The 144,179-nt window shown below is 35.2% G+C and overlaps 6 protein-coding genes, 1 long non-coding RNA gene and 2 pseudogenes across 18 annotated transcripts in view; 3 read left to right on the top strand and 6 right to left on the bottom strand.

Annotated features, from left to right (window-relative positions):
• Nucleotides 1–6,420: 6,420 nt before the first annotated feature.
• Nucleotides 6,421–18,894, bottom strand: LOC140805434 (3-isopropylmalate dehydrogenase 2, chloroplastic-like). Its single transcript, XM_073161705.1, has 11 exons — nucleotides 18,595–18,894; nucleotides 17,479–17,608; nucleotides 17,273–17,384; nucleotides 16,683–16,758; nucleotides 16,474–16,562; nucleotides 16,150–16,236; nucleotides 8,266–8,382; nucleotides 8,075–8,182; nucleotides 7,916–7,969; nucleotides 7,675–7,827; nucleotides 6,421–6,653 (listed from the first exon to the last, which is right to left on the bottom strand). The coding sequence occupies exons 1-11, from the start codon at nucleotides 18,815–18,817 to the stop codon at nucleotides 6,579–6,581; spliced, it is 1,224 nt and encodes a 407-aa protein (XP_073017806.1). The 5' UTR covers nucleotides 18,818–18,894; the 3' UTR covers nucleotides 6,421–6,578.
• A 1,381-nt stretch (nucleotides 18,895–20,275) lies between these two features.
• LOC140805586 (protein NUCLEAR FUSION DEFECTIVE 4-like) lies at nucleotides 20,276–45,603 on the top strand (annotated as a pseudogene).
• Nucleotides 45,604–47,497: 1,894 nt separating this feature from the next.
• LOC140805587 (uncharacterized) lies at nucleotides 47,498–48,091 on the bottom strand. Its single transcript, XM_073161848.1, has one exon. The coding sequence runs from the start codon at nucleotides 48,089–48,091 to the stop codon at nucleotides 47,498–47,500; it is 594 nt and encodes a 197-aa protein (XP_073017949.1).
• A 649-nt stretch (nucleotides 48,092–48,740) lies between these two features.
• LOC140805523 (uncharacterized) lies at nucleotides 48,741–56,479 on the bottom strand. Of its 4 annotated transcripts, none has more exons than XM_073161790.1 (17): nucleotides 56,317–56,477; nucleotides 55,268–55,309; nucleotides 54,795–55,031; nucleotides 54,580–54,708; nucleotides 54,281–54,488; nucleotides 53,430–53,576; nucleotides 52,802–52,876; nucleotides 52,458–52,529; nucleotides 52,025–52,096; nucleotides 51,873–51,944; nucleotides 51,598–51,669; nucleotides 51,358–51,429; nucleotides 50,601–50,672; nucleotides 50,358–50,501; nucleotides 49,827–49,898; nucleotides 49,348–49,494; nucleotides 48,741–49,262 (listed from the first exon to the last, which is right to left on the bottom strand). In XM_073161790.1, exons 3-17 carry the CDS (start codon nucleotides 54,993–54,995, stop codon nucleotides 49,078–49,080), a joined length of 1,740 nt encoding a protein of 579 aa, XP_073017891.1. In that variant the 5' UTR covers nucleotides 54,996–55,031; nucleotides 55,268–55,309; nucleotides 56,317–56,477; the 3' UTR covers nucleotides 48,741–49,077. The 4 variants fall into 4 exon arrangements, with proteins under 4 accessions (XP_073017891.1, XP_073017890.1, XP_073017889.1 ...); XM_073161789.1 differs by having other exon boundaries at nucleotides 55,268–55,315; XM_073161788.1 differs by lacking the exon at nucleotides 55,268–55,309 and having other exon boundaries at nucleotides 56,317–56,479.
• Nucleotides 56,480–58,258: 1,779 nt separating this feature from the next.
• On the bottom strand, nucleotides 58,259–60,159 carry LOC140805524 (probable WRKY transcription factor 40; annotated as a pseudogene).
• A 40,543-nt stretch (nucleotides 60,160–100,702) lies between these two features.
• On the bottom strand, nucleotides 100,703–110,738 carry LOC140805669 (sister chromatid cohesion protein PDS5 homolog D). Of its 8 annotated transcripts, none has more exons than XM_073161927.1 (14): nucleotides 110,509–110,737; nucleotides 110,281–110,413; nucleotides 109,205–109,408; nucleotides 108,896–109,077; nucleotides 108,580–108,700; nucleotides 108,312–108,479; nucleotides 107,113–107,787; nucleotides 106,955–107,026; nucleotides 106,782–106,861; nucleotides 102,352–102,403; nucleotides 102,010–102,093; nucleotides 101,839–101,897; nucleotides 101,430–101,501; nucleotides 100,703–101,270 (listed from the first exon to the last, which is right to left on the bottom strand). In XM_073161927.1, the coding sequence occupies exons 2-14, from the start codon at nucleotides 110,398–110,400 to the stop codon at nucleotides 101,066–101,068; spliced, it is 2,094 nt and encodes a 697-aa protein (XP_073018028.1). In that variant the 5' UTR covers nucleotides 110,401–110,413; nucleotides 110,509–110,737; the 3' UTR covers nucleotides 100,703–101,065. The 8 variants fall into 8 exon arrangements, with proteins under 8 accessions (XP_073018028.1, XP_073018027.1, XP_073018026.1 ...); XM_073161926.1 differs by having other exon boundaries at nucleotides 108,580–108,706; nucleotides 110,281–110,410; nucleotides 110,533–110,736; XM_073161925.1 differs by having other exon boundaries at nucleotides 108,580–108,706; nucleotides 110,533–110,736.
• Nucleotides 110,739–115,745: 5,007 nt separating this feature from the next.
• LOC140804934 (uncharacterized) lies at nucleotides 115,746–117,055 on the top strand. Its single transcript, XR_012112237.1, has 2 exons — nucleotides 115,746–115,951; nucleotides 116,737–117,055. It is a non-coding gene; the product is annotated as an uncharacterized lncRNA (long non-coding RNA).
• Nucleotides 117,056–122,952: 5,897 nt separating this feature from the next.
• LOC140805674 (uncharacterized) lies at nucleotides 122,953–127,296 on the bottom strand. 2 transcript variants are annotated; one of them, XM_073161932.1, is made up of 4 exons: nucleotides 127,163–127,296; nucleotides 125,818–126,803; nucleotides 124,153–124,436; nucleotides 122,953–123,992 (listed from the first exon to the last, which is right to left on the bottom strand). In XM_073161932.1, the coding sequence occupies exons 2-4, from the start codon at nucleotides 126,795–126,797 to the stop codon at nucleotides 123,235–123,237; spliced, it is 2,022 nt and encodes a 673-aa protein (XP_073018033.1). In that variant the 5' UTR covers nucleotides 126,798–126,803; nucleotides 127,163–127,296; the 3' UTR covers nucleotides 122,953–123,234. The 2 variants fall into 2 exon arrangements, with proteins under 2 accessions (XP_073018033.1, XP_073018032.1); XM_073161931.1 differs by having other exon boundaries at nucleotides 126,981–127,295.
• Nucleotides 127,297–143,558: 16,262 nt separating this feature from the next.
• The window catches only part of LOC140805676 (stromal cell-derived factor 2-like protein), a 2,919-nt gene continuing 2,298 nt past the window's right edge, over nucleotides 143,559–144,179 (top strand). The window contains exon 1 of the mRNA XM_073161933.1: nucleotides 143,559–143,890. Coding sequence (XP_073018034.1) covers nucleotides 143,792–143,890 — 99 coding nt within the window. The 5' untranslated portion in view covers nucleotides 143,559–143,791. The remainder of the gene's footprint in view (nucleotides 143,891–144,179) is intronic.

The following is a 144,179-nucleotide window of genomic DNA, read 5'->3' on the forward strand; positions in this document are numbered from 1 at the left end:
AAAGTCCATCGAGGAAAGAGCTTGACAACGAGTGTTAGATGGTTGGTCACCACATAGAATTGTTGATGCTGACGGTGACAACCGAGTCAAACCTGAGAGTGTATGGACTAATGATGAGGTTCAGATCTCAAATTTCAATTCTAAAGCACTCAATGCCATCTTTACCTCTGTTGATATCAACATGTTCAGCCTTATCACAAATAGCATATCCGCAAAGGAAGCATGAGACATTCTCCAAAAGCACTGCGAAGGATTTGAAAGTGTCTGAAGAACCAAATTGAGGATGCTAACCTCCAAATTTGAGAGCCTAAGGATCGAGGAAAATGAGGAAGATTGCGTGATATTGCAAATGAAGCTTTTAGTCTCGGTGATCCTATGTCTAATGAAAGGCTCGTCAGTAAGGTATTAAGATCTCTTCCTGAACGATTTAACATCAAGATTTGTGCCATTGATGAATCAAAGGGCACATCTACTCTGAATCTGGAAGATTAGATAAGCTCTCTTAGGACTTTTAAGATGAATATGAACATAAAAAAAGAGATAAAGGGAAGGCCATTGCATTTCAAGCCATTGATGACTCTGTCAATAATCTCATTCAAGAAGCCAATGAATCCGATCTCGGTGAGGAGTTAATCTCCTTGATTAAGTTCGGTGATTACTTGAAAAGAATGAGAGACAAAAAGAAAATCACGTCAACACCGAAACCTTCTTTTGCTCCTTTTGAGAAAATAAAATGTCTATACCTACTCAAGGGAACTTTAGATCAAGGAATGAAGTGATAGCTCAACTAGAAACCAAAAGACTGGACTCCGTACAATGCACAGAGTGTTCTGGATATGGTCATTATGTAAATGAGTGTGCCAATCGACTTCGCAGAAATAAAAGCATGGCAGTTTCCTTGAGTGATGAACATTCTGATGAAGAATTTGAATCCAGTAACGGGGATGAGTTATCTCTTTGTCTGCCATTTTGAAGAGTACACCCCAAATGCTATTCAATCCACTTGGTGTTACCAGGACGCAACATCATATCAAAGACACTATGTCTCAATGCCAAATCACTTGGGAACTCAGACTTTGATGAAATCCATGAATCTAATCAAGAAGAGCTTACTATAGAGACTTTCAAGATGATGTATGAAGAGTTGTACGATGATTGGCTTAAAAGAAATGAGACAAATTGTGTACTCTCAAAGAAAAGTACTGAGTTAAAGAGCAGTTTGTCTCGAATTGAAGTCTTGTTGAGTAGAAATGATCTTGAACTGTGTAAAGTCAAGGATGACCTTGAGAAACCCTCAAACACTCTTTCTAAATTCAACTCAAGATCATCAAAACTTGACTCAATGCTGACAATGAGGAAGGACATCAGAACTGGTCTTGGACATGTTGAAAGCGTATACGAACATGGTGAATCTTCCAACTCTAGATCAAAATCAAATATATTTGTAAAGGGAAGTGAAGACAGTTCTGTCCACTTAATAGTGAACCCTCCTATGAATCTCTGCCAATCTCAAAGCAAGCCTCGGAACAAAAGCTGAAACACAACAGAGCTTCTTCATCACTTTTAAAATTTGACGCGCCAGTGAAGATGTTCGGAATCAAGATGCCAGCGTAAACTTCTAAACCAAAGCAAAGAAAAAAACTTTTTATCTACCACTACTGCCATAAGCCTGACCCTTTTGCTATAAACTAAGAAACGACTACTTGAATTGGCATTCAAATCGAGTGTTGCACAACACCGCAGTCAAGAAATTTTCCACTAGGAAAATATGGGTACCCAAAACTGTTACTCGATGCAATGTCATTTATACTTCTTTAAAAACTGACATTGCAGGTGCACAGTACTTTGACAGTGGGTGCTCACGCCACATGACCGGATCTAAAGAATACCTCACAGATTATGTCGAAGTAAAAATTGGGCGTGTAACCTATGGTGGTGGTGCCAAAGGAAGAATTGTAGGTAAATGAACCTTGAATGTCGACGAGCTTCCTGAACTTCATAATGTTCTACACGTTGAATGACTTAACTCGACTTAATAAGCATAAGTCAAATTTGTGACGATGATTTACATGTTAAGTTCAATAAAAATAATTGTGAATTTTTAATAATGCTAATGTGTGCGTAATGTCAGGTGATCGATCTGCTGACAATTGCTATCAGCTGGGAGAAAGTGATGATTGTCGTAGTGTCAAAGTGAGTGATTGAGACCTCTGACATCAAAAATTTGGACATGTAAGTTTCAAGACCTTGAAGAATATGTGTAAGTTTGATGCTGTAAGAGGTACGCCAAACTTGAGTTCAGGTAATATTTATGTTTGTGGACCATGTCAGAAAGGTAAGAAAACCCATGTTGTACACCCGGTGTTGCAACACTTTGGGACAACATGGTGCCTTGAACTCTTGCACATAGATCTAATGGGTCCAATGGATGTTGAGAGCTTGGGTGGTAAGAAATACTCATTTGTGTGTGTTGATGATTTTTCACGTTTTACTTGGGTGAGTTTTCTTAGAGAAAAATCTGATACTTTTGATGTCTTTAAGAAGTTGCATGCTAGAATAAAAAATTTTCACGGAGCAAGGGTGATTAAAATAAGAACTGATCATGGTAAGAAGTTCGGAAACTCTCATTTTACAGCTTTGTGTGAAAAAAAAGGAATCACTCATGAGTTTTCAGCCTAAAAGACCCCTCAACAAAATGGAATAGTCGAAAGGAAGAATCGAGCTCTTCAAGAAATGGCTCGGGTCATGCTAACTCCAAGAATATGTCGAAATGTTTTTGGGTCGAAGCCTTGAATATAGCATGTCACATTTCCAACTGTGTATTTTTAAGGAGTGAACCTACCATGACTTCCTATGAAATCGTCATGGGGAATTTCATATCTTCGGTTGTGTTTTCTATGTTTTAAATGATCGAGACCATTTTGCAAAATTTGATTCAAAAAGTGATAAGTACCTATTTCTCGGATATTCAATGAATAGTCGGGCCTATTGTGTATTTAATTTGAGAAATAGGAAAAATATTGAATCAATTAATGTTGTGTTTGATGATTTTGCAGATCTAACAGGAAAAACGAAGGGGCATAATACGGTAGGACTGCTGGATGTAAGTGAGTCACTGACCAGAAACAGTGTTGAGTCTTGTGTTGAGACCAGTGAGGCAACCCCCAGCACAACACCAACAGAAAAACCAGAGAATGACAACAATGATGATGGAGTTAATAATGAAAGGAAGGACATTCTGAGTAAGATTCAGAAAAATCATCCATCATCTCAGATCATTGGTGAAGTACATGATGAAATTCAAACAAGGAAGAAAGAAAAAGTGGAATACCACAAAATGATTGGGTTAGTCTGCATGAGCTCCACATTCAGTGACATAATCTGAAAGACAACCTGGTGGTCTTTTGTCTTGAGTTGACTGCCTCACATTAAACTTCAGACTCAACATGTTCTTGTTCTTCGTGCTCTGGTACTGCTTCACAAGAAACTTGACCCATGTCCGTCTTATTTTCCACCTGAAAAATAGTAGTTTCTGAATTCTGTGTGCCTTTGTCTCCCTTTACGTTATCTTCCTCGAAGATAACATTCCTGCTGATGATAAGCTTATGAATAATAGAATCCTACAAGCGAAACTCCTTTACTCCATCATCATAACCCAAGAAGATACATTTTCTGGATTTCGAATCCAACTTCGATCTTTTTTGCTCATTGTACAGAACGTACACAGGATTTCCAAATGTATGCAAAAGAGAATAATATGTCGGCTTCCCAATCCACATCTCCATCGGAGTCTTCAGATCAATCGCCACTGAAAGAGAACGATTGATAATAGAACAAGCGGTTTTGACTGCTTCTGTCCAAAATGACTTTTCTAGACATTCAGTCCTCAACATAACTCTTGTTCTGTCCAACAAGGTTCTGTTCATCCCCTCCGCCACTCCATTCTGTTGAGGTGTGTAAGCCGTCATGAATTGTCTTTTGAGGCCCTCACGTTGACAATATGCATCAAATTCGTCACTGATATATTCTTCTCTATTGTCAGTCCTCAAACAATTGATTTTCTTTTCCGAATCAAGTTCAATCCGTGCTTTGAAATCTTTGAAGATCTGAAAAACATATGATTTCTTCTTGATTGGATACATCCAACATCTCCTAGAGAAATCATCAATGAACGAGACAAAGTATCTCGCTCCTCCTAGGGATACAACCGATGCTTGCCAAACATCCGAATGAATCAGCTCCAATATACTTTTTCTCCTGGCAGTAGAAATGCCAAACTTTAATCTGTGTTGTTTACTGGTAACACAATGCTCACAAAAGGGTAGTGACACTTTTGTAAGTCCTGGCAGCAGCTTCCGTTCTGAGAGAATTTTCAACCTCCGTTCTGACATATGCATGAGCTTTCTATGCCATAACACTATTAATTCTTCTCCTGAACCAATTGATGCAACGACTAGTTCCGCCTCTTTGAGTGTTTCTCCCAAAAGTACATACATATTTGCAGCAACTTTTTCCGCCTTCATAACCACAAGCGCACCCTTCACAAACAATTTTCATGACCATGTTCTCGATACGTGTTTTGCACCTGATATCATCCAATTGCCCCAAGGGCAAAAGATTTTTGTCAGTCCATTCACATGTCGTACCTCTTGTATGGTGCGAATAGTGCCATCAAACATTTTAATTTTGATAGTACTGACCCCAGCGATTTCCAAGGCATGATCATTTCTCATGAATACATATCCTTCTGAGACTGGTTCATACATCTTTGTCAGAGTATCCCATATAATTTTTGCTGTTTTTATCTCAGATATACTTGACAATACTTCGTCTGCTACAACCAAGTGTAAATTGGCAACAACATTATCATTCATCTCATTCCACTTTCCATCATCCGTAATTTCCACCGGTCTATCTCTAATAGCCGCCAATCAATTCTCCTTTCTTAAAATTGCTTATATCTTTATTTTCCACAGCATGAAATTACTTCCGTTAAACTTTGTTATCTCGTACTTGTCCACCATTACGTTTACAACAATTTAGTAGACTGGACAATAATCCCGCCTTAAGAAAAAAAATCCCAAAAATCTTTTCTGATGTGAAAGATCAGTCTATGCCATAACCACAGAGCATACTCAAAATTTTACGAAATTTTAAACCAAAGCTCTGATATCACTTGTTGGTCCCATGTGCTGCAATTTGAGATAATAAATATGAAAATAAAGAATAAAATGGACACTGAGATTTACGTGGAAAACTCCTAAAAATTATTAGGATAAAAACTACGGGCAAGATGAAAAGAATTTTACTATAATATTTTACGGTGTACAACTCACTTACTATGTTTCCAAAGAGAACACACACTCTCTTAATACAGAAGAACAAAACACCTCACAAATATTATAAAACTAAGCACTCAAATTCTTGTAATATTAGAGAAAACTCGAAGAAAAGATTTGCTAATAGGATGATTTCAGAACGAGGAGATGTAGCTCTATTTATATAGCCTCTCGTCCGTGTCTTCCGTCTTCTATAAAACTTCCGTCAAATTTGACAAATAACACATTAATACGTATCATGAAAACATGTCTTCTTGGCCGCCTCATTAAATGTACAACTGCCGACATAGATGTGTACTTCCTGATTTAGCAGTAACTTGGCCATTCTATGACTTGATTTACCTGGACCTATTATGACCTTTTGATACTTGTCCTACTCCTGCTAGCATCATTTGATATGGATTTAATTTCATGTTATTACTTTCATATTTCTCTAACAATGTGCTTGTACAAGTGTTCGGTTTGGATAGAGAAGGTAGAATTCTACTAGGAAGAAAATCGTCGTCGCTGGGGTGAAGACCATGACGAAGTTGAGTAGTTGGAATGTTGGATGGGTAAGAAGATCCTATACCTCCTTTCATATCAGGGTTGGGTCTGTATCGTGTAGTTCGAATGTTTGCTTGGTAATTGATGTACATGATCCGACACTGCCAGACTTGGTGTTGATTCAAACCATCACGGAAATCCATGGCATAGTCTCTCAACAGCTCTTCCAAAATTTGAATAATCGTTTTCGATAGACCATCAATTTGGCAAAGAAATGCAGTGTCATTATAGTTGAGTTCACAAAGCCATCCCAAACACGTAAGGTAACTCTCAGATCTTGACTATACCAGCTGAAACACCGTTCAGGTGTAGGATTTTATAATCGGAAGAAATTGTGCATTAATTTACCTTCTGAAACGATTTTCCAAAGAATGGAAATATGTTTTGAAAATGAATTTTAACTCTTTTTTAGGGAAAAAACAGTGAAAATCCAAACAAATAAAGAATCCGCGGTTTAATGTTTAACAACAGAAATCAAAGTTCCATTTCAAAAGGGTAAGAACGTGTCTCAACATTCACTGTAAAAAAAGAACAGTGAAAATCCAAACAAATAAAGAATCCGCAGTCTAATGTTACAACAACAGAAATCAAATTTCCATTTCAAAAGGGTAAGAACGTGTCTCAACATTCACTGCAATGACAATAAAAGGCAATTTACTTCATTTTAGGATTCTAAAGCTTGATAATTATTTTTCAGACGGAAGCAGGGACTTTATGGTCTATAGACTTCAACACTTCCTCGCCCATCTCCTTGCAACCTACCAATTTCTGAAGGAGGAAATCTTAGCATTTCAAGTTAAATGCCAGCAGCAGTTAATGCACGGTTAAATTCATTTTTACAGACCTTAATTTGATTTGGGGTGGGGGAACATTGCTGAATTCATTTAAGAGAGTAGAAAAAAATAAAGAAAAAAATTTTGACGATATGCAATCCAGGTTGCATTGTCTTCTCTATGATAAAGAGCAGAGTCCTTAAGCGAAACACACATCCTATGGTTATTTAAACTGGCCGATGTGCATGTGAGAAATAAATTCATGAACGCAGTGATGCGCAATCCTGGCGCAGTGCATTTTCTTCTCTATAATTAAGAGCAGCCCTTCAGTGAAACAAGAATCTTGATGAAGCTATGGTTATTTAAAGTAGCCGATGTAATAAATTCATGGATATAGTGAGATGCAACCGGGGTACATCGTCTTCTCTACAATAAAGTACAGTCCATCGAAACACGCATCCTGACACTTCCTATGGCTATTTAAACTAGCTGATGTGCATGTGAAATAGTGATCCTGGCACGATTTTCAGGAAAAACTCAACATCTAAATACTTTTTAAATTCAAATTGAATTATATCAAAAACATGTAACTGAGAAAAGATATACCTGTAAAGAAACTAAAAAAGAAGAATGAATGAGTTTACGTGGAGGGTGTGTAATTTAGTCAATGCTTTCGGTGAAACACCAATGAGCCCAAAACATTAGTCCTATGGGATTGATGCATTATAAATAGTAACAGAAATAACCGCGCACTAACAAAAATTTGTTTTATAGTCGGTTTATAGGTTCTATAGTAGATTATGAAAATTATATAAAATTACTTTCTTCAAACATATAGATTCTAGAGTATTTTTCCTTAGGACGCATCTCTTTGATTAGGTGTGTGCCTAACCCTGCTCCTAGGATTTACCACACCCATGCACTTCACCGCACTTGATAAATATGAAGTTATCTGCCCTTGAGGGATTAGGAAAAATTGAAACTCAACCAAAGAGAATTTATTAGGAACATCTTACCAATCCAACTGAGTATATATCACCAGTACGAAACCCTCGATTTAGAGTATCCAAGACCGCAGAGTCAAGTCTCTTGGCAGCCTTTTCTTGTCCCAAGCCATATTTCAAAAGCATGGATGCACTGAGAACTGTTGCCAATGGATTTGCTTTGTCCTGAAAATTTTCAATTAATAACTAAATTTGGACAAAGTAAAGATACCATTAATAAGTATTTAAAGATGAGCATTGACTTGGAACTGACCTGACCAGCGATATCAGGAGCAGAACCGTGTATAGGTTCAAACAACCCAGGTCCCTACACAGCGGATTAAAACCATCAAATTAGGCTTTAAAAAGGGAAAAATATATTTTCTTCTCAGCATTGAGTTTTGAAACAATCAAACAGACTAATTGTTCGTACCGATTCACCTAGAGACGCAGATGGAAGCATCCCAATACTTCCAGTAATCATTGAAGCTTCATCAGACAGAATATCACCAAATATGTTGTTTGTCACGATGGTATCAAACTGCATTACAAGAGAGTATAATGGTTTTTCTTTAAAAGAGTAATAGTTTTGAGAAGGTCTACACTATGAACCAGAGAGTCCACCTGTTTTGGATTGCGAACAAGTTGCATGGCGGCATTATCAACATACATGTGTGAGAGTTCAACATCTGGGTATTCCAACGCTATCTTCTCAACTCTTCTTCTCCACAGCATGGAGGCCTGATTATTATTCAGAAATTAGTGAAGATGGACAATGTATTAGAACTTGCTGCCTCGACAAAGAACTAAATCATCATATTGTGGAAACTATATAAAAAAAATGATACATTAATATGTTATCAAAATTATGGAGCCGAGACCTTCTCAGGAAAGCTCGCCAGAAATGGTGAATCTATAAGAATTTTCATGGACAAATGGCTACCAATTCTGAAGGATCCCATACCTGAGGTTGGAACCCAAGGATTTGAAAGGAATGTATACAGTAAGAAATGGATATAAAGAAGATTTAGTGTCGAAATATGTGGGAAGAAAAACTATCTGCTGTATTGAAGATTCAAACTTATTGAACAAGAGTACATTTATACTAAGGAAGTCAACAATAAAGAAAAGCTTGGGAAAGGGAAAAGCGTATTTCCAAAAGCTAGTACTCAACACTCCCCCTCAAGCCTTGGTGCAGATTTCGAACACCAAGCTTGGAAATGAGATATGCATGCTAGTTCTTGTTCAAGCCTTTGGTAAAAACATCTGCCAACTGCTGGTTCGTTGGAACATAGCTAGTTGAAATAACTCTGTTCTTGATCTTCTCACGAACCAAGTGACAATCGATCTCTATGCGTTTGGTTCGTTCATGATACATGGCATTTGCAGCTATATGCATTGCTGCCTTATTGTCACAATGCAATACTACTGGGGTTGGTATGTTTGCTCCCATGTCTTTGTAAATACCAAGGATCCAAACAATCTCACAGGTAGTATTTGCCATGGCTCTATACTCAGCTTCTGCTGATGACCTTGAGATCGTGCTCTGTTTCTTTGTCCGCCATGATATCGAGGAGTTTCCAACTTTGATGCAGTAGCCGGTGAGAGATCGCCTAGTCATCAGACAACTAGCCCAATCCGAATCACAATACGCTGAGATCTTTAAATCGTTTGCTGCTGGAAACATAATACCAAGGCCTGGAGACCCCTTAAGATACCTCATTACTCGAATGGCATCATCCATATGAGATTTCTTCGGAGCATGCATAAATTGACTCAGATTTTGCACCGCATAACATATATCTGGTCGCGTAATGGTTAGATATATCAATCTTCCAACCAAACGCTTATATCCAATAAAGCATCTTTACATGTGGCAGATTTGCTTCTACATCCTATTGCATCAAATTCATGGCTGGTAAGTTTAAGGTTCTACTCTATCGGATATCACAAGGCTTGGCTCCTGCTATTCCAAAATCTGCTATAAGTTCCAATGCATACTTCCTTTGGCATAAGTAAATTCCCTCTGCTGACCTAGCCACTTCAATCTCAAGGAAGCACTTCAATAAACCAAGATCCTTCAACTGAATATTCGAATGCAAAAATGCCTTTAAAGAATTAATATCTTCATCGTTATTTCCCGTGATTACAATATCATCTACATACACAATTAACAAGGTAACATAATCTCCATGGCGCCTAACAAACAACGAAAGGTCATGCTCAGATTGAGTGTAACCAACAACAACCATTATACTAGCAAACTTGTTGTTCCATTGTCTAGAGGCTTGTTTAAGCCCATATAGAGACTTGTGGAGTTTACACACCTTATTCTCCCCCTCGACGCGATATCCCTGCGGAAGAGACATATATATTTCCTCATCCAAATCCCTTGAAGAAAGGCATTGGTAACATCCATTTGGTACAATGGCCAACCATGAGCAGCAGCCAAGCTTAACAAGCAACGAATGGTAACAATTTTGGTTGTGGGTGAGAAAGTATCATGGAAATCAATACCGGGTTGTTGCGTATATCCTTTATCAACTAACCGGGCTTTAAATCTATCTACCGAGCCATCAGAATGATGCTTCACCTTAAAAACCCATCGACAACCAATCAAGACAGCCCCCTTAGGAAGATTAACCACATCCCAAGTATGGTTAGATTCAAGGGCTACAATTTCCAAAGCCATTGCATCTTTCCATCTAGAGTCAGCTAGTGCCTCATGATAGTGTTGTGGTTCCTTAACAGAAGAAATGGATGCAAGGAAACTTTGATAGGAAGGAGAAAAATAGGAGGAATTGAGAAAATCAGAAATTGGATACAAACAGTGGTTAGAAAAGCTGGGACAAGCATAATGCTTTGTCCAAATAGGTGGGATGGTGCAGCGAGAAGAACGCCGAGGAATATGATCAATGGCATTAGGACCTAGTTGAGAATGAATGGATGAGGTATCAAAAACTTCGTCAACTAAAGACGAATGAATAGGAAAAGTTGGCGGGCTAGAACAAGTATTAGCGAAAAAGAAAGGTGTCTTCATGAAAAACCACGTCTCTAGAGACAAACAAATTTTTGGTATGGAGATCTAAAACCTTGTATCCTTTTTGTGTAGTGGAATATCCAAGGAATACACAAGGAGAGGCTCGGGGAGAGAATTTATGACCCAGTGGCAACGAAGCAACGTAGCACAAACAACCAAAAGCAGGGTGGAGTACCCATGAGTAATTCATAAGGAGTTTTATTGTGCAAAATGGAACTAGGAGATCTATTAATAAGGTATGTGGCAGTCAACACACATTCTACCCAATAATGAAGAGGAACCGAAGACTGAAAACGTAATGCACGAGCAATATCAAGAATATGTCTATGTTTGCGTTCCACAATCCCATTTTGTTGTGGGGTATAAGGACAAGAACTTTGATGAATAATGCCTAGGGAGGAAAACAAATCTTGAATTGAAGAAATCCAAGGCATTATCTGTCCTAATAATCTTGACCTTGCTAGAAAATTGAGTTTGAACAAGAGCAAAGAAAGCCTTTAGAATGCGAAGCACATCTAATTTAGAATGCATAAGATACACCTATGTGCCACGAGTAAAATCATCTACTATGGACATAAAATATCTCTCCCCATTCAAAGTTGGGGTATGGAATGGTCCCCAAATATCCATATGAAGTAAATGAAAAGAGAGTAAAGTTTTAATGTCACTGTGCAAAGGAAACTTCAATCTCGCCTGCTTACAGTGCGGACAAACAGGGCAATGTAAGAGAGACAAATTATTTGGCAAAAAATATAGTAAACACATTCTTGATTCAGATATATGGCCTACGCGCTTGTGCCATAAAGGCGCATTTACAGTAGCACAAATGGGATGCTCCTTGTGTAACAGTAAAGTATTACATTGAGGAAAAGAAGAACATAAGCTATTTATTGGCTGACACAGGGTCTCCATGGAATGAGGTGCTTCAAGATAATAGAGTCCATTTTTTTCTTTACCAATCCCCACAATCTTCACACTTTTGAGGTACTGAAAGAGACAAAAATGAGGGTAGAATGTGACAGCAATTATGGGATTTGGTGAATTTAGATATGGACAATAGATTGAATTGAAAATCTGGAATGTGGAGAACATTGTGAAGAGTGATTGAGGAAGATAATGCCATTGAACCTAGCTGACTATTGAGGGTAGTACCACCATTATGCAACTTCACTGAACTATTGAAATTCAACACGGACTTAGGATTTTCCAGCAAGCTTAAATTTCCAACCACGTGTTCATTAGCACCAGTATCAACAATCCAATTAGAAGGTGGCTTGGAAACATGAAATGTATGCAAATTACCTGCCATATTCACCACAAGTTCAGCACTTGTTTGAAGGCTGCTATTGCCCAAAAGCTTCAGGATTTCTGCATATTGGCTAGAAGTAAACACAAGAACAGTACTAGGACTTGTGTTGGGAACAGGACCAGAAGTGTGCAAAGGTAGAGGTTCAACATTTTCAACCAAATGCACATCAGCAACATTCTCATGTCCTCTTCCATAACCTCGCCCGAAGCGTTTATTACCACCACCTCTACTCTGTCCTCGAAAGAGACGATGCCATGGAGGATAACCGACCACCTTATAACAATTCTCTTTTGAATGTCCAGTCAATTTACGATACTCACACTTCGTAATATCCTTTCGTTGATCATCTGGCCTATTCTGATTTGAATAAAACACCGTTGGTGGATGCTCAATAGCAGACAATGAACAATGAGATTCCTCTTGAGAAACAATTGAAAACGCTTGCCCCACTGTAGGTAAAGGTGACATCATCAGAATCCGACTCCGTATAAATTGGAGCAATCGATGTTGTTGATCATGCTCGACATATTTTTTAGCTGCAGTGCACTCACAGGAGGGCAAAATCACTAAGGAGGCAAACTCATCCCAAAGTTGTTTAAGCTTGCAATAATATGCAGAATAGTGCTTTGTCCTTGGGTCAATCTTCCGATATCCCGATGCAAGGCAAAAATACGAGGACCATTGACCTTATCAAATTGTTCTTTCAGATTTGACCAGACAACTAAAGATACGGTTGCATAAACAATTCCACCGAAAATTTCTCTAGAAACAGTATTCAATATCCACGACAAGACAAGAGCATTGCATCTCTCCCATTGCAATGTTGTTGCACTACCAGCTTCAGGTCTCTTACAAGTACCATCGATAAATCCAATTTTATTCTTAGCTTGTAACGCGATCAACATAGCTCTGCTCCAAATGCCATAATTTTCTGTTCCTACTAACTGATTACTAACAAGATTCATACCTGGAGTATCTGAAGGATGGATGAACATAAGATCATTGAAATTAGGTCCATTCACCATGATTGAGCTTCAATTTTGTTGAGAATCTGGAATCGAAGCGGCGAGCTAAGAAATTCTCGAAGATAAAACTGATCGGGAAGAAATCTTCGAAGATAAAATTGATCGGTGTAGTGTGAAAAAAATCACAATTCAGCAGATCTCGAGCTCGGATCGTAATCTTCGTGCTCTGATACCATGTCAAAATATGTGGGAAGAAAAACTATCAGCTGCATTGAAGATTCAAACTTATTGAACAAGAGTACAAACACAAAGCCGATTTATACTAAGGAAGTCAACAATAAAGAAAAGCGTGGGAAGGGAAAAACGTATTTCCAAAAGCTAGTACCCAACAAATAGGAATGTATGAACCTCTTATGCACAACGTCGACCATAGCTTACACGAATGGTTGAAGTTTATATGATCTCTTAATTTACCACCAAAATTCCGCATTTTCTAGTGGCGTCTTTCAAATTATTTGACACCAATAACTGCTAATCTGATGCAACATCATGTACCAACATCGCCGAGTTGCTCACAATGTGGGTTCCATTACGAGAGTACTATTCATGCTTTAATTCGATGGCCGAAGTCCAAAGCTATATGGAAAAAAACCGGTTTCTGGGTGACTATTAAACAAATAGGAGATACTAGAACTACAAATTATCGGATGGTTGAAAATGCAAATTGGAAATCATTCGAGGACTTAGAAATTATCACATGGCAATTTGGAAATCCCGAATGGAACGAGCGCACGAGGCTAGTAATGACACGAGGCATTGGGATGCAACATGGAAAACCGAGTGCTCTTGGATTTCCACCGAGCGAATGAAGAATCAAAAGTCAGTACCAATAGCGATCCAAACATAAACGAGTCAACCACTTGGCAGCCCCGCCGCACCATGCATTAAGATTGGATGTTGATGCCTGTGCCAATTATGATAATCACAAGTTTGGCATTGGAGGAGTGGTACGTGGCTGGAACGGACATGTTTGCTGGGATTTCGGAAAACAAATCCTAAGGCCGACATCAGTGAAAAACAGAGAATTAAGAGCAATCATGGAGGGACTAGAGAAAGCAATTCAACAACGTCAGATGATTAACCAAATAGCTTCAGACTCTTTGTTGGGGGTTCAAGCAGTCACCAACCCGACTGAAGAGCTAGGATACTCAAAGATGAGCATACGAGAGATTCAAAAATTACTGGACACGACTAGGCGGAGTGGAGATTATACATGTACGATGAACAACAAATCAAGTAGCTCACGCTCTTGCTGTTTTGGTTCTTATTCCCCGACCCCTTCTTTTGGGAGCTTATGGATTTTCCTTCTTGAATAAGCTTATAATAAACGATTTGTTATAAATAAATTTACAAGTTTGTTAAAAAATTATCATATATCGCATAATTTTCATATTCAGTATTTCCCATCATAATAATCACCAATACAATTTCTCAACTATATAAAGTGGTAGTCGATGTACTGAAAACTAAGAGCTTTATCCCTTGGGAATCTTTCTCGAGGACATATAGTTATTAAAAACCCACAAGGCTTGCGTCTAGCTAGGGCATGATGAGGCTAGACCTTAGTGCCTAGAGATATGCCGAGGCACAACCATTTAATTAGGCACGTGTGTAACTTATGCATAAAGCCTGATTTTTGGTACGCCTTAAAGACCCATGGTGCAGTACAGTGTGCCTTAAAGGAAAGAATTGTCTATTTCAAGTGACATCAATTAATACATTTATTTAGATTTGCTTGTACTCAAAAAGATTTATTTTATTGTTGTTCAAAGACTGTAAAAATACATATTATTCGATTTCCATGTGATATAATTTTCTTCACAAATCTAAATTTATAACACTATTATTAATCATGCTTCACTTCGATAAAACACGTGCTTTGACCTGTATCATGAGCCTAGACACCGGAGCACTTGTGAATTTTAGTACTCTTGGCTTCTTTAATAATTATAGGTCCATTTAAGGCCTGTATTGCATTCTCTCTCTCCACACTTATTTGTACAGTTTAAAAATTCCACACAAACAAAATTCTAATCACCAAGTGGTGAAACCATTTTTAGATTACTATGCATACATATCCATAATAAGCCTCGTGAGATCAAACTTGGGATCCCAATTCTCTTTTACAAATCTTGCGTTTGAATCGATTCCCTTGGGCCACATTAGGTAGTATACAGTTGGTTTCACAGTGGAACTTTCCATTCATCTTTCTTTGTTAGATAATTCATTGACTCATTGGACAGTGAACCCATCAGTGCCCACTGATAAATCTGCCAAGCTAGATAGTCTCAAGTAAAAGCATTCAAAGCCTATGTATAAAATTTTGCCAGTGTTCTAAATGGCAGTAGGCGGCCGCCCTGCCTTTCTCGAAGGAGGTCAATTATTTTAAAATCCTAGTCAACTGTCAAAGTCAAATAATTTTAAAAACTAATCAAAATCAATCAACTTAAAAAACCCTATATATAATAAAAACACATCTCACTCTCTTTTACATTTAATTTTGTTTCAGGTGTCCTGCACCATTAGTCACCACCTACCTCAAACCGCCTTCAACAACCGCCACAATCAGCCACCACCTTAATTATCTTGTTAGTTTGCATTTATATATTTATTTGCACTTTGTCTAGATTGTATTATATTGTATGGAGTTTTTTTATGGGTAAACATTATTTAATTATATATATTAAGTCAAAAATAATGATTATTTGTAATTATATACAATTACCTATAAAAAAAATTGCTAAACAAAATTCAACCGCATTGGCGTAGGCAGTCACTTACAGCCCGGCACCACTTCCCGCCATCTACAACATTGAATTTTGCCAAGTTTGAGTGTATAAACACGAGCGGCAACAGGTGCCTTATTCGAGTGATGCCTAAAACACTACCGGTAATAATCCTCGCATGGTCTTCCTCGAGAATCATCAAATATTATGGCTTATCATGTCTATAGGACATAAATTCATTGTTTCCTATTAATTCACTACTTTAATAGTATCTTCACTCTCCAGATTCCATATGTGTAAGTTACATAAACTGTTTTGTACATTGAAAGTTGGAGGCAACTAATGGCATGCATCTCACAAATATTTTCTACCTAAATGCGAGAAATGATTGGGAGGAAACTAAAATACCTCCAACACATTTGCCTTGTCAACAGAACAGAGCTTCCCACGTCGTTTAAGAGCAGTTTCAAAAGCAACCCGAGCGATACGATCAATCTGAGAAGGGAAATGGCACGTCAAGAATAATAGATATCAATCTGGTTGCTAAAAGCGAATAACTTTAATGAAGTGGACATTGACAGGGATATTCTTTTTTCAGGCACAATAACATCAAGTCATAGAAAAAGTTACAAAAGTACATATTTCCGGGCCAATTAAGAATGACTCAAGCAGCCAACACAAGGGAGTCGGTAGAGAAATGAATGAACAAACAAATATTACTTAGAAGGCTACCTCATGAGCTGCATACACCTCAGTGTTGAAACCACATTCCTCCCCATTCTCATTCGTGATTAAACCCCTTGGTTTGCCAAAATAAATGCCTAAATTGCAGAGATAAGAACAATTCTAGGATAGCAAAACATTATGGAAGAAATCACATACAAGAAAGGAAAAATAATAAGTTGAGAATAAAAATGATTTCTCGGATGGTGCATTCTAACCTCCTGTAAGTTCCCTTACAACCATCAGATCCACACCCTCAGCAACTTCTTTCTTTAATGTTGATGCATCCACTAACTATTACAAGTAAAAAGAAAAAATTCAAATGTAGATTATTATATCACTAACTGAACAAGAAAAACAGAATACTGGAGACTATTTGTTTTGCCCGTTTTCACTAAATTAGATGCCTCGGTATAAATTTGTCACCAAACTTAAATTGCCAACTACCAAGTAGAAGTTGAAAATAAGACCTTAATTTACAAGAGTAACGAATGTTAAAGAATTCTCACAAATACATTGGTGATTAGTAGTTGCATTCATCACCAAAGATCAGATAACAAGCAGCTCTAGCTAAACCAATTATATTTCATCGCCACCTGATCTAACAAATCTAACAGTATCATTGGATTTATTGAATTGAGCATCGTGGAAAATTTATTCAAACTTGTATTTTTATGCTATTGCTTAAGCTTCAAGTTACCACTGCATTTATGCTCTAATAATTCGAATAACATTTTACACTTTGAATCAGTAGAAAATTTTAAAACGGAAAAGAGAATCAGATCATCCTGAGCACACATTTTTTCACCTGGGGTAAAACAGTAGCTGGTCTCAAGTTTGCAAACACTTTAAGACCCTCCCGAAGCTGAAGTAGCCCTGTCTCAGGCTTTAGGTGTTTCTCATTATTATCCCACTTATACCTTCATATCAAATTCAAAAGGTAACAAAACAGCCAACTCAAAAAAATGCAAAACATATGTACAATCCAATTGACCTTTATATAGCCATACTAACCCTCCAATGGCTCCAAGAAGAACAGCGTCAGATTCCTTTGCAGCAGATAAGGTCTCCTCCGGTAAGGGAACTCCAGTCAAATCCAAGGCTGCTCCACCTATTGGCATTTCCTTGAACTCCAACTCAAACCCTGTAATAGTCATCTCATTTTTACCTGGTTCTGTTTCAACTTACGATTCAAATACCCAGAAAGCCATTCCATCTTTTAGATAAATGTTATGTTGATGTCATATTGATGAAACTGAATTTTATTGCCAATCATATGAGATAATGTATCAAACTGGTACTAGCCAAAGAAATCACACCTTGCAAACATGATACAAGTTTTATTGGGAAAAAATTATTCATTATTTAAAACGTTATTATCTATCAAAAACATATTTTCTAAGAAAATTATACATTGAACACATAATCATAAAAAAAAATTATCTAATAAAATCTTTGATAACTAATCGTGTGCCAGGCTAAGCAGTTCGTGCCACATCAACAGATTATCATCGTTCTGAAATACAGTTAACAAGCTTAAAGACGATTATAATAGTACATTTAAAATGTGAACGACGAGTTCCCATGAGCTGACCATATTAAAGCATTTCAATCAACAAGCTCCAATGAGCGACTAGTCATATACAGAACTCAGCCAGAGAGACCTTTCGAAAAGCAAAAACTTTTTCTAAAAATATTTAAGTCTTTCTTCTACCACGGGATTCAAACGCTTGAGCTCCAGTAGAGATAAGTCAGGATATCGGGAAAAGAAATACTGCACATATTCTTCAATCTTCAAGAGGCAACCAACTAGCTCTCAAGAGCCGACTCTGGCCAAATTTATATTCAAACGGGAGGAATGGCCAATGGAAGAATCAATTCTTCAGCCAGGGATTCATGCCATCAAGGCCCAATTGGAAGATCAAGCCAAGCCAATGGAAAAGAATAATAGAATTTCTATTACAACCGAACATACATTAACCAGAAATGAAAAAATAAAAACAAATAAACCAAGAGTTTGAATTAACTATTTTATTTTATTTCTGTATGCTTCCTGAATACAAACTGTATTTGATTTCCTTATTGACCAAAAAAAGTTCAAACTTTATTCTCATACTTCACTTTCTGTACCTTCGAGGGACGAGACGCGCAGGAGGGCGTTCTTAGCAATAGAGACGACTTCGGGACCAATACCATCGCCGGGGAGGAGAGTTATCGTGTAACTTTTGAATGATGAGGCGGAGGCCAAACAGCGGATTTCAGTACATTTACGGCCGCGGGTGGAGGAGGATATGGATTTGGATAATTGAAATTTGTATGGTTTGCAATGGAGATGATGTAGCGTGGCCGCCATTGTCAGTTCTACAAAACCAGTGACATTAGGTGGTAATCCCCCTGAGCTTCAGTAATGCTGGCCTGGGTTGGGAAAATGGAATTTTCATTTAAATAAATTATATTAGGCCCTAATTTATTTTTTTTTTTTGAGAAATTTGGGGAATAATCCCTAAACAGAAACTTGATTTGTTGTTCAGTCTCCATTACCCTAAAATTTTCTCTGCACCACACGAGAGCATGAGAGGACGAGGAATTTGTTTTAGGCAAAACTTGTGTGAGACGGTCTCACGGGTCGTATTTGTGAGACGGATCTCTTATTTGAGTAATTCATGAAAAAATATTACTTTTTATGCTAAGAGTATTACTTTTTATTGTGAATATCCGTAGGGTTGACCCATCTCACAGATTAAAATCCGTGAGACGGTCTCCCATGAAACATACCCTTTGTTTTAAACTCCCTCCCCAATATTTTATTAATTTTTCTCTTATTTTATTATTTTCTCTCTCCCCAATTCTCACTCTCTCCAATTATCTCTCCCCCAATTCTCTCACCTGTCGCCCCGGCCGATCCCTAATCTTCCTTCAACCTCCACCTTCGAAACTACATCCACCTCCACGGAGCACCGATTTTTTTGGAGATTCAAGAAAAGAAAAAAAGCGATTTGCTTCTTCTTGTTTGTTCGCTCGTTTTTTCCATTTATTTGATATTTGGTACACCATTTGTTCTTGATTTATGATACTTTGACGATTTCGCAAAACAAGTGATTTCTTCATTTTTTTTTCGGTAGATTTTTCCAGTTATTATGATATTTGTTAGCACAATTGTAATTTATATATGTTATTGTCACGATTTCTATTTTAATTCCCTACCCACGAAAACCCACTATGAAGGCTATTGTTCTTGATTCTTCCTGTACGTATGTGATGTAAAGAAAACAATCGGAACCAGATGAATTAGTTTTTCTAAATTTTCAGAGTATTTTTGACGAAAAAAATTTGTCCTCTTTTGTTTGAAGAAGTACATTATTTGTAAAATAATTTGCGTTTATTCGTCCACTAATTCCACAAACTTATAAATTGGAGGTCAAAAAAGGATAAATTGAGAAAGCATACTATGGAGATGCCTAGTGCAGAGTTATTGGTTATATTAATAAGGAGAAGCAAAAGGATAAGACAAAATCATCAGTGTGTATTGCATTTTGCTAAGAGAAAATTGAGTGGGTTTTAAATCTGTTTCCAACAAAGAGAACCAAAGAATGTGATAAAAAAATCAATTTGGATAGCATTTGATTCGACATTATAGAATAAGGGCAAAAATCATTCGGAATTTCCAGGATGCTAAAATGAGGGAAAAAGACATTAAGAAAATCCGAAACAACCCTTAACTATGCACTGCTTGGCCAGGTAAATCTGGTACATCATGGTTCTATAATTATCAGAGCAAGCAAGTATTTGTTATCAATTTTAATAAGTTTTGCTTTGTTTTGTTTGTCTTGATTTTGTCATGTTATTAATTTTGATAGTACGTGTTGTTTGGAATTATATTAGAAGTTTACTTTTTTTTTTAATTTGTTATATTAATATATTTAAATTTTTGTTTATTTTGTGCAGAAATGGTTAAAAAAATGTCAATGATAATGACGCTCATATGCAAAGAGGAAAAGATGCAATGTCACGATGTTCTTCTACTTATTTTCGAAAAATAACGAACAAGCTCGAGCCAAAACTTAATGAGAGACAACGAGCAAGGATCATTAGTACTCCTTTTGGTAAATGGTTGAAGATGCCTAAACTCTCCATCCACAGTACGAGAGTTGATGTGATATTAAAGAGCTTCAACAGTGACTCCTCATCTTTTGTCTTTGGGAAGGGCATTGTCATCCCTTTCAAATCATTCGAGTTTTCTATCGTCCTTGGTCTACCTCATGGGGGCCAACCTGTAAACCAAGATCTCGGAACAAAGTCAAACTTTTTATCACGTTATTTTGCATGGAAGCTTAGCAAAGCCATGAGGAAGACGATTTCTGAAAAAATCTCTTATTATTAGCTGAATCAGATGATGAATCGCAATTGGATGATTTTGTTAGAATATTTATTTTGTTTGCGTTGAATTGCATAGTACTTCCGCTAAGTACCTATTTGACACCCCGGTTTGTATTTTCATACATTGATGATTTGCCGAATTTTTTTGGATATTCATGGGGAGACGCTGCCCATAGATTTCTATGCGATAAAATTTCTGCACATATTGGGAATTTGGAAGGAGCAATAGGAAGGAAAACATACTTGGATGGTTGTGTTGTCGGGATGATAGTGAGTTTTTATTATTTTTTGTATATAATATTATATTATAACATTTGTATCTTTATTTATGTAGGCTTGGGTGTACGAAAAAATTCCCTCCTTAGGAGTTGTATTCGGATCTCCACGTACATATCCACGTTTGTTTAAGTGGGGTGAAAGCAAGATCCCGATAAAAGTTGAAGACGCAGAGACTTTGCTTAAAAGAATTACTCATACGAAGATATTTTGTTTTAAGAATATTTTATAGTATAGCAAAGGTGACAATTTTTTTTATTTCTACAAGGTGTTTGAAATCATTCCATTTGGTGAGGAATTGGAGTTATTTGGTCATAGACTGAGAAATGTGCAGGTAAACAAATAAATTCACCAAATTTATTTTATGATTTATTGAGAATTGGTGTTGAATTTTGTAGGTATTAATTTTCAGGTATCATCTAAAATGAATGATGAGGAAACAACATGCAAAATTAGGATATTGGAAAAACTTGTGGAAGACCAATTCCATGAGATTCAAATACTAAGACAATTGTGTTGTCAAAGTAACGAAAATATGACAAAGGATGGTGGTGATGGTCTGGTAGATGTTAAAGTTGATGCGGGAAAAAATGATGATAAGAATGGTTCTTTTGAAGATTTTGACACAGAGTTGAATAAAGGTGATGATGTTGGTTTCACTAAGTTGGATATGGAATTAAATAAGGTTCGCATGGAGGATTCTTCGAGAGAGGTAGTAGATGAAAGAGATGATGGTAATGGTGTCACTAGTTCGCAAGAGGAGAAGGTCAACAATGTTATATCTTCAATTGTGAAGAATGTAACGACAAGAACTGATCGTGTGAAAAAAGAGAAAGCCAAATATGTTCGTCACTCCTCCAAGTTCCACCCCAAGACGCAAAACAAAGTCCGGTGTAGAATGCAAAGAGTATCGTATAATTAGTGATGAGGTATCGTGCATTTTAATTGTTTTGATTTTTGTTATTTTTTTATAATGATGTAATTTATTTAATTTTTTGATAAAAATTTTTGTTCCATAGGGAGGCACAAGCGTAGAAGACGAGAAGATATCCGTAGATAAAGATGAGTCGAAACTTAAAAAATTCAGAGCTAGACAAGATTTTTGTGGTTGCGAAGAAGTCTCAGACAAAGAGTGCAACATTATAATAAAATATCTTACAGGGGAAAAACTAAGGTACACCTCTTGCAATTTTTAAATTTATTTAATGTTTATATATTATTGGATTTAACCATATTCTGTTCTCGTAGTGGTACTGTGTGGGAAGGTGAAAGAATTAAAATTTGTGGCATTGAATTCTGTGATTTGTTGTTTGGGGATACGTTGAAAGACAATATCATCAATTGTTATATGCAAATTGTGAGTGGATATAGTCGAAAAAATGGTTCAGAAATATTTTGCATGGATACGACAGTCCAGGTTTGTATGTTTCAAAAAAATTTGAATGATTGGTTTGTGTATATAAAATATAAATATGATAATATGTTATTTTCCATGCTTAGTGATGCAGTACAAAATTCAGGTGATCAGTCTATCCGGGTGGACACGTTGTTATGAGAGAATAACTCGTATTCCAGTGTCCACAGCAGTAAATATCAGGGTCGCCACCTGTGTCACGAAACGAGATTAGAGGTATCGCGAGATTCCCAGTAAAAGATCCTCCAGTACTCGAGTTAGCAAACACCCCAAGATATGTACTCTCAAAAGCTAGAGGCTTGTGGAGCATATCATGAGATAATGTAAAAAATTCCCTTTTAAATGGTGAGATAACTACTATTTATAGGCTTCCTTGATGATACATGGGCTCTCTATTGGGCCTACTCCTTAATTAATGACCCAATCTAATTTTTATAACCTTAACCAATTCTTAATTATACTCAACTAATAAAAATAAACCACTTTCTAGACTAATACCCATCACTTAGGATGAGGTATTGGGTGCATTACAGAGGTTGAACAAAAAGATGAAGTTGAAAGATGATGGTTATCATGATTTTTTTCAAAACTTAAAAAATATTCTTCACAAACTTATTCAAAATATGTTCATCAAATCTAATAAAACTATTTATATATTCACCGATAGTATAGAAATAAGAGTACATAATTAAAATACATTACGAAAAAGTAAAATCAACGATAACATACGATTTAATAACAACACTAAATTATAACAAAGCTCGAATTGAACAAACATGATATGATGAAAGCAACATAAATCAAATAGAAACTAGAAACAATTAAAAAAAAAAAAGCACAAATCGATTACATCAAGTAAAACAACACTACAACAAAAGATTAATAATCTATACAACAAAAAAGTGACATACTGACAATACATTAAAACATCAAACCACACACATAAACTTGCACAAACGTACAATAACTAATACAATTTCCAAAAAAACATATTTGAAGTATAACCTTCGAAAAAACAATAACATGCTGATGAATAGAATTAAAATAAGTTCTAACCTTAAACCAACAAAAACTAAAGAAAATCTAAATTTGTCGATTGTCTTGCTTCTCTAGTGTCGTCTGCATTGAGCTTTCAATCATTGTATTTAAAGAAAACAAAAATCTTGTGTGAACCAAAAAGCTTGTTTGTATGTCATATATATGTAAAAAATTTATGTATAGACTTCGATCTTTCAAAAAAAATTACACAGCTACTCGTGAAATTCAAATTGTATTCCTAAGATGCTCTGTTATTCATTTTCCACAAATATAAAGTTTTTTTTTTGCATAAACATTGAGAACCTGATTCACTGTTCAAATTAAGCAAATTTATTTTCATTCACAAAAAGCCTCCAGTAACTCTGCACTGGGCATCTTCGTAGTATGCTTTCCCAATTTCTTCTTTTTTGGCCTCCAATTTATAAGTTTCTGGCATTAGTGAACGAATGGACACAAATTATTTTAAAAATACTGTACTTCTTCAAACAAAAGAGGACAAATTTTTTGGTCAAAATAATCTGAAAATTTAGAAAAATTAATTCATCTGGTTCCGATTGTTTTCTTTACGTCACATGCGTACAAGAAGAATCAAGAACAATAGCCTTCACCGTGGGTTTTGGTGGCTTGGGAATTAAACTAGAAATCGTGACAATAACATAGATAAATTACAATTGTGCTAACAAATATCATAATAACTGGAAAAATCCACCGAACAAAAAAGATGAAGAAATCACTTGTTTTGCGAAATCGTCAAAGTATCATAAATCAAGAACAAATGGCGTACCAAATATAAAATAAATGGAAAAAAACGAGCTAACAAACAAGAAGAAGCAACTCACTTGTTTTCTTTTCTTGAATCTCCAAAAAAATCGGTGCTCCGTGAAGGTGGATGTAGTTTCGAAGGTGGAGGTTGAAGGAAGATTAGGGATCGACCGTGGCGATGGGTGAGAGAATTGGGGGAAAGATAATTGGAGAGAGAGAATTGGGGAGAGAGAAAATAATAAAATAAAATAAAAATTAATAAAATATTGGGGAGGGAGTTTAAAACAAATTCCTCATCCTCACAGGTGGTGCAGAGAAAATTTTAGGGTTTTGGGGACTGAACAGCAAAATCAAGTTTCTGTTTAAGGATTTTTCCCCAAATTTCCCATTTTTTTCCTATTTAATTAATTTGATTTTATTGCTTTTATTTATAATCTTCCCATATACATAAATTGCACTATATTCGAAATAAGATGATGTCATATAATGTAAACATAAAGTATAGATGTAAATAGAGGACGACAATTTTCTCAAGAGTTTGAGACTTAGCGAGGAACACCTAAATTATGGTGGGTTTGAGATGAAAATCTTTGAAACAAATACAAGGATGGATATGAAAATATTATCCTCATCCTCATACACGTCCTAAGGCTCTCAATAATAATATCATTACCACTACTAATAATAATAATTTTTTCTAATAATTAACAAAAGAAATCAAAATTATTTCATTCAAATCTATTTCATGATCCAACTCGTCACATTATGATAATTATGTGGTTTAATTTTTTTATTTATTAAAATTATGAATTACAAATATTTTTATTGTTCAAGTATTATTAGTATTTATATATGTAATTGGATTAATGTATCAATATTTTTTAAAGTGAATTTGACGACTTTTTTGGTTAATTCAACTAATATTTGAAGGGGTGATGAGCATATTGATTTAACTCACGTCAGGTCGATGATGATGACAAATTTGGTTCACCTCGTCACCATTTCTATTAGGGGTGGGCATAGTTTGGTTAAAACCGAAATAACCGACCGAACCGAAATATTCGGTTTAAATGGTCGATTTTATCGGTTTTTCGGCCAGTTACAGTTTCAAAATTAAAGAAACCGGTTTTTCGGTTCGGTTTACGATTTTGATCCCCAGAAAACCGAATTAACCGAACCGACCATATTATATTAACTATAGGGCTTTTTGTATAATGAACTAATAAATGGGCGGGCCTTAGTCATGTGACAAGTCCAATATTGACAATTGGAATTTCAAATTGTTATTGAAGCTCATATTGTTAAAGGCAAAAACTTGTGTGAGACGGTCTCACGGGTTATATTTATGAGACGGATATCTTATTTGGGTCATCCATGAAAAAGTATTACTTTTTATGCTAAGAGTATTACTTTTTATTGTAAATATGGGTAGGGTTGACCCGTCTCACGGATTAAGATCCGTGAGACGGTCTCACATGAGACCTACTCATTGTTAAATGTCTTGATATTTGAGATGCAAAATCTATCTGCATTTTGGAGTTGAAAATTGGAATTTAATGACTGTGTATCTTTTTATTGAAGAGCTACTGTTTGAAATTGTATTTCAAATTGTTATTGAAGCTTAGATTGTTAAGTCATGAGTGTATTGTAATCGTATATGTTCTATTCATCTACTATCATTTTTTCTTTTATATGTGTTGCATCCATCAAACATCAAGTGATGTATAATTTTATTTTTTAACAAAATATTATAAAACCGTATATGACCGACCATATAACCGAACCGTATTACAAAAAAATCGGACCGAACCGTAATAAAATGGTTTGGTTTTGGACCAGATATATTCAAAACCGAAAATCGAAAAACCGAACTATTATAGAGAAAAACCGGACTGAACTGTAACGCCCACCCCTTATTTGTATATTATTCGAAGCGAATATATGAAAACTAGGATGACTCAATGTCCACAAAGTCGGGATGAGAATTTTCATGATAATTGGATATAACTGTGTATGAGGACTTGATCCTCGTGAGGATTAATTGGGGAATCCCCAATTAGAAAAACAAGGATTGAGGGGATGAGGAAGATATTGTCGTCTCATTTTCATCCCCAGATACAAATATAAGGACGAATATGAGAATAGTATCCTCATCCTCAAACTCGTTCTAAGGCAGTGCCGCAGCGCAGCGCTGTCCAACGCCTAGGTGCTTGTCCATGACTTTTACACCACTATTTTTAGGTTCATGCTTCCATGTTTGGGGAAAAGTTCACACTTCAAATAGAGATTGTTTTGGGGTTCGATGTCATGGTTTAGTACGACGATTAAATGAGGTCAAGTCCCGAGTAATTTAGAACGTCATAAGTAAATTGTCGTTTTGGGTGGTGAGCATGACTTTTACGTCCAAGTTATGAAAATTAAGTCATGTAATCGTACTAGTATGTGCAACAGTTGGCCCCAAGCGAAATCCAACGATCCCTCAACGCCAAGTAAGTATGTTCGACGTGCAAAAAAAAATATTTTATGTTTTTGATGTATGTTAAATGTCTTGTGACCAATTATGAACGAGTTTGGAAGCCGGTGAACGTGGCCGGTGACCTCTCCACCCCGGTAAAGCATGACCTGGTTTAGATCAGAATTGGAAAGCGGTAAAGCATGACCAGAGACCAATCCACCCGATAAAGCATGACTGGGAATCTCATGTACGTGGTAGTGGATTTTCTCTGTCAGCTCAGTACTGTGGTTTAATTTGATCAGGCGCATTTATGTATGGGTCACTTGCTTTGAAACATATTTCTACGCAAAATGATGAAGTTTATGCATGTTCAAGTATGTATGATGCAAGCATGTTTATGAAAAGTTTTACGATGATGGCACGTCTATGTTTATGTTATTACGTTCAAGTTTCAGTATGTACGCTCTACTTTAAAATGTATGTGGTTTTATCACGTATTACTCGTTATTCCCAGTTTATATATGTTGAGTCTTTAGATTCACTAGACTTGATCGATGCAGGTGAGGACGACTATGAGGAGACGAGGGGCGGGGACCAATGAGCCGGCTTGGACTGCGCAAGAGGCTAAACCCGAGGACCACCCATGATTTAAGAATTTATGAATTTTGATTCAAATACTCTGATTTTTACGAGATTTTTTATGTTGTTTAAACGTTTACCTTTTTGCAACTTTGGTTGTAATTGTTTCTACTTCGAATATTTTTAGACGAACGGTTTATTTTTTATCTCAAATTGAAAGTTTATTATTGGTTTAAGAAATTTTTATTTTTCCGCAAATTTTAAAATAATTTAAAAGTACGGTACGTTACAGTTGGTATCAAAGCGGTGTTCTTGTAAAGGGTTCCGCCTACTGCCAGTTGCGAGAAGCTCACGAAGTCACACATCAAGTCTGTAAGTTTTAAAGTTTTAAATTATTTCATCTACTAAGCATCAAGTCATGATTTCTGCATGTACATGTTTTAACTCCAAAATACGTGCATCTTATGATATGGATATTATGTTCATGCATATTAGGTTTACGTGTTGGGTAAATTTTGGAACAGTATGCCTCCTAGACGAATGGTTGTACGTGGAGCAAGGGATGGGGATAGAGAGACTCAAGATGGGGAGAGGACTACTCCTCCTCGTCCACCCCCATATATGCAGGCTCAGATGCTTGCAGGAATGACTCAGTTCTTCGCACAGTTTGCGGGGAATAATGCTGCAGTGGATACAGGGGGGAGGCCCATACTAGAGTGGTTGCTGTCGTTGAGCCACCAAACTTAAATTCGTACTCTCTAGGTAAAATTAGTGTAATGGTGAGCAGGGTCGAATCCACAGGGAACGAGGGATGATTTCTTTCGATAATAAAAACAAATAGAAGGGGGAATTTTTAGATATGAATTTAATAAAATACTAAACTAAATTTATCCAAGGAAAGAAAACAATAAATTTAAATGATAATTAATCAACAAGAATAAAATGAAGAATTTAATACGAGAAAAATCTGATTCAAGGAAGGTCCCACTATTTAATAATATCACTATTCATCGGCTAACAAATAATTTATTCAAGTTGTTCCAAACAATTAACCTTTGAATTATAGGTATAGCCGCTAAAATTCTTGTGTTTTCCTAAATTAATTGACTGAACCCATCATCCCGTCAAAACTTATCAATAACCAACTGGCCACGATAGCATTTCATATTAATTAACAACAGCTTTTAGATTTGTGAAAATAGTTAATCCTGAAATCTAACAACCGAGATAACTGCAATTGATAAATACAGTTTTATTGATTTATTTAGATAAAATATATTATGATAGCACAACGCATCTAATCTAAGATACTCGTGTACCAATCATTCATGACAATTACGGATCACTGAATTCATGGTTAGCAGTAGAAAATCATATATCGAATTAAATTTTCAGATTAATCGATATACAATATTCATATAATTAAATCATAAATCGACAAATACTTGGAATAAAAAGAATATTGAATTTAAGAACGAATACCTCACAATGATAAATTAAACAGTAAAAAAACCCTTAAATCAGAATAGAAAATTATTCAAGCATGGATGGTTTACAATCTCCATAAACAAATAAAGAAAGGAAAAGTACTAGAGTCGTGAAGAAAATTGGAGAAAATCTTGTGCCTCCTTGTTCTTCTTTCACGTGTTTATTTTGCGGAAGGATTCTTTTTTCTTTCTTGCCACCTCCACTGTTCTCATGAATAGTGGTTAAGAAACAAAAGAACAAAAATTATGTCATGAACGTGAGGTAGGTTGGCAACAAGGAAAATTTGGGTCCAAAAATATCAAAGCTCAATAATCTAAAATTATAACCTAATCGCTAAAATTAAAAGATCCTTAGAAAATATCTTCCAAGAATATATAGTTTTTTTATTGAAAAAACTTATCTAGTATTCTTCCTTGATATAAAAAATTCTTTGATTCTCCCTAGGCAGCTGAAGAGTAGTCATAAGGCGTGATCACGCCTTATCTCAAAAGCCACTACTGAATTTTTCTGTTCAAGTCTTCCACTAAGATCATACCGGCAACTTTACTTATGATATAAAATCATCTTTTTTAGCCCAGATTTATCACAAGAGTAGAAAAATTCATTTTACAATAAAATCACACAAAACTATGTCAAATAAGCACGTTGAAAGTGGTAACAATGAGAGATATGACAACAAAATACAAACTATTATGAGCCTATCAAATCTCCCACACTTAAACCATGCTTGTCCTCAAGCATAAAAGAGCTCAATTCATTATCTCAACTCATTATATATCCTCTTTCTGCTTCATTTACTTGTCTGTAACATATTTTTGTATGCACCAAATAAATTTAATTGTTGAGCATCTGACATACCGACATTGTGAACACTTGCTTCCATCCGAATATGTAGAAATAAAAATACATGGGTCCAAACAACTCCTCACAGGATTCGCTCATTTCACTCGTAAGTGTCTAAGTATGTATCAAGGAGCTCTCATGTCAAAACAATGAAAATTTTTACCATAAGCTTGCAAATATATCACATCTTCCACCAAATGAATGAATTAAAATGTACAAACAAGGCTGTAAATGGGTTGTACCGTGGCTAGAGGTCAAATATGAAAGAAGGAACAATGGGTTTATGGAATTGAAGAAATCATACACACTTTTCACAAAGACAGTTGCATCCAACTAACAATAACATCTTCAATTTCATTATAACATTCAAGAACATTTTTTTCTTCTTCGTTGCTTTTATTTTCCTTCCCACTCCCAATTTTTTCATTTTCCTTTTTCATATGTGTTATATATATATATATATATATATATATATATATATATATATATATATATATATATATATATATATATATACTTTATTGGCTCAAGTGATGCTAAATGCGAAAATTTTGTATGATTCTCCAATTCAAGATTCAAAAAGAGGGATAACTAACGAAAATGATTTATTATGGCTTATAATGTGGTTCTTTTCCAACGAATAGGTTCACTCTCGAACTTGGCTCACTAGGGGTAAATGAATCAGGTAAGCTCAAAAGAACGACACTGATGATGCGAATGAAAACGGTTTGAACATAATTCCCTTTACTTTGTTTATGCACCTAATCCATCACAAGGTGTCAACAAAAACATGTATAACAATGCAATTTCTAGAAAAATCAACAATGCATGACCAACACACAATAAAAAAAACGGAGTATGATATGATGATTGCTCATAGGCCCACCAAAGCTCACAAAAAAACGGTATGTGTGCTAGACACAACACATCATCAAGAGCAACTTCCGATAAATGTAGCAGTAAGAATGCAAAAACAATTGCACACAAAGAAAACATCAATTTTTTTAGACTCGCATAAGAGGCATTAAAATGAGAGAGACAACGAATAAACACTAAATGCTTTATGGATCAAACAACTTCACTCTGTCGTACTCTCTCCTTTTTTTGTATTCATTTTCCATAATTTTAATTTTTTTTGAATAAACATGCAAAAAAATGGAAAAAAAAATAAAAATTGAAATTGAAACTAGAAAAAAATAGAAATTGAAGCTGAAATAAAGTTATATACCCCCTCCTACAACTATATGTGGCAATGTCCTCAATGACACAAAAAGTAGATGCACAACGCAGAAAGAAAAAACACAAGGGAAGTAAGAGAACTTCCCTGAAAATTTTTTGATATCGTAGAGTAAAGCTTTCTATTGTTGTGCCCAGGGAAATGGTGGATCGATGATGGAAGCTGTTGAGAGAAGATGTGAAAGGGGTGAGAACAAATAGTGTTAGATAAAAGAAACGTAAATTTTTTTTTCAAAAGATGTTTTCGGACAAGGCGTGATCACGCCTTGTCAAAAGACATCTACTGTGTTGGGACTATAGAGGAAGTGTACGAACAAGGCGTGATCACGCCTTGTTAAAAGACTTCATCTGCATTTAAGACCTCACTTCTATTTTTTTCACAGAAGTGGTTTCCTTATAAGGCGTGATCATGCCCTGTAAAAAGACCTCTTCTGCACAAAAGTAACAAAACTTATAAATATTAAGAACAAAAATTTGGGTTGCCTCCCAAAAGCGCAATTTTTTTTAAGTCGTTATGCTCGACATTCAGTCTTTCTTGTTGCTCATGGTAGTTTATAGATGGTCACTTTGTCCACTTTATTCCGCTTGAATATTTTCATAGCAAATTTCAGCAAATGTTTGTTTTCTTTGAATTTCTTGGAAATCCCTATATTGAATATTTCTTCCCTTTTTTATGAGTACACGCTTGGGTCGATCTGGAGGAAGTTTTCGCGCAATTTTAGATATCTGCGAATAAGAGAGAGAAAATATAGTATTAGAATTCTCAACATGTCTTTTAATAATCTCCTCTAAATCATTTTTATCAACAATTTTTGAATTTTCTTGTGACAAGTGATTAGCGATATCAAGAGTATTAATAGTTCTTTCACTAACAAGATATTTCATGGTATCATAAATATTAAACTTAGCAATCTCCCCATAAAATTCCATAACAAGGGTACCACTATTAACATTTATGACGGACTTTAAAGTTTTCAAAAATGGTGTTCTTAGCAAAATTTGACTGTTTAAATCATCGTTTTCCATGTCTAGCACATAAAAGTCAGCAGGAAAAACAAATTTTCAACTTTCACAAGAACATCTTCAATTACACCTCTAGGATAAACAGTGGACCTATCAGCCAATTGAATCACAATGTCGGTTTCTGTCAAAGGTCCAAGTTCCAAATAATTATAAACAGAATCAGGCATGACATTGATAGAAGCACCCAAATCCAACATAGCCTTTTCAAGTCTAGTATAGCCAATAGTACAAGGGACAGAAAATTACCTAGATCACTGCATTTGATAGGAATAGTTTTTTGAATAACAACAGAAACATGTTCTCCTACCTTTTCTCTTTTACAGCCCTTCAACTTATTTCTCTTTTGTGTAGTACACAATTCTTTTAAAAATTAAGCAAAACGAGGTACTGGTTGAATATCATCTAATGAAAGAATATTTACCTCGCCTCTACGTAATGTGTTTTTCAATTCCTTAATACTTTCACTGTTCAATGCAAGAGGAAATGAGAGAATAAGTTTATACTCAAATAGAGGAGAAAACTTACCTTTCAGAGCATCATCTTGATTGATTATTTTATCCCCAACTTTTATCTCATTTTCTTCCTTTAGCTTGGCTAATCTAGTACCTCAATCTCTTGAACCTCCAATTCTTTACAATTTCTCAAAGTAATTGCACTCACATTCTTCCTTGGATTCACCACTGTATGAAAAGGTAGCCTACCTAAATTTTGTGCTTCCAACTCCGGAAGCGTTACTTTGAATTATCTTAGACCGTGAAGTAGAATTTGAAAGTAGTTTGATAGCTCGTGTTTCACTAATATTTAAGGAACCCCAGCGAATAACTTCAGTTGAACTCAAGGAGCTAAAAGATCGATTCCAAGATTTTTAGACAAAAACAAATAAGACCAAGTGCCTCTCCTTGGGGAGCTTCAATCTTATTAGTACAGAAGAATGGTAAAGGTACAAAATAGTGTGTCGATCTACAAAGAACTCAATAAGATCAAGAACATATGTCATATTTCAATAATCTTTTAAGAATAGATGAACTTTTCAATTAGTTAAAAGGAGCTAAGATCTTTTCAAAGCTCAATCTAAGGTCAGGCTACCACAACTAAAGGTGAAGACAGATGATATTCCTGAAATAGCCTTCAAAACACGGTATGGACACTATGAGTTCACAATAATACATTTTGGTCTTACTAATGTTCCAGCAACATTCATAGACCTCATGAATAAAGTATTCAAGAAATTCCTCGACAATTTTGTGGTAATGACATTCTTGCATATTCAACAAGTGAGGAACTCTGCAGATGCTCAGAGAAAAATAACTATATACTAAGTTTAAGAAATGTGAATTTTGACTAAGAAGCGTCACATTCCTGGGTCATATAATCTTTGAAATGGGCATATCAGTGGGTCACAAGAAGGTGGAGACAATCATGGACTGGCCTATAACGAAAACTGGAATAGAATTTGAAGCTTTCTGGGATGATTTGGCTATTAAGAAAATGTGTTGAAGGGTTTTCTTCCGCTCACTCCGAAAAACTCTAAATTCAATTAGAGTGAAAAATGTGAGAAGAGTTTTAGATCCTAAAAAAATAAACTTGCTTCTACGCCATTATTAGTACTTCTTGAATGAGACATGATTTAATTTACAATGATGCATCAAAAGAGGATTGTGATGTGTTTTCATTCAAGAGGGACAAGTAATTGCATATGCATCGATGAAATTAAAACCATGTGAGCAAAATTATGCCACACATGATATTGAATTAGCCACAATTATATTTGTGCCAAATATCCAGAACTTCTTTGGTATCAAATGAGATATTACCGATCACAAAAGCCTCAAATATTGTTCACACAAAAAGAATTAAACATGAGACGGTGGATCGAACTATTGGAAGATTATGACATAAGGATAACAAAATATCTAATGCGCTAAGCCAAAAGGACTACAAAGTGTTACGACAAGAATTTTGTCCAACAGAGACCCAACGTTTTTTTTCCGATTTTGGAAAATTTTTCAAGAAACCATGAGTACCAAGATCACTCTCAACACGGCTTGTCAATCCCAAACTGATGGAAAAATTGAGAATAAAAATACACTCTTGAAAATATTCTTAGAACATGTGCCATAAACGTCAGAGGAAATTGAAGTAAACACCCCCATTTAATTGAATTTTTCGATAACAATAATTATCATGTAAGTATTAAAATATGAGAGAAAACTATCATGGTACCTGAACTGTTCAAGTAACTGTTGATAAAATATCTATTATCAAGGAAAAACTCAAGAAATCTCAAGATCGACAAAAGAGCTGAGCTGATTTAAAGTGAAAACCGTTATAGTTTGAAATCAGTGAGAAAGCTTATGTTAAAGTTTCCCCTATGAAAGGAGTGATTCGATTCAGCAAATATAGAAAGCTAAATCCAAGGTATGTCGAACCCTTCAAAATACTCGAAAAAGTGGGAAACTGGCTCCTATCGTTGGCTTTACCACCAGCAAATATAGTTAAGGAAGTATGTCTCAGATCCAAGTCACATTCTTGAAGTTGCACCGCTACTAATCGAAGGAAATCTGAACGAGGAGCTGAAGTATTAAGAAGTCCATATTCGGATAATGGACACCAAAGACCAAATACTTCGGCGACGAACCATTCCATATGTCAAAGTATAATGGTCTAATCATAACGAAAGAGATGCTACTTGGGAACTTGAAGAAATAATGCGCAGACATCACCTCTACCTTTTCAAAACAAGGAAGGAAGGATGTGAAGACCCAAAATTTTATTATACAAAGAGACAAAGTACCAAGTTGATTTTAGTTTTGCACTGAAGATGAATTATGTCATGGAGGAGAATAAATTACATGCAACATTTGGCATGGAAGAGGAAGACCTAAAATCACATTGGTTATTACATGTCATAAACCATGCAATGAAATGGAGGGGGAATGCCTAAAGTCACATTGGTTATTACATGTCATAAACCATGCAATCTTTGACATGGAGCAGGAAAGTCTAAAGTCACATTGGTGCCTATAAATAGCGGCAAAAGAATGAGTGAAATCACACCAAAACAACATCAAAATTTCTCCCCAAAAGTTGCAATTTTCGAGTACCAAAAATTCTGTCTAATTTCAGAAATTTTTGCTCATTGGTTTACATGACCAAATCCAATCTCCATCGTTCAGAATACACCTACACATGTTTTGAGCAACATATCCAAAATTCAGATCGATCCAACGGTTCAATTAGGCGTAAACATTTTTTCAAGGTGACTGGTTTTTCAGTGTAAAACTTCAACTTGTTCATTCCAAGATTTTTAAAACAATCTTTCAAGTAAGTGGATTTTTGATATACTCTTATGTACACTTGCATTTCATAAGTGTACTACTTGATATATATATATATATAGAGGGTTGTTACCCTGCACCCCAGGGGTGCAGGGTAACATGGGCGCCTGAGCCAGCTGGGCGCCACGTTTAGCGACGGTTTTTCAAATCCGTCACTACTAGCAACGGTTTGTAATAAACCGTCGCTAATTGTCCAATTTTTTTTAAAAAAAACTGACACAGGGCGTTCAAAGAATTGAACTCCCCACACCAACGCCCACTCACAATAGAGAGGGGTGTTAACACCCCATTGTGGGTGCTCTTATGAAAGTGATTTTGTATCTATATTGTAGATAAATTGAGATCAAACAACAGAATGCAAAATTTCCAAGATGTGCAAGGTGTTTCATTGTTCGGTAAAATTTGTAAATCTACTTTTTCTATCGGCTGTTAAAGATTTATAGGACACCAACCGAAACCGGATTTTATATCCAACAGCTTCAATGTTTGATTTTTCAAACACATGATTTACCTTCAAATACCCTGTACATCTTGGAAATTTTGCATTCTGTTGATTGATCTCAATTTATCTACAGTATGGATACAAAATCACGTCCATAAGAGCACCCAGAATGGGGTGTAACACCTATTTAACACCCTTTCCATTGTGAGTGGCCGCCTCTGTGTCAGTTTTTTTTAAATATATATATATATATATATATATATATATATATATATATATATATATATATATATATATCGACATACTTGTTATTTGTAAGTATGTCCACATTTGCTTAAAAATACGTTATGTATGTTTCTTGAAATTCGATCGGCATGATATATTTGTTCCTATTTGTTATGAACATTCTTGAACAATTTGCTGTTGGATATTAGTTATAATATTTGAAAGCATATTTGAAATGCACTGTAATGATTTGAATTAGAACTGACAAGGAAACTCCGATATTTGATATGTTTTGTTTAAGGCCCTGATGCAGTGAGATGTAATAACCATTCATTTGGCATCATCTCTTAGAGGAATAATATATAAGGGACTGATCAGTAAATTCGAAACTTAATAACCATTCATTTGGCCTCATCCCTGATTTAGACTCAAATTAATTTGAAACTTAATATTTTTTTCCCAAATTTTAAACATAAGTTTTTCATTCCGAAACTACCGCTGTGAACCATGAACCAACCCCCTTGAGCCAAGGTTCGAGCCCGAACTCTTCCCTTAGCCATTTTCGAACCCTTCCTCTATTCCTAAGCCGTGCGCCCTATTCCATCGAGCCACCCTCGAGCCCTCTTGGACCCAGGCCTTGACCAGACCCTAGCCTACCCTCTTGGACCCCTAGCCTACCTTCCTGGACCAGCCACAGCCAGCCCTGCGCATCCCGCCTCCTAGCCGTGCACAAGCATGCTCTAATGGCAGTGTACCCATAGGAATCTATAACATGGCTCATATATGCGTATAAACGTCAAAATTTTTAAAAATATACTTCTAATCATTAAATAATTTGATCAATATAATTTTCATGCTTTAAAACATAAATCGTGCATAATATAATTTGAATGGTGAAAAAGAAAGTTTAGAAGCGTGCCTTAGCATTTAGAGCGCTCAAATATTCAATCGTCGGCGTGAGTTGCGAAGGAGAACAAATGGGCGATGAATAAATATTGAATTTTTTCTCTCAAACTTTCAAAAAATTTGTGTGTGTGGTGTGTATATAATTTTCGGCCAACTAGAGTCTTAGAAACCTAGGGTTTGATTTTATAATTTAGTGTTTTAATTGATAAAGGAGTCTAGAGTTTAAAGTTTTTAGGAATCTTACTTTGAAAATAATTTAGCCCGTTAATCCTTGTTAAATTAGGCCTATTAAGGCCCAATTAAATATAAAATAAAAGTTTACAAATATTGTTTTAAAAAATAATAACTTCCGGGGGATACAAAAATCATTCGTTTGAATAAAACTGGCTTTCCGGATAAAATAAGGTTCGACTAGTCAAATAATTTAGACTCCAGCATTTTTAGAAATTTTCATCCTAATAAATCATTTTATCGAGCCTTAAAAAAAATTAAACTTTTTTTTTTCATTTTGATCGTCCTGATGTCCTTTCCCTAACATAATATCAAATATCTGGACAAAATATTTAATTTCATGAAATCATACAATTTAAAATTTTAATCATATAACATATATCATTTAAGCATTTAAAATCAACTAAATAAAATAAATAAGCAATTTGCATACATGCGGTTTACTTGGACTGATTTTTGGACGTTACACAATCTTAATGATTTAAAAGAAGTTATTTGCAAGTTGTTTAGTTTTCATCTGAAAATTTTGATCTTTATGGAGTTTGGGTTTTAAGGTTACTGGGAGTTATGATTTTGTTGTTGGAGTTTTAATAAAATAAATCTATATATAAATCATATGATTAAATCAATATATCACAATACGCGTGGAGTTCATGTCGAATTATTGAAAATATAAATAACAATAAACACGTACCAGAATCCATTGATTGATCTAACGTCTGAGCTATTAATCTTCCAAGTCAACAGAGAATCGATCACCTTATTCTTGCCTTAGATGGGAGAAGGAGAGAGTTCTAAAATATGTGTGCCGCATATATTCTATGTTATTCTCTGTGCCTCGGGAACCATAAATTTATATAACTTTAGTAGTATTCGACTCATCATATAAGACTTAATTGAGATGAGTTTCTACCCATAAAGTGGAGCATACCAATTCATTTAATATTTTGGAAACCCATATTTAATTAGATCATTTTATTGAGTCTTTTATTATATAGTGTGTTCATATACAATTAATTAAATTATATGAACCCAAAAAATAATTCTAACATTGGTTCGAGGTTCTCATGGTTGGGAAATGTTGAAAAATAGATTTTTATTTGTGGCGTCATTTTAAAGGTGTCCTAATGTATAAATAGTTTTTTAAAGAATTTCGAAACTATCCAACTCCCCGGCATTTATTAAGTTACACGTGCGATTTCAAGATTTTGTGCTTCGAGTGGTTGTATGTCTCCCCCTCAGTTAGCCCTACTCAGACAAGTATGTCTAAGCTAGAGAATTTCATGTTTGCAAATTTGGCCTCGTGTTTTTGTGAAGGCTAAAAATATATCTAATAGTCGGAAAATGGCTTGCTTAATCCAACCATAATAGTAGTTGGAGAAACTCTTGGAAGTAAAATTAATAAATGATATGTTGTTAGAATAAATGCTAACAACAGTAGCATAGAATCAAATTTGTAGAGATAAAACAATAACCGAAACAAGTGTAATGTTTACAATATGAACATTGTGTGAAAGCAAAACAAAATCGAGGCATGTAGTGTGTACAGTTTCCTTAAAACAGATTCGCCCGCCCTCTCCGGTATGTGCTTCGAGGTTTCAGCGGACGTCTGTTTTCCAGAATACAACGAAACAATCAGCAGTGACTTAGCACGAGACACTACTACGACAAACTCAAAACGTACCTTTACTTTATCACTGAGATTTAACGAAGACCAAATGGAAAGATAACAATATGTAATGCAAGAGAATGCTCGAAAGAGATAAAATTTTCGTATGTTAGAAATGAAGAAATGAATTCACTATTTATAAGCCTTAAAATACACATCAAGAGTCAGATTAATTAACTCAATTAATCTTCTCGTTAACTCAAGAACCTATACTAATATAAATATATGAATTGAATTGTGAATTTACATAAATATCCTTACTTTCATTTAATATTAATCATTAATACACATTTTCATATTAATCATTAATACATATTTTCTTTTCATTTTCTATTTCATAAAATTAAAATTAATTAATTAAAATCTATACTAATCTATACTAATATAATCTATACTAATATAAATATATGAATTGAATTGTGAATTTACATAAATATCCTACTTTCCTTTAATATTAATCATTAATACATATTTTCATATTAATCATTAATACATATTTTCTTTTTCATTTTCTATTTCATAAAATTAAAATTAATTAATTAAAATCTATCTATATCTATATCTATACTATATATAAATATATGAATTGAATTGTGAATTTACATAAATATCCTTACTTTCCTTTAATATTAATCATTAATACATATTTTCATATTAATCATTAATACATATTTTCTTTTTCATTTTCTATTTCATAAAATTAAAATTAATTAATTAAAATCTATCTATATCTATATCTATACTATACTAATATAAATATGTGAATTGAATACATGTTTTCTTTTTCATTTTCTATTTCATAAAATTAAAATTAATTAATTATCATTTAATATTAATCATTAATACATATTTTCATATTAATCATTAATACATATTTTCTTTTTCATTTTCTATTTCATAAAATTAAAATTAATTAATTAAAATCTATCTATATCTATATCTATACTATACTAATATAAATATGTGAATTGAATACATGTTTTCTTTTTCATTTTCTATTTCATAAAATTAAAATTAATTAATTAAAATTTAAAATTAATTAAAATTAAATTAATCTATCTATTATATGAATTGAATTGTGAATTTACATAAATATCCTTACTTTCATTTAATATTAATCATTAATACATATTTTCATATTAATCATTAATAAATATTTTCTTTTTCATTTTCTATTTCATAAAATTAAAATTAATTAATTAAAATCTATCTATATCTATATCTATACTATACTAATATAAATATGTGAATTGAATTCATGTTTTCTTTTTCATTTTCTATTTCATAAAATTAAAATTAATTAATTAAAATTTAAAATTAATTAAAATTTAATTAATCTATCTATCTATACTAATCTATACTAATATCTATATATGAATGTGAATTGTGATTACATTGACATCAAATTCACACAAAACCACTTTATTTTTTTTTCAAATTCACAGAAAATCACTTTATTTTTTTATATTACAATTTGTCATATTAATGGTGTTATTTAAGTCATTTTTTATTTTAGTTTAATAAGATCATTAATAGTGTATTTAACTCAATCAAACTAACTATTATTTTAATTTACTTTAAATTTAATTTTAAATACTTAAATTTATACATTGCCGTCAAATAATAATAGGAAGACAAAAGAGATGAGTCGGATTGAATAAAAATAAAGTATTAATAAATATTAAGGTCATACAAAATTTCTTTATCTCATTTAGAATAAAAATATTTTCAGACTCCTCATGTGTCAATAGAAATATACGATTGAGAGAAATATTTTTCTGTAATAGATTTCAAACACTGTTTTTAAGTTATTTAGTCAATTTTTTTATAAATGCTGCTAAATAAATATTATTAAATAATATGCTATATTTGATCATTTTTTGTTCTTGCAATGAGAGGAGTTTTTTTTACCCTAGCATTAACATGTTTGATTGTTATATGTCATTTGTATTGATCATGTAATTGTGTTTGGATTGTTTTTGTTATTTGTTTGTTTGCACAAAGAAAAGAGAAAACAAATTCAAATATCCAACATAAATGGTTATTTTTCAATTTTTTATTATTAAGATATTTTGTTATTTTTTAAACACATAATGCATATTTTCTGTTTGCTTAGATTACTTAGTTTAAAGTGAGTTAGAAAATATTAAAAAATTGAAATATTTCTTCGTTTTTACCTTATGTCTCAGAATATCAAGGAATAATATTTTTTATTTATTGGGACAAATATATTTCCAAACTTCTGTCTATAAATCAATATTTAAATTTTTTACGACATTATTATATTATCTAATCAATTTTTTTTACTTAGATTGATAGAAGGCATTTTAATTTGAGTTTTTATGTTCTTGTTTATATTATTTTTGTAATATTATTTATTATGAAAATAATAGGTGAACTACAAAAATTGGTAGGTCTAAGAGTCCTCAGGTAAACGACAAATATGGATAAATTATTAAAATATATAATATCCAGTAGATTTTTGGCATGCGCTTTTGTTATAATTCAATGATTATGCATGATTCTAAATTTTCATTATATCACAAGTTAACACATGTTTTGTTGTTGCTACATATATTTTGTCAATAGTCTAATATTTTTCTATGGTTTAAGAAAAATTGTGTGACTTTGTATTATATTTTTACAGCTGCTTTTCTAAATAGTTTTATTATGATTTCAAGGCACCATTTTTCATTTGTGTTTTTTAAAGAAGTTGAATAAATATCTATAAAACGATGACATTAATAAGACGTCTTCTCTTTATTTAAAAAAAATATTGGAAAATTTATACAAATTGTAAATAATATGGGTTAATATTTAATTTGAGAGTGATTTATGCTTTTTATTGTTCGTATATACTTCAATTTCTTTGTTATTGTACTAAATAAATTATTTTTAAACTTTGAGTTATCATTTTTTTTTTCTTATCGAGAATGTTTGTGTTATGATTTTTTTATTCGTTTTGGTTAGTATTGTTGGCGGTAATTGATTTTTCTGATATTATATGATGTGTCTTGTTGTTTATATAAAAATAAGTATGAGACTACACCAATCAAACCACGTATTTTGGGTCTTCTGTTCTATGAAGAGAATAATAAATGGTTTCTGTGAATTATATAATTTCTTGGTTTTTCATATATATAGTCTACGAAATGCGTCAAATTTTGAACAAAAAAGTTTCGACAAACATAGGATGAAAAAAAAAGACATGTTAAATAAAAAAAATATGTTGTGTTTTACTATGTTGGGTGCGATAATTGTCCCTGTTTGGTAGAGTGGTCGAACCGTGATGCTTGAGCTGCTGTGCAGTTTAACAGATTTGAGTTGCACAATTACTACTAGCTATAGTTTTTGGTAAAGCGACAAACGCTCAGTCTTACAATTGGTATCAGAGCCAAGATCACGGGTTCGATTCCCATTGATTGCAATGAGTGCAATTATAGGAGGAAGATTGTTGAGTGCAATAATTGTCCCTACTTGGTTGAGCGGCCGAACCGTGGTGCTTGAGCTGTTGCGCGGTTTAAAAGATTTGAGTTGTATCATTACTACTAGCTATAACTTTTGGTAAAACGGCAAGTGCTCAGTCCTACATACTATGTCCTAATTTCTGTATGATATAATTCAAGCACATTTTTTTATAGATATTTGAAATTAGATCCAACTAAGTAACATGAAACATATACATATATATTAAATCATATTTAAAGCAAAATTTTAAGATCAAGAATGATTCAAATTTAAATTTCAACGAAGCACAATGAAGAAAAAATTGAAGAATTGTATGTGTACATTAAGTGTTATATAATGATTATGTTGCTACTTCATGGTTGTGCGACATATAAATGTCAATATTTCTCAATAAAATAGTTTTTCAAAAAGAAAAAATTCTTCATTCAGAAAAAAAAAAATACATGAAAAACAAATTGTACATAATTTTCATTCTATGGTATGAGAACAATTCTAAAGCTTTGTTGACACAATATAATAGATGAATTCTGTGCATTTCATTGAGACATCGAGCCAGTTTCACTTTATTTCCTCCAATATTATCTCAATATATTTCGAGGTGATACGAGATTGTTTTTGTCTCTTTTTTTAGTCAAAGTGTCTAACCAGCTAATTCATAACATATATGATGTAGCATAGAAAACTCCTTGTCAAGTAAATTCACTTAGCCAAATATTGAAATTCAAATAAAATTCTACAATATTTCATCAAATTAATTTTGACTATCGTAAAATGCTCATGAAATCTAAATGGTTATATTATTATATGAGATATTGAATAAAACAAATACTTTGACATATATTAGAATGATATCTCATATGCATATTTTAATTACATTATTCGTATCTATTCTCAAGATTTTTAAAATACAATAAATAATTTTATATGTCGTTCTACAAGATAAAATATTATAAAACAAAATATAAACTCGCTAGAAGAAAATTTGTTTTGTTTCAATGAATAATATAATATTATGTTCTAAATGCAACAAATGAGATTGAAACTATATCATCCTCATGACATGATGCACGCAATCATTATTGCAAAGCTTCCAAAAAATGACGATCAAAGATGATTTTCTTGAATTGTGTCAAATTAAATGAGGACACAATTCTAAGATATAGTCATTTGAAGAGATTTCAAGTAATTTTTCTCACAGTGATTGAGAAATAGTTGTTGAAAATTTATTAATCTTATAGCTATAGACGATCAGATATTTGCTGAGCATACCAAAATAGTTATATGCATATTATAACAAACTACGACAAAGTCACAAAGAGTTGTTGAGTTGTCAAAATCAACCAATAAGCATATTGGAAAGTGTGTCAAGTGGATAAGATAATTTCTCTGATTCATATACCGTCTATGGTCATGATTTTTTATTTTTTATGGCTTAGTTTGTTTTATTTGATAAATGTTATTAACCATGTTTTAATTCATTTAAATATTATCAAAATTTCGTACATATATTTTCAGCAGTTTAGGTTTTTACGTGCAACGCACGTGCATTTTTCTAGTATCTCAAAGTATATTTACTTCTGGCTGTGGGTGAGGGGGCAGTGAAGAAGAAAAGAAAGCCAAGAAGAAGAGAAGATTTCAAATTTCGTGAAGCTGTGGTAAAGGCAGATTTTTAGCTTCTATGGTTTGTTTACTTTGTTGGAGTTGGTTCTGGAGTAACGGTCCTTAATAATTTGGCACAAATTGGGGTTTCACTTGGTGTCATTGACGCAACAATGTTGTTAAGTTTGTTCAGCTTTTGTAACTTTTTGGGTCGCCTAGGAGCTGGAGCTGTTTCTGAACACTTTGTGAGGTAATAGAATTGCCGTCATTTGTTTATTGTTTTTTTTTTAAATCTGTGAAATTGCTAGAAATCTCGCAAAATAGTTCCACTCTATTAATTTATTGTATCTTATTGATTCATCTTTTGATTTTCTTCCCACAAGTACATTAATAGAGAGCTTTGAACTTGTTAGGTAAATTATCATCTTGGATTTCTGAAAATTCGGAGAAGACATATAGAAAATCCCTCTTCCATTGTGGTTATTGACTCTTGAATGTTGCCTTTCCCCCTAGAGTGAGTGTTCATGTTGTTTGTTCCATATATTTAACAATAAATCACATTTCCTACTGTCAGGATCATAATGTGTGATCTGGATGATAAATAAACATTTGATATTAATATCGAAGGGGTTGTAACTGATATAAAGAAAAAAAATGAAGATAAAATAAACAAAATTGCCGTGCATGTAGGCCTTATGGACAAACCAAGTAGTTGCTTACGGTATCTTTTGAAGAAAACAAGTTAAATGGTGACTAAAGTTTGTGCTGCAATCTTCTCTTGTCGAACAAGTTCACCTTTTCAAAGATTATGATGAGAATAAAAGTTGTATCAAATTTCTAACTAGTGGTATCAAAGCCAACACTGTTGCAAATACATGGAATTCTCGTCTAGATGTGTACTTGACAACATTTTCCACTTAATTATTGTAATATGTAGCTATATATTTCTGTGGCACTCTTTACTGTTTGTAGCCATCATTCTAAGGCTTTTTCATTTTTACAACAATTTTAGATCAAAAACAATTCCTCGGACATTTTGGATGACAATAACACAATTTATCATGGTCTTAAATTTTCTCCTATACGCTTCAGCTCTGAATGGCACCCTTTATTCTGGAGTAGCATTGCTTGGGATTTGCTTTGGCGTCCAGTTCAGCATAATGATTCCAACTGCGTCCGAACTCTTTGGCTTGAGACATTTCGGCATCATTTACAACTTCATGCAGCTGGGAAATCCTGCTGGTGCATTTCTATTCTCAGGTTTTGTAGCTGGCCATATATATGATGCTGAAGCTGCAAAGCAGCAAAGTTCTTCTTGCATAGGTCCACATTGCTTTAGGCTCACGTTCCTAGTTTAGCCGGACTTTGTGGGTTGGGAACGATATTGAGCATAATACTTACCATAAGAATAAGACCAGTTTACCAAATGCTTTATGCAGGAGGTTCCTTTCATCTGCCACAAAGTTCTGGTCACTGATTAAAGACATCTTCTTTGGCACACCGGAGAATCTCACTCAGATTCTGTGTTTAACCACATCTCAAATCATGCGTGAGTTTGGAAAATGGAGGGGTTTTCTGTCATGTTAATTATCTTTGACCCCATATCAGATGAGGTTTTCTTAGTTGTGTGTAATTGACTGGAACATCTATACCCGTCAGTGCATGTATCAAAGAGACTAAATCTGTAATTAATCTCGCCGAATGTTCAGATTCAGTGTAATATATTACTTGAAGATTGCTTTGATTATCTATCAATCACCACTAATATTACACCTCGTGATACTTCAGATCTTTTTTTCAAAAAAAAAAAAAGAAGTGGCAAGAATCTTGTTCTGTTTTGTTTCTGTGCTTAGCATGATACGTCACGGTTTTCTTGATGGTGGCAGAATAAGTTACGGTTTTCTTCATGGGATCCATGAACCACATAGTTGGATCAAAGCATCTGTCTTTCTTGTTCCTCACTAGCTTGCAATACTCGACAGGATGTTTCGCCACAGAAATACCCATAGTTCGAAGAAGTTCATGACTGATATTGGGTAATGTCATCTTCTTCCAGCTCCTTGTGAGTGAAGGTACCGGCATGGTTCTTGGATTATAGAGGTGTCAAGGCCTATTTTTTATTTTATTTTAGCCAAGAAAACCAGGCAATGTCTTGGAGTATTTTCAAAATCAATGGTGCATATGCAGAAGGAGAAAGACTGAAAGATTGCATTTGATAACGTGCCTATTTTAGCACAAGAGAGCAAAGTCTCACTGTTGGCTTGAAATTTTGTAATTCAGGCGATCATTCAATAGCTAGATTTTGAAAATCAATGGTGCATATGCAGAAGGAAAAATACTGCTTTCCAAATTTCAATTAAAAAACTTGAATGGTCATTTATCTCAAAATTCAGGCGAGCATTCAATAGGTAGATTTTCCATAAAATTTTGGCAAAGCAGTGCAATGGTTTTCAAGATTGTTGGCCTAAACTGATCAGATGAGACTAGTTTTTTTATTTAAATTTGTTGTCTGTTTACCAACCCAAACCAAACGGGAGTTATGTTCAAATAAATTGTCACAAATTCTAGAATGTTTTTTGGCAAATAGACCCCTGCACTTTTAATGTTTTCTCTTTTAAAAATACTCCCATATCAAATGTAAAATTTAATTGATTGATCTATTTATTATAACCCATTTTTCCTTTAAAAAAAAAATTGGGCCTCGGTTATTTTCACAGATTTTTTTAAAAGAAAATTGACTATTTAAATTTTCTTTCAAATATTCACATGTACTAAAATAGTAAAATTGCAAAATGCATGTACATAAATAAGGTGGAGTATCTATTTCTGTAATATAAGTCGTGGCTAAAAATTGAAGATTAAAGATTAAGTTGAAGGATATCTGAAACTTCTATTATTACCATTGCTTTACAAGACAATAAATGTTCATCCTATTCAAGAATTATAGACACTTTTAGTACATCTCATATAAAATCCAAAATTCCATGAGTCCTCGAGACCGAGACCGAGAGACCGCGATCGCGATGGCGACCGAGACCGAAGCATGACAAAAAAATCCCAAAACTAAAAGAAATTCATGTCATTATACAGATGTGCAAATGAATGTAATGCCCTTATAGAACTTTACTGTACAAAAGAAGTGGTGACCAATTTAAAAGCAGGGCCAGACATATTCATCATTCCTGCCCGATAAAGCCAACAACGCCTCCCCCAACCCCCACCCCAACTTATTTTCTAACGTGGGATTTCTACATGACCCCCACTCTTTTTAAATTTTTTTTGTTACCAAAAAAAAAATAAAAATAAATTATGTATAAATATTTAAATTTTGAGAATTCTTGTTTAGCCTGAAATTGAAACTCATATGTCTGCAGTGCTGAGACAATAATATAATCTAAAATTCATCACCATTATATTATCGGAGAATGAAAAAATCATGCAACTCAAACAATGAGATGCAGAGTCAAGATGTTAACCAAACCTAAAACCACTTGAAAGTCTAGGAAGGGAGGGCCAAAAAAACACTGTCTCGCCATCGAAAACCGACACAAGAGGAAAGAAAAATGACAAAAACTTAGTAATGATCTAATCGTTAGGGGCAGGGGATCTTCTTAAATGAAAGAAATGAAATTTTGAATGAAGTTTTTTCAAAAGGATCCATAGGTCAAGTTGGTTTCAAGTTGTGAAACATTGTTTTCCACTTGATCTCTTCAACTGCAGGAGACCAATATTCTTCATAGTCTCCATCCACTAATTTATCATCATCCTTTCGAAAGTCATACAGCAAAGGGCTTGAAAAGCTGCTGATTCTTGGAGTAGCCAACACCAGGGGGCTCCCATTTGTGAGAAAAAGGGGAGCCCGACCCGTTGTACTACTAGTCGCCACCAGCCTTTTGTTCCTCTTGAGCTTGCAATCCTTCCACCTTGCGCTATCACTGCAGCGAGGCACGAGGGCGAGGGCCGGTTCCTTATGATGATGCATCCACGTGCGTAAGTACTTGGAAAACGACGTCTTCGTCCTCTTGATCGCGATCAAAATCCTCGACATGGGACGTGGGAAGTTGCCATTTTCTTTGCTAGCAATCTTGAGAATTTCAAGCCTGTGTTTCGCTATGGATATTCCCATACTTTTGAGGAACTCGTGATTGAAGTAAGGTATATCTTCTTGTTCTAGCTCGTTTCGCGCAAACGCTAGGCCATACTCGTAGGCCAAGGACGGATCTAGGCTTGTTTTCGAGAGCCAAGAAAACCAATCCATGGCCTAATAATTGTGTAAAATTAAGTGTTCCAAAATATGGTGCCCAAATGTTTTGTGGACATATATATATATATATATAGACACACACACTTACTACGTGTAAACGGATTTTTACGACTTTTTTCTTTCTGCGTATTTATGTTTGTTTAATGGGTTGGTAGTTGAAACTTGAGTGTGACTAAAAGGAAAAGAAATTGAGGGATGTGGGGACTTAAAGGTTCCATGCAAGAATCACATATAATGTGGAAGTATGAAATCTTGGAAGTGAGAATTGCCTTTAATCACGCTTGGAAATGGGTCATTTATCCTTCACTTTTGTTTTGCGTGTGGAGACGGTCTTTGCGAGCAAACTTATATTTTCACATTATATAATAAATATTCCCATTATTATTAGTATTATTATTATATAAACAAAAACAAAATTATTTAGATTCATTTCTAAACATTGAGATGTAGATGATACAAATTCATCTTCAAAATCACAATTGAGACCTTGAGATGATGACAGTTCAGTGAAATTACTTGCTTTGACCATATGTAAATTTTAGGCAAATTCCAAGTTAAGAAAAAAGACCTCATGGGAAGAATTTACATTAGAAAATTGATTTTGGTAAATCTAATTTACCGAAATTTAATCTCAGCATACTCATTGACCAATTCAAGAACAAATAATTACATAACAAATCATTGGATAATCCACAGGTACACAACCAACATTTATTTACAGATTTGTGGAGTCGACACAATTTTCCCACAGCTCCACAAGGAAAATGCGTTCAAATCCATGCCAAAGGAAGTTCTTATATACATTTCTTTCATAATCACGAAGGAGAGGTATGAAGCAGTACTTCACATGTGGCATGGAGGGATGATCATTATCTACACATACATAATTCTTGTTTTTATATGTACAACTTATTGAGATGGATTGCTTTGTTCCAGAAAGCATGTAGATACAGCGGTGGCGGCGGGTGCTTGTTCAGGCGCTATTCGGGCCTAAAGCTCACCAGATTTGGGAGATCCACAGACTGAAGCTTCTGTATATCGTTGGCAGTCACTTTGCAAGACTCCAACGTCAGTGATTTCAAGTTTTTAAGTGACTTCAGATGCTTCAGACCAGCTGATGTTACACGAGAATTCGAGACATTCAAAGAAACTAGTTGTGTGAGTCCTGCGTTTACAAGTACAAATTACAGTGTAAGTGACAGGGGACCATAAAGAGCATGAAAAATATTTATACGGGTTTAACTAACTACCGGATATTGATTCCAAGCTCTTGTCCGTCAAATGGTGGTTTTGGGATAGATTCAAAAGCACGAGGGACGTAAGATCCTTGATATTCTTCACACCGACATCAGTTAAACCACCACCGCAAATTTCAAGAGACCGCAGGTTCTTGAAATCTGAAGGACAAAACAATACAAGCGGCCAGGAGTGTGATATCACACGACAAAAAGACAAATATTGCAGACTCATGCTTGAAAAAGATGTAACCCTCATCTACTTCAAGTTTGGTTCGCCCCCCAACACACTAATCCACAAAAGGAGACATGAAGAAAACGAGGAACAATTTGCACTTGTTAAAAAAATTTAGCCAATTTTTAAGAATAGTCAACTTGTTGGAGACTTGACTTCAAATTTCCAACAGCATATTTGCAATGGGAAATTGTCAAGGACCATTAACATTGTCTATTGAGCTGGGGTGGGGTTCAAATGACTTCAAATAGTAGCATACATCGCAAATAACTAGTTCCAGAATCTGAAATCCGTGCTCCAAATAGATCCAGATGAGTCAATCCAGTCAAATCTGCAAAATAAATAGACCCCGAGTTTTTAAATTTACATAAAGGGAATTATTTGTCTACTTTTACCAAATGTATCCCTTTCAAGAAGAGATGCAAAAACATGAAGGATGGCTGCCTTTGTTGCTGATACCAAGTCTCTTAACGTGAAAGATAAGACAAATTACAAAGATAAAATTAAACTAAGGATATGAAAGAAATTTGCTTAAATAATGAGCTCAGAAAACACGATTTGGAAACAAACTTCAATGTTTTCTTCCTGTCATACCCGCTGGTGGGACACTAAGGTATACGCTGTCAACACTTTTTTTTTTTATCAGAAACTATTTATTATTTTATTAATAATAATGATTGATACAATTACAGTGGGTGAGAAACCCACAAACATCAGATCATAGTAAGGCCAGTATCAGTGATTTGACGCTGTCAACACTAGATTATGAATCCGTTTCAAAATTGCTTACTTGTAAGAGCAGCAAGGCCAGTATCAGTGATTTGACGAACATCCAAATTGAGGGATTTGAGTGATGACAGGCCAGACAACTTTCTCAAACCACCATCAGTAACACCAGTGAAGGAAAGATTCAAACTCTCAAGATTAATTAAACCTGCAACAATGATACTATACTGAATGAATTTCGAGCAATACCAATGTATGCATATAGTATCATAAAAAATATACTTGCAACACAAGGATTGCATCTCACCAGAAAGATGACGTATTCCACTGCTTCCAACTTCAGTATCAGACAACTCCAGACATTTAAGACGTGATAGGCCTACAAATCATTCACCGGAAAAAACAAAAAAGTCGGCAAGAGAAAGAAACTGGTTTTTCCTTCTTTTCTGGCTTTCTTCCCCTCATATCTAACTTTGACTGCTGTGCCCCAACCCATCACCCCTCAAAGAAAAGTAACAATAAAAAAAGGAAACTGTACAACACAGGAAGTTAAAAATAAAAATCACTCTCACATATGTTCCCCTAATTATACTGCCCCACCATTCAGGATGCAAATTAAGTATTTTCTTTCATTTTTTTCTTAACAAGAGCGGTGGAAACAAATTACCTTGTCTTTAGGTAGACTAAAACTATTTCTGAATAAAGCAAACAATGCAGTAACGAGTGTGCAAGGAGATGATAGGTCAGGAGGTGCTGGACCTCCTGGTGGCAGATGGCCATATAGGGTGGGGCAGAGGGGTCGTATTGAGACTGCTTAGAGGGTTTCTGGTTGGGTAGTTGGGATGGAGATTTCAAATGAAGTCTTAAATTCAGGAACGAATATTCCAAATGAAGTCTTAGATTCAGAGTTCCTCGCATTATCCTTCGCTGACACGAGGGTTCAAATGCCGTCTTCAATTTAGAGGATGTTATTTTTATGAACCATAATAAAAATTGGGATACGACAGAAAGAGCAAAGAATGACACGTCATATTTTGATACCCAAACATCAAAAACAGACTAACCTGCAAGATGAACCATCCCTTCATCCTTGATTCTGCAAGAATCCAGGTTTAGGCTTTCCAAATTTTTTAAACCTGTATCACGAAAATGCTGCATGAGTAACAGTTACTTATAATTCAAAATAATTCAACTCCTAGCAAGCATAACCTCAGTACTGTTGCAAAAACATGATCAAGTATAAGCTGATATTGTTGGGGGAGAAAAATTCAACACCATGTTATCACATATGAGAATAAATTTACCTTTTAGGTGTACCAAAATAGCACCAGAGATATCATTGAATCCCAAATTCAAAACTTTCAAAGATCTCAGCTCTGTATGAAGCATAGAACAGGCGAAGACGTTACTTCACATTGAAAAATGAGAATAATGATGCTTAGAAAGCAGGAGTATCATTCATGATGCTCCTGCGTCGATACATTCATTCATGATGCTCCACACAGGATAATCACGCATATGCTTAGAAAGCAGCTATTATTTTAGCTTCACGATAGAAGTATCTTAAGATGGAACTCACCTGAAAATTTATCACAACCGTCATCAGTCAAATTACATCTGCTGAGATTCAAAAATAATAAGGCACCGAGAGCTGCAGAAACACAAAAATCATTTAATATACTTGGAACAGCATACTGACAAGTATGATTAGAAAACAAACACAATACATACCTGTAAGTGACTCCAAACACCGAGCCGTGACAGGACAGCCCTCCATATTTAAAAGAGCAAGCTTCTTCAATGCTGCAATACAAATATTTGGTTTCTTATCATTGCACTATGGTATTAATTAAAAAAAAGAATAACAATATTAATAACTTCATCAACATTTCTCAAGTCACAGAAAAGTGTCGTTTGAACGCAGACAAATCAACAGCCTTCCTTTCACTTTTGAGTAAACAATCTCTCAGAAAAGGACTGCATATAATAATAAAATTTCGGCACTACAACTGGATTTCAATACAACCACAGGTCCATAAACAGGTCATTACACAGGTAACATGAATTTTATATTGAATCACACTGCAAGAGCCTCCCAAAAGAAAAGTAGAGCTCCAATGGGTCAAATTGCATCAATCATTTCGTTTTACTCAAAGCATTTTACCTCTTAGAAATGAGATACCGTTATCCGTAACCTTACTCGATGCAATTTGCAATGACTTCAAGTTTGTATGCCCTGCAAAATAGATGGATAAATTTTCTCCAAACAAGAACACATGTTTTTTCTTCATGCTCAACCAAATTCCATTCTATTTAATTCATTTCTGACTGATCTCAAGTCAGTGAGCGTAATGAGGTAATAATGATCGCATCAAAACACAAGATGAAAGCATATTCTCTTAAGCTAAAGACAAGTTAAAAAAAATAACTTGACTCTCTCAAATATTCAAGTATTTTTCTTCATCATTTCCTAAATTGAAGAGTACATAAACATTACAAGAGAGCTACCTGAGAGAGCCTTCATATCCGAGTCAGTGATGCAATTGCAACAATTGACATTCAGAGATTCAAGCTTCACAAGTTCTGCCAATACGAACATGATATATCAAATAACGAAAAGTAAATTGAATCCTAAATACTGACGAGAATTTTTAAGTATGGCATTCAGAAGGCAAACTCGTTGAGTGCAAATACACTAATAACCATGACCAAGTTTTAGTGTCAATACCTCCAAAGAATTTAGGTGACCTATTAAACAAAGAATTACTTTAAAAGAGCTAATATCAAAAGTACTTAGTTCTTTGCTTCTTTTCGTTTATTGTCTCTCATTCACCTTTCACACACCCAAACCAAGAAGAAATTTACAACACATAGTACTTGATAGTGCAACTCTAGAATTATATATTTGCGTTTTGAGTCCTCAAAAATAATCATTCGCAAAATCTTGATCAAGTTTAGAATGACAGACTTTCCTTTCTTTCCTTAGATATAAATATCGTCTTTCTAAATTAAACTTCAATGATACACAACATTGAAAAAAGTATTGCAAAGTTCCAGGTGGCACTACATTCAGATAATGAAATACACACAGGAAAATAATTCCACAACTCGGAAAGAGTTCACATAAATCACAAACCTTTCAAATGAACTAACCCTTCGTTGATTTTCGGACATCTCTCCAGGTCCAACTTTACAAGATTGACTAAGCCAGGGAGAAAACTCATCCCTCGAGCAGTGATCGAGTTGTTTCTTTTAAAACTCAAAGAATTCAGGTTTGAAAGACCTATTAAATAACAATAACATACATCAGATAATCGGATATTTACACTTGTTCTGCTGTTCTCCACCACAGAGTTATCTCCTGCCCTCACTACTAGAGGGGAAATTACCAACATTTGATAAACTAAAAATACTGACCTTTGCTCAGAGGTCACAATTTCAATATATAAAACTGCATCAGTTGCAGAAAATTAAAGAACAGCAGCTCATGAATGGGATTGCAAGATGAATTATTCTCCACATCGAATAAAAAGGCTAGAAAGACTGCTTCCATCAGCAACATGGGAAAGGAGAGAATAACAAATGGTAATAAATAATTATATACTTCTTTATCCATCGTTCGATCTTTGTCATTAAATAAAGTCTCTCTTCTCACAAACAATAGAACCTTTCCCAAGTTATCTTCAAGGTCGGGTGAAGAAAAAATTTATGAATATGTTGAACTGTTGGTTAATCTTCAAAGAGGATCTTCATAGGATATGGCAGAGGTAATGCTAAATTTATCATCAGAACAAATTATTTGGGTTAAGATTGAAATTTATACCCAACTACAACTACCAGTGGAACAGTAAATACATTAACAAGATATCATCAACCAACTAATGGCCTAACAAATAAAGAAGTTTTCTTGTAGGATAACAATATCGGAGGAGCATAGGAAGGGTCTTATAAATGAGGAACCTTCATCTAGGAGGAGAGAAAAGTTACCACTTATCTGTTCCAGGCCCAAGTCTGAAATCTGGTCGCAATAATTACAGGTCAAGGATTCAAGATTTCTGCATTCTTTGAGACAAGCTAATCCAGAATCAGTGATATCTGAACCAGATAGATCCACAGACAGTAAAGAAGAATTCTGTGAAGAAATGACATCCATCCAACTGTCATTAAGACCTGGATATACTCCTAAATTGATATCCTGCAATTAACAGAAACATGTGTCAAAAGTATCAACCTCTTAGCATCCAGGTAAATTTTAACGCCACCCGTTACGAAGTTTTAAGTTTAACCTGAAGAGCACAATCCCGAAAAGCTTCGAGTAAAGTATCAGTTAGGCATTGAGAACAGATCAACTCATCAAAAATCTGTTGACTAATGTCCCTCGGCAGCATAGAGAAGTTGTTATACTTGCTTATGTCCTTCAATGAAACATAAATCCTTAACCGCAGTTAAAATATGTCTGCTTCTACTTTGAAACCAATAACTATTAGAAAAGAAAACATACTTCTCGAATCTTATATATACACAAATTCATAAGCGAGGGACAGCTTCGTTTCCCCTGGCTGATATCCATGGTTGATGCTCTAGAAAAAGAGTACCCAAGCCATTTTGAGCTCCCACTTTTACTATATCTTCCACAAGCTCCTCTGTGTGAGCTATCCTCATTGACCTGTTGGTCTCGCTTCCTGGAACAAGCTCCCCCCATTCAATGCTATATTCTGATTTATTCACATCAGAGTCTCTGCAGACAAGAAGGAATGTCCATTAATAACCAGTGTCAGGGTTACACGTGCAACATCAATCATTATTATGCCCTTGACTTTTATATCTGAATTTATCATTGCCTTCCCCAGCCCCCAGCTATGCCTTCACTTTGTATTTTTTGCAAAAAGAACTCTTTTTCACTCATGCACCCAAACATTAAAGCTGCTCATGCTTTAAAGGGGAAAAAACTGAAAAACTTGTGTTTTTGCATACCAGCTAGCCCAAGCCTTCATGCACTTGAACTCAAGCTTTACTCTATTGCTTTATAAATCATAACAAGAATTATCAGCCACAGTTATGATGCTTCCAACAGCAGAAGGTAGGACGTGTTATTTATAAGCAAAGAAAACAAAATCGTACATAGAAGACATTGGCCTTTGCCACATATTCATAAAACTTACACTTCATAATACCAAGTTTTAAAAATAAGCAACAGAATTCATCTCGCTTCTAAATATAATCCATAACGAGCACACAAGACTACAGACGTGATAAAAACATAAGCTAGAAACTTTATCGCCAAGAATATGCTATCAATTGCAAGAATTACTATTCCGTTACTCCCTCGCCAATTCAAGAAAGAATCTCAAAATCACTGTTGTGCCTCATACATCAACGGCCTAACAATGATTACGCTTCTGACCCGTTCCATGAACAGAAATAATGAAAAAATTAGGATACAAACAAAAGACGAATACTTTGCCAAAAATCCATCGGCACAAAAGCAGGGATTACATCTTTGCTATCACCATGTCACGATTAAACTATGGACCTTGGGCTCCAGGAAACTGTACGGCCTTAATAAAAGTCATTCTCAACAATTACTGCTACTTAAGCCTTATCCCAGACAACACGAATAGGACACGTAAAACCAAAACGTACCTTAAAATCAACTTATTCTAACATTTCTTTAACTAAACCAATACTCCTTAAGACGGCACACGGGTTTACTTTCACCAAAAAACTCAACTCCAAAAGCCCAACAATTCCGATTACCAGAAAAAAAAAAAAAAAAAAAACCGAAAGTACTCATCTTTGACAGAAACCCATACGATTCAGCTTTAAGATCATATTTAAGTCAAGCTAAACAGGTAAAACAAACAACCCACTTCATCTCCCTCCTCGATGATCAAACATTTCCATCACTCAAATTCTTTAATTTAAAATCAACCAACGATAAGCACCACCGTAAAACCCAGAGTTTATTTTCTCGAAATCCACCAAGGAAAAAAAAACCCGATCAAAAGAAAGAAAAAAATAACCTTTATTCTTCCTAAAAAGAGACATCATCTGAAAAATCTGCGATCATCGGAGACAGAATCGGTCTACAAACTACGCTAGCACATATGGAAAACGCATATATTTTAGAGAGAGAGAAGAAAAAGTGTACGTGGGTTGAGTTGCAGGCTTCAGCTAAAGAAGAAGATAGGAGGCGCATACGGAGTGAAGATTTTTCGCTTCGGTGGCTGCTTCCAAGCTAGAATCCGAAGCTACTGATGATCGCCACGTGGTGGGAAAGAGAATCCGAGTGTCCGCTGAAGGACGGGGGAAATGGTTAAAATAAGAGTATTTTTTTGTGGGGGTTTGAGTTCAAAGTGGGGCCCACTTCGAGGGTTATAATTAATAATTAATAAATTATTGAGTGCGGTTCGGTTTTATCCATTATTAGTTTGGTGGGGTCCACTTTTAGTGGAAGATTTTATTCGCGCAGTTTTCAAATTTTATTTGAATGTCCAATGGTAAAAATTTGTGTGAGACGGTTTCACGGGTCAAATTTTGTGAGACGGATCTTTATATGGGTAATCCATGAAATAGTATTGATTTTTATGCTAAGAGTACTACTTTTTATGATGAATATGAGTAGGGTTGACCCGTCTCACAGATTGAGATCCGTGAGACGGTCTCACATAAGACCTACTCATTGATTATTGGTGGGTTTAGTGGGCTTAATTGAGTTTAATTTCTAATTACGATCAACTTTAATGATCTCTCCTATACATAAAATTGACTGTGACGTTTGATTTGGAAATAATGATTTGATTTGACGAGATATTTTCATAATTATCATTTTATTTATATGAATTGACAAAAAAAAAAGATTTTAAATCTGTCTAACATAAATTTATTAATTTACTTAAACAATCAAATGAATTCAAATTTCATTGATTAAAAATCCATATCGTCAAATTCTTTCATCTTAGTGCAAACAAAGTGAATCTCAAGTCCACTTCAATTCAAGTTATACAGTTTCAGTAATAATTAAGATGTATTTCACAATATGAGTGTTGTCCGAAATTAATCTTCAAAACATCTCAGTATCAAAATGATTTCTCAAAATTAAATTCATACATATAAGCGCAATCTTTGTTTAAAATTTTATAACAAAAATAGAGAAGTGTTGATATTGAATCATGGTGATGGAAGAATAGGCTATTGATGTGGAATTATTAGGGATGTTAACACTTGGAATTAGGCCTATATATATATTGGAGTCATTTTTTACAATTTGCATACACTACATTTTCTTGGCTACCACTGGTTTGTTGGCTGAAAGGCTCTACCACTATTTGTTTTCATATTTACTTGGACTATTGCTCGTAAACATAAAATGCACAAATGTCCACTGAACTGTTGTCCCAGCTTGCAAGTGATCTTGAGATATGATATTTGGCCCTCAGCTCAGTAGCTTGTGAGTTGTGACCTTGCCCATAGAATGTCCCTTTTGTCGAAAAGTTGGCCAAGAGTCGTGACATGGTTATCTGCAGGTATCTAACGTTCACTTTTTAACATATAATCTCACCAGATGCATTACTATTTCATTTTTACCATCGACATCTGAATAACAAGATTTTGCTTAATAGCACTGATGTAAAACCACAACGAAATCGGAACGAGAACGTTGAGAAACTCCAACTGAACCATCTTCAAATGATTTGAGGTCGGCTCCACCCTCCATTGTGACCAGATTTTGGATTATGAATAAGAGAGTGGACTTGTGTTTGCACTGCATTTGTTCTTTTTATCTAGGTTACTGTATTATTAGTCTAGCAATTTGCACTCGACTATGCATAAATCTTTTACTAAAACTAGTGTCACACACACACACACACACACACACACACCAATTTTATTTAGTCACTTTTTGCATAACTTAGTGTTAGGTACTTCAAGATTTACGGTAAGCATCAATAAATGTAGCAAGTATGAAGTATTAAATAAGCCAAGAATATGAATTTTCAACCTTGAATGCACAAGAATCTTGAAAATAACCTCCCATTGTTTTCATCTAAGTAGTGAAGCAACAAAAACAAGATCGTAACCATTTTATAAATGCTCATTTTGTAAAAGAAAATTTCTTGTACTGGCAGCTGCCAAAGCTGCTATAAAACTGGGGTCCTTGGTTAAAGTTGAAACCATTTGTTCAACAAGGAAATGTTGAAGTTCTGGTTCATCATTCTGCCTCTTGCATTTCTCGTTTCTTCATGGCCCGGTTCAGGTGTTGTTAAATCAAGAGTTATAGTCGGTGCAGACGAATGCGGAGACGTTGAATATGGTGAAGTGCCGGGTGTCAAGTTCCTGTTGGACCCAGAACTCGTCTCTGCTTTCAAAGGCGGAGGATGGTTGTGCTCCCCTTCATAAGTCGCCACTACGATTGACTGATCTTCTATACTCCTTTGCACCTGAAAGAAAACAAAACATCAGAAAAGACTTGGTATTCTAGTTTATAGGTTCTCACTTGATTAGTGGATGAGTTAGGCCTTAAATCTTGAATTATTACCTTCTTTTTGACAGGACAACTTGGAGCAAAAGAACACTTGAAGTAAGCTCTTGGACAAGGGTTATCCCTGGTCACCTTCTGTCCATATTTTCTCCATTGATACCCATCCTTAACGATCTACAGTTCAAGTAAATGGTCTTTCAATCGAGGAACAAAGACAAGAAAATTTTATAGAATAAAAACCAATTTCTTGTGGATTTAATCAATGAATCTCATGACCCTTAAGCCGTTAGAAAGAGGCCAACAATGGTCTTATAAGTTAATGCCCGTCGTAATGCGGAGTTTCCTGATCGATTGTAACCGGGTCAAGACATCCCGAAATTATCCACAGAAACTAAGAGTATTCATGACAACTTACAAGGCTTGTATCAGATGCTTCAGTTTTCGTGTAAATATGCGAAATCTTCGTTTTGATTTGTTCTTCCCTTGGTTTCTTTGATGAATCTTCATCACTAGAGCTACTTTCTGAAGGCCCAATATTGTTGTTATTGATGCTGCTTTCAGCTTTTCTCTTCTTTGGTCCTCCAGGAGTCTTGCTTGTATGCTCCATTAATTGGCTCCTCAATTCTGTGTAGTTCTCACACACCGCTGTCAGCATATCCGTCAACTTCTTGTTTTCAGCACTCGCTCGCTTTAGTTCTTCTATCAAAGCCCCTCTCTGCAGACGGCAAAAAAAATCTAGCTCATTAAATAAACCCCACAAAATATCCAACTCAATTGATAATTAAAAGGCTCGATTCTCAAGTAAAAATCTCGGTTTCTTGGAAGAGCAGCTTCAATCTCAATAGATATGACCCGATTTGGCTGGCTGCATATTAATTCGAACCCAATATAATACTAACCTCTTCGTTCACTGTTAAGTTTTCTCCCAACCCAATGAAAGCGCCTCCCACTTCTTGTTTCTGCACAAACAAACAAAAAATGTTTACAAACACCATCTTTTCAGTAAGACTCTACGCTGTAATTTGGATAAAAATATATACACACAAATCTCCTCATTTTCCGTCCAAACCGGATCCATAGACTTACCCATATGGGAACTTCATCCAGGAATCCGAAAGGTTTGATATTAAGATCCAACGAAGTGTCCAACAGACTTGTGAATTCCATAACTCCTCGTGCAACAATCTCTCTTTCTCCCCCTCTTCAATTAAAAAAAAAAACTCCAAATTTGCTTATATTTCTTTGTGTTTTCTGCGTGTATATGCAACGTTGTAGCTAGCAGCAATACATCGACCAAGGAAGAGTAGATATAAAGAGAAGCTTATATAGAACACACACGGAGAGACACACATAGTAGGAAGGTGGGGAGGAAGATGCAGAAGAAAACGAGCATGAGTTGTAAATTGGAATCTAGAAGACTAAAAGCCGTGTGTGGGCAAGAAAAGTCAAACATGTCACAAACCATCAAATAGAAAATTGGAATGTGAAAGAAATGTTTAAGAATTAGTATGGACTTCTATTTTTGTTGATACATGTTGATACATGATTTCTTGTTTTCTTTTATTAGGAGAAGTTATCGTCTTAAATTTGAAATTTTGATATCAGATAAATTATAAATAATCGACTTTTTTATTTTAACACGTGGAACAAAGACTCGGAGTTGATTTGAGTATGATAGTAGGTAAAAGAGTTAAATTATATATTCAGTAAATTTGATCTCTAAAAATTACTCGTTTTTCATGATATTTTTATTTTTTATTATATTTATATTTTATGTAAAAAAATTAAAATATTTATGGATATTATATTTCAAATTATTATTATTATTAGAAATTAAAAAGGTGGACAAGATATTCAAAATTTGGGTAATGAAATTCTTAGCTAAGGTCAAAGTCAAGCCGACCTTAGCCTTAGGTGGAAGACGAGAGAGCGTACGTAATCTTCGCTATCACGTTGACCAATCTCTCTACACGAAAAGAGTGTGAGGTTTTATGTAATTGTTAAATAAAATAAGGTAAAAACTTGTGTGAGCCGGTTTCACGGGTCATATTCGTGAGACGGATCTCTTATTTGGGTCACCAATGAAAAAGTATTATTTTTTATGCTAAGAGTATTACTTTTTATTGTGAATATGGGTAGGGTTAATCCGTGAGACGGTCTCACATTAGATTCACTCATAAAATAATTTGATTATAAAATTTCAATTAATTGTATGAAATAACATATAAAAATATTAAATAGAGGTGAAAATTAGATAATTTAGAAATAATTTGTGTGAGATTTTTTTAGATAAAGGAATAAATTTATGCAAATTTAACATTATAATTAAATGATTTTTTTGTGCACATTTCCAATAGTACTTCTAAGATTGTCTCTTTGTGTATACAAAGTGAATCATGGCACTAGATGTACACATGTACAATTAATTTTCATATAAAATACAATATTTTATATATTATTTTTTAGGAAAATCTTTTATATATTAGTGAGTAATGATATGGAATAATTTTTTTAAGACCGGTCCTGTTACCAGGAAGAGGTGTTATTATTTTGATTTAAGAATGTTATTAATAATATGGATAAAAAAAATCACATTAATACATGATATTCATGTTTTAGACTATCTGTCTCACAAAATTAATCTGTGAGAACGTTTCATATGAATTTTTGTGTATAATTAATTATAGAAAATTTTACACAAATCAAATATAAAAACTTATATTTTCAATATAATTTCTCGTATGATTAAAAAGTCGTAAGACAGTCTCACGGATATTTATTCGTGAGAATGGTCAGCCTTGTTCATATTTACAATAAAAAAATATTAATTTTGGCATAAAAATTAATATCAAAATTAATATTTTTTCATAGTGATCTAAATATAATATTTGTCTCACAAAATTGACTCATGAGACAATTTAATGTTTGTTTTTGTATAAAAAATAATCTTCCATTAAATTTAAGAATAAAGAGTAACTGATGCTTTTCACACCAGAAAAATTCAACATTGACTAACCGTAATACAATATATATATATATATATATATATATATATATATATATATAGATAATAAAATAAAGTGGACGGTGTCATGGCATTAGTACGTTATACGTCTGAAAATTGCATTTATTTATATTGCAAATGTCATTAATTACTCCAAAACATGTCACTAATTAAATTATATTGTTGTAATTTTATGTGTGTCAGATCATCTCATGCCCGACATCGTGTGAATTGTTATTGTTGTGGTAGATCTCTTGTGTGACGATCTCACGAATATTTATTTGTATTAGATAAGTCAACCCTACTCATATTTACAATAAAAATTAATATTTTTTTCATGGGTCACTCAAATAGAATATTCGTCTCATAAAATTGAACAGTTATCGTCTCATATGAGTTGTTGTGTATTGATTTATCATAACTTTTAAATGAAATTTTGGTCGTACTAGTGTATTTCTTAAAGACATTGAATCTAAAATATTAAAGTTAGCACATTTTATATAATTAATATTTATATTACATTTTAAATAATCGATCCCTAATTTTTTTTAAATAAATTAAAGTTAATTTCTTGACGATGTCCCATCTATCACTTAAAACGTGATTTTAAATATAAAACCTAAAATTATCGCTTGTCGTTAGAACTATTCAATCACATTATAAGAGAAAAACACGAAAAACTATTAAATCGTACTCGACTTGTACTCATTTTACCTTTCTCTTCTCAATCGTATCATATCATGTTTTGCAAAGACTTAAACATTAGAGTGGTCACACACGAAAAATCGAGACGCCCCCTATCAAATATGTTTATATTTTAGAAAATTATGGGCACATGGATTGGGTAGCTGGACCGGACAATTTTTGGAGAGTATCAATCATGATAATCAATTATTTCAATTTGGCACACAATTTGTTGCATAATTGTTAACCTCTAGTTTTTAACAAATGCCTTATTTTACACATGCTACAAAAATTAAACAAAGGGTTTTAATTGATCTACAAGTTATTTATGCTGGGAATTTCATCTTGTGGGAACCCCTTTCCTTCGATTAACTTATTAGAACATCAAGAACTCGGAAATTAAATGAGAAGTCGACTTCTTGATTTAAGTAGATCTGACTAAGAGTGTCTCAGAGAGTTTCTAACAAACACTTGTTAGATTATAGTTGAGTGGAATTGTTTTACCGCGTTTGTAAAAATCAGCTTCTGCTTCAACTTTTATAACTTTTAAACAAAAGTTAGAAGCAAGATTGAGATGTTTTTTTATACAAATTTTCTCATGATTTTTTTTATTTTTATTAAATCTTATATAAATCGTTAAGCATTTATGCTATAAAAAGATAAATTAATTTTGATACAAAATATTCAAAATTTAATAATTATTATATAAATACATTGTTTATGGTGTGAGTATCAAAATTTAAATAATTAAAAATATAAATATTATGTAGGCTAATAGTATTGTTGTAATTTTACAAAAAAAAAAAGCTTGAAATCAAATTTTCTCCAAACACTCAAACTTTAGCTTACTTAATGATTTTATTTCAGCACTCACTGTTTTTGTTTTTCATTTACTTTCAAAAAAATCTCTATAAAAATCATTTTAAAATAAATAAAAAGAATCTCAAACACTCCTCAAATAGAATTGACTTTATGTCATTTTCACTAACCTAATTTTTTTATTCACTAACATATAATTAGGTCATAGGAAAAGTTGGATTGATTAAGTTAATCTCATGTAAAGCCCAGAACATATCCCTATATTAACTCTTTTTTTCAAATTTTTTTTATTTTAAATATGATTATTTTATTATATGTTACCGGCAACTCGAAATTCCTGTTCAAATATTTAGATTTGAGTCCAAAAATCAAATTTTCGGAAAAATTCCATCCCTCGGTTATGTGTTGATTATATTTAATTATTAGCAAAAACTCGTGTGAGATGGTCTCACGGGTCGTATTTTATGAGACAGATCTCTTATTTAGGTCATCCATGAAAAATTATTACTTTTACGCTAAGAATATTACTTTTTATTGTGAATATCGATAGGTTGGACCCGTCTCACAGATAAAGATTCGTGAGACCGTCTCACAAAAGATCTACTCAATTATTTACCTATTTTTCCATTAAATAATCTACCAATGATATGAAATGACCAATATAAAGCAAGCTAGAATCAATGTTTTTTTATTGTTGAGTACTAAATGTACTTTAGCAAAAGGAAGGATTTTACGGCATGCTATAGTCTTTAGTTAAAAAAAAAAGTGATTTGGCTATTGCCTTTACCAGATAAAGTGAGTTCGAATGCTATAGCCATATTTGAAATTATTGGGAATTATGCACTTTGAAAAAACCTCGAATTCGAGTAGCTTTTACCAAACATGAAAGATAAGTTACATTCGAGTAACATACCAAAGTTATTTCATCTTTTGTTGGGTAAAATAATTGTTTTTGTTGGTAAAACAATCGAAACATGATATTTGAGCTGTAATTCAGTTTAAAAGATTTGAGTTGTTCTGTTATCACCAATTATAAGTTTTGGTAAAAGGACAAGCGCTTGATCCTAAAATTGGTATCAGAGTCAATGTTAAGGGTTCGGTTTTCATTGATTGCAAGGAGTTCAATTATTGAGAGAGATAGTTGAAGTATAATAATTGTCTCCACTGATATAGCAATCGAAAAGTAGTGCTTGAGATACTATACTGTTTAAAAAGTTTGAGTTGCATCGTCACCACCAACTATAGTTTTTGGTAAAATAACAAACATCCGACTTTAAATATTTTAGAATGTTGAAATACTTGAGGTGCATGCTTAAGCATATTTTCAATGTCATGGGAATTTTGTAAATGCTATTCAAGAATCTACTTAAGATGACATGAGACTTTAAATTTGTATACAATACTATTTACATATACGTATAGTATGTAAGAAATGAGTAGGTCTCATGTGAGACCGTATCACGGATCTCAATCTGTGAGACGGGTCAACCCTACTCATATTCACAATAAAAAGTAATACTCTTAGCATAAAAAATAATACTTTTTCATGAATTATCCAAATAAAGATTCGTCTCACAAAACACGACCCGTGAGATCGTCTCACACAAGTTTTTGCCCTAAGAAATTGGTATGATGGATGGAATTATTAGATTTCAAGGTACCTGTAGGATTCAATGGGATGTGGCATTATGAGTCAATCGAATAGAGTTCTATCCGCGTAGTTTAAACATGAGAAACACGGGGCACTAAGTACACAACTTTGACACGGATTTCCTTATTTTGTTTTCTTGCATTTACTTTCTAGTGAAATATTCCACTTTAAGTCTTTCCAAAAACAAAAATTTTCAACTTGGCTAAACCCAACTACAACTATGAAACATAATTCAAAGATTGAGAATAATTTTGTTTTTAAGAAAACGACCTTTCTATGATTTTCCTACCAAATTTTTCGAGAATATCTTCTCCTCATAGTTTGATGTAAAAAAAAAACTGATAAATCCAAATTCAGTCCTGGACAAGTTATTGGTTCCAGATTCGAAGTTTAAACAAGTCAAAACCGACGAACAATGCAAGAAAAATATAGTCTTTGAACTCAAAAGACAAAAAATTCAATGTGGTTAGAGTCAAGGACATAGTATATCAACGTTTTAGACAACGGTGCATAATCTTGATAAGATCAAATATGATCATCATGAGAGACTTATATAAAAGAGAGAAAGTCCGAAGAAGAAGAAGAATGATTGAGAACACAAGAATAATTTATGTATATTATCTAAGAATGCGTCAAAATAATCACCATGGATTCTCAAGACTCTCAAGTAGAGAAGCATCCTTTCATGTGCTTGTTAGAGTAGGTGTTCAGCGAACCAACTTGTGGGTTGTGCTTTATTGAATCTTATATATAAAAAAATCTTTATTTTAATAATATTTTACAGTTATATCCAGTTACGGAATTTACTGTATTTGTATACTCATGTAATCTGCATAGATAAAGTCCTTGGATATACTATAGGTATCATGAGGTCTACATCATAAAACGTATTAGGAAATGTACCGTATATTCTAAATAGGTTCATAGCCAATTCAGCTGTCTAAAATAAGAATAAATGTCGCTTGAACTTGAGACTAACTTCTGTGATGTAAACGTCATGTTTCATTAGTAAGGGTATGAAGATGTTCATTCATACATATGAGTGATCGTTTGATAATGCACTGAACAACCTTCCATCAGATTGTCTAAGTAGTTATCACTTATCGAGTGGAAAGTCTGCGATTATGGTTGTAACTCATTAGTTCTTTGACCCGAGATAACATAGAGGCTCTACGTACTAGCATGCACTTTGATCCGTTTACCTACTCCATTGAGCGTCATCAGGTGGCGAGATGAAGTATTTTATGTGATCTGATGTGTTATTAATGTAAATAGTCTCTACCCAGAGCAAAACATGTGCTTTAATGGAAAGTGTTTTCCTAGCTGCATATACGATTATATATATATATATATATATATATATATATATATATATATATATATCACATCATTATCGAATTCATTTGCAACTCTCAATATACCAATAGTTGCATATCGATCTGAATATATGAGTTGAAAGGACTGTACTGTAAGACAACTATAACTTAATGTTCTTGTATGCACTATCAGTTATACCTAGAGGATTATGAGCGATACTATTAGATGCTTTTACCATGATCCGATAGGTGTAATCAGACTTGAGTTCTGATATTCACGATCAAAGTATTGATGAAAATAATGAGGCTAATTAGGGTAATCTCGAATAAAAGTAATCACAAATAAGAAAAAATGTTATTCTGAATCACATAAAGTTGTGAACTCACGGCTAGCTTTATCTTTGAACCATCGAGGGTCACAAAAGTATCAGATTATCTGTTTCCATTGTGACAGTCAAGTTTAAGGTGTTGAATTTGACAAATGTAGTTTGATGGAAATCAAACAGATTGTTTATAACTGAGTTTATAAGCGGATTCCATGTATTGAAAGTTGTGAAACTTAGCTTAACTGTTAATTAAGTAAAGAGAGTGAAACTGCTTGTTTTAGTGAAGAAGTTCACAAAATTGACATATGTAAAAAATGGATCAGTGGAAATTTTGATATTCAAAATTTTTAATTTTCATTATATGAACAAGAAATTTACCATTGGTGCATCGACATTGTCTCCTTTGATCGAGTCTATAATGAGTTCATAATTATTTATTTAATAAATTTAGAATCTATTAATTAAACAATAATTTTAATAATAACGACTACTTTATGTACATGATTCTCTTAAATATTTTAGAGCGGTTTAGAATTGATAAATTAATTGACTAACAATTAATTAAGAAATTTTATAAATATTTTATTGATGGTCATATGAAATAATACAAGTTTTAACACACAGATTTTGGACGAAAAAATTGTCCACCAAAATTTTTTCCTTCCCTCTCTCCTCAAAAACTTGGCCATCCCATTTTCACAAGGAAAATTCAAGCCACATCGCCGTCGGATTTATGGAATTCAGGTAATCCAGTCTCGACCTAAAGTTCTTTTAGATCATTAGTGCGATCTAAGCAAGGAGTTTAGTCTCTGATCGTGGACTTGATTAGACGATCAAAGTAGGAAGACCTGTTCGTAGAGATGTACAAAAATGACTAACTTCGCTAATCCTTTATGTGCAACATTAAATACACAAAGATAAACAGATCTAAACATCTTATGAATGTTTTAAATTATACGACGCCAATGAATGTTTTGAATGTCAAACCTAAAATTTTAAACTTCTAATGTTCTTTTGGTATGAGAAAATGGTGCACCAACAATGCTCACACTCCACCGTCATATCAACTCAAGTAAGGAGCACCTCACAGCATCAGAGCACGACCTAATTTCCAAATCAGGTCAAGGATTAATATGCACATTGTGCAGCAATTTCATGAAGAATGATAGTAGAATTTAGAGTTGATAATTATGTTTGTCATTTGATTGACCGACTGTAGGTCAGTTATGGTTTGTCGTCTTGAGTGACTGAGTGTATGCTAGGAGTCACAGTTGAGAGTATGAAACCGATTGAGATGCGTTTGTACAACAAGTTTGTATAAATAAAAGTTTTCTAGTGAATTTTTTCTGGCAACAGAAGAAGGAAGAGATAAAGAGATTTGATAATGAAACTTCTAGAAACAAATTTGTGTGCTTATTTATCTATTTGTACACAATCAATTTTGACCAACACATATTTATCGGTTCACACATGTTTTGTTATCAGTTTAACCAAAATATTCGTTGTAACAATTCGAGTTATTTTCGCACTTCATATAAAATTACTTGACTGGTCAATTTAGATCAAGAATAATTTCATCTATTATTAACACAACCCTGGAACACTTCTAAGATGTCTTATATCGATCTAACAAAATAATTACTCCAAAATTTTGCAATGAATAATGATCTCACATTTCCACTGATAAGTGCATGATTTGCACTTAATTTATATTAGAATCCATTTGGAATTATGCTTGTTTCGAACAGAATTATGCGTTTTTGGTTTGTTTCTGTTGTCATTTCAGGAATGGGGAAAATAGCGAACACGAAGCCAAGTGGACCAAGAAGCGCACAACCATGAGCATGCCACCGGACAGATGTGTGCGCGCGGCCGCGCGACATCACGCGTAGGCGCGCGCGCACAGGTAAATAAGTGCAAGAACAGTGAGGCGCGCGCCATCGCGCGCAGCCGCGCGCGCAAAGACAAGCACCCGAGCAGAACATCGCGCGCCACCGCGCGAAATCATGCGCACCCGCGCCCACACAGAAGAAGCGAATGATCAGAAGCTCGCGTGCGCCCGCGCGAAATTACGCGCAACCGTGCGCGCACATGCATGGCCAAACACAGTAGTGCGCGCGCAGCAGCGCGATATCACGCGCACCCGCGTACACGACGTTCCAGAAATCATTATATAATGCGCGCCGCTAGGTCAGAAGGGAGACACGCCGTTTTGGACGAAAATACAGAGGGAAGACTCAGAGCGAAGGCGAGACGAAGGCACGACACGCGAAGATCGATTACAAAAACGAAGAGCGACGAATCTGGGGACAGAGACGACACTTCGGATTTGTTATCTGTCTTTTGCATTTCTATTTTCTCATATGTCAATGTCTAAAACTTTGAGTATGCGCCGTTTGTATTTCGATTTCGTGATGAACTAATCTCCCATTCTAGAGAATGATGTAGCTTTGTGGACACGATGATTTGACATGGTTATTTTATAGGATTGAATTTCATTTTATGTTTACTTGTGTTCTCTGTGTTTACTGCACTGCAATTTGCTGGCCATAAATTGTCTGTTGTTTGATTAATTCTACAACTCGGGAGAGGGACTAGAATTATAGATCATTATAACACATCGTTAAATGTTTATAGCGTTCGGAAGGCGTATAACTTTAGCGAGGCTTAATAAGAACATTGTTTGCATTTATCTATGAAACTTAGATTCTATTTAGGAACAATTGAATAGAAGTTGATAGATACAGTTATTTGTCACTTGGGAAAGGGGGAATAAAACAATCTAAGTGTTCTTGGCCATTAAATGATTGTAATTCAGGAATATAAATTCAATTGTGAATAATTATCGTGGTAACTTTGTGAAATCATTTCTCTAGATATCTTCTCTCATAATTATCTCTCAATTCGGTGATTTAATTAATTTATTGTTTAGTCGCTTTTTAATTGTTTCAAACAAACCAACCTTTTATTTGATTTTTCTAAATAAAGTTGAGACTATTTTAATTACGAGCACTGATATACATTTTTATACACACTCCTCGTGGGATCGATATTTGTACTCTAACCAGTACTAAAACTTGACACCGTACACTTGCGGTAGTGAAAACTCGAAACAAGTTTTTGGCGCCGTTGCCGGGGAGTGTCAAATTTGAATTTATATCAGTATTGTTACCAATTAGTCTAGATTTTAATTTAGAGCTTTTATTTTTATTTTATTTTATATTGATTGAGTTTTTCATTTTTTCTGCCTGACAGTGTATGCTAAGATCGCAAAGCCCTGACTTGCTTATTTTTTATCCGGAGATCGAAAGAACTGCAAGAAGATAAGAAAAGCAAGAAGAGAAGAGATCCAAGCAATGGCTGAGAACAGAGAGAATGACAGACACGCCCAACCAGAGGCGATTCCTATAAGAGATCACTTCCGACCAGTGATCAACAATCATTACTCTGGTATTGCAAGAGGGACAATCAACGCCAATAATTTTGAATTGAAGCCAGCTTTAATCAATATGGTTCAGCAAAACCAGTTTGCTGGGACAGCCACCTCTGATCCTCACGTCCACCTGAGAACCTTCTTGGAGATAACGGATACGGTAAAGATTAATAATGTTCCTGATGATATTATTAGACTGCGTTTGTTTCCGTTTTCTCTTAGGGATCAAGCTCGAGGATGGCTCCAATCGCTTTCCTTGGGAAGTATCACGACATGGCAGGAGCTGGCGACAAAATTTCTGGCAAAATACTTTCCCCCTGCAAAGTCTGCACAGTTGAAGATTGAGATTAGCACGTTCAGGCAGACTGATTTTGAACAATTGTATGAGGCATGGGAAAGATGTAATGCCCGAGAATTATCGAATTGATAAACCAAGATTAGTAATCTTCGTTAACGTGAGACTCGGAAGATATGAGACTGCATGACATGCATTGAGGGAAGAAAAGACAAGATTATAAGGTGTTGCAAAGATCAAAAAAATTAGAAATTTAGAAGTTTGCAAGACCGCACCCGCAGTGCCAGCACGACCGCACCCGCGGTGCATGTGAAGAAAATGAAGTGCAATTTCCGTAGCCACACCGCACCCGCGGTGTTAGACACAGCGCACACGCGCTAAGAACACCGCACCTGCGGTGCAACCAAGACCGCACCCGCGGTCGATGCTCTTGATTTTGGATAGTGCTGCCGAGAGCATGGCGCACCCGCGCTCATTAAGTTACCGCACCCGCGGTCTTACGTGCAACAAGAAAAACTATGCCACGTTTTATTCGGTTGCATGCAGTATATATATGATAGTTACACGTGGTGTCTCTCAGAATTTCAGAAAAGGGTCGAAGGTTGGAGAGGAAAAATCCTTACGCCTTTTAGATTTGTGATTTCGAAGAATCCGTGCATCAGAATTCGAATCCGAACGCAGTATCGAACTCCTCTCGACTCGAGCTACACAAGGACGTAAGTTTTATTACGTTTTGAGATGTTTTGTAATTATGATGTTGTCAGAATTGTATATGAATCAGATATGACGTTTCTGCTACCGTAAATATTGTATAATCGAAGTCAGACGGAAGAACAGATTGTTTCTGTATTTGTTATGAATTTCAGAGTTGAGTTGACTGAGATTTCATGTCAGATTTGTATTGTTATTGAGATTATGACTGATATTGTTATTGATTACGAAGTTTGATATTATACCTGTGATGTTTAGATTGACGGGGTTATCGAGACAGTATTGTTATGCCGTCGAAACATCAGTTAAATTAGATTGTTCAGATTCAGATATGAATTCGATTATATTGTGATATCATTGATATGAGTCAGATTGGATAGTGTTCAGATATTGATCAGATTTTGTACGGAATTGAGTATTGATCAGAACAGATTGTGAATTGAGTTAGTCATTGATACTATGTATTCGATATTGTCTTTTCAGATTGGATATGGACAGATTTGACTTCGAGACTTCGTCTTCGTCAGACCGGGACGACAAAGGTATAATTCATGTGATATCTGGGAAGATATGACTCAAATCAGATCTCATTTGAGTTTCCCAATAAAATCACATACTTGATTATTGTTTATCTTTTGATATAATTGTGATTTGTTTATAGAATTTATATTCAAATCCTTTGAAATGAACATGCTTTGTTTACAGATTGTTATACATTGCATTTGAGGTAGGAAAGTTAGACAGATAGTCAGACTTCTAGACGTTCGGTGTATCGTTACATAGGAGCAGACACCCTCCTATTGTAGATTATTCGATACAGATATGACCGAAGTCTAGGAATAAGACGTACGTCACCCCGATTGGGAGGGTAGGTGACAGACAGTGACGTCTTATTCACCCCGGGATCCCTAGAGATATAGTTGAGTCGAGTCTAGACATGAGTTGACTAGAACTGCATGTGGTTATGAATGTGGTTTCATAGACTATGAAATCCATGTTTATTGCTTTCAGTCATGACAGCATGTTTATATGACTTGATTTAAATTGCATGTGTATCTGAATTGGGTTGCATGCTTATTTTGATTTGATTTCATAGATTATGAAATCTATTACTTTTGAATATGTTCATGATAGCATGTTTTATGATTTAGATTGTTTCTGTACATGCTTACCATGTTTTATACTGGGATTTGTTCTCACCGGAGTTATCCGGCTGTTGTCTTGTCTGTATGTGTGCATGGCAACAGGTGGGGCAGGATCTGGGTCTCGAGCTAGATGAGAGATTGATGATAGCGTGGAGATCTCGGGCGTTGGAGATTTCTAGTGTTTACTTAGTAGACTTGTACTACTGATATTTGTAGTTGGTATTTAAACACTAGCGTATGATTGTACTAGACAGACTTGTAGGTACATTATGTTGTTTAATTAATATAGAGACATGTTAGGCTTTAATTATACATTTGAGTTTATGTTAAAAGCAAAAATTTGACCCACATTTTCAAGCAAAGATCCAATAAATCCCAAAAGAATTGAGTGAGAGCCCGGGTCCCCACAACAGGTGGTATCAGAGCGATAGATCCTTTAGATTGAGATAGTCAGAGTTGATAGATTCTTTAGACTGAGATAGTAGAGAATGAGCGGGGTAGATTGAATTGTCTTCCTTGCATATGATTGCTAGCATGAGATTTGTTTCAATGTTGAATAACATTGTGTGTGCTAGCATGATTTATTGCTTTTCCTATTACATGTCGTTTGTTATCTGAGTTGATTACAGCATGTAATGACCAAGCCTGAATCAGAACTGAGTCTGGATCAGAGGTATATGATCAGAGGAGGGCTGAGACAGACTGTATAGATTGGGTACTAATCTGTTTGATATTCAGATATACCGCCTCGGAGATTTCCAGAAAGGGGCAGTACTTCGACTGAACAGATAGATGTATCAGAGACTCCGATAGAAACGCAGATGAAGAGATTTCAGTCGTTTCAACCGCCGATTCTGAAAGGAACTGAGACGTCAGTAGATTGTGAGAATTGGCTTGAGGAGACAGAAATGATGTTTGAATTCCTTGGTTTCACAGATGAGTGTAGAGTTAACCTGATTGAGAACCAATTGCAAGAGACTGCAAGAAGATGGTGGTTACTAACCAAAGGAGCTTTAGAACAAAACCGTTCAGTGATTTCGTGGAAGATTTTTAAATTTGAATTTTATCAAAGATTCTTCCCTACATCGTACAGACAGGATAGAAGTGCAGAATTTGCAAACCTGAGACAGAATCAGATGAGTATTGATGAGTATTTGGCTCAGTTCTTCACCTTATTACGTTTTGCCCCTCTTGTGGCTAGGAATGATGATGCGATGTCTAGCCAGTTCATTCAGGGATTGAATCCAGAAATACGTACATTGGTGAGTGTGAAGCAATCGAATAGTTTTGCTGATACATTGAACAGAGCCAAAAGAGCAGAAACGGTTCTGATAGGACATCAGGGAGCATCGTTTGATCTTCCAGCACCGAATCCACAACAACTGCCTTCCAGAGTTGAGATTGGCAGTAGCAGTGGTAAAAAGAAAGAACCATTGAAGATCGAAAAGAAACAGTTTAAGAAATTAGGAAGTGGACAGAGTAGTTCATCTAGCTCCAGTGTTTCCAGTCCGAGTTATACTGGAGTATACTGCAGAACTTGCGGAGGAAGACATTCCACAGAACACTGTCAAGGAGTACTTAGTAGATGCAATGTCTGTAAACAGCCGGGACACTTTGCGAGAGTGTGTCCTCAAAGAAGTTCCCGAAAATTTTAGGGAACAGAATTGTCAAAGAATCACGACTGAGAAGTAGCTTCAGAACGTACAACAGGTACTATTCTTTAATGATGATGATGCATATGTATTGATATATATACTAATGCATTTCATATGATTACATTTGATGGGGTAGCATGGAGATATGATGTATCTGTTGGGTTTGTTTGTACTGTAGTATTGATGTCCTTTCTTGTAGAGGAAATGATGATATCAGAAATTTCTGTATATATTGTATACTACAGTGAGATGAGAATGAAATAGAAATAGATTGTGAGGTACTTGTGTTTCTGATTTGAACGCATTATTGATATGCATATGCTGAACAAGTACAGACATATTGTAGAATTTTTCCCGAAAATGGTAAGAGTCAGACCAGAGATGACTGATCAGTGGAAATATCACGATAAGGATGTTAGATTTAGAATTCCTTTGATATCTGTATTGTATATGTGACTCGATTAATGCAGAAAGGAGCAGATTGCATCCTTCTGTATTCAGTAGATCTACTGGGATCGAGCCTAGCATTGGCAGATTTGCCAGTGATATACGAGTTGGCTGATGTTTGCCCAGATGAGATTTTGGATTTGTTGTAATCTCAAAAGATAGACTTCAGAAATTGAATGTAGATCAGGTGGTGTGTGTATGTTAAATTCAATACAGAATGATATTGAATATACAGAATAATACATACCGAATTGAAAGAATTGAATATTTGAAGATTGTAGTGAATACTCTGAGAAGTAGGATTATTGTATACAGAAATTATTCAGATAAGAATTTCGCTTGAAACAGATTGTATTCAGAATATGCGATATCTGAAGTTAGTATACAGATAGATTTTGATACAGTTGAGACAGAGATCAGTAACTGAGAACGAGACTGATGTCAGAAAGACCAGAAAGTTCAGAAATATCAGAAATTTCAGAAATGTATTTTTTCTGATTGGGCAGATTATTTGATTCGACTGTTGCTTTATATCTGCTGAGTATTGTTATTGTTCTAAATCAGTATTTGAGATATTTTTATATCGTTTTGGGGGAGCATATTTTATTTGCAGATGAGATATAACAGTTGATCAGAATGACATGAAGACATGTTTGATTAATCAGAAGCAATCTTATTGACAGAGATTACCTTTTATGAGTTCCTTGAACTCACTAGATCTGTATAGGTTACTGCTATTTCGTATCTGATTGGATATTACTGTTGTTTTGAATCCGTATATGATACAGATTGTTGTGAACCGTTGAGATTATATACAGTTCAATTGTATCAGAGTTAATTTAAAGAATTACAGCAGTTCAGAAATGAGATCAGAATGTGTCAGAGTGTTTCAGAATTGTATAACAGAATTGACATTGAGAGTCAGAGCCGAATACCAGGTAGGTATTTCTTCTTTGAATTATATTATTAACTGATTGTTTGTGCCGAATAGTTCAAATCAGATATCACAGATAGTGTCAGACATGCACGTTAGTGGATTCAGTTGTTATTCGGATAACAGACAGTTTGGATATAAACAGATTAAATCAGTTAGAATAGAATTGGTACGGAAATGTTGGCAGAAATCATACTGATATGTTTGAATCGCTAACAGAAAAGACAGAAAGATAAATATCAAAAGATTATTATAGAATTTGTATATTTCTAAATAGAAATGGGAGTGCATTTCTATGGCTATTGTAATGAAATTGCCGCCATTTACTTCAGATGGTAAGATAATATGATTATGATTGATAGATTGATCAATCTATATCTATTAGTTTGTACCAGATAACGTACAAACAAAAACCAGATGACACAGATTGATGTCAGAGGAATGATCAGAATCAACAGAATGTTGAGATAGAGTATATCAGAATGTGATTTTCTGGTTGATTTTGTACTCGTGACAGAGTATATCATGAGTTTCTTCTCAGACTATGTTACAAATTGGCAGACAGTCAGAATATATTTTATCCAGATATTGGAGGATTTTGGTAGAATTATAGAGTGCTAGATGTTAGCACTAATTGATATGACTTATTATCACTGCGTGACAGTAACTATCAGCTTATCAGATGGGTAATGAGATAGTTATAGGCAAGATAGTATACGGTGAATACTACAGATTTCGTTTGAAGAAAATTCAAAAGAAGATAAAGATAGTTCAGAATGAACAGATTGAAGAAACCAACGTCGGATGGTGACGATTGGTATTTGAAGCTGAAGATGGTATATGTCCTGGATTGGGATAAACAGACTGGATAACACTATTGGCATTGGGTTGTTATGAAGTGTGATTGGTTTATACGGATGTTGTATAACCAACATGGCAAGATTGATTTTGTCAGAGTTACTTGAAGAAGTATTATGATAGCATACTTCATGAATTCGTATTCCAGATGGGGATCAGGGAGTTGAGTTTTGATTTAAACTCTAGTATACATTTCTTCTCGTATATCTCTAAATTGATTGTTTATGAGTTCGAGGACGAACTCAGATCTAAGAAGGGGAGAAATGTAATGCCCGAGAATTATCGAATTGATAAACCAAGATTAGTAATCTTCGTTAACGTGAGACTCGGAAGATATGAGACTGCATGACATGCATTGAGGGAAGAAAAGACAAGATTATAAGGTGTTGCAAAGATCAAAAAAATTAGAAATTTAGAAGTTTGCAAGACCGCACCCGCAGTGCCAGCACGACCGCACCCGCGGTGCATGTGAAGAAAATGAAGTGCAATTTCCGTAGCCACACCGCACCCGCGGTGTTAGACACAGCGCAAGAACCGCACACGCGCTAAGAACACCGCACCTGCGGTGCAACCAAGACCGCACCCGCGGTCGATGCTCTTGATTTTGGATAGTGCTGCCGAGAGCATGGCGCACCCGCGCTCATTAAGTTACCGCACCCGCGGTCTTACGTGCAACAAGAAAAACTATGCCACGTTTTATTCGGTTGCATGCAGTATATATATGATAGTTACACGTGGTGTCTCTCAGAATTTCAGAAAAGGGTCGAAGGTTGGAGAGGAAAAATCCTTACGCCTTTTAGATTTGTGATTTCGAAGAATCCGTGCATCAGAATTCGAATCCGAACGCAGTATCGAACTCCTCTCGACTCGAGCTACACAAGGACGTAAGTTTTATTACGTTTTGAGATGTTTTGTAATTATGATGTTGTCAGAATTGTATATGAATCAGATATGACGTTTCTGCTACCGTAAATATTGTATAATCGAAGTCAGACGGAAGAACAGATTGTTTCTGTATTTGTTATGAATTTCAGAGTTGAGTTGACTGAGATTTCATGTCAGATTTGTATTGTTATTGAGATTATGACTGATATTGTTATTGATTACGAAGTTTGATATTATACCTGTGATGTTTAGATTGACGGGGTTATCGAGACAGTATTGTTATGCCGTCGAAACATCAGTTAAATTAGATTGTTCAGATTCAGATATGAATTCGATTATATTGTGATATCATTGATATGAGTCAGATTGGATAGTGTTCAGATATTGATCAGATTTTGTACGGAATTGAGTATTGATCAGAACAGATTGTGAATTGAGTTAGTCATTGATACTATGTATTCGATATTGTCTTTTCAGATTGGATATGGACAGATTTGACTTCGAGACTTCGTCTTCGTCAGACCGGGACGACAAAGGTATAATTCATGTGATATCTGGGAAGATATGACTCAAATCAGATCTCATTTGAGTTTCCCAATAAAATCACATACTTGATTATTGTTTATCTTTTGATATAATTGTGATTTGTTTATAGAATTTATATTCAAATCCTTTGAAATGAACATGCTTTGTTTACAGATTGTTATACATTGCATTTGAGGTAGGAAAGTTAGACAGATAGTCAGACTTCTAGACGTTCGGTGTATCGTTACATAGGAGCAGACACCCTCCTATTGTAGATTATTCGATACAGATATGACCGAAGTCTAGGAATAAGACGTACGTCACCCCGATTGGGAGGGTAGGTGACAGACAGTGACGTCTTATTCACCCCGGGATCCCTAGAGATATAGTTGAGTCGAGTCTAGACATGAGTTGACTAGAACTGCATGTGGTTATGAATGTGGTTTCATAGACTATGAAATCCATGTTTATTGCTTTCAGTCATGACAGCATGTTTATATGACTTGATTTAAATTGCATGTGTATCTGAATTGGGTTGCATGCTTATTTTGATTTGATTTCATAGATTATGAAATCTATTACTTTTGAATATGTTCATGATAGCATGTTTTATGATTTAGATTGTTTCTGTACATGCTTACCATGTTTTATACTGGGATTTGTTCTCACCGGAGTTATCCGGCTGTTGTCTTGTCTGTATGTGTGCATGGCAACAGGTGGGGCAGGATCTGGGTCTCGAGCTAGATGAGAGATTGATGATAGCGTGGAGATCTCGGGCGTTGGAGATTTCTAGTGTTTACTTAGTAGACTTGTACTACTGATATTTGTAGTTGGTATTTAAACACTAGCGTATGATTGTACTAGACAGACTTGTAGGTACATTATGTTGTTTAATTAATATAGAGACATGTTAGGCTTTAATTATACATTTGAGTTTATGTTAAAAGCAAAAATTTGACCCACATTTTCGAGCAAAGATCCAATAAATCCCAAAAGAATTGAGTGAGAGCCCGGGTCCCCACAACAGGTGGTATCAGAGCGATAGATCCTTTAGATTGAGATAGTCAGAGTTGATAGATTCTTTAGACTGAGATAGTAGAGAATGAGCGGGGTAGATTGAATTGTCTTCCTTGCATATGATTGCTAGCATGAGATTTGTTTCAATGTTGAATAACATTGTGTGTGCTAGCATGATTTATTGCTTTTCCTATTACATGTCGTTTGTTATCTGAGTTGATTACAGCATGTAATGACCAAGCCTGAATCAGAACTGAGTCTGGATCAGAGGTATATGATCAGAGGAGGGCTGAGACAGACTGTATAGATTGGGTACTAATCTGTTTGATATTCAGATATACCGCCTCGGAGATTTCCAGAAAGGGGCAGTACTTCGACTGAACAGATAGATGTATCAGAGACTCCGATAGAAACGCAGATGAAGAGATTTCAGTCGTTTCAACCGCCGATTCTGAAAGGAACTGAGACGTCAGTAGATTGTGAGAATTGGCTTGAGGAGACAGAAATGATGTTTGAATTCCTTGGTTTCACAGATGAGTGTAGAGTTAACCTGATTGAGAACCAATTGCAAGAGACTGCAAGAAGATGGTGGTTACTAACCAAAGGAGCTTTAGAACAAAACCGTTCAGTGATTTCGTGGAAGATTTTTAAATTTGAATTTTATCAAAGATTCTTCCCTACATCGTACAGACAGGATAGAAGTGCAGAATTTGCAAACCTGAGACAGAATCAGATGAGTATTGATGAGTATTTGGCTCAGTTCTTCACCTTATTACGTTTTGCCCCTCTTGTGGCTAGGAATGATGATGCGATGTCTAGCCAGTTCATTCAGGGATTGAATCCAGAAATACGTACATTGGTGAGTGTGAAGCAATCGAATAGTTTTGCTGATACATTGAACAGAGCCAAAAGAGCAGAAACGGTTCTGATAGGACATCAGGGAGCATCGTTTGATCTTCCAGCACCGAATCCACAACAACTGCCTTCCAGAGTTGAGATTGGCAGTAGCAGTGGTAAAAAGAAAGAACCATTGAAGATCGAAAAGAAACAGTTTAAGAAATTAGGAAGTGGACAGAGTAGTTCATCTAGCTCCAGTGTTTCCAGTCCGAGTTATACTGGAGTATACTGCAGAACTTGCGGAGGAAGACATTCCACAGAACACTGTCAAGGAGTACTTAGTAGATGCAATGTCTGTAAACAGCCGGGACACTTTGCGAGAGTGTGTCCTCAAAGAAGTTCCCGAAAATTTTAGGGAACAGAATTGTCAAAGAATCACGACTGAGAAGTAGCTTCAGAACGTACAACAGGTACTATTCTTTAATGATGATGATGCATATGTATTGATATATATACTAATGCATTTCATATGATTACATTTGATGGGGTAGCATGGAGATATGATGTATCTGTTGGGTTTGTTTGTACTGTAGTATTGATGTCCTTTCTTGTAGAGGAAATGATGATATCAGAAATTTCTGTATATATTGTATACTACAGTGAGATGAGAATGAAATAGAAATAGATTGTGAGGTACTTGTGTTTCTGATTTGAACGCATTATTGATATGCATATGCTGAACAAGTACAGACATATTGTAGAATTTTTCTCGAAAATGGTAAGAGTCAGACCAGAGATGACTGATCAGTGGAAATATCACGATAAGGATGTTAGATTTAGAATTCCTTTGATATCTGTATTGTATATGTGACTCGATTAATGCAGAAAGGAGCAGATTGCATCCTTCTGTATTCAGTAGATCTACTGGGATCGAGCCTAGCATTGGCAGATTTGCCAGTGATATACGAGTTGGCTGATGTTTGCCCAGATGAGATTTTGGATTTGTTGTAATCTCAAAAGATAGACTTCAGAAATTGAATGTAGATCAGGTGGTGTGTGTATGTTAAATTCAATACAGAATGATATTGAATATACAGAATAATACATACCGAATTGAAAGAATTGAATATTTGAAGATTGTAGTGAATACTCTGAGAAGTAGGATTATTGTATACAGAAATTATTCAGATAAGAATTTCGCTTGAAACAGATTGTATTCAGAATATGCGATATCTGAAGTTAGTATACAGATAGATTTTGATACAGTTGAGACAGAGATCAGTAACTGAGAACGAGACTGATGTCAGAAAGACCAGAAAGTTCAGAAATATCAGAAATTTCAGAAATGTATTTTTTCTGATTGGGCAGATTATTTGATTCGACTGTTGCTTTATATCTGCTGAGTATTGTTATTGTTCTAAATCAGTATTTGAGATATTTTTATATCGTTTTGGGGGAGCATATTTTATTTGCAGATGAGATATAACAGTTGATCAGAATGACATGAAGACATGTTTGATTAATCAGAAGCAATCTTATTGACAGAGATTACCTTTTATGAGTTCCTTGAACTCACTAGATCTGTATAGGTTACTGCTATTTCGTATCTGATTGGATATTACTGTTGTTTTGAATCCGTATATGATACAGATTGTTGTGAACCGTTGAGATTATATACAGTTCAATTGTATCAGAGTTAATTTAAAGAATTACAGCAGTTCAGAAATGAGATCAGAATGTGTCAGAGTGTTTCAGAATTGTATAACAGAATTGACATTGAGAGTCAGAGCCGAATACCAGGTAGGTATTTCTTCTTTGAATTATATTATTAACTGATTGTTTGTGCCGAATAGTTCAAATCAGATATCACAGATAGTGTCAGACATGCACGTTAGTGGATTCAGTTGTTATTCGGATAACAGACAGTTTGGATATAAACAGATTAAATCAGTTAGAATAGAATTGGTACGGAAATGTTGGCAGAAATCATACTGATATGTTTGAATCGCTAACAGAAAAGACAGAAAGATAAATATCAAAAGATTATTATAGAATTTGTATATTTCTAAATAGAAATGGGAGTGCATTTCTATGGCTATTGTAATGAAATTGCCGCCATTTACTTCAGATGGTAAGATAATATGATTATGATTGATAGATTGATCAATCTATATCTATTAGTTTGTACCAGATAACGTACAAACAAAAACCAGATGACACAGATTGATGTCAGAGGAATGATCAGAATCAACAGAATGTTGAGATAGAGTATATCAGAATGTGATTTTCTGGTTGATTTTGTACTCGTGACAGAGTATATCATGAGTTTCTTCTCAGACTATGTTACAAATTGGCAGACAGTCAGAATATATTTTATCCAGATATTGGAGGATTTTGGTAGAATTATAGAGTGCTAGATGTTAGCACTAATTGATATGACTTATTATCACTGCGTGACAGTAACTATCAGCTTATCAGATGGGTAATGAGATAGTTATAGGCAAGACAGTATACGGTGAATACTACAGATTTCGTTTGAAGAAAATTCAAAAGAAGATAAAGATAGTTCAGAATGAACAGATTGAAGAAACCAACGTCGGATGGTGACGATTGGTATTTGAAGCTGAAGATGGTATATGTCCTGGATTGGGATAAACAGACTGGATAACACTATTGGCATTGGGTTGTTATGAAGTGTGATTGGTTTATACGGATGTTGTATAACAAACATGGCAAGATTGATTTTGTCAGAGTTACTTGAAGAAGTATTATGATAGCATACTTCATGAATTCGTATTCCAGATGGGGATCAGGGAGTTGAGTTTTGATTTAAACTCTAGTATACATTTCTTCTCGTATATCTCTAAATTGATTGTTTATGAGTTCGAGGACGAACTCAGATCTAAGAAGGGGAGAAATGTAATGCCCGAGAATTATCGAATTGATAAACCAAGATTAGTAATCTTCGTTAACGTGAGACTCGGAAGATATGAGACTGCATGACATGCATTGAGGGAAGAAAAGACAAGATTATAAGGTGTTGCAAAGATCAAAAAAATTAGAAATTTAGAAGTTTGCAAGACCGCACCCGCAGTGCCAGCACGACCGCACCCGCGGTGCATGTGAAGAAAATGAAGTGCAATTTCCGTAGCCACACCGCACCCGCGGTGTTAGACACAGCGCACACGCGCTAAGAACACCGCACCTGCGGTGCAACCAAGACCGCACCCGCGGTCGATGCTCTTGATTTTGGATAGTGCTGCCGAGAGCATGGCGCACCCGCGCTCATTAAGTTACCGCACCCGCGGTCTTACGTGCAACAAGAAAAACTATGCCACGTTTTATTCGGTTGCATGCAGTATATATATGATAGTTACACGTGGTGTCTCTCAGAATTTCAGAAAAGGGTCGAAGGTTGGAGAGGAAAAATCCTTACGCCTTTTAGATTTGTGATTTCGAAGAATCCGTGCATCAGAATTCGAATCCGAACGCAGTATCGAACTCCTCTCGACTCGAGCTACACAAGGACGTAAGTTTTATTACGTTTTGAGATGTTTTGTAATTATGATGTTGTCAGAATTGTATATGAATCAGATATGACGTTTCTGCTACCGTAAATATTGTATAATCGAAGTCAGACGGAAGAACAGATTGTTTCTGTATTTGTTATGAATTTCAGAGTTGAGTTGACTGAGATTTCATGTCAGATTTGTATTGTTATTGAGATTATGACTGATATTGTTATTGATTACGAAGTTTGATATTATACCTGTGATGTTTAGATTGACGGGGTTATCGAGACAGTATTGTTATGCCGTCGAAACATCAGTTAAATTAGATTGTTCAGATTCAGATATGAATTCGATTATATTGTGATATCATTGATATGAGTCAGATTGGATAGTGTTCAGATATTGATCAGATTTTGTACGGAATTGAGTATTGATCAGAACAGATTGTAAATTGAGTTAGTCATTGATACTATGTATTCGATATTGTCTTTTCAGATTGGATATGGACAGATTTGACTTCGAGACTTCGTCTTCGTCAGACCGGGACGACAAATGTATAATTCATGTGATATCTGGGAAGATATGACTCAAATCAGATCTCATTTGAGTTTCCCAATAAAATCACATACTTGATTATTGTTTATCTTTTGATATAATTGTGATTTGTTTATAGAATTTATATTCAAATCCTTTGAAATGAACATGCTTTGTTTACAGATTGTTATACATTGCATTTGAGGTAGGAAAGTTAGACAGATAGTCAGACTTCTAGACGTTCGGTGTATCGTTACATAGGAGCAGACACCCTCCTATTGTAGATTATTCGATACAGATATGACCGAAGTCTAGGAATAAGACGTACGTCACCCCGATTGGGAGGGTAGGTGACAGACAGTGACGTCTTATTCACCCCGGGATCCCTAGAGATATAGTTGAGTCGAGTCTAGACATGAGTTGACTAGAACTGCATGTGGTTATGAATGTGGTTTCATAGACTATGAAATCCATGTTTATTGCTTTCAGTCATGACAGCATGTTTATATGACTTGATTTAAATTGCATGTGTATCTGAATTGGGTTGCATGCTTATTTTGATTTGATTTCATAGATTATGAAATCTATTACTTTTGAATATGTTCATGATAGCATGTTTTATGATTTAGATTGTTTCTGTACATGCTTACCATGTTTTATACTGGGATTTGTTCTCACCGGAGTTATCCGGCTGTTGTCTTGTCTGTATGTGTGCATGGCAACAGGTGGGGCAGGATCTGGGTCTCGAGCTAGATGAGAGATTGATGATAGCGTGGAGATCTCGGGCGTTGGAGATTTCTAGTGTTTACTTAGTAGACTTGTACTACTGATATTTGTAGTTGGTATTTAAACACTAGCGTATGATTGTACTAGACAGACTTGTAGGTACATTATGTTGTTTAATTAATATAGAGACATGTTAGGCTTTAATTATACATTTGAGTTTATGTTAAAAGCAAAAATTTGACCCACATTTTCGAGCAAAGATCCAATAAATCCCAAAAGAATTGAGTTAGAGCCCGGGTCCCCACAAAAGATACAAGGAGCTGTTGAGAAAGTGCCCAAACCATGGCTTCGAAGACTGGGTGCAGATTGAATTATTCTACAATGGTCTAAATGGGCAAACAAGAGGAACAGTGGATGCTGCAGCTGGTGGCACGATCTTTGCCAAATCTCCTGAGCAAGCTTATGACTTGCTCGAACAGATGACAATAAATAGCTACCAGTGGCCGTCAGAAAGGGCAGGAGTAAAAAGGACAGCTGGAGTTTATGCTGTGGATCCCATTACGTCACTCACTGCACATGTATCAGCACTGATTCAACTGGTGTTGAACTGCATTGATCATCTATATTTGATCTGATATGGCAATTAAGCGGCGACACTGCTGATGATTAAGCTCCACTTAACTCATCAGTTTCAGCTGGTAGTTAGGTTTTGTTTGTCGATCAGTTCGAATGGTAGACTTGCAACTGAAATAATGTCCTTGGAGCAGTTTAATTGAACTAATGTCAGTTGAGCTTTAAACCCTGCAAGCTACTTAAAGCAACAAAGTTAATGAGTCGAGAGAAATGGATACAATGGCAGTTGATGAGCCACGAACCTTCTCTCTCCTCGTAACAAACACATAAAATATTTAAGAGGATTTTGAAATCCATTTTAAATAACATTTTTAAACATATTTTAAAATATCAGTTTTCAAATGTCCTTCTTAGAACAACTAGCTATGATACCACTTGTTGGATCTAATGCAGAGCACCTTGAGGTGCTTCAAACAAAATATTCTCCAAGAGCTGCAATAACTCGTGTTCTAAGAATGTATATAACAATGAATTAGATCGTGTTTGGTATAAAACCAAACGGAAAACACTTCAAAATAATCCTTCGTTAAGAAACAATGATATATTTGTATATCTTGTGTAACTGAATAATCAAAATACTAGATAAGTTTTTGCATTCATTCGTTCAGTTATGGTGAGAACTGAACCAACTGATGCTCTAACTAGTTAAATCAGATTGAAAACGATAGTTAATTAGTTAAATACACAATATATGTTTATGGATGTTCGGAGACTTCAACTGCTCCTACGTCACCCCTTCTACCACATCGGGTAGGATTCATTAGAAGACTTTGATTTATACAACACCTTGTACAAACCCATTCAGTTAGGACTTACCCACTGCCTTAACTGAACTCCTACACTAGACTGAAGGCAGCACCTTCTAGCCAACACTTCTTTAACGTCTATGTGAGAAAGACTACATACACAAGTTTAACGTCTTTGTGCAAGACTGTATTTGAGTGGTGGTGAGTGTGTGTGTGAGAAATGATCTCTGAAAACTATCCGAAAGGTGTTCTCACACACTGAGGGAAGAAGGCTTCTAATCTAAGCTGATAACACATTGAAGTGTTCCCTCACAACTGGGCTGAATTCTTCTCTCTTAAGCTGATATGACTCTGAAGGGTGCCCTTTTGTATCTGTGTTATGTTCTGTATATTTAAGTCTTCACTAGTCTTCTATTTATAAGCGGGAAGACTGATCGTACAGTGAGACTCAATAATTGTATTCGTTGCATTTGAATTTGTTCCTTGAGATCTGCGTTGTGCTCCCCGACAATCTTTCTGGAACATTTTTGTCTTTAAGTTCTGATGCAACGTCCATTATTGTCATTTGACTGGACAAATGTTTTGTACATTTGCGCACAACTGGATTCCACTTAAATCAGCTTGTCTTGATCTGCAACTGATTGCTCCAAACTGATGTTCTGAACTGGTCAGTTGAACTGGTCTTCAGTTGGGCTGGTGAAATCAGTTGACTCGTCAGCACAACTGATTTCACTCTTTGTTCAGTTGAAATTATCTTCAGTTGGGTTCTTCATCAGTTGAACACAGTCCCTCAGCTGGCGGGGCTTCTGAGGTTATCCTGCGGAACCACCTATCAACTGAACAATCAGTTGAACTCTTTTACGATACATCAGTTGAACTGGTTCAGTTTGATTGACCAGTTGATGCTTTCAGTTGGCGTCTTCGACAGCTTCAGTTTTACCTCGCTTAACTGATCAGTTAGAAGCCTGATCAATTCCTAGCTACCTGCGCACTAAAGTAAATCATTAGAAACAAAATAGCAAGTTTTGTTAACATCAAAATTAATATTGCGAACATAAAATGTTCCAATAATATATATATATATTATATATGAAATTCGAAACCTTTAATTAAAACCCACACAACTTTTCAAAATCGTAAATGCATAAAAAAATTCCATAAATCGTCAATTAACAAAATCCATCATCCATACTCAAAACCAACTTCAAAATAAAGCATAAAAATCCCAATTAAGTTATTAAAAAATCTTAAAATTTTTATTTATCAGCTAATATGGAAAATAAAGGCCATCGGGAGTGTATCGCCTGCCTCAATATACTCGAGCGTCAGCGCCTCTTTCAATAACATCATCACCTATAGCATTCAAATTTAGTGAGTCTAATGACTCAATACGTTCTAAACATGAGTAACAAATAATGCATTACAATCACATGCTTTAAAATCATATTTTATTCAAAATAAGCTTAAAATCAGAAATAAATCATAAATCGCAAAATCCTAAAGTTGTCAATCTTTTATCATTTTGGGTGAAGTTTGATCCTTGAAGTTAACCAGTCTTTATCCTCTGGTCAATTGATCAGTCTTAGCTCGTCATTGCGCATGGGGACAGGTAGGGATGTAAATGATCCAAACCAAGCCGAACAGTATAAGGCTTGAGCTTGGCTCGTTTAAGATTAATTCAAACTCAAGCTCGAGCTCGAGCTTGATTCGAGCTTTTATCATCTGGCTTGAGTTTGGCTCGTTTAAGATTGATAGAGCTCGAGCTCAAGCTCGAGCTTTATTCGAGCTTTTATCATCAAGCTAGAATTCGACTTGTCTTGATTACTAAGCTTGTGAAAAGCTCGAGTTCGACTCGTTAAAAGCTCGTTTATCATGTTAATCAAGCTGGGCTCGAGCTTGGTTTATTAATAGCTCGTTTATCATATTTAACAAGCCTAACTTGAGCTCGGCTCGTTTTCGAGCTCGTAAAACATACAATTGAGCTCGAATTTGAGCTTGATTCGAGCGTGTTAAAATTAAATATATTTATGAACTAATTTTATATTAGACATAAAAGTTTAACTTTTATTAGTACTAATATTTTTATTTGTCAACTCAACAAATGAGTCAAGCTCGAGCTTACGAGCCGCCTAAACGAGTCGAGTTCGATCTCGCGAGCCTATTAACGAACATGTTTGCGAGCTCACGAGCCTAATACGCTTAGGCTTGAGCTTGGTTTGATTAAGTTGTCGATCTCAAAATCGAGCTTGAGCTTGGTTTGATATGATTAACAAACGAACTCAAACAAGCTTTTTATCGAGCCGAGCTCCGAATAGCTCGCGAACGGTTTGGTTTGTTTACCCACTGCCTTAACTGAACTCCTACACTAGACTGAAGGCAGCACCTTCCAGCCAACACTTCTTTAACGTCTATGTGAGAAAGACTACATACACAAGTTTAACGTCTTTGTGCAAGACTGTATTTGAGTGGTGGTGAGTGTGTGTGTGAGAAATGATCTCTGAAAACTATCCGAAAGGTGTTCTCACACACTGAGGGAAGAAGGCTTCTAATCTAAGCTGATAACACATTGAAGTGTTCCCTCACAGCTGGGCTGAATTCTTCTCTCTTAAGCTGATATGACTCTGAAGGGTGCCCTTTTGTATCTGTGTTATGTTCTGTATATTTGAGTCTTCACTAGTCTTCTATTTATAAGCGGGAAGACTGATCGTACAGTGAGACTCAATAATTGTATTCGTTGCATTTGAATTTGTTCCTTGAGATCTGCGTTGTGCTCCCCGACAATCTTTCTGGAACATTTTTGTCTTTAAGTTCTGATGCAACGTCCATTATTGTCATTTGACTGGACAAATGTTTTGTACATTTGCGCACAACTGGATTCCACTTAAATCAGCTTGTCTTGATCTGCAACTGATTGCTCCAAACTGATGTTCTGAACTGGTCAGTTGAACTGGTCTTCAGTTGGGCTGGTGAAATCAGTTGACTCGTCAGCACAACTGATTTCACTCTTTGTTCAGTTGAAATTATCTTCAGTTGGGTTCTTCATCAGTTGAACACAGTCCCTCAGCTGGCGGGGCTTCTGAGGTTATCCTGCGGAACCACCTATCAACTGAACAATCAGTTGAACTCTTTTACGATACATCAGTTGAACTGGTTCAGTTTGATTGACCAGTTGATGCTTTCAGTTGGCGTCTTCGACAGCTTCAGTTTTACCTCGCTTAACTGATCAGTTAGAAGCCTGATCAATTCCTAGCTACCTGCGCACTAAAGTAAATCATTAGAAACAAAATAGCAAGTTTTGTTAACATCAAAATTAATATTGCGAACATAAAATGTTCCAATAATATATATATATATTATATATGAAATTCGAAACCTTTAATTAAAACCCACACAACTTTTCAAAATCGTAAATGCATAAAAAAATTCCATAAATCGTCAATTAACAAAATCCATCATCCATACTCAAAACCAACTTCAAAATAAAGCATAAAAATCCCAATTAAGTTATTAAAAAATCTTAAAATTTTTATTTATCAGCTAATATGGAAAATAAAGGCCATCGGGAGTGTATCGCCTGCCTCAATATACTCGAGCGTCAGCGCCTCTTTCAATAACATCATCACCTATAGCATTCAAATTTAGTGAGTCTAATGACTCAATACGTTCTAAACATGAGTAACAAATAATGCATTACAATCACATGCTTTAAAATCATATTTTATTCAAAATAAGCTTAAAATCAGAAATAAATCATAAATCGCAAAATCCTAAAGTTGTCAATCTTTTATCATTTTGGGTGAAGTTTGATCCTTGAAGTTAACCAGTCTTTATCCTCTGGTCAATTGATCAGTCTTAGCTCGTCATTGCGCATGGGGACAGGTAGGGATGTAAATGATCCAAACCAAGCCGAACAGTATAAGGCTTGAGCTTGGCTCGTTTAAGATTAATTCAAACTCAAGCTCGAGCTCGAGCTTGATTCGAGCTTTTATCATCTGGCTTGAGTTTGGCTCGTTTAAGATTGATAGAGCTCGAGCTCAAGCTCGAGCTTTATTCGAGCTTTTATCATCAAGCTAGAATTCGACTTGTCTTGATTACTAAGCTTGTGAAAAGCTCGAGTTCGACTCGTTAAAAGCTCGTTTATCATGTTAATCAAGCTGGGCTCGAGCTTGGTTTATTAATAGCTCGTTTATCATATTTAACAAGCCTAACTTGAGCTCGGCTCGTTTTCGAGCTCGTAAAACATACAATTGAGCTCGAATTTGAGCTTGATTCGAGCGTGTTAAAATTAAATATATTTATGAACTAATTTTATATTAGACATAAAAGTTTAACTTTTATTAGTACTAATATTTTTATTTGTCAACTCAACAAATGAGTCAAGCTCGAGCTTACGAGCCGCCTAAACGAGTCGAGTTCGATCTCGCGAGCCTATTAACGAACATGTTTGCGAGCTCACGAGCCTAATACGCTTAGGCTTGAGCTTGGTTTGATTAAGTTGTCGATCTCAAAATCGAGCTTGAGCTTGGTTTGATATGATTAACAAACGAACTCAAACAAGCTTTTTATCGAGCCGAGCTCCGAATAGCTCGCGAACGGTTTGGTTTGTTTACCCACTGCCTTAACTGAACTCCTACACTAGACTGAAGGCAGCACCTTCCAGCCAACACTTCTTTAACGTCTATGTGAGAAAGACTACATACACAAGTTTAACGTCTTTGTGCAAGACTGTATTTGAGTGGTGGTGAGTGTGTGTGTGAGAAATGATCTCTGAAAACTATCCGAAAGGTGTTCTCACACACTGAGGGAAGAAGGCTTCTAATCTAAGCTGATAACACATTGAAGTGTTCCCTCACAGCTGGGCTGAATTCTTCTCTCTTAAGCTGATATGACTCTGAAGGGTGCCCTTTTGTATCTGTGTTATGTTCTGTATATTTGAGTCTTCACTAGTCTTCTATTTATAAGCGGGAAGACTGATCGTACAGTGAGACTCAATAATTGTATTCGTTGCATTTGAATTTGTTCCTTGAGATCTGCGTTGTGCTCCCCGACAATCTTTCTGGAACATTTTTGTCTTTAAGTTCTGATGCAACGTCCATTATTGTCATTTGACTGGACAAATGTTTTGTACATTTGCGCACAACTGGATTCCACTTAAATCAGCTTGTCTTGATCTGCAACTGATTGCTCCAAACTGATGTTCTGAACTGGTCAGTTGAACTGGTCTTCAGTTGGGCTGGTGAAATCAGTTGACTCGTCAGCACAACTGATTTCACTCTTTGTTCAGTTGAAATTATCTTCAGTTGGGTTCTTCATCAGTTGAACACAGTCCCTCAGCTGGCGGGGCTTCTGAGGTTATCCTGCGGAACCACCTATCAACTGAACAATCAGTTGAACTCTTTTACGATACATCAGTTGAACTGGTTCAGTTTGATTGACCAGTTGATGCTTTCAGTTGGCGTCTTCGACAGCTTCAGTTTTACCTCGCTTAACTGATCAGTTAGAAGCCTGATCAATTCCTAGCTACCTGCGCACTAAAGTAAATCATTAGAAACAAAATAGCAAGTTTTGTTAACATCAAAATTAATATTGCGAACATAAAATGTTCCAATAATATATATATATTATATATGAAATTCGAAACCTTTAATTAAAACCCACACAACTTTTCAAAATCGTAAATGCATAAAAAAATTCCATAAATCGTCAATTAACAAAATCCATCATCCATACTCAAAACCAACTTCAAAATAAAGCATAAAAATCCCAATTAAGTTATTAAAAAATCTTAAAATTTTTATTTATCAGCTAATATGGAAAATAAAGGCCATCGGGAGTGTATCGCCTGCCTCAATATACTCGAGCGTCGGCGCCTCTTTCAATAACATCATCACCTATAGCATTCAAATTTAGTGAGTCTAATGACTCAATACGTTCTAAACATGAGTAACAAATAATGCATTACAATCACATGCTTTAAAATCATATTTTATTCAAAATAAGCTTAAAATCAGAAATAAATCATAAATCGCAAAATCCTAAAGTTGTCAATCTTTTATCATTTTGGGTGAAGTTTGATCCTTGAAGTTAACCAGTCTTTATCCTCTGGTCAATTGATCAGTCTTAGCTCGTCATTGCGCATGGGGACAGGTAGGGATGTAAATGATCCAAACCAAGCCGAACAGTATAAGGCTTGAGCTTGGCTCGTTTAAGATTAATTCAAACTCAAGCTCGAGCTCGAGCTTGATTCGAGCTTTTATCATCTGGCTTGAGTTTGGCTCGTTTAAGATTGATAGAGCTCGAGCTCGAGCTCAAGCTCGAGCTTTATTCGAGCTTTTATCATCAAGCTAGAATTCGACTTGTCTTGATTACTAAGCTTGTGAAAAGCTCGAGTTCGACTCGTTAAAAGCTCGTTTATCATGTTAATCAAGCTGGGCTCGAGCTTGGTTTATTAATAGCTCGTTTATCATATTTAACAAGCCTAACTTGAGCTCGGCTCGTTTTCGAGCTCGTAAAACATACAATTGAGCTCGAATTTGAGCTTGATTCGAGCGTGTTAAAATTAAATATATTTATGAACTAATTTTATATTAGACATAAAAGTTTAACTTTTATTAGTACTAATATTTTTATTTGTCAACTCAACAAATGAGTCAAGCTCGAGCTTACGAGCCGCCTAAACGAGTCGAGTTCGATCTCGCGAGCCTATTAACGAACATGTTTGCGAGCTCACGAGCCTAATACGCTTAGGCTTGAGCTTGGTTTGATTAAGTTGTCGATCTCAAAATCGAGCTTGAGCTTGGTTTGATATGATTAACAAACGAACTCAAACAAGCTTTTTATCGAGCCGAGCTCCGAATAGCTCGCGAACGGTTTGGTTTGTTTACCCACTGCCTTAACTGAACTCCTACACTAGACTGAAGGCAGCTACCTTCCAGCCAACACTTCTTTAACGTCTATGTGAGAAAGACTACATACACAAGTTTAACGTCTTTGTGCAAGACTGTATTTGAGTGGTGGTGAGTGTGTGTGTGAGAAATGATCTCTGAAAACTATCCGAAAGGTGTTCTCACACACTGAGGGAAGAAGGCTTCTAATCTAAGCTAATAACACATTGAAGTGTTCCCTCACAGCTGGGCTGAATTCTTCTCTCTTAAGCTGATATGACTCTGAAGGGTGCCCTTTTGTATCTGTGTTATGTTCTGTATATTTGAGTCTTCACTAGTCTTCTATTTATAAGCGGGAAGACTGATCGTACAGTGAGACTCAATAATTGTATTCGTTGCATTTGAATTTGTTCCTTGAGATCTGCGTTGTGCTCCCCGACAATCTTTCTGGAACATTTTTGTCTTTAAGTTCTGATGCAACGTCCATTATTGTCATTTGACTGGACAAATGTTTTGTACATTTGCGCACAACTGGATTCCACTTAAATCAGCTTGTCTTGATCTGCAACTGATTGCTCCAAACTGATGTTCTGAACTGGTCAGTTGAACTGGTCTTCAGTTGGGCTGGTGAAATCAGTTGACTCGTCAGCACAACTGATTTCACTCTTTGTTCAGTTGAAATTATCTTCAGTTGGGTTCTTCATCAGTTGAACACAGTCCCTCAGCTGGCGGGGCTTCTGAGGTTATCCTGCGGAACCACCTATCAACTGAACAATCAGTTGAACTCTTTTACGATACATCAGTTGAACTGGTTCAGTTTGATTGACCAGTTGATGCTTTCAGTTGGCGTCTTCGACAGCTTCAGTTTTACCTCGCTTAACTGATCAGTTAGAAGCCTGATCAATTCCTAGCTACCTGCGCACTAAAGTAAATCATTAGAAACAAAATAGCAAGTTTTGTTAACATCAAAATTAATATTGCGAACATAAAATGTTCCAATAATATATATATATTATATATGAAATTCGAAACCTTTAATTAAAACCCACACAACTTTTCAAAATCGTAAATGCATAAAAAAATTCCATAAATCGTCAATTAACAAAATCCATCATCCATACTCAAAACCAACTTCAAAATAAAGCATAAAAATCCCAATTAAGTTATTAAAAAATCTTAAAATTTTTATTTATCAGCTAATATGGAAAATAAAGGCCATCGGGAGTGTATCGCCTGCCTCAATATACTCGAGCGTCGGCGCCTCTTTCAATAACATCATCACCTATAGCATTCAAATTTAGTGAGTCTAATGACTCAATACGTTCTAAACATGAGTAACAAATAATGCATTACAATCACATGCTTTAAAATCATATTTTATTCAAAATAAGCTTAAAATCAGAAATAAATCATAAATCGCAAAATCCTAAAGTTGTCAATCTTTTATCATTTTGGGTGAAGTTTGATCCTTGAAGTTAACCAGTCTTTATCCTCTGGTCAATTAATCAGTCTTAGCTCGTCATTGCGCATGGGGACAGGTAGGGATGTAAATGATCCAAACCAAGCCGAACAGTATAAGGCTTGAGCTTGGCTCGTTTAAGATTAATTCAAACTCAAGCTCGAGCTCGAGCTTGATTCGAGCTTTTATCATCTGGCTTGAGTTTGGCTCGTTTAAGATTGATAGAGCTCGAGCTCAAGCTCGAGCTTTATTCGAGCTTTTATCATCAAGCTAGAATTCGACTTGTCTTGATTACTAAGCTTGTGAAAAGCTCGAGTTCGACTCGTTAAAAGCTCGTTTATCATGTTAATCAAGCTGGGCTCGAGCTTGGTTTATTAATAGCTCGTTTATCATATTTAACAAGCCTAACTTGAGCTCGGCTCGTTTTCGAGCTCGTAAAACATACAATTGAGCTCGAATTTGAGCTTGATTCGAGCGTGTTAAAATTAAATATATTTATGAACTAATTTTATATTAGACATAAAAGTTTAACTTTTATTAGTACTAATATTTTTATTTGTCAACTCAACAAATGAGTCAAGCTCGAGCTTACGAGCCGCCTAAACGAGTCGAGTTCGATCTCGCGAGCCTATTAACGAACATGTTTGCGAGCTCACGAGCCTAATACGCTTAGGCTTGAGCTTGGTTTGATTAAGTTGTCGATCTCAAAATCGAGCTTGAGCTTGGTTTGATATGATTAACAAACGAACTCAAACAAGCTTTTTATCGAGCCGAGCTCCGAATAGCTCGCGAACGGTTTGGTTTGTTTACCCACTGCCTTAACTGAACTCCTACACTAGACTGAAGGCAGCACCTTCCAGCCAACACTTCTTTAACGTCTATGTGAGAAAGACTACATACACAAGTTTAACGTCTTTGTGCAAGACTGTATTTGAGTGGTGGTGAGTGTGTGTGTGAGAAATGATCTCTGAAAACTATCCGAAAGGTGTTCTCACACACTGAGGGAAGAAGGCTTCTAATCTAAGCTGATAACACGTTGAAGTGTTCCCTCACAGCTGGGCTGAATTCTTCTCTCTTAAGCTGATATGACTCTGAAGGGTGCCTTTTTGTATCTGTGTTTGTTCTGTATATTTGAGTCTTCACTAGTCTTCTATTTATAAGCGAGAAGACTGATCGTACAGTGAGACTCAATAATTGTATTCGTTGCATTTGAATTTGTTCCTTGAGATCTGCGTTGTGCTCCCCGACAATCTTTCTGGAACATTTTTGTCTTTAAGTTCTGATGCAACGTCCATTATTGTCCTTTGACTGGACAAATATTTTGTACATTTGCGCACAACTGGATTCCACTTAAATCAGCTTGTCTTGATCTGCAACTGATTGCTCCAAACTGATGTTCTGAACTGGTCAGTTGAACTGGTCTTCAGTTGGGCTGGTGAAATCAGTTGACTCGTCAGCACAACTGATTTCACTCTTTGTTCAGTTGAAATTATCTTCAGTTGGGTTCTTCATCAGTTGAACACAGTCCCTCAGCTGGCGGGGCTTCTGAGGTTATCCTGCGGAACCACCTATCAACTGAACAATCAGTTGAACTCTTTTACGATACATCAGTTGAACTGGTTCAGTTTGATTGACCAGTTGATGCTTTCAGTTGGCGTCTTCGACAGCTTCAGTTTTACCTCGCTTAACTGATCAGTTAGAAGCCTGATCAATTCCTAGCTACCTGCGCACTAAAGTAAATCATTAGAAACAAAATAGCAAGTTTTGTTAACATCAAAATTAATATTGCGAACATAAAATGTTCCAATAATATATATATATTATATATGAAATTCGAAACCTTTAATTAAAACCCACACAACTTTTCAAAATCGTAAATGCATAAAAAAATTCCATAAATCGTCAATTAACAAAATCCATCATCCATACTCAAAACCAACTTCAAAATAAAGCATAAAAATCCCAATTAAGTTATTAAAAAATCTTAAAATTTTTATTTATCAGCTAATATGGAAAATAAAGGCCATCGGGAGTGTATCGCCTGCCTCAATATACTCGAGCGTCGGCGCCTCTTTCAATAACATCATCACCTATAGCATTCAAATTTAGTGAGTCTAATGACTCAATACGTTCTAAACATGAGTAACAAATAATGCATTACAATCACATGCTTTAAAATCATATTTTATTCAAAATAAGCTTAAAATCAGAAATAAATCATAAATCGCAAAATCCTAAAGTTGTCAATCTTTTATCATTTTGGGTGAAGTTTGATCCTTGAAGTTAACCAGTCTTTATCCTCTGGTCAATTAATCAGTCTTAGCTCGTCATTGCGCATGGGGACAGGTAGGGATGTAAATGATCCAAACCAAGCCGAACAGTATAAGGCTTGAGCTTGGCTCGTTTAAGATTAATTCAAACTCAAGCTCGAGCTCGAGCTTGATTCGAGCTTTTATCATCTGGCTTGAGTTTGGCTCGTTTAAGATTGATAGAGCTCGAGCTCAAGCTCGAGCTTTATTCGAGCTTTTATCATCAAGCTAGAATTCGACTTGTCTTGATTACTAAGCTTGTGAAAAGCTCGAGTTCGACTCGTTAAAAGCTCGTTTATCATGTTAATCAAGCTGGGCTCGAGCTTGGTTTATTAATAGCTCGTTTATCATATTTAACAAGCCTAACTTGAGCTCGGCTCGTTTTCGAGCTCGTAAAACATACAATTGAGCTCGAATTTGAGCTTGATTCGAGCGTGTTAAAATTAAATATATTTATGAACTAATTTTATATTAGACATAAAAGTTTAACTTTTATTAGTACTAATATTTTTATTTGTCAACTCAACAAATGAGTCAAGCTCGAGCTTACGAGCCGCCTAAACGAGTCGAGTTCGATCTCGCGAGCCTATTAACGAACATGTTTGCGAGCTCACGAGCCTAATACGCTTAGGCTTGAGCTTGGTTTGATTAAGTTGTCGATCTCAAAATCGAGCTTGAGCTTGGTTTGATATGATTAACAAACGAACTCAAACAAGCTTTTTATCGAGCCGAGCTCCGAATAGCTCGTGAACGGTTTGGTTTGTTTACCCACTGCCTTAACTGAACTCCTACACTAGACTGAAGGCAGCACCTTCCAGCCAACACTTCTTTAACGTCTATGTGAGAAAGACTACATACACAAGTTTAACGTCTTTGTGCAAGACTGTATTTGAGTGGTGGTGAGTGTGTGTGTGAGAAATGATCTCTGAAAACTATCCGAAAGGTGTTCTCACACACTGAGGGAAGAAGGCTTCTAATCTAAGCTGATAACACGTTGAAGTGTTCCCTCACAACTGGGCTGAATTCTTCTCTCTTAAGCTGATATGACTCTGAAGGGTGCCTTTTTGTATCTGTGTTTGTTCTGTATATTTGAGTCTTCACTAGTCTTCTATTTATAAGCGAGAAGACTGATCGTACAGTGAGACTCAATAATTGTATTCGTTGCATTTGAATTTGTTCCTTGAGATCTGCGTTGTGCTCCCCGACAATCTTTCTGGAACATTTTTGTCTTTAAGTTCTGATGCAACGTCCATTATTGTCCTTTGACTGGACAAATATTTTGTACCTTTGCGCACAATTGGATTCCACTTAAATCAGCTTGTCTTGATCTGCAACTGATTGCTCCAAACTGATGTTCTGAACTGGTCAGTTGAACTGGTCTTCAGTTGGGCTGGTGAAATCAGTTGACTCGTCAGCACAACTGATTTCACTCTTTGTTCAGTTGAAATTATCTTCAGTTGGGTTCTTCATCAGTTGAACACAGTCCTTCAGCTGGCGGGGCTTCTGAGGTTATCCTGCGGAACCACCTATCAACTGAACAATCAGTTGAACTCTTTTACGATACATCAGTTGAACTGGTTCAGTTTGATTGACCAGTTGATGCTTTCAGTTGGCGTCTTCGACAGCTTCAGTTTTACCTCGCTTAACTGATCAGTTAGAAGCCTGATCAATTCCTAGCTACTTGCGCACTAAAGTAAATCATTAGAAACAAAATAGCAAGTTTTGTTAACATCAAAATTAATATTGCGAACATAAAATGTTCCAATAATATATATATATATATATATATATATATATATATATATATATATATATATATATATATATATATATATATATATATATATGAAATTCGAAACCTTTAATTAAAACCCACACAAATTTTCAAAATCGTAAATGCATAAAAAAATTCCATAAATCGTCAATTAACAAAATCCATCATCCATACTCAAAACCAACTTCAAAATAAAGCATAAAAATCCCAATTAAGTTATTAAAAAATCTTAAAATTTTTTATTTATCAGCTAATATGGAAAATAAAGGCCATCGGGAGTGTATCGCCTGCCTCAATATACTCAAGCGTCGGCGCCTCTTTCAATAACATCATCACCTATAGCATTCAAATTTAGTGAATCTAATGACTCAATACGTTCTAAACATGAGTAACAAATAATGCATTACAATCACATGCTTTAAAATCATATTTTATTCAAAATAAGCTTAAAATCAGAAATAAATCATAAATCGCAAAATCCTAAAGTTGTCAATCTTTTATCATTTTGGGTGAAGTTTGATCCTTGAAGTTAACCAGTCTTTATCCTCTGGTCAATTGATCAGTCTTAGCTCGTCATTGCGCATGGGGACAGGACAGGCACTAGGCACCGACGTAAAATGGAAATATGATCGTTGGGTCACTCTGGGGCCTGGGGACTTTTCTCTCACGGTATTCTCAAAAATCATATATCATATCATTTATGTCACCATCAATTTACATCTTTCAAAATATTTTTCCTTTTATTTTTAATCATAAAATATTGTATCATCTCCACATTTGAAACATAGCACTTAACGGTAAAAATTACACAGTTTTACCATAAATCATAAAATCTCATATTTTCATCATAAACATTCAAAAATATCATTTATCATGCTTTATGATTCATCGGGACACTGTCAACCTTTTCGTACTACACATGTGTAAAATGACTGTTTTGCCCCTGTACCTAAAATTTCTCGATTTTGATTTTTCTTACTTTTATTAACTCGAGACTATCCCAAATAATTATTTAAGCTTAAATTTGACTTCTAATTTTTTTATTTAACGTAGACTCGAGGATTTCGATTTAATTTCTTAATTATAAATTCTGAAGCGTTTAATTCTTTAATTAATTCAAACTTAAATATTTTCTTCCCAAACTTTAAACATAAAATTTTTATACCTAAATACCTTTGTGTACCATGAATCGACTCCCGTGGACCATGGTTCGAACCCTTTCTTCCTAATCCCTAAATTCGAACCCTAGGACGCTTCCTTGAGCCACGACCCCAAGTTCATCGAGCCATGGCTGAGCCACCTCGAACCATACCCTGACCAGACCCCATAGGATCCTACTGAACCCTCTTGGACCGGCACCGAACCCCCCAACCTTCAACCAAGCCGCACGCACCCATGCGCACCATCCCTAGGTCGCGACCTTCTTCCCTCTTTATTTTTTTTCTTTCCTTCGAGCCACCATGAACCAGCCGCCCAAGAACCCAACTAGGACTCTACTGGTCCCTACTGACCAAAACCCTAACCAGCCCCCAACCGAGTCGTGAGCCACCCCAGCCGCAGCTCATCCTCTGTGCGTGGGGAAGAGTCCTTGTTCATGAGGACTCTTCCATAGCTATTGTACTGGCTAGGACTCTTCCCAACCCTTGACTACGTCTAGCACGACTACCTGCCAAGCCCTGGCCAAGCCTCTCCTAGCCATGCACCGAGCCACTATCTTTACGCATGTGGGAACCTTTCGAAAACCCTAGGACTCCTCCCCCTAGCCAAGCTCGACTCCAGCCCCCGTTTCCACCTTCAATTGTCCATGTTCCACTCATTAATCATCCTTTGCTTGCAGTGTACTCGTTGAAAATCATAACACGTTTATATATACGTAAAAAAATCTCAAAACTTTAAAGCGAAGAATATCGAACGGGCGACGAAGACTCCTTTTTTTCTCCCTCTCCAATATTTCGAAATTTAGGTGTGTGTGAAGTATGTGTTTCGTCTGATATCCTTCTCAAAAAGAATTAGGAATTTTTATATATATATATAGATTTTAATTTGCATGTTAATTAGCTCAGGTTTTGGGCCTTTGAGTATATGAACAATTGACCTACTAATCTTAGGTAAATTAGGCTCAATAACACCTATTTAATTGAAAAATAAAAGTTTATAAAATTTAGTTTTCGAAAATAATAATTTTGATCTTTTAAAAGTCTCTCATTTGCCCAAAACCGGTTTCCCGAATAAAATCGAGCTCAACTCGTGAAATAATTTGAACTCTATCAATTTTAGAAAAAAATTAATCATATTTAATAATATTAATAAGCCTTGAAAATATTTATTGAAAATATTTTATCTTAGTCGTCCTCGGTCTGGTTTCCCCAGCTTATTATCGAATATTCGGATGAAATCCTTCCATTTCGTGAAATCGTGCACTTTAAACATTTAAGCATTTAAAATCAATTAAATACAATAAATATACAATTTAAATCATTTGCATGCACGTGATTTGCGTAAGTTGATTTTTGTACATTACAAATACACACATTGTGTGCACACATTGTGTGCACACAATATTTTTAAAATTAATTTGATATATATTTAAATGAGTATCAAAATAAAAAACTAAACTTCAATTTTGATACATGAATTAAAAAATAAATTGAAAAAAAAAAAAGAAAAAAAAACTCAAATAAGAATTGAATCTATAAATTGATGCTTATAAAATAAAAAATCTATCCGTTGAGCTACATATTACTTGCATCAAAGTTTTAACATTTTATTAATATATATAATTATTAAAACAGACAATGACATCAAAAATTAATTAATCTAACATTCTCAAACTTAATAATACATACAACATTCTGTAACGACTACACACACAGACTAGAATAACGAAAACTTTAAGAATAACTCGAGGCCTTGTGTACAACTGAACTATATTTTTCCCTTCGAGAAAGCCTAAATCACACACACAGCGCAAACGTCACACAAAACATCCCTACAAAAGAACTAAGAGTAACAGACATACAATTACAAGTAGCAGTTTCTTGTTTCAAGTTTGTACTTGACACGTACATTAGGATCAAGCAATCACCAGGTTTAAACTTATCTCGGGCCGATTCTGGCAACATTCTAGTGATTGAAATTGTCAACCTACTTTTCCATGCGTTTCCACTTTTGTTACATATTGGAGGTGTTAAGGTCAGATTCCATTTTATCAATAGATGTTTCCAATTCTTCCTTGCCGGCAAGGATATCTTCATCATGTTTTGTCGAGGCTTCTGTCTCTCTATCTTTGTTGGTAATTTCACCTTTCTGGTGGATGACATCCAATGCAGAATTATCTACGAATTCAGATTCTCCATGATGGCTTTCACTTTTCGATCTGACAGCAGACACACATGCCATTTGAACGTAATTAGTCATTTAGTTGCGACAACTGTTAAAAATTAATAATCAGACATCATATAAAAATTAGCTAGGACTAAACAACTCCCCATTACAAAATCTGTCGAAGACATTAAGTAAAGAAAGGAGAATCAACCTTTTAGTTGAGGGGGTAGCTTTCTGTTTTCTTGGGGAAAATACCCTCCTTTTCGTAGTATTTTTCTGACTCCTGCTCAATTTCATCAGAATACTTCAAGTTCCTTAACAAGTGAGGGAATAAAATGAATGACAACTCTAAGTAAAACAAGATGCATTGGCAGTTGTATTAAGAATGTGAATTGCTATCTCACCAACGCTAAACTGTACAAATATTTTTAATATATCCGCTGAATTATAAATAGGCTTTCAAGATGAGTAGTATGGGCTAGTCAGTGAAGACCAAACCCTTGAACCAATATCTAAACAAACATGTTAGGCTAGTAAACAACTTTCATACTCCAGAGTCCACACAGAAAGGAATCTTAACATCGGATGCAAAGAATGGAGCTCTAAATAATTATACTTACTTGGTGGGCCCTTTGGTATGAGATGTATGATCAGCTTCTTGTTGGCGAAGGAGGTGTGCCTATATAATTAAATATGCAAGATTATAAGGGAGGCAAGATAGAGAGAGCATAATAACAATATAAATGGAATGTATAGCACCGTTGCATCACAAAAATTTAAAAGAATCTGACTTGTCCAGGTTTCTTGTCATCGAGAATTTCCCATCTTTCTTTTCTCAGGTTCAATATTTCTTCTTCTCCATCATCATAATTAATCTACAAGACAACAGAAACTATAACCGTCAATATAGAAAACAGAAACTGTTGAAATGAATTTGGATAAATTTCCTGGGTAAATGACATGACCTGAATAACTCCTCCATTGATATGTTAATCCTTTTTTATGTTTAGGTTTGATATAAGGTTTAAATGCATAATGAGCTCAAACAAATGCTGAAGAGTTCAAAAGAAACATATAGATGGGACACATAAAAAGGATAAGAACCAGATACGAGAAGAAAGCATCTTTATCACCTTGTGCTTCTTTGAGACAGGATCAAAAGCTTTGACAGTCCCTGGGTAAAACCTGCATGCAAGAACCTTGATTAAACTCATGTTTTACACATGGAGAATGAGTAAATAATGGGACATAATATGCCAAACAAGATAAGACACGTTCAATTTCCAGCCACTCTGGATAAAGAGTCTCCTATTTACAGAATAATGAACAAGAATTACATTTTCAATCAAAATTAGCAATACTCCTACCCGCAGTATCATAAAAAAAGAATAATATTTTCAATCAAATTAGCGATATCCTCACCGTGCTTCAATGAGTGGTAGTCCACCAAATAATATGCTATGAAATAGAAATATTTTACATTAAAATTTTCATGTACATTCTTATACAATTTCATATTAGAGCATACAGAAAATATATAATTTTTATAAGAAAATTTTACAAGATGATTAATTTTCACTTTAATGAAAAAAGTAATTTGGAATATGCAAATATAAGATAACACATATACTAATCAAATGAGCTAATACTATACCGAACTTCTGGGGGCTGCATTTCTATCCTGCAAACCGATTATTTATCTTGGCTCTACTTCACAACCGCAGTATTGCTGACACAATGTATTGTTAGTGGATTCTATTTTTTGATGTTATGGTTAGTGCTGCGTATTTTCCACTCGCAAGCGCACGGTTGTCAACTTTTAATATATGGGAGTAAAATATCGTTCCCACGAAGGGTATGTAAAAGTATATCAGTGTTTGTAATTAAAATAATAATGACTTTATTCAGAAAAATCAATAACAGGTTTGGTTTACTTAGAACGAATAAATTAAAAATAGCTAATAATCTAATCACCGAATTGGAAAAATATCAATGAGAGAGAATATCTAGAGGAGTGATTACACTTGGTTTCCACGATAACCATTCCTGGTTGCATTTATATTCATGAATTCCAAAAGTTTAACAGCCAAGAACACTTAATTATTTTATTTCCCATTTCTCAAGTGACGAATAAATTGTATCATTCAAACTTTGATTTAAACATTTTTAATAAAAATCTAAATTCAAATGATATATTCAAACGATGATCTTACCTAGGCCTCGCTAAAGTTATGCGCCTTCCGAGCAACATAAACATTTAACGTTGTGTCTCTAATGATCTATAATTCTAGTCTCTCTCGGGTTGTAGAATTAATCAGATAACAAACAATTTTTGACCGGTAAATTGAAAGCGATAAGAACTAGAAAACACAATTAAACCAAAAATAATTCAACCATATAAACAACTGAGTCAGAATTATCGTGTCAACAAAGCTAAGTCATCCACTAGAATGGAAAAGTTAGTTCATAGCGAAATCTAAACAAAAACCACGCATGTTTGAAAGTCTAGATATCTCAAACACAAGAAATTAAAGACGAAAGAATTAGATAACAAATCAGAAGTGGCGTCTCTGCCCCCTGATTCGTCGTTCTTCGTCGTTGCAATCAAGTCTTGCACTCCAATTCTTCGTCTCGTGCGTGTGTGCTCTGCATTTCTCTCACGTTGTTTCGAAGAAACAACGCCGTCCTTTTTGTTCTAGGTTTTCTCCCATTTATTCACGCGTGGTGGCTCTAAGTTGGTTTCTGCACGCCCCTTGCGCGCGGGTGCGCGTGATCCGGCGCTACCGCACACAAGCTGCTGGAGTACTGCGTCTACCTTGCGCGCGCGGCTGCTGCAACTCTGCACGCACGGTTGCGCGTGTTCTGGCACCGCTGCGCAAATTCTTCTATTTTTCTTGCATCAATGTTCATGTACATCTTTTTCTCCATTCCTGTATTGACATTCAAAACAACCCAAAAACGCACAATTTCGTTCGAAACTAACACAATTCAAATGGATTCTTGTATAAATTAAGTGCAAGAATTGCACTTATCAAATCTCTCAAACTTGAACTTTTGCTAGTCCCAAACAAAATAAAAATAAAAATTTACTCAATAATTAAAGCTAACAACTATCAGTTATGGATATGCAATCATAGACCTTGGCCTCCGACTTATCCATTTTTATGTGATTCACAATTACTCAAGAGTCACGTGCGTGCTTGATGTTTCAATGTTCATTTACCCAATCGAATGCTCAAATAGATTCACAACACCCACTCGCCTTATAAACTCAAGAAATCTTTAGTTCAACTCAACCCACACTTCATTAAGATGTAAATCCACTTACACAAATCACAAAGGACTTTAACGGTGATTATTTGGCTTATAAGATATTCAACACAAGTATACTTGTTAACCATGTTTAAAGTTCATACTTGCTAACCATGTTTCTCAGGTATCCATAAGCTTGACTTGAACAACTTTTCCCCACTAATATATTGGATAAATGTGACAAGGTTAATAGGTCTTGTAGGCTTATAATGTTAGGCTACGACTATACAATAAAGGGTATGAAAATCAAAATTTGAGAGAAATATTTGAATTCATGATTTTTACGCATTTTCATTGTTATTTCATTCACCATCCACTTCTTGTTTTCTTATCATTCACATCATCCATTTCCCATATTTTTCTTCTTCAATACTTTTGATTCATTCTTTTCATTGTTTTTCTTCTTTCTGTTTCTTTTTCAACACCTTTATACACATTTGTTTTTCTTTTTCTTTACAAGGAGTGGTTGAATCATTTCAGCAACCTAGATCATCAATGTGTTTACAAAAGTGTCAGTTAATATCATGTGAGAATTACTAAAAATCAGACCTCCATTGTCGATTTAGCATCACATGTATGTAAATTGTCTTTAAGCAACGATAGCATCAACAAATATGACAGTGCAAAAACAAATGTGACTCCCAAGTTATCATTACCACATATATGCTTCAGAACTACAATTTCATTTTCATCATTGGCCACACAATGACTTATACATGACTTTTTTCCAACGATTTTTTTAGCTACCTATATATAAAATTACTCAACCCCCCCCCCCCCCCCCCCCGAACTTACAGTATGCATTGTCCTCAATGTATAAATCAAAAGAGCGAGACAACACATACCTCATGGAGGAGTGTTAGAACTCGTTGCCCCAATCATCATCCGCGGCATCTTCAACTTCCTCGTCCATGGCCTGCGGTGGTGGGATGTCTGGTGGTGGATATTGTGGTGGCCAAGCTCGTGGCGGTAAAAAAGCTGCATCATCAGGCCCAATCAGTGGAAAACGCTAGGCTAGCACCGACGTGAAGCCCATCATAAAAAACATGAAAGCATTTGTCTTTTGTCGGTGCTCTGTCAGCTCTTGGCGCTGAGTGCGCATGTCTTGTTCCATTCGGAACACTATTTCTCGCAAACTTGCTCTGCGGATCGGTGGAAGTGGTGATTCATAGCGGTCTCTGGCTCGCTGGTTATAGGCCGCCCACCGCCCTGGCAACCTGTCTTTCGATCTCTCTTACTCCGCGCCTGGGGTTTTCAGCAGAAACTGTAATAGGTCCCTTGGCTTTGAGAACCTTTTCATCCGCTCCCCATGTCACACCAGCACGATGACATAACTCAGTGATAATGTGTGGGCAAGGAAGACTGACAGTGATAAGTTGCACGCATGATGGACCCATGAATTATCTTTCCTAGGTCTACTGTCTTTCCTGTCATGATGGCGTAGACCAATGCCACCTTATCTTTTGTGATTTCGGTTTGATGAGATGATGGCATGATTCTTGCTAGGATGAACGAGGCCCAACTTCTTGGGTCACGGAGGAGTTCAAATTTCTTCAGAGCGACCGCAACTCCTTGACTCAATCTCCACTCCGCACCATCAATGCACAATTCCCGGATCATGACATCATAATCTACCGTGCCGGCCGTGTCTTCTGTGTACTCATCGTGATCGAAGCCAGGTAGATTATAGATTGAATTTATGGTTTTCGAGTCAGAAGCCACCAATTTTCCTCGCACCAATACCTTATAGTCCTCGTGTCTCACTCCCAAGTTTGCGTAAAATTCCCGGACTATAGAGACGACAGCTGGCGGTGATTGGGCGAGCTCCCCCTTTGATTTTTTCCTTGGCGAGATGATGTTCAATAATATTCCACCACTTTCAAAATCAAATATAGAGCACTACTCCACCCAAATCACTTAATTGCTTGAAATTAGTGCAAACAATGACAAATGGAAGAATTTTTCACCTTGAAGGAAGAAATTGACTGGAGAGGGGGGACGGCGGCGCAGAATTGCGGCAGCATGGGATTGATTCCAAGTACAAAGAATTCAGGGGAAATGTTTACAAAGAATTGAGGGGAAAAAGTTATGTTTATTTTGGGCATGGGCATGGGCATGGGTAGGAGATTTACGTTATTCAAACACCAAATACACTTTATTCAAGGACAAACTGAGAACATTTGAAAGCGTGACAACAAAATGTAATCACGACCAAATTAAAACATAAAACTAACTCAGCATTAGTACGTACGCTTTATCCATCGGCCACCAAACTTGTATCCTCAAATTAACTACTTCCTCCCCATAATCAACACGTGATCCTTTGGACATCTGGATTGTCAGCACATGTTTAAAAATAATAATGAGAGTAAGAATTACAAATGATATTTGAATTTTAAACCTTATCATAAAATATGACAGTACCTTCTCTGTTTTTGAAGGCAAATTCCTTGGATGCTTGGCTCTTGAAGCTCCAGAAACAGGAGACTCTACCATCTGAGTCACAAGAATAATTAAAAATTGAAGAACTTTATGGGCCAGAAGGCTAAAGCCCACAACAATCAAAGACCTAGTTTAATTACCTTGTCCAAGATATCTTCTGACTCGTGTTTTTGGGTATTAATTCTAAGTTTTCCTATTATCTCGGTGTCAAGGTCCTCTTCCTTTTTTGCTTTAATGATTCTCGATCCAGAAATATTCTTCTTGTCAGTCCCCATTGAGGCGCTGGAACCTTTCTCCTTCACTGCAGTTCGCAAGATCCTGCTTTTTGGTGTTGAAGTCAATTCTAGATTACTGCCCTGGGTAACTATACTCTCTTTCACCTTTGACCGACCCCTTCTGCGAAGACTTCCTTCATTAGCAGAATCATATTCTTTACGTGAAGAATAATTAAGCTCGCTCGCATTTCCAGGTTTGGATGCCAAAGCCAAGTCATTGTCACTCTCGACATTACATGATACTTCACAAGAATCCTTGCCTTCATGCCCCTCCCTTGGTTTTATAAAGGATTTAGGTTTTCTGCCTCTTTTTCGTGTAGCTCGATTATCCATTTCTGTTTGCAACATTTCTGCAGCAGCCACCTCTTTATTATCAGATCCTGCGTAATTATCAGCAGGTTGCTCATTTCCACTGTCTTCCTTGTTTAAAGGAGAACTATCTTCCAGCTCGGTCTTGGAAAGTCCATCTAACTTGGATATACCAGCACTGGACAGACCAATTTCAGTAGTTTTACCGGCTGATGCAGCTTCCTTTGCCACCTGATTCACAGAAGAAGATATGAATAAAAATACAGGTTGTTACACGCTACTGATTTACATGATTTTGTCCAAAAGGAAAAATAGACAGTGTAATTATCTAAATAAGTTGCCTAAACAGTAGATGTGACGAGTCTTTTGTTTTCTCAAGCAGACAACATAGTTTTAATAGAATTTCGTTTTTAAAATCACCAATGAATGACCTCGTCCATAGCTAGAAGGGGAACATCACGGCAATTCATATTAGCAAGGATGGAAAATTATTAATTTTGTTTTGAAGGACAGAAAAATATTCCCGAAAAATACACACAACTAAGGCCATATATTTTTACATGACCATGGACAAGCTACGTCAAGATACTTTTGAAATTTGATAAATACAAGAGGATATTTGGTTGCTCATCTCTATTCAAAAGTTCCCTCAACTCCCGTTAATCATATATGGTTTACTAAACTTTCTCAATCAGTACCAAGGCAATGTAAGACCATTTTTAATTCAAAAAGATGTGCAGAAAATAGAAGCAAACCATGTTATTTCCATTAGACAAATCCTCAGAAAGAGAAGAAAAAATCTCAGCATAATCATCAACGTCAAGATTCATTGTCTCCACAGCTTCTCTAAGACGTGGCTCGAGTTTTGTTCTGCATTTTTTAAAGACAGTTTTCCCCAACTCGAACGAAACAGGTGAAATATTCTGAAGCAAAGAAACAATGTAAACACCATTGACAAATGGAATAACAATAATATGGTATCAAAGTATAGTTTGCAATAAAGACCAAGAAGAGAAGAACTACCTCACAGTCCTTCCTAACACTAGTTAAGAGAGGCATCAGAAGTTCCAGTGAAATTTCATCACTTTCTTCTATCACCAAAATCATTATCATTTCCATGTATTTCAAGATATTCGGGGGTTGACTGCACCTTCAATGGAATGAAAAAATCATCTAACAGGCATTGCCAAAAGAAAGGGCTAAAACCATGTCAAACAATTATCACACAGTAACACCAATTGTCACAGGAGAATTGTTTAAAAGCTTGGCCTCATAAACAGGGCACGTAAATACCAACCTTTTCAAGCAAAAGGTAATACATCCTTATTCGAGGACTCACCTGATGGTAGAAAAAAACAGTTGGAACATCTCCAAAACCAGGGCATCACAATCTATATCCAGCAGTATCAGGCATGATCTCACTTTAGCTACAGTTTCAAGAATCTGTGCGGCTCTAGAATAATTAGGACCTGACTCACAGGGCAGCTGCTTGAATGCAATCATGAACAATCGGAAAACTTCCTGTATAAACAACCAAAAGCCAGTCGCTTCATATATAAATTTGGCATCTTCAGCGAAAAAAGAATGAGAAAAGGATAATATGGGCACCACACTAACATGACAGATAAACCGACATGTATCCGCATACCTTCATTTCATCATCACTATATGGAGGATTCGGAGCAGTTATTCTTGTAAGTTCATTAATACAAGATGCAACAGCTACTTGAACATTTACATCTACATGCCTCAAGAGGTCATCAGTAACCAATGCCTTCATCACCGGAAGAAGTGCATCCCCTGTAGACCTAGGTGGCTGTTGGCGTACCTTGATTAAAAGTTTCTCAGCTTTCTGAAAGAAATAGAAAATATTCATTATATATTAACAAGATAAGGTTCACGTTGATGGATGGAAAAACAATTAAGGCAATGCGTAGGGTTAGTGACACATGTATACAAGATCACAGTCAATTTGATGCTTCCAAGATGGAATATTTTAAGCTAATGTGTTTAGGGCTCACACTCACGCTATCTGTCAAACAAGGTTTTGCTTGAAAAGATTTAGAAAACATAAAGAGATCAACTTCGCAAAGATATTCAGGATATTAAACAAATATAGGTTGCACAAACAGGATGCGACGTAGGGATATAACAACTTAAAGAATGTATCTCCATTATAGAAAAATGTACAAATCTAGTTAATCATTTTAGCGAATACATCTTGCATCACACAAACTCATTTAGATGCATCAAGTTCATCAACACAGCGCATTAATTACTTATCAAGAAAAATGTAGTCAGGAACCCAGAGAAAGTAATATGAATGACCAAAGCTTGCTGTCCCAATTCGAAACTAAAGCTTAACAAAATGTAGACGGCCTATACAGTCATCAAACAGAAAAGAATTGGGAATTCATAGGTACGACTCGTGCGAGGCATAAAAAAGAAAGAACTCAATCGACGGTACTTAAGCTAACTAGACAAACAGAAGAGACCAAACCAAAAAAAAGTCACGATGAAAGTGAATAAAATTCAAAAAAAATCGCTGATTCAACTGACATTTTCACAAAACGTTTCGCTGCATGTGCATATAACTATAGATTTTGACATTTAAAGGCATCCCGCACAAATCTGTCCCTCTGTCTGAATGAAACGGAGACTTAAAAAATCCTCACAATCAAAGCCACTGTGCACAAGAGCAGGCCAAAAAAAGTGAATTTATACCTGAAGAAGGCTAAGAAGCTCATCGATGGAAGACGAAAGAATGAGAAGCCTACTCCCAGCATCGATGAGCTCATCTTCAAGCTGTTTCTGCGATGCATCATTATATGTAGAAGAACCCATAACTTTACTCCTGCTTCAAAGAGAGAGAAGGCAACAAAACTTCAAGAATTCTACCCACAACCCTCTGGCTAAAAAATTCAGTAGCAAGTACAGTAATCCAGTAAATACAATGATGATATACGAGAGAAATGCCGGTTTTGGGCGAAATATTCAGCGTTTACAGCCAGCCCTCTTTGAAATCCATCCAGGTTCCGCCTCGCTACACAGATTTCCAACGGTTATCGGCTCTCGACTCAAGTGAACCTCTCCTGTGTCCGGATCGTTTCGTTATTATTCTATTATTATCAACAGAATCTAGGTTTTGATTCTCACTCCCAATTTCCTTTTAACAGTTCATGTTTGGGGCCTGAGACTGGCAGTGTCAGCAGAATGTCTAATGACTTGATTGCCCTTGGATGAGTTGGAACTATCACCATTTTTTTTTATTAGAAATTTCTTTATTTTTTTCAACAAATTTGAATTTTATGTACTTTTAATCAAAAGATTTCTTATTTCTTACTACATAGAAACCATAAACACTTTGATCGTAGACTTCTTTAAAACTCATGATGAGTGCTTTTTATAGGTCATGCATGAAATCGCAGCATAGTGTAAATAATCTATGATCAAGCGACGTGGATCATGATTCAGTTATTAGTTCTAACTCCCACATAACTAAGAAATTAAATTAGGAATTTGACGGAAATCGTAGAAGAGAAATTCATGTACAACAACAAAAATAATTGCGTTATTATGAATTGGGTTCACCATCTTTTACCATTAAAAATGAAATTAAAAGTTGAAGGAATTATATTAAAAACTAAAAAAATTTATGTGACTGATAACTGAAAATAAACGAACTATGATGAACTTGAATAAATGAGATTTGCAGCAGCTTGATTCTAATGGGCTTTGTAACAAAATTTGAGTCCAACAAATGTCTCCCCTAGGCAATTGATTTTTAAGTCATTTTGCCTAAATAAACAATTCTTCCAGCCCACTCCAGTTTTATTATGAGGTGTCCAAAACCCAAATCTTGACTTCACACTGCTCCATCTCATTGATACATTTCTCTAAAATTTAGCATAAGCTCAATCTCAAATCCTCATTTTTCTTCAAATTTTATGGCAACAATCCTCCACCTTAAATTCTTTCACTCAATAGTCCTTTTTTTACCGATAGAACCTTTTTCATAATTTTCATAGCACAAAACTAAAATCGTGTAAGAGAGAAAAATTTTAAGTGGGGTGTATTCAATTCAGAGTTTTGATGACTTTTAATGACTTTTTTAAATGATAGACTTTTATGGATTTGATAAATTTTCATTGACTTTTATGGAATCTCACAGATTTATAAACAGATTTATGTGGATTTATGTAGATTTTTTTGCAAGACTTTTATAGACTTTTGTAGATTTTTTTAATAGAATTTTATAAATTTTGTACTTAACTATAACATGTGATTTTTTATTAGTTTCTTTGAACCAATAATTAATTGACATATATAACATATTCAATTTGAAATTATTTTTAATATTTATATTAATAAATAAATTTACTTATTTAAAAGTTAAATTGTTTAATCCTTACATGTATATATATGTGGGTTTATAAATTTACTTATTTAAAAGTTAAATTGTTTAATTTGAAAAGGTAAACTTTTTTGCTTTAATTTTTTGTAAATTTTTAAGTATTAGTTAAGATCATTAATATTGTTAGCATAGTCCGATTTAAGTTTTTTTAAAAACATTATAAATTATTTTTATTTTGGAATATTAAACTGTCCTAATTAGCGACGCGTTAAAACAGCTCACTATTAGCGACGGTGTTTAACAGACCTCGCTAATGCGACTTTTAACAGACCGTCGCTAATTAGCACGGTTTAATTTTCCATAAAATAAAAAAATATTTTAATATTTTAAAAAAAAAAATTAAATTTATTATGGAAATAGTGCGACAATTAGCCCGGCTTTTAAAACTCGCTAATGTTTACCGTTTTCACAAGTCACGTTACTTAACTCAGGATAACGGTAGGGACCAATTCGGAATATTTTTGAAAATTGAGGATTATTAATCAAAAATCACAGGGCTGAAACGGAACGGTTAACGAAAGGCGAAATGGGCCTTATCCGCACAAATGCTTAGAAGTTTTCTATGACCTTCATGCTGCTCTTGCACTCAAGCTGTTTTAAATTTTGTGTGAATGGGTTTTGTATGTCCAACTTTATGAATTACCTCATAATTTGTTGATTCAATAGCTTTGAAACTTGAAGCTATGTTTTGAAACATTCTGTTTGTGGATATCATCATATTCCAATTGCTTGAATTTCTTGTTGACTTTAAGATCATCATTTTTCAATGGAATTCTCTTGGGCTTTACTAATAATACTCAGTAAATTGGCTTCTTAATATAGCTGCACGATAAAGCCTAATTCAATTTTATGCATTTTATTTTTGTAGTAGAAGACTCCTCTAATGCAATGAAATCCCCAGCAACTTGACCTAAGATACCAAAGCCTTTTTGATTCAGCCAGTGCCTCCACTGCTCGTTGATAATTTGGAAGAGGCTCGGAGGAGTAACCCTTGGAAATTTTTCGTGTATTCTCATTCATGTCGAGAGAGGGACGCCCCAAAGGCCAAAATGGACCACCCTAGTAGCCCTGAGGCAAAAAAAAAAAAAAAATTAGAAGTAAAAACAGAGAGGAAAGGCTAGGGTTCTTCACATTATTATCAAATAGTCCCCAAACATCCATAGTCACTTCTAATCGAAGGCATATTCGAGTTCTACACAGAATTTGCAACTTAGGGCTATAAGTTTTCCTTCAAAATCATAAGTTCATGCTTTGTAAACCATAGAATATGGGCAATTTTCAAGATTTACATGGAAATAATTTATATTAATTGATGTTAGTATAATTTTGAAAGACTGGTCAAGAAAAATACTCCAACAAGCGTATTTAATCTTTGAGTAAGTTGAACTTACTCTTCGATGTAATATATGAACATAGTATATATTTCAATGAATTTCATCATGATTTGCAAAGATTCATGCTATTTGATGATATATACTTGTATTATGTATTTCTATAAAGATTCATAGTACAACTATCATTGTTATATTGATATAAATGCATCTTGCAAGTAAATGGTATGCCATGGAAATGAAAGCAATTTATATGGTAAAATGAGCTTGTTGATGAATGAATATGAGTGGTTAATACCTGAAAGATGAAAGTCCCACCGAATTTATTGGCCAATCATGGTTACATACATGGATGGTACAGTCCATCCCAGTAGCCTATGAGAGTCATGGATAATATGATCAGCAATAGTAGTATATGAACACATTGTATTTGATCAACCACATTAGCTTATAAATATCATATAATTTGAAAATTGTTTTCATGTTATAAATGTACTAAGTCTCCAAGAATTAATAGTTTGATAATGAATTGAATAGTATGCTCTTTCTTTGCATATTTATACGTACAAAGCCCAATTATAAACAAGATTTGCATATTTATATGTACAAAGCTCTTTCTTTGATTGTAAATTGGGTATTAAGTTGTATTCTAATTTAAACTGCTGATTGTATTATTAGATATACCAAAATATAGGAAAACTTTGCGAGATTGTTATAGAATGAAAATAAAATTTTAAAATCATTTTCCCTTACCCTGGTTTATCCTACGATTTATATATTAGTTCGTCAAACTCTATTTTAAATATGAAATCAAGTAGAAGTATGGTTACGACATAGGAGAAGGTGTTACAATATCCCATTTGTTGGAGTATTCTCACGGCGCTATCATCCATTCCAATTCGAACCGAACCAATACCTTTAATCTTGCACGATTTGTTATTCCTTAAGGACCTGTTTGGTATGAATGTTTGGAGTAAGATTATGGTTTAATCACATGTTTGTATGGTTTTTGGGAGAGAAATAACAATGGGCCCGTGAAAAAATCTCTGTAGATTGGGGAACATCCATCCTTACAGGCCCAAGTATTATTAATCTCAATATGTACAGTTAATTTGACAGAACATAAAAATTACCTTATTAACCTGTGCCCTACCAATAAAACTCATCTTTTCTAATTTCTTCAATACAGCCAACCCAAAAAAAACGGAACAGAGAAGAAATTGTGTCCAAGCTTTACGATTCACGATTCGATCGGCTGTGTGCAACTGAGATTTGATCTTATTTTTGTTGAAGTTAAAAATCAGTTTTTTCGCCATCCGTTTCATCTTTGTCGTGAAAAACATATTTGTTAATTTCATTATATTGACTATTTTTGGTGTGAATGTCTTCGTTATAAATGTTTGCCTTGAAATTTAGTTTTATGTACTGTACTCGATTCAAATAGTATCTATATGCATATTTTCTTTGAAAATTATTTTGAGATGCATAGTACTTGCTTAAATAAATACTTATGATAAACAAATGTCTTGAAACAAAATATGTTCTTATCACGTTCCATGAGGGCTTATATTCATTCTTCGAGAAGGGAAATTGTGATAGGATTTGAGTCCTTTTTTGTATTTATGATGATTTAACCTATTAATCCAAGAAAGAATGTTGTTTTTGTCATGTAAAATCTAAAATTTCCGACCAAGAACACCATGTTGTTTCTGTGAGTGAATTAACATTTTCTACTGCATTTTACTTTTATATTGTTGTTTTAAAGCTTATTTTGTTGTCATTTCTCGAGATAAGATAGCAAGATGGACGTTAGACGTAGAAACATTATGCTTTTTGTGTTGCTGCATCAAATGTTGTGCCGGTCTTTTCTGCTTTTATATCTTTTAATACGACATCGGAATGGATTACTCGCAAAGCAACGTCACGAACCTCGTAGAAAACCAGGCTCGTACACCATGACAACAGAATTAATGCACATATGAGCCATTTGCATAGGATTATCGAATTAGGTGATGTTCAATGTGTCGTAAACTTGAGAATGAATCGGAATGCATTTTCCCGATTGTGTTACTTGGTTAGTACTGAAAGGAATTTAGAACTTTCAAGTACCATTGGAGGGTTGGTAGAATCGAGATACGTAAGAATTGAAGAAAAGGTGGATATGTTTCTGTCTATCTTGGGTCATCATAAGAAAAATCGAGTGATTGGTCATGATTATCAACGTAGTGGACATACTATCAACACACATTTCCACGAAGTTATTCTATCTATTCTCAAATTACATCAGATATTGTAGTGAAGCCTACCCCTCTGGATGATAATTGCAGTAACGAAAGTTGGAAATGTTTCAAGGTAATATATCGATTCATTAATTTGTTTAACGAAAAATATGATATTTTGTTGTTAGTTTAATTTTCTTTCAATTACAGTTGACATAATTTGGATGGAACATTTATAACTATACATGTACCAACAAGAGATAAGGCCAAGTACCGGACCAGAAAAAGTAATATTTTGGTTAATGTTTTGGGGGTTTGTGATCGCAATATGAACTTTATTTATGCGCTTACTGGGTGGGAGGGATCCACAGCAGATGCTAGAGTTCTAAGAGATGCATTGACTCGTAATGATTCACTGAAAGTTCCCAGAGGTGATATAATCCCTATTTTTTTTATTTTGTGTTGCATTAGAATAATATAAATTTTAGAACTAGGTTTCATAAATATTTGAACCATAATATGCCCTTGTAACACAAGCTGTTATTACATATGTGACAATGGGTACGCAAATGTCAAGGGATTCTTAACTCCGTACAGGCGAGTAAGATATCATAGGGATGTTTGGGGAAAGCGTGCATTCAGACCACAAAATTACGAGGAGCTTTTCAATTGGAGGCATTCTCAAGCTTGCAACGTTATTGAAAGAGCGTTTGGGTTGTTGAAAAAGAGATGGGCTATCCTTCTTAGTCTATCATTCTACCCGCTCAAAACACAAAACATAATTATAATGGCTTGCATTCTATTACACAACTTCATTCGTTCACAGTTGTCAACTGATCCTATGGAAGAAGTCGATGGGGATGTTGGTAGTCCAGGTCATGACGCCGATGATGATTTCATTACTAGTTTTGAGTCCTCCGGTGAATGAGATACTTGGAGAGAGAACTTTGCATTGTCAGTGTGGAGCAACTAATAATAATTAATGGAATGTTGTATTTCAAACCTTAGTGATATTACTCTGCAAGACATATATTACTGTCTTTTGTGGATTCTTTTGTTACGCGCTTTAATTTGTGATTGAAATTTATTTCACATTATGTATGTATGCATCTAATACACGATAATTTTGTTATTATGTTTCTTTTAAATTCGTATGTCATGTGCTGATTTAATTTTAACATGGTTGACATAGCTTTTTTTCTTAGCACATGTTTAGGTTATGGACAGTGGCGCAACTTCGGGGAGTGTGGTTGGGAAAGGAATCAAAGCTGACAAAACGCGACGTACTTGGAGCGCACATGAACAAGAAGTTATAATTGAAGCCATAAAAGACGTTATCAGTAAGGGATGGAAAAGTGATAATGAATTCAAAGCTGGGTACTTAACTTTATTGGAGAATTCTATGCGTGCAGCACTTCCAGGGACAAAATTACGTGGAAACCCATATATTAACTCAAAAATACATGTGTGAAAGAAAACACGTGGTATTTTGTTGACTATATTAAGCAAAAGTGGAGTTGGGTGGAATGATACTGCTTCAAGGTAATTTTTTATAGTCAAATTCATTTATTTTAACAATACCATGTATTTCATTTCGCCTTTAACTCTTGTAGGCAGATCCAAGCGCACGACCCATGAGATCGAAGCAGCGGAATCATTACCATGATTGGTGTGAAATTTTGGAAATGGCCGAGCAACAAGTGAACAAGCAAAGACCTTCGCAGCAGCTGTCCACGATGTCCTCAACATGAACTATGAGGTAATTAATGACACAATTGTGATCACAAACAATATATTTAATGCTAGTGAAGATGCTGGTATCTGTAACACAAACCCCTTCCTCAAAACCAAGTGTAGTTGTCACATCCAAGAATAAGAAACGCAAGCAAGTGAATGCCGATGACGACACTATAGTTGAAGCCATCAACCATCTCGCTGACATAACAAAAGACACAATGAAAGATTTGATCAAACAATTAGCAACAGAGGAAAATATAGCCAATGCTGACGAGAAGGTGTTGGATACGTTGCAGGGGATACCAGAGCTTGCAGAAGACGAGAAAGTACATGTTGCTGAGTTGTTGGTTGACAACCATGCCAAGTTGTCATTTTTCTTGCGCCTTGGTGACAAAGGCAAGCTAAGTTTAGCAAAGAGGCTTCTGGCTGGAGATTAATGGATTGAATTAGTGAAACTGTATTTTTGTTGGTAAGATGTCTTTTTGGAACTTTGGTATGTTTTTGGTGGGTAAGCTTAGCCAACAGGCTAGTGTAATTGTTTAGATGCCTTTTTGGATTCCTTATGTATGTAAGACAAGATATATTTTGATCTTTAGTATTTTTTTTGGTTGAATTCTATGGTGTATTACTATTATGATAATTTTGGTAATTGCTGATATTAGTTGGATATGCTTTGGGTTTGTAGGTGATGAATCGTAATATAAGAACTATGATGAAAGTTATCTATGTCATGTTATTTAAATTTATCCCTTTATATTATTTTGAGATTCTAATGTTGATGAATCGTGTATGTAAATGAGCTTCATTTTGCGTAATATAATGAGCTTATGCAAATATAAGTATTTTTCCCCAGCACACAAAATTTAGTATGTACTCATTTAAATGTTTGCATTTATTATGGCATTCTAACAACTGATGTTTGCACAAGTAAAATATGTAGTACAATTTTTATCTTAAAATTTATTGTCGTATACGGATTTTTGAATTTTTCAATAAGACTTGTCTAAATAATTGAGTAATATTTGTATTGAAATCTTTTATGAACTTGATTCATATTTTGCAAAATACATTACGTATATGTAGTTGGATGTGTTTTGGGTTTTTGAATGGAAGAGTTGTAGGGATTCCAACTTGAAGATAGATTTTTTTTATTTAAAAATTTAGATTTATTTAAGGGCAAATTAGGTATTTCAGCAGAAATTCAGTATCTGTACAATTATTTATCAAATACACCAAACATCATATAATTAATCACATTTTCCTAATCATTTACACCAAACACAATAACAAAAATTATAGTATTTTATTTATCATTCAAATTGTCATCAATTTATCAATCCATCATTTATCCTATCACAGCAACCAAACTGGCCTTAATAATACTAATCTATCCTCTCCTTCATTGAAATATTCAAATCAGGACTTCACGGGACACATATGGAAGGAGCACCCTCAATCCAATATCCAATTTCTACAGAAATCTTGATCAACTACTACCAGTACCTCGACAGATTCATAACCATATGTGGCCACTGATACTTCACCAATGACTCCAGCCTTAGGTTTTGATGTCTTGCTACAATTTTCCTTGAAGCAACATTCCTTATGACTTGTTAAAACATTTGTACTTAAACTGACTTTTGGATCTTGATTTGTTCTTCTCATTTCTTGGTGCCATCTTCTCTGACCTGCCTCTAGCTACTAGAGTTTCAACCAGTGATTCATTCATTTTGATTTATTTTTTTTGAAGTTCCTTGGACTGGATTGCAGATTTCATTTCGTCCAGTCCTACATTTGCGGAGTTGGTCCTTCTTGTATGTATCTTCGAACGGATCTCCCTCTTTTGATCGTCAAATTAAGTCCAAGATTGGAGATTGTGTTCTTTGTTTATTGAACTAGCTAGAAATCAAAAATAATTTGTGTGCTGAGACTAGGACACTCGAATTTTAGAAATCCGAAGTCGGTGCAGCGACGCGGGAGGCGCGCGGCACAAAGAAGCTCTTGGCTGAATTTTCTACCAAAATTTCCAAGTTGCCGAGAGGTCATGGAGATGAGAGGCGGAATATTTTTATGTGTTATAACTGTGTTATTTTAATGTTGCGTATTATCAATTTTTTAACATATTTATTAAAAATACACAAATTATATGTTTGGTATGATTTGGTCGGATAACACACATGATAGGATAAACATGTGATATATAATATAAGGATAAGTTAAGGATAAATAAGATATTATATTTAATGTTTGGTATGATTTTAATAAGAGTGATTAAATTTATATATTAGATTGTAATGACAAAATTAACCTCAACATAATAAATTTTATAATTTCAAATTTGTTGTTTGAGTTCATATTTCTTATCTGTTCATGCGCCGACAGTGTTTGCATGATTTTTTTACCTAATTTTATATATTATATAATATGATAATTGAGCCCTTTATTTTGTGAGTCAAGTCAAATATAAATTTTTAAGGTTAATCGAGTGATATTAATAATTTTATTGAGATTTATACAAATCATTTATATAATTATCTCGAGTTCATTTATATATTTATCATATTATATAATATATAAAAATAAATAAAAATATTTATTTGATTTTACTTTCTATCTACAAGTAAAATGAGAGAACAATAGGGTTTAGGATTTTTATATATTGAGGGCAATTAAATCATTTGTTGTGTTTTTATCATTAGATTAAAATTATCACATCTCATAAAAAAGGGATATTTTATCCTCATATAAAATTATTTATCATGGGTTTTTAAAAGGGGAAGTTGGTGAAAAATCCCCAATCATAATATATTTTTGGGTTCACTCCCTACCCACAAAATTGTGGTACTATGTCATACAAATGTGATACACTTCATGTGGAAATGTGGTACACTTTATGTGGAAATGTGGTACTAAAAAAATACCTAGGGACTGAACACCAAAAAAAACGACGGCTGGGGACTGAAGACCAATTTCCCGTAAAAAAGATACCAAACTGAGATAAAAGAGTATTATTTATCAATCACTCTCTTATTTCATGTACCAAACTATACCTAATAGGATTCCTAATTCTAGTATCATTAGGACTCTCATTTTTCATCGATTAAAACTCTCATATTATTATTATATCATGTAATTGATCAACTTTTAATAATACATTATATATATTTATATTTTACATACATTTATATATCTTCATACAAAGTATATATATAAATATTAATATATCTACACATGTACGATTAATTTATGCATGAACAATTATTTAGTTTTCTTAATTAGCTTATCAGTTAATTAATTGTAGACTTCTCTAGAATATTTTATAAGAAATTTGTTCATATTAGTAGTCAATACTACTAATACTATTATTTAATTAGTAAATTTCAAATTACTAAATAAATAATTGTTAACCCATTATTATCTCGTTCAACGATCCGATAGCGTCGATGTACCAAATATACAAATCTTTTTCATATAATGAAAATTGAAAATTTCGAATATCAAAATTTTCACTGTCTGTATTTGGTAGCTACCAGTTTTGCGAATTCTTTTATCAAAACAAGCAGTTTCACTCTCTTTCCGCAATTAGCAATTAAATTAACTTTAATTTCTTCTATCTTATGGAATCAACTTATAAACTTCTTTATAAGCATTTTGTTGATCACCATCAAACTACAGTCACCAAATTCAACTCATTGAACTTTGACTTTCTCAACGAGAACACAGAATCTGATACTTGTGTAACCCTCAATAGTTTAAGGATATAGCTAGCGGTGAGTTCACATCTCCATGTGATTCACAATAACATTTATTCTTATTCAGGTTTATCCTAATTAGCCTCATTCTTTTCATCAACACCTTGATGAAGAATGTCAGAACTCATTTCTGATTGCACCCATCAGATCATGGTAAGAGCGTTTAGTAGCATCACCACATGATCCCTTTGGTATTACTGATAGTGCCTACAGGCTACAAGAACCTTAAGTCACGATTAGCGTATAATATAGTCTCTTCCACTCATATATCCCGATTAAGTTGGTATATCAAGAATTGCATATGAATTCGATAATGATGTGATGTATCTTTGAGTACTAATAGTGATATGGTAAGCTCAAATGAGGAAAAACTTTTTCCAAAATGCACATGTCTTACTCTAGCCAGATATTTTTTGCACTATTAACTTATCAGACTACATAGGATATCCTCACTCATAAGTAGGGTTGAGCAAAATTTCGGTTAAATCAAATTGACCGACCAAACCGAGCCAATTCGAAAATTCGGTTCGGTTATTTCGGAAATTCGGTTTTTAAATTAAAAAAATCGGTTATATCGGTTAATTCGATTCGGTTACGGTTTTCAAAATTTTGAAATCGGTTAACCGAATTAACCGATATAATAAATATTATTATTTAATAAAAATTTTATTTATAAATATTTTAATTTTTAATTTTAAAATCGATATAATATGTATTAATTGTGTTTAAATAAAACTTATACATTTGTTATGTGTGTGATTTTATGTTTTTATACATTTGTGTAAAATGTAATGTACGAAAAAAATTACAAATATAATTAAAGTTAAATCACAATTTTTTTAAAACCAATCGGTTAATTCGGTCACCGATTATAATTCGGTTCGGTTTTCATCGGTTATGAAAATTAATTCGGTCGGTTCGGTTTTCATCGGTTATGAAAATTAATTCGGTCGGTTCGGTTATGGCTAAATATTTCGGTTCGATTAGGTTATGGTTAATTCGGTTCGGTCGGTAACCGAATTGACCGAATGCTCACCCCTACCCATAAGAAAACAGTGAATCCCCGACTATAACATATATGCTCCTATGTATTTCGAAACTACACACAACCTCACCGTTTGATGACCCTCAATAGAGTCGATAAACTGATCAAAGTGCATGATAGTACGTAGAACATCAATGTTGTCTCAAGTCAATGGACTAATGATGTACAACCATAACCGCATACTATTTTACTCTATAAGTAACAACCACTTGAACAGTTCGAGAGAGGGTTGTTCAGTGAATCATCAAATGATCACTCATCCGTATGGGACATCTCAATACCTTACCAATGAAACATAACAATTACTTCAGAGATTCTAGCCTCAAACTCAACCGATTTTTATCTTTATTTTAGGCAGTTGATTCAATTAAGAGCATATACAGAATATATGATACACTTCTTAATGAGCTTCATGATCTTATGTTGAGGAAGGATGGTGGTGGCGTAAGATACTACAGTTTCTAACTTTTGAAAGTGAATTTGGCCGTCGGTTTCTTAAAGATACGGGAAAGAATAGGATTTCATGTGAGGGGAAAATGGGAAGGTTGAGAGGTTAGTGAGAACTGCTGTGACGTGAAAGGGCGTGGAAAAAAATGTTGCCCAATCGAAAAGAGTATCAGGTAAAATTGAATTAAAATTTTGGTGTCCGACGGAAAACAAGTACTGTAGCATACTCGATTATTATAAAATAATAATATACATAGTACATAATATGTGTGTTTTGAAGCAAGCTTCTCAAAGTTGGAGCGAAATCATTTGGTTTTATTTTGTGTTGTTTTTTATATAGCGCAATATATGATATAACAATTTCAATAACGTAAAGATTTACTTGTCAAATAATGAAAATTTAAAGCCAATCATACCACTTACATTTGCATTCGCAAAATGCAACACCGAGTAGAGCAAAAGATTTCATTCGCTTGCACAAAAACACGTACACATTACACACACAAAAAGAAAGATAGGTAGGAAAAATGAAAAGAAAGGAAGGAAAGAGCAACTAGCTAATTCAGCCTCAGCCTCAGCCTGATTGATATGGCAGACCATCTAGTAAATCTTTTGAACGTTCATCAAACCGTTGATCAAATGAAGAAACCACATCTTCTCACATGAAGCCAAAGCGTAACAAAATTCAGGAAATTTTTTGTGATATCTCATGACCACATTTTGTGAAGCAGAATCACCTTGCTGAAGCTCTTGCACTCATGGATGAATGGTAATTGGTGCTTCTCTGTTTCCTATAAGATGAGTAGACATCATCATATTGACTTGGCCCATTGGGATCAGCTGTTGCCCCAAGTCCCAATCTGGTAGAACTACTTGAGCCAGGCTTTCGCTCAACACTTCCATCAACAAGATTCCCGGTATCAGGGTCGACACTAAGACTAGGAGGTGGAGGAATGCAAGCTCCACCCTTACGAACATGAAGCTCTCTATCAGATTCGTATTCCTGATAATCTATTGATTCCGATGACTTCATCGGTCCCTCTGAGGGGTTAACCTCTCCAATCTCTCTAAAGAACTTGGACACTCGCTCGAGAATTTCTGACGGCAAAACATTTGATGGCGGAATGACGGTTGGAATATCTAGAGGGCTCATCGGAGAGTACGGCACCCCACTACCAATCTGCATCTTTCTTACCATGCCTGGAATAAGGCCTGGAGGGAACAAAGGATATGGTGGAGGTTTTTCCCCAACTATGCCAGGAGTAGGTAGCTGGGGAGGTGGTTGACTTGACTGTAAAACAGAAGGTGGGACAGGGGTAGAACCTGCAAACGCACTGGAAGGGACTAAAGTGGGATGAAATTGTTGAGTTGGTACTGATGATACCGGAGGAACTTGTTTATTTGCATATTCTTGATTTGGTATATTGGGAATGGAGCTGTGCATATCAGGTTGCCACTGTGATAAATTATGGTTTGCCACCTGGTGTAGGCCTGTCACCGAAAGAAAATCATCAGCAAAGGAGATGGAAGTATGTTGGAAACATATGAACTCATGTTGACACACCAACAGGTTGGTTAAAGAGCCGAAATTAGAATCTTTATCAAACGATTTTCACTCAAATGTTTTTTTTACAGGGATGCATAAAGCAACCTGAGGCAGAAGCAGATCCTCCTGCAATAGCAGATACGTCTCTGTGAGAACCTGGAAAAGAGCTTAGTGGCAGCCCATTTGTCATCTCATTTTCTAGCGCACGTATAGTATCCTGATCATAAACTTCTTTGGAGGCCCAGAATTGTAAAATTTTCTGAAGTCGTGACTGGTTTTCCTCCTTGCTCTGTGGGTTGTGGTATATCCTCGCCAACATAGAACCCAAAACCGGCTTAAATGCAAAGGCCTCGTTATCAAGCTCATGAGGATTGCCCCGCCTCTGCAAGCTGTACGAAATATCCACAAGTAAAAACGTGTCTGTAGAAAGAGAGTTCTTGAATAAGGGGCAAAATTCCAGATATTCAAATATCCCATTTTTTAGTAACAAAATATATTGTTCATATTTCCCGGAATTCAAAGATTCCAAACAAAGTCAAAATGGATACTGGAACCCTCTCCTGTCAAATTGTTCTACTAGTAGAAGTTGCTGGTTCTGTAATAGTGGAGAATTTAGGGATTATTCCACCAGAGAATACAAACACGTAACAAAAAACGAAGTAAATATATGGCAAACAATTGCAAGATTCAAAACATCAATCTCTAGTGAGTAATATTGTACATTAAATTTACTGTTCCATGTCTAACAAAGATTCCACGACTGTTTTGGTTGACAGCCACAACTACCAAAACAACCACACTTATTTAGTTTTATAATTTTCATTCTTCCGGCAAATTTTCTGCCCATAGCTTGTTCTGTCAACAAAATAAGTGTATAAAGTTGGTTTTTGGGTTGAATGGTTTGCCTGTTGCTGAGTTCTTTTTGACCATTCATCAGTTTTCCTAAAGTCTTGGATATTTTTGACTTGAAATGGGGATTAAAAAATGTATTCAGCCAGCGTATACATTTAGCCAACATGCTACTCTGGTTTCTAATAGACCTGATCACCTCTCTGTTCAAACTGTGAACCATTTGGTTCTAAAATCAGAAACTATTTCTCGGTTTGGATCAAAATCCTAAAAACAGAAACCAGAATCAGAACCACATAGAACTGGAACCATATGTTTTACATATGCAAATCAACTAATTGTAATTTGAATTTTGAATTCTTTAGTCCAAAAGTCAAGTTCAAACCCTACTATTTTTTACAAATAAAAAATATAACACGTGAGATTTATGGTATTACATAATATAATTACTTATTTAAATTAGATTTGGAGTGAATTTCAATAAATTTGATTTGAACCGTAATTGAGTTAACAAAAAAAAAACTGGTACCGAATCGCTCATCCAGTTCCACCTTCTATCGGAACCAAAGCGATGGTTTCAGTACCGTGGTTAGATCTTCTCCCACATTGAAAGTAAGATAGAGCCATTGAGCCCTTTGGACCACCATAACCCAATGAAGTTTTCTTAGTAACTACCCATTTGGACCACCATACCCCATGGAAGTTTTCTTAGTAACTCATGCTTTCATCACCATATTTGGTAACTCTAATTCACCATAACATGGCATGATATGCTCATAGTGACTTTATGGAGAATGTGCAAGATTAAAAAAATGGAAATGGATAAAGAGTTCTAAAAATTGAACATGGGCATCCCATCTTTTAAATTTACAATAGAAAATGACTGAGAAGTTTGAAAGCCTTTAAATAATGAAAGCTTACCTGTCAAAGAGAATGTCATTCGCAAGGTAAACTATATGCAATTGTCCCTCGGAATCATCCAAGGCAAACAACCTATCACGGAGTGCTTCGGCCAAAGCTGCTGCGAAAGTAGATCTCTGCATAAACCAAGTCTTTGCACTCTTTATTGACTCCTTAGTCCCAGAAAGATTGTTAAGAACACCATTCAGCTCTATCTCAATATCAGAGGGAAGGGGTCTAGATAGACCTTTAAAAGGCCGGTAAGGCTGATCATACTCAGGACGAACATGACCAACAAAAGGCTGGTGAGGATGTTGTTCAGAGAATGGAGGAAAAGAAGGTTGCTGTATGAGATTAGCACCAAATGTTGGAGCAGAGACCACTCCAGCATTTGGAGCATTCATAGGCGATGAACTCATCATGGGATTTGGAGGAGGCATCACTGGGATAGAAGATGGGAAAGGGGGGTTAAAAGGGCCGCTAGGATGTCTTGTTGCGATGCAGAGCTTATGTCGGTAGTAATTATAGCCTTCGCCGCCAAAGAGGAAACTGTAAGCAGGATTATCATGCTCTCTTTCGCGAACAACAGATTCAAATTCCGGGCCATTTTTGACAGCATACTCAACCAATTTTTCAATTCTCTTTTGCAGTTCAAGATCAGATGGAGGTGGAACAGGGGGTGGCGCAGAATCATATGGTCCATGGAAAGACAGAGGAACAGAATGAGGAGGCATATGTGGCGGAAAAGTAGGTGGTGGCTGCTGATGAAGGTGAGGGTGGGGAGGTGGGTGAGGATAAAGTTGTGGTTGCTGCAATGGTCGAGGGTAAGGAAACTGTTGGAGAGAAGGATGAGGGGGCAGAAAAGGAGCACCGTGAACAGATGGAGGAAATTGCTGATGCTGTGGGTGAAAACCATACTGTTGCTGCTGCTGAACATGACTCGGTCGCTGCTGCTGAGAAAATGTAATTGGAGCACCATAATCATGCGGCTGGTGGTCCATTGTCAGCTGAAGGTAGCAAAAACAAGTTTAGAAAACGAAATGAAAATTTGCCATCCTTGATCGGTGATATCCTAGCCCTATATTAATCGCATAGATTCACAGATTCAACCAATCAACCATCAAAACCCAACTAAAAATGCGGAAACTTTCAAAAAAATTCCAGGTTCACAGACGAATAATTACAAGTTTCAAAGGGTTAGCTTTATCCCCCTGCATCTTCCGCTACTCGTACAAATTTTCTCCCTAACTTAATCAACTAATCTTGCAACCAAACCGCAGTACATCCAAAAATAACATGCTCCAATCTTATAGGCATAAAATCTTTCCTAGGCCTATTTCTTCGTTCTTCCATGATAATGGCATACCTGAATCAAGAAAGGCTTCGATGGAAACAGACCTTCCTCTGCTGTAATGGAGAACTATACTGGTGTAGGCGTCGGAGCTAGTAGCGCAACGGGGTGGGGTAGAGCCTCTTCCTGCTTTTTATTGGTATATACGATTTAGGTTCAGTTTCCAGAATTTATATTTTATGCCTGTGATACTGATATTGATAATAAAATATAATTTTTTATTTAAGAAGTAATAATTTTTCATGGATAATTTAAAAAAAATCACAAAAGATATACTCATGAGATCGTCTCACACAAGTTATTATCTTTATCTGAAACTTCTCATGTAGATGGTGTCACATGTTGATCTATATTTGGTGTTAAAATTAATGTTTTAGCATTAATTTTTTTACAAAAATTTACGTGATCTAGTTTGACTCGATTTATGAAAAAATATTATTTTTATATTAGAATTATTATTGTTTATTTTAAATATAGATCGGATGATCCGTCTCACAAAAAATCTACTAAAAAAGAATATTTTCATGAGTCGGTCGGATATAAAGGATGTCTCACGAAATTAACCCGTCGAGATAAGTCTCTCACGAGTGTTTGTGTTTTATTTTGTATTCTATTTATTAGTTTGAATTTTAACATAGATTTTAAAATCACTTTCTTTTAATCGTTTTAGCATTATATTATTTATAGTATATTAGCGTTAGATTCGATAGCGCGGGTGAAATCACTATCAATTACTTAAGTTTCCCTATGCCATACTTGAGTATTTATCAATATGGAGAGAATTCCTACTTTTAGCTTGGTGTTACAACTTGTTTTTCCCTCATTTATGAGATTTTATTTATTGGATTTGATCAGATTCTATGTATAAATTACATTAGTATTTTCACTCTTGTGATGCATAGTATGTTATTTTATATAATTAACGATAAAAGTTAGTAATTCTAAACATCTGAACAAATAATTAAAATACAAATTAGCTAAATGGATTATAGAACATATGTAGAGCCACTGCAACCGGCTCTTCTTTGATCATACCTAAATATGTGTTGATCTTATCAACGAAGTTTCTCCACAAAGTACATGGTAATTTGTTGTTCAGGGATAAAAATGAATATATAACATTGAATGTAAAAAAAAATAAGTAACCGCAAATAAAATAAGAAAGATAAGAAAAATAATGTTTACTCTTAAGTTTTTTGTAACAAATTCAATAAGTTTCGTAGTACACCCACTAATTTCTCTATTTTGAGATGAATCTTTTGATACTATTTTCAAATGACATCTAGGAAAAAAAAATGAAATGATAGGAAATGTGTTAAATCAATAAAACAATAATAAAAACTTTTACTTAATAAAAAATTCATAAGTAAACAAAAAATTTATATAAAATGTCATCTATTTATAAAACATGAATAAAAACATGTTTTCTCATATGAAAAAACTAGAAATCCTCTTTTAGAATTATTTATCTTTTCGTACCATCAAAAGTTGTGCATGTACCTCTGAATGTGGGTGTCTGTATAATAATATTCAAATGTATCAATAGTTCTCCTTTTGTGATATAAGGAACTAACAAAGGATATGTCATTTTCATCGTAACATGTCAATATATATATATATAATATTCAAATGTATCAATAGTTCTCCTTTTGTGATATAAGGAACTAACAAAGGATATGTCATTTTCATCGTAACATGTCAATATATATATATATATATATATATATATATATATATATATATATATATATATATATATATATATATATACCTTCAACAATGACATACATAATCAAAACAACAAGAGAAAAAATCATGTAACAGAAAGATGCAGAGATAAAAAAAAAAAAAAATCAATGTGTGCGCCCACAAGCTCAGAAACTACCATGAACGTTAGTATTCACATTCAATTCATGGATTTTGGAAATTAATTATGCCTCATCTATGTCCTCTAATAGGTCCGAATCAATGGAATTGATTTAAACTTCATTGTGTATCTTTTTTGGGAAAATTGCTCATAAATCCCTAAAACCAAACTTAACTTGCCCTAACTCCCTAGCCATCAAAAACTCTCTTTTAACTCCCTAAACTTATAAAATTGACAAAACTACCCTTATTCTTAATTTTCTTCTAGTTGATCCTCCGCGCTTTCAAAATGGTATCAGAGCGAATGGTTAATTTATTTCAAACACAAATTTTATTATTACTAGTAACTAATTATATGAGAAGGAGAATTTTGAAAAAATTATGAATCCGAACTACGGTTCGAGAAAAATGATTTACAAGGAATATTCCAAAATTTTGGAATATAAACAAGGGCATCTAACTATTGTTAGATATCAGAAACAGAAAGGGAAGCTACTGCACCCTCAGGTAAAATCTCAGGTAAACTTATGATTCAAACAAATAAGTTTCTGGAAATAGTTCCAGATTCCTCTAAGCTCTCTTCAGATCTTAGATAAATTCAGAAGACAGTACAAAATTATGGCAATATGCTATATTTTGTACTACAACGAGTTGAGAAAATCCTTGAAACCCAAGAAGAAATTCTTGGATTATTAAAGGATATTCAAACAAGAATTCAGAAACTGGAACAACAACCAAGTTCTAGTAGAAGAACTTCAGGAGGTTGGTTACCACCATCTTTTGGTACTGAACCTTTGTTACATCAACAAGGGAAGGCCAGAGTGGTGTCAAAACCTTTGACTGAAGAAGAAAAGATGATCAATCTAATCAAGTCTGTCTCAGAAAAGAAATTTATCTGATGACAACCTTAGAAAGATTGGTTTAGAGGATCTACAAGAGCTTGCGGAATCTTTCGCAAATCTCAAAGTAGTAGATCTGAGGATGAACACAACAGTAGGTGAAACACCACCTGCTATAACCTGGTCATCTTCTCAAGAACCACCCAGAGAAAGTGTGGGATCTCAGAATGTAAACATGATAGAAGCTCAATCTGATTTCCATACTGGTGGAGGATCACACCCAGCAGAGACAAGGGCAAGGAGAAATCAAATTCCTTTGCACCAAACACCCTATGGGAAAACTGTTTTGGATCCTATACATCCTTACGGGGTTATGCTTAACCTTGATGTATTAGATTTCAAAAACAGAGAAGATCTCATAGATGATTGGACATCTGCTATGAGAATTGCAGCAGGAACACTCGATCTCAACAAAGAAGGATTCATTAAACTGTTGGAAATGAGTCTCATGGGATCAGTGAAAATTGCTTGGGAAATGACTTCATTAGACATGAAGGAGTCGGTCCTAGCTGGTGAATCTCTTAGTGAGATTGCTGGAAAAATGGCTACCCTATTTAAAGCACATTTTATAGGGGTAGACTATTTCAACAGTCAAGATACAGAGAAGAAGAAGAAATACACTCAAGCTCTGTATAGTCTTGAACTACATGACATATGTTTGGTGGATGAATACATTATGTTATTCACTAAATATAGATGGAGTTCAGGAGTCGAAGAAGATATAGCTATGCATCTTTTCTTCGCAAAAATACCAAGCCCTTGGAGAGAAATGCTCATAAGGGAATATGTACCTGGAAATCCAGATACGCTGGCACGAAGAGCCTCTTTCCTTAAAGGAAAATTGGCAGAATGGTGTCATATGGCAGCATTACAAAAGAATTACAAACGATTAAGGGGTATCAACAAAAGAACTCCTTTGTGTTGTAAGGAAAATGATCTTCCAACAATTATTGGAAGTAAACCCCAGAAGCATAAGAGGAAAAGTTTTAGGACTCATCCTTATGCACGAAGTGGAAGAAGTTCTTGGAAACCAAGAACTGTATGGTCTAGACAGAAAGCCAGATCTTATAAATCTGGACAAAGAAGCAGACCATCGAGAAGTAGGATATCATCCCAAGCATCGAGTACATCTCGAAGCACAGGAAGAACACCTACCAAGAAAACTTTCAGAAGAGCTCATACTCGGGCCAATGAAAGTTTCAAAGACTGTAATTGCTGGACATGTGGAGCAAGAGGTCATATCTCGACCAACTGTCCAGAAAATGAAAAAAGAGGTATTAACGATTTGATCCTACCCCGGATATTGAAGAAGCAGTTTATTACTAAGATCTTATTCAAGTATACCGATTTGAGGACATTGCCTCAGATGAAAGTATATATGAAGAAGAAGAAGTCTTAAGTCAGGAAGAATCTGATGGAACAGAATCGGAATCTGACTGAAGACGAGGTGTTTCGACACGAAACACATGAAGATCTGTCTGGATTTTTCAGCCAGACAACAATATCTCATAACATGGTTCAAAGAATCATGAGAGAAAATCCGAGTCTACAGAGATATCAAGGTTTCTCTGCAGGACAGATAGAAAAATTCTTAGGAAGTTTTGGCCTAAGAAACAGAAAGCATCATCTAATCTATAAAGTTTCTAAAAGGGAAATGGCAATCCCGATGGAACTTACAGGAAATAGAATGGAGATGCAGTTAATTCCTTCCGAAGAAATTAAGGAGGAATTACAAAAACTCAAGATAGAAGTAGCAAGGACTATGTCCTGGATTCATATAGGAGCAATCCAAATTATGATAAAGGCTACTTTCAAAGAAGGGATAGATTCACCGATTGATATCGCTATATGCGATAAAAGAATGGGGAATCTACAAGATTCAGTACTGGGAACAATCTCAGGAAACCTTTGTGCAGGAAAAATCGTAGGAGTAATCTATCCAAGGATAGCCTACAACCTGGCAGATCGAGATTTCAGCCGAGACTTGACATTGCATCAAAACTTCAAGGAAAAAAGGTTGATGAAAGAAGGTAATAGGCCATATTCTATTACCTATCAAATTTCATATGCTCTATCTAATACACATCATTCTGAATTGTTTATTAGAAATGAGTTTATAGAAATCCCTGAGATATTCGGAAAAGTTGCTCAGGCAATTTATCCAAAAAGAATCGAGTTTCCTTTAATACAGGAAACAAATATCCAGATCCAAGACAAACCGATTCTACAAAGGAATCAAAGTCTTAGATTGGAATCAAGAAGACTATCTTTTCAAGGAGATAGAATTACAAGCTATAGATGGAATAAAAAGCCTATCATAGAAACCCAACAGGAGTTGAAAAGTTTTTCTACAATAGGAAAACTTAGATGCCTAGAAGGGTGGAAGGAGGTAGAAATAGTATTTGACATTACAAAGCAAAGGAATCAATTTCCTTGTAATTCAATATACTATTTGGAACAACCTATGATAGGAACTTATCAATGATTGATTAATATTAGAGAATTGGAAGTCCATATTCAAGGAATTCCAGGGAAAGAATCAGATCGACTGATTCTTGGATTAGAGTTTCTCGAGGAACACAAACCTTGGAAACGTCTAGAGCATGGAATGGAGTTTATGGCAGAAGATAAAATGTGGAAAATCCAATGACCACAAGTCCATTCTCCATATACATTCCAGTAGGAATGTTGTATGAACAATATAAGGCAGAATACTTTGCTGCATATATTGATTCAGGTGCTGGAATATGTACAGCAAAACGAGAAGTTTTTCCAAATAATTTGGAAGAAGAGTTACCCAAGATTGCTGGAAGAGATTTTTCCAGAAGAATCTTAATCTTATGTAAAGGGATTAAGATGACTGAAATTATGATTGGCGGTGCTGGACAAACACCTTGGTACAAGGTAAAGACACCACCAATTTATTTTCATGATACAGGAGCTGATATATTGTTAGGAAATAATTTCCTACAAATGTTCAAGTCCTATACCCAAGAAAATGAGACTAGAAGATTAGTGTTCACAACACCGTGTGATCACAAAATCATAGTCCAGAGACTACGAGGAGCATTTTACAGAAAATTGCCGATCCAGTTTCGCAGCAAGCGTGGTGATTCAGGAAAACTTCTGAACCCAAAAATGAAGGATTCAAGACGGTTTGGAGAAACAATGCTCCAGTTAAGAGCAGATAGAGAACTCCAACCAGACGATATAGAATGCCTTAAGATAACTTTACATACAAATGAAGTAGAGTTTGAAGCTAGGGTATCATTGGAAGATGTCAAGAAAAGGATCAAAGAAAACTACAATGAAGATCCCTTGGCATGGTGGGACAGAAATCAACTCAAGGCTTGCCTAAAGATCAAGGAAGGCAAAGAGTATGAATTTGTCCGTTGTAAACCTATCCCAATGAACATCATTGATCAAAGGGATATGCAGATTATAATCAAGGAACATTTGGACCTTGGTTTGATCAAAGCAGGTATGTCACCATATAGCAGTCCAGGTTTTCTGGTAAGAAACCATGGTGAGATAAAACGAGGAAAACCCAGATTAGTTATTAATTATCAAGAAATTAATAAAATTCTGGAGTTTGATGGGTATTTTATACCTAGTAGAGAACACTTGATAAGTTGCATTCGCAATGCCAAGATATTCTCTAAATTCGATTGCAAGTCCGGATTCTATCAGATTCGGATGCAGGAAGAAAGCAAGAAATTCACAGCTTTCTCCACACCTCAAGGACATTATATTTGGGAAGTGTTACCAATGGGATTAGCTAATTCACCCCAAATATTTCAAAGAAAGATGGATAATCTTTTTAAAGATTATTTTAAGTTTATGTTTGTTTATATTGATGATGTTTTAATAGCATCTAAAGATATGAATGAACATGTTAAACATTTGGAGATTTTCTCTAATGTTTGCAAGAAAGAAGGACTGGTTTTATCTGAAAAGAAAGCAGTCATTGCTACAAGAAAGATTGAATTCCTCGGAATTGAAATCGATGAGTCAGGTATAATTCTGCAAGAACACATAGTGGAAAAGGTGCAGAATTTTCCAGAAAATCTCAAAGACAAGAAGCAACTTCAAAGTTTCTTAGGAGTTGTTAATTTTGCTGGGATGTTTATCAAAAACCTAGCAAAACATAGGAAGGTGTTCAGTCCATTGTTGAAAAAAGATGCTAGATTTATATGGACAGAAGAACACACAAAATGACTGATCCATCTAAAGGAGGTTTGCAAAAATCTTCCAAAGATGGCTATTCCTCAAGATGAGGATGATCTGGTATTGTAAACCGATGCTAGTGATCATTGGTGGGCAGCAATTCTCACAAAGCTCACACCAGATGGAGAACAACCATGCAGATATTGTAGTGGGTTATTCTCAGATGCAGAAGCCATAAGATGACATATCAACGAAAAGGAATTTTATGCTGTAAAAAGGGCTTTTGAAAAATGGTCATTATTTCTACTTGCAAAGAAATTCACTTTAAAAGTTGATAACACACAAGTTAAAGCTTTTTTAAGGAATAGAATTGAGTCTAAACCTGAGAAGGCTAGATTATTACGATGGCAAGCACTATGTCAGAATTATATTTTTGATATTGTGATAATTAAATCTCATTAAAATATTCTTGCAGATTTTTTAACAAGAGATGGACAGCATTGACATAGATGTTATTATCAAGATGCAGAGGCATTTGAGGGAACACCTTGAAATGTTTCAAACCGAGTTCAACAAGTTAGCTGTAAACGCAGAAGTTGCGGGAAGGCTACAACAAGCTGATAAGAGAATTGTCTCTGATCGAATTACAGGATGTTTACAGGCATATACTCAGCTATGGTCTGTAATGCAAAGGCCTATCCTCCAATGCATTGAGAAACCACTGGTTTCCCAAATGGAGAGTTTTCGAGTGCAAGGACTCTATACCTGTAGTGGGGGATTCAAATACCCCTTGCACAAGTGTTAAGTCGGGATCATCACGAGATGAGTCGGCTGAAACAAAAACTGAGACTCCTGATCCTTATCTTGAGTCCTCAAGTCAACCCTTCACTTCGGGGATTGAAGAGGGAGAGATCAACCTTAGGCCTCGTATTGACAAAGGCAAAGCTAAGGTTGGTACTAATAAAGGTGTAATTTCTCCATTTCAGGTTTATCAATAAAATTGGGAGAAATTAAAAACAAGAATTGGCATTAACCCAGCTACCAACAGGGTTGATGTTTCAGGAAGATATCCAAGGGTATGGATGAAACAAAATTCATATCCAAAGGAGGTCAAGGCATGGTATGAATTCGGGGCTCTTGCCTCAGTTTATACTACATCACCCAGCTTTCCGGAAATCTCAGGTCTACCAAAGTGGATCCAGGAAGCTGTTCACGAAACTTGGGCGAATAATGATTATTTGTCCAGAGGAGATGTTTTGGAGCTATACTTTTTCAATACAGCACCAGAACCAGCAGGGAAAGGTTCTCACGAAGCCTTTCATTTCATCAAGCTAAGGAGGCCGGATACTAATATCCAAAAATTTATCAAGGATCCTCCAATAGAAGAAACACCCCTGGTTGCTTCAATTACTGAAGATGACATTTCCACCAGAAGAGCTTGGGGTTTATGGGTCTGTCTCACTGAGATGGATAAAGTCAAGTTTCCGTTCAAATTTTATAATCATTCAGTGAACGGATCATTCCTGTTGAATACCATGACAGGAAAAAAAACAAGTTTTGCAGAAGATTTATTCGAGAAAAAGAGAAATCTTTTGTGGAACAACAAGCTGCCGGCAAGTAAAGAAACTCGTCGGAAATTCTGTAATATGGCACATGTAGGAAGATGGTCTGAAAACATCTATCCAGAATGCCAGAACCAGAAGGAACCGGAATTCGGTAAAGGATTCAAACCGAAATCTGATCGGAAACACTTTACCAATACAAGCACAAGTGGGGATGGACCACATTCACGTTTTCCTCGAGGACAGCGAAAGCCAAAGATTCCTCGACAAAATTAATAGTGGACATGTGACTCACCCACTAACCAAAAGAAGGACCACCATCTGAAAATTCATGTGAGTGGAAAAACAAGGACCACCAATAATAGGTGGTAGGTGACTCGTTAACCACTAATAATAAAGTGGAAAAAGACAAGAGAACATTGGATACCAAAACAAAAAGGAATCCAATGAAGAAAAAGCAAAATAACTGGTCCCGAAATTTTATCTATAAATAAGGACATAATGGAACCAGTGAAAGAAACCAAGATCAAAACTTTAAAAGATGTATCGGCTATATCTAAAAGTTTTGAAAAAGAGAATCAGTTACAAAAGAAGCAAGCGTATGCTCTGAAATGGCTAGTAAACTGTTTCCAGGAAAAAGGAGACGAAATTACCGCAGACATCCTATATACTCATCGTCAATGGTATCTCAGGGAGATAAAGGAGGATGAGAAGTTAATTTCTAGATTAATAATCTAGAAAAAGACAGAACAAGAAGGGACCACTCAACCACCATAGGGTCCATATGCAAGCTGTAAAGGCTTATCAAGATTTGAAGTCCGAGTTTCAAATCCGAAGAAGCCTTCTATAAATAAGGAAGCAGAAGGAAGATGAAGGCATCGATCAACCTCTTCATTTTTCTTCAAAACATTTGTAATATTTTCTCTTTCAAGTTTATGTGTGTAGTAAGTTCAGCTACGAGTAGTAGCTAAACAAGTTTATCCTCCTCTACAGGAGGTTACTATGTAATAATAAATGTTTTGTGTTTGAATAAAGAGATCTTTGCTCTTAGCTCCTCTCATGCATTATTTTCAAAATTTTATCTTTTACTATACACTCTAAGGCAGGAAACGAATTAGAGTTGTGCCAAGTATTGCTGAAGGAATCTGCTTAGGAACCATCGGTTGCGATCGCGTGGTTAGACTGTGAGGAGCAGTTCGTAAAATCCGGTGGATATAACCCGGTGGTACTCCGGTCAAAGAGGTAAAAGATTTAATTTATTTTCGGAAGCATGATGGGCCATTATTTACAAAAGAAAAAATAAATTATTTAAAATGAAGATATAAGGGCAAATTTGGAAATTTGAGAGATATGGGGAGTTGAAACTAAGTTTTAGTGGGGTAGGGAGTAAAGAGAAGGTTGAGAATGGAAATAGGGATTTTTTGACAAATTCCCCATCTTTTTTTGAGAAGTCTTCCATAATTTAACGACTAACCCATAAATTTTCCATCAAAATTATCTTTTCGTACCTTCAAGCATTATGCATGTACATGTAAATGTAAGTGTTCATATAATGACATGTGAATGCATCAATAGTTCTCTCTTTAATGTATAAGGAACAAACAAATGATTTGTCTCTTTCAACGTAATATGTAAATATTTGAAAGATGGAAAGAAATGATATTTTGTTTAAAAGTTTTTCTTTATTTATATTTTTTTATAAATGCAACAATGATTTATGTAACAAGAAAAAATACAAGAGAAAACATCGTTTAATAAAAAAATTGAATAGATAGAAAAAATCAGTATGTATGTCCTCCCACATGCTCGGAAACTACTGTAAGGCCCGGGGCCGAAGAGGGCGGGGGGTGATCGTCGGTGCCATCAGTTACACGGACAATAAGCGGCTCCCGGCAGGCTTCTAGGTGGAGGAAACGTGAATGAACCGACCCACACGAGAATGAGAGGGATTCCGAGACTGTTCAATGTAATTGACTGTACAGTTGAAGAGGGCTTAAAAGATTTGATTGGTATTACTCATATCACGAAGGTGGATCTTCTTTTCGGTAGCTCATCACATAAGAACTCTAAAGTTAAGCGTGCTTGACTTGGAGCAAATTTGGGATGGGTGACCTCCTGGGAAGTTTCCCAGGGTGCGTGTGAGTAAGGACATAAGCACGCTGGAAAGACTCGTCTTGATACAGTGAGGACAGTCGTCGAATCTGGGGCGTTACAGTTGGTATAAGAGCCGACCTCTCTTAGTACGGTGTGGTTCGAGGACGAACCAAGCGGAAGATGGTGGGTATGTAAGGCCCGGGGCCGAAGAGGGCGGGGGGTGATCGCCGGTGCCATCAGTTGCACGGACAATGAGCGGCTCCCGACAGGATTCTAGGTGGAGGAAACATGAATGAACCGACCCACACGAGAATGAGAGGGATTCCGAGACTGTTCAATGTAATGGACTGTACAGTGGAAGAGGGCTTAAAAGATTTGATTGGTACTACTCATATCACGAAGGTGCATCTTTTTTTCGGTAGCTCATCACATAAGAACTCTAAAGTTAAGCGTGCTTGACTTGGGGTAATTTTGGGATGGGTGACCTCCTGTGAAGTTTCCCAGGGTGCGTGTGAGTGAGGACATAAGCACGCTGGAAAGACTCGTCTTGATATAGCTGAGGACAGTCTTCGAATCTGGGACGTTAAATCTACAATGAATATTAAGGTTCACATCCAATGCCATGGACTCTTTTGATTAATTCTACCTCAGCTATGTCACTTGATATGTCCGAAGCCATGGACATTATTCCAACTTCATGACGTGTCCTTTGAAAAGTCTTCCATCATCCAACAACAAGAACTAAGATATTGTCTGTTAGAATTATCTTTCTATACCATCAATAATTGTGCATGAATCTCATGATAAAATGTTTCCTTATGGGGTTAAAACAAGAAATTATACTTAGAATTATCTATTCATACTATCAAGTTTTGTGTATGTACTTGTGATGTGTGTGCCTTTAGAATGGAATTTGAATGCATCAATGGTAATCCCTTTGCATTGTAAGGAAAAAACAATAGTCCTGTAACTTTTTATCGTACTATGTCAATATTTGAAGGATGAGAAGAAATGATATTTCACTTAAATTTTCCTTCATTTATATTTTTATAACTGCAACAATGAAATACGTATACAAAAAAATCACAAGACAAAAAATCATGTAAAAAATAAAAAGATAAAAAAATCAGTATATACATATGCGCCCATTAGCTCGGAAACAATATTGAACATTAGGGTTCACATTTAATTCATGGATTTTGGCGATAAATTCTGCCTTAGCTATGTTCTCTGAGAGGTTCGAACCGATGAACTTGATTCCAACTTCATTACGTATCTTTCCTTGAAAAGTTTTATATCATCCAACAACAAAAAATCAAGAAATTCTCTTTTAAAATTATATTTATATATCATTAAGCATTAGCAGGAAGTTCATGATAACATGTTTACTCATGTGAGAAAACACAAAATTATCCTTCAAAATTAATTATCTTTTTGTACCATCAAACTTTGTGCATGTACTTGTGAATGTGGGTGTTCATATAATAGCATTTGAATGCATTAGTAGTTCCCCTTTTGTTGTGTAAGGAACAAACAAAATATTTGTCTCTTTCATCTAAGTGCCAATATTTGAAAAACGAGAAGATATGATATTTTGTTTAAAATTTTCTCTTTATTTATATTTTTATACCTACAACAATGACATGCATACCCAAAACAATGACAAGAGAAAAATCATGTAATAAAAAAATGCAAAAAATTATGCACACAAGCTCGGAAACTACCATGAATATTAAGGTTCAAATTCAATTCATGGACTTCTGGCTCCACTATGTCCTCTGACAAGTTCGAAGCAATTGACTTGATTCCAACTTTATTTTGTACTCTCATCGGCTAATTCTGGCATATTATTATCTCGCACATATCAATTCAAACACGGATAAGCTCTCAATAGTTCATATTTAATTTGTGTTTTTTTTTATTTGCTTTTTATTGTATGAAAATTAAAATCTCAAAATCAATCATATATTCCATCTTCTGAAATCAAGATCACAATTTTGGAATTTGTTCAAGAATTTGATTTTTTAAAAAAAAGAACATCATGAAGTTTTATGTAATGCCCGGGATTTTATTTATTATAATCTGAGATTAATCAGGAATGATTTCTTGACTAATTGATGTGATTATGGACGGAAGGAATTAGACCGGGAAAGACGAGAACAAACGCGAAATATGTGCGAAGGTGATGCCATGCACGCACATGCGCGAGTTGGTGCGCGCACATGCGTGGCGTTAGGGCGTGCATATGCGCGAGGTGTCCAGTAGCCCAGGGGAGTACTCGGCGCATATGCGCGACGTGGACGGGCGCACATGCGCGGGGATAGGCAGAGAGTTTGGCGCACATGCGCGGCGTGGGTGCGCGCACATGCGCGAGAGCTGCCGAGATGCACGCGCCGAGACATTGTGTCTCGCGCATATGCGCCGATGGTGGTCGCGCATATGCGCGAGACGTGCAGTATGAATATTGAGCCACTTGCCTTGCATGCGTGAATTTGTATATATATATATTATATATATATATATATATATATATATATATATATATATATATATATATATATATCTACACAATTGCTTTCCCTGATTCTTCAGCAAAGAATCGAGAAAAGGCTCCGAAGGAGGATTCGATTTATGATCGAAGATTTTGGAGATCCGTCCGTCTGTTTTTGAATCCGATTATAGTACCGAGTTCTTAGCGACGACAGCTATAACAGGACGTAAGTTTTATTACGTTTTGATATTGTTTGAAATTATGACGTTGTCAGAATTGAATATGAATCATATATGGTGTTTCTGATATAGTAGACATCGTATATTTGAAATCAGATCGAAGAACGGACTGATTATATAATTGTCATGATTTTCTGAAGTGATATGACAAAGATGGTACCGATTTGAGATTATGAGTTGTTATCGCTGGGGTTATGAGTTGCATTGATATTGATTATGTCTCGTGATAGTATGTCTGTGATGTTGAAATTGACAGGGTTATTGAGATTGTATTGTTATGCCGTTGAAACATCAGTGAATCGATATTGATCAGATTCAGTAGTGATTTCGATTATATCGTGATATCGTCGATATGGATTAGATTGTACTTTGATTCGTTATTGATCAGATTATGTCTTGATTCGAGTATTGATCAAAACAAGTATTGAATTGAGTTGTATTTTGACACAGTCTATTCGATATTGTCATTCCAGATTTGATATGGACAGATTTGACTTCGAGACTTTGACTTCGTCTGATCGAGAAGACAAAGGTATAAGTCAATGTGGTATTGGGAGATCGACTCAAGTAGGATATACTTGAGTTTCCCTAAATCACATACTTATTGTTATTGTATGCTTTGATTTGATTATTATTTGTTGTTATATTGATTTGTAGGAAGCATGTATTAGATGAGTAATTTTGTGACAGAAGTGCCTGATAGTGGTGGGATCGCCACGAGCACATTGCACGATGTCACAAGATAGTGTATTCGCGATAGTGCCAAAGTCTGTCACCGGATGATTGGCTATCGATGTGGATAGAATTGGAGTTTCTTCTATTACTGATGATCGATATGGAATACCAACGTCTGAAAACCGAGATCCCTAGACTAGGAATGAGTCTAGTCTTAGATGTGAAGTCACAAGTATGATTTATAGTTTGATATCGATTCATGTTTGTGATTCATGTTATGAATATATGTTTCATGCTTTTATTTCTGTTATATGACATGCATGTTTCGTTAATTTATACTGGGAATATATTTCTCACCGGAGTTATCCGGCTGTTGTCTTGTTTGTATGTGTACATGACAACAAGTGGGACAGGTTCAGGGTCAAGGAGATGAAGAGAGATTGTGACTAGAGTGGAGACTACGGACTTTAATTAGAATTAGGGTTTTAACACTTGATGTTTAGTTGTTAAACCTTAGTTTGAATAAATGTATGTTGTACAGGACTCGTACCTTAATTTATATTGATATGTATAATAAATGAATGCCATTACGTTCCGCATGTAATATTGTATTTTTTTAAAAAAAATTTAGACCCTGATTATTATAATTGATTAATTAGTCCCAAAGATGAATAAGGATCGAACGTCCGGGTCCCTATATTTTATTTGATAAAGCTTAACTACAATATATAGTTTATTTTGGTTTTTTTTTTCCCAATTTTATTTTTTAAAATAAAATAAAATGAGTGCGGACTTCAAGTAGGATGGACCGACACCTCGTGCACCAATGTACCACAATTCTTAATTTCCTTTATTATTTATTTTATTGGTCAATGTAATTTTGGTCGAAAAAATATTTGCCTAATTCGAAAGTCTGAGCCCAATTTTTTTTTTAAGGTAAAACTCGTAATTTTATTGAATCAAATCCTCCGTTACAAGATTAATCTACCAAGAAGAAAATTCACCATTCAACCAAACAAAAGGTGAAGGCGAAGAAAAAGCAAAACGAGCAATATTGTGAGCAACATTATTCGACGATCGGTAGACATGAATGCAATCATAAATCGCAGGTCTCTTCAAACACTCCCTAATAGCTGTTGCACAAAGTCCAATATAATCAAGATCTTCTTGTTCGGTAGTGACTGCTTGCACTGCCAATAAAGAATAAGATGCTACTTGTACATCGGTAAAACATTATCATAGATAAGTAGAATTCTTTCTCGGATTGCCAGCAATTCACCTTGTACGATTGATAATGGTTGGTTAATCTATTTCCCAAACGCCAACAACAAACGCCCCTGATTATAACGAACTAATCCACCAATACTAAAATGATGACTCTTCTCGTCCACAGCCACCTCCACATTAAGCTTGAATGAGCAATGCCTTGGCGGTCTCCATCTCTTCTCTGGATTTCCTTTCAGAGGTATAAAGCTAATTGCTCCTTGTTTTGATTAAAAGAGGCCAAAATATTGATTTTGTTTCAATTGGATTAACCGTAATAATTATCTTATTTTGGCAGGTAGAATTTATTCAATAAATACAGTAGTCTTTGTTATTGCCTATTGGTTTGTTAAATCCAACTAGGGTCACTCAGAAACATTATTTTCGTTTTTTTTTTTAAATTACAATGAGATTCCGTACATATATTTCAATTCACGTCTTTTTATAAAGGCGATTTATATCACTATACTAAGAGATGTGCGACGAATCGAAATATTAACACTTGTGACGATAAACCTTAGCACAAAATTTAAGCAATTCTCTATCACACCACCCGCTAACACGATATATAAGGTGAAGGAAAGTGTTAAACGCTTAACCAAATCGATTTGAATGGCTCCCCGAACCCGAAGAAGTAGAGATCAAGACGGATATGAGGATAAGGATGGAGATACGAATGACAAACCCGCTCCCACTCTGTCCCATTACCATCACTAGGCATAAACCTCACCAATGCCAAACTCATGGTTGAGTATCATTTTGTATTGTAGTATCAGACTTAGTATTATATAATATCGCAACAATCTATCTCTTAACAACGCCGTTTACATGATTTCAAATATTCGTTTAACAAAACAAAAGTCTTTATCCTGTAAGTAGGGTCGATTATATGAATCATCCTATGTAATTGTGCTATATCTTATATTATATTATAATATATATTTAGATAATACATATCATGTTTGATAATTTGTATCTACGTTTCTTTTGGTCTCCTCCTTTGAAAATTAAATCCTACGAAGAATTAGATGCGGCCACGTCGAGTCGAATGGACGCGGACAATTAACTAATTGAAACTATCCACGTCAGGGACTTGCCACGTGGAAACATAACATTGGACGTGGACACGTCGAGTCGAATGGCAACATACTTTCGATAAACAGTCAAATCTGTTATTGGAAGCGACCTCGATTGAGCTCCGACGTCGTTTAGAGGATCCAACCGTGGCTCCCTCCGGCCAACAGAACCTAACTCGCAGGAAACCCGCGGCAACGTCCTCCGTTACGGATCCGACCAGAATAGTATACAGAGAGTCCGCTAAACCTCCGTCTGATTCCGATAACCTGCCCTTTTGGCTGAGGTCTTGGTTTGTAGCGCTGTTGCTGGTCATGGCTTGTTCGTTTATTGCCCTGGCGATTTTCCTGTACTTCACGCTGGACTCCGACTACGCATCCGCTCCTGTTTCCGCTGCTTCCGAAGGGGTTCAGGTAAGTGATCGCGTTTTCGTAATAGATTTCGTGTTAATGTCGATATAGGTGTGTTGGTTGTTTATAAATTACCTGCTCATGGAATAGTTAATTGTGGGATGATGTAGTTGGTTGATTGTCGGGACTCTGGGCATGAATTGGAGACGTGGAGTGGGGATTCCTCAGTTAAAATAATAGTAATATTAGATAGTTAAAATTTTAAATGTACAACCTCAGTTCAATTTCAAATTTAGTTTTCCCATGTTCATTTTCTGAGATTTTTCTCATCCTCTCCTTTTATCTTGGGGAT

The sequence above is a fragment of the Primulina eburnea genome, chromosome 11 (assembly GCF_022965805.1).
Source record: "Primulina eburnea isolate SZY01 chromosome 11, ASM2296580v1, whole genome shotgun sequence".
Classification (NCBI taxonomy): Eukaryota; Viridiplantae; Streptophyta; class Magnoliopsida; order Lamiales; family Gesneriaceae; genus Primulina; species Primulina eburnea.

Coding starts and splice junctions, on each gene's coding strand:
- LOC140805434 (XM_073161705.1), bottom strand. CDS start 18,817: ATGGCGGCCACGCTACATCATCTCCATTGCAAACCATACAAATTTCAA. Junction 17,609..18,594: donor GCGCGTCTCGTCCCTCGAAG/GTACAGAAAGTG, acceptor TGACTATTACAG/GGTTTGAGTTGGAGTTCAAG. Junction 16,563..16,682: donor TGTAAGGGAACTTACAGGAG/GTTAGAATGCAC, acceptor TCTGCAATTTAG/GCATTTATTTTGGCAAACCA.
- LOC140805587 (XM_073161848.1), bottom strand. CDS start 48,091: ATGGATTGGTTTTCTTGGCTCTCGAAAACAAGCCTAGATCCGTCCTTG.
- LOC140805523 (XM_073161788.1), bottom strand. CDS start 54,995: ATGGGGGGAGCTTGTTCCAGGAAGCGAGACCAACAGGTCAATGAGGAT. Junction 51,945..52,024: donor GTGTTTGGAGTCACTTACAG/GTATGTATTGTG, acceptor GTGTTTCTGCAG/CTCTCGGTGCCTTATTATTT. Junction 50,502..50,600: donor TGGAATACGTCATCTTTCTG/GTGAGATGCAAT, acceptor TCATTGTTGCAG/GTTTAATTAATCTTGAGAGT.
- LOC140805669 (XM_073161926.1), bottom strand. CDS start 110,400: ATGGGTTCTTCTACATATAATGATGCATCGCAGAAACAGCTTGAAGAT. Junction 108,707..108,895: donor CTGTTTTTTTCTACCATCAG/GTGAGTCCTCGA, acceptor ATTCCATTGAAG/GTGCAGTCAACCCCCGAATA. Junction 102,094..102,351: donor CTGTCTCAAAGAAGCACAAG/GTGATAAAGATG, acceptor GTTGTCTTGTAG/ATTAATTATGATGATGGAGA.
- LOC140805674 (XM_073161931.1), bottom strand. CDS start 127,013: ATGCAGGGGGATAAAGCTAACCCTTTGAAACTT. Junction 124,437..125,817: donor AATGACATTCTCTTTGACAG/GTAAGCTTTCAT, acceptor TATTTCGTACAG/CTTGCAGAGGCGGGGCAATC. Junction 123,993..124,152: donor AGGATCTGCTTCTGCCTCAG/GTTGCTTTATGC, acceptor TTTCGGTGACAG/GCCTACACCAGGTGGCAAAC.